This window comes from Asterias rubens, chromosome 7 (genome assembly GCF_902459465.1).
Source record: "Asterias rubens chromosome 7, eAstRub1.3, whole genome shotgun sequence".
In the NCBI taxonomy this organism is placed as follows: Eukaryota; Metazoa; Echinodermata; class Asteroidea; order Forcipulatida; family Asteriidae; genus Asterias; species Asterias rubens.
In genome coordinates this window covers 18,840,532-18,952,416 of record NC_047068.1, presented here as the reverse complement: position 1 = coordinate 18,952,416, position 111,885 = coordinate 18,840,532, and the positions used below count along the sequence as shown (strand labels likewise).

The window sequence follows — 111,885 nt, the reverse complement described above, 5'->3', positions numbered from 1 at the left end:
TTTGAGAAGCGAGAAAACAAATAATTTTCGTCTCAGTTTTAGCATGTAAAAATGTATTATGCTATGGTTATGGTATAATATCATAACTGGTTAATGGGATTTTACATGCGAAAATAATTTTCATCCTTTTGAGACGAAAATTATTTTGTGATTTGTTTTACTCATTTCTCAAAAACTACAGAACCTCAGTTAGTAATATTTGAAGGGAAGCTTTCCACTATCATTATCTTCAAACCCTGTAAGTTTAATGTAAATCTGTGGACATTTTGAAAAAGTACCCGAATCCTTTAAATGGGGTTTTTAAATTTGACTTTATTTCAAAACGGGCATCTAAATGACAGACAGTTTTGTCTCACTTTGATTTGCCAACCACTATCACCAGAGTCCTGCAGGGCCCAATTTCATAGAGCTGCTTATGCACAAAAAGTATACATGTATTGGCACAAATTAGTTCACCAAAAACAGGTTACAAGCCAAAATATACATTAACATGCGCCCTTCCATGGTAAAACAGCCCAGCTTGGAAATTGTGATAATTTCTGTGTAGTTTGAAGGCACATTTTTTCTATTTCAAAGTATCAAAGGCATACTAAGTATGGTTTTGAATATAACATGTCCTGTCTTAGCCTCTTTTATTCTTTGTCCCGTTTCTATGGCAAAACAGCCTTATCCCTGTACTTGGCATTTTGCGGGTTGGGCTGTTTTGCGCTTGAAGGGTCGCATATCATGTGTCTGGCTACCTGCCACTTTTTGCTTAGCAGAAAGTTATCAAGCAAAATATTCTACTTAAGCAACTCTGGTAAAGTTTTTTATTTTGTAAATCCTTATTGGATTTCAAGATGTTCTCGTTTTGTATTGAAATAGAATTATACTTTTGACAATTTCTTTTTGGTGGTTGTAAAGTTTCTGATACATATTTTATGCCAAATTTGAGAGAGAGTTAAATTTTGTATGAAAATTACAAGCTGTTAAATCTACAAATTTCATTGAAATCTTATCAGTACTATTTTCTATTGTAAACCGTGTAAAGTACAAGTGAAATTTGTTTTAAGTTAAAAGTGTGATCAATTTATGAAATAAAGAAGTGTTGCTTTGATTACACCCTAGAACCATTTGTAGATTCCTGTTCTTAGGCCGTGTCCGAAACGGCGACTTCGGCTACAGCTACGGCTAGACCGCGCGCGTCTGCCTATTCTTCAACACTGGTAGACGCGCTGATCTAGACGTAGCTGTAGCCGAAGTCGTCGTTTCGGACACGGCCTTATAAAGAGTTTTGATGTCTTAGTAACCTTTGAAAGCTGTTTTAATATGTTCAAATTTATTGTATGGCAAAACAACACACTCAGGAGGACAACTTGTTGTCGGTCACATGACCAGTTTTTCAATCTGATGTTAAAACAATTTGTAATATTAAATCAATCCAAAAAGTGTGCAACTATTATTGTAATGGATATTTCGACTGAAAGATTTTTAAAACTATTTGATTTATTTATGGTTTTGTTTTATTCACCCTCAAATTGTCCTGAAAATGCTGGGGGAAAACTACATTATTTGTCCATAATTTATAGGACAGTAACAACAAAATAATACCCAATTTGAATTTTAGTGTAAGCCTGCTATCACATTTATATGCTGAAAAATACATTTTTGTCTCTGCAAAGTGTTTCTTTTTACATTCCAAGAAACTTGACTTTCGACAACCAATGAAATTTCAAATACTGCATGAGTTTCAATTCTACAAAAACTAAATGGCATTCCACCGAGGTGTTCTTTTCTGGAATCAGAAAATAATGTTTCCATTCAGACGTTAAGGTACCATAATGACTTACACAAATTGCAAAATTTAATATAATATCAATATCGGTACTATCATTTTGTGAGAACAAATCTGCAGGCCCAGGTCGCGGTAGACTTGATTTCAAGTCTGAGATCGCGGTTCTTTATCAGCACCCCAGCTAATTACGGAGGTTAGTCCACAAGAGGGCGCTATTCGTGGCAATAATTATTGGCCAACGGGTAGACCAAAAGCCTGATTGGGCCTATAAAGCCGTATTCCACCCCTGCCCCTAAATTTGTGAGGCTCATTTGACTGTGAAATGGGGACACGGGCATAATTTATAAGCACAAAAACATACTAAGCACGGGAAAATCTTGCCTAGCAAAAAAAAAAAAAAGGTTACTAGCTAACATTCTATAAAGTTTACATTGTTGCGACGGGTGCCCAACTTCTTTTTTGCTTAGCAAAGAAATTTGTTCAGCAGTATTTTCTGCTTCACAGCTTTATGAAATTGGCCCAGTTGGGTGATATAAATTAACAACCCACTGCATGACCGTTGCCGTTCCCCGGTCTTTTTAACACGTGTTCTACTGCCGTTGGTAGCAGCTGTCAGCCGGGTGACCAGAATCATTACACTTTCCAATAATTGGCATGCTGTGAGATAATGACTTTAACTCCAAAATCTTCATAATCTTTTACTTGCTTAGTTTGGTTTTCGCAAAATGGGCTCAGCTGCCAAGTGCTCCTTTATAAATCAGTTAAGTTCTTGCCCTCTAATTAAATACACGTTTGACGGTCGTATACGCACATACAAAAGTATATTATTATTCATGATAGTCTCATTAATTTTTATGTGGAAAACTTAAAAACTGTTTTGAAGAAGACAAAAGTCCTGTTAAAAAAATCGCATTAGCAATGAAACAACCAACTCCCCATGTGGGTTTGAGGAAAATAATTTTGAATCGAAGTAAGTACAACAAGTAGATTGACACGGTATGGCGGTCGTGAGGAGGTACATCTAAAATCTAAGTTACCAATATTGGCCATGTGCTACAAAAATAATACACCATAGCATCTCTGAACGTAAATCAAAGATGCAGATTTACATACTAGGTATTATTTCTCTCAGTTAACCAAACGGTGGAGTATTGATGATTCCCGATTAAACTACTATATAATTATTTTGCTTGCGTATATTGAACTGTACTTAGGAAAAGACTTATATTGAAGCATTATAATCGACAAAAACACAAGTATAGGCCTATAGCCTATCATCAACATTTTTATTTTAAAGGAAACAGCAAAAGTTTAGAATTCACTTATAAAGTTAAGATTTCACAAAAAGCAAACCATCCCTAGTTCGTGAGTGAACCGGCCGCCCCTCATCACACTCAACCACGCCGTAAACGTAACAACTGCATTGCCCTCTTGCGAAACCCAGCATTTCTGACGTAGAAGATGACGACATTCCACCAGCTGCTTGAGAAGACGGCTATCAGTGCCAGGTCTGCTAACCAACGGGGAACGACGGTATTCTCCAACCCTTCATACATGAGTATGATCAAGAAGGGCAACCAGGCGACCACAAACCCAGCTGTCACGATGAAGAAAGTTTTAGCCGCTTTGGTATTTGATTTGATCGAAGGTCGGTTGGTGGAGCCCTTGTTGCTTCCCGTGTCTGAAGTCGAGAGTGATTCCAAGGTAACAATGACACACCCACCACCTGAGACTGTCATCCTTTCGGTATGCCTGCGAGCTATCCTACAGATAAGCGCATACAACACTGTGCTGACCAGAATCGGGAGAGCTATGCTGACCACGATCAGAATGACGCCCACAAGGTACGTACTGGAGCTTTTTGAGGATACCGCCCTGGTGAAGAAACACATGTGGAACTGACCATGGTATACTGTATCGCTTCCTGGTAGAAACGCCAACAAACACGTCAGTGAGAGGGCGATGGACCACGCTATGACTACGGCGAACACTGCTCTACGTGTGTTGACGATCTTAAAGTAGTGTAGTGGTCTTGAGATGGCTATGAAACGATCTACGTTGATGACCAAGATACAGGCAATCCCAGCACGTGGGAAGAAAACCCCTGCAAATGCGAAGATGGTACAGAAGGTCATACCATATGGCATGGTGCCTACTGCCACAGTGCCGATTACAGGCAAGACCACGAAGACTCCGAAGCAGAGATCGGCCACAGAGAGAGATGCCATCATGACCTTAGTGGACTGGTGTACGCTGTTAACGCCTCGAAGTACGACTAGACAGAAGATGTTGCCTGAGATAATACAGAACGCCATTAGACCAAAGAGAACGCACAGGAACACGTCCCATGATGTAACTGTGTTGGATTCCATATTGAAGTAAATGGTCGTTAACAAAGAGCCTCTCAATTCATCCAATTTCGATACTTCTTCAAAACTCCTTAAAGTTGTCAATGAGTTAGTTTGCAGGCGGCCATGAAACCACTTGGCCAATCAAGTAGTCGATATCCTTTCCAGGTATGCAAAATTTAAGATTGTATAACTCCAATCAACACTGTTCTCCGTAAAGGCCTTCTGTGTGGATCAGCGATTTCAAAATGACGGTGCCATTTCAACAATAAAAGTCTAGCAATTCCACACTAACTTACTCGATTTGCCCATCAAAAGGTTGTGTTGAGGTACATTATGCAAGGACATAAACTTCAAGAAAGTCTCAAGTGGTCACAATATGTAGTAGGCCTACGCGTTGTATTGACTTCATCAGTCCGTTTGTCACTAGTTTTACCGTGGGGTAAAAACTGCAAGGCCGCCAACTTAAAGCAGTCTCACACCACAAAAGCGCCCAGTACTTCGATGTCTTGACTTCATTAGTCCGTTTGTCAGATTAGTTTTCCCAATAACAAAACTTGTGATACCGTTTATTATCGTTCTACGAGTCACAAAATCAGCCATTCAATCAAAAATAAAGTGTCCTCCATAGATGAAACTGGACGGTCGCCACCTTTTCGCACGTCCAACCGTGAACTGTGTGTGAAATACAAATTAGCATTACGGAATGAGGGACTTGATTTCTAGCCGTGTGGCAGCAAAGTAAACAACTTAACGATCGTCGCTTAGATTTACAAGCATTATGTAAATTCCATTGTTTATACACTATGCTGATACCTCGGTGTTTTGTAACGTGAAACCAATGGGAGAGGTCATGAGAGCGATAACGAAACAGAAAGAAAGTGGTTAAAAGGGAATTGTTTTAGGCTAGTCTTTAATCTATAATATTTGCAAATGGCAAGGCATCTTAAGTTGGGTCTTTTGCTCGCCTGTCTGAAGTCCCCTGCAAAAACCATACGTTTTCAAAATTGTTGATGGAGCCCACTGTTGGAATCTTAGCCCGACGCCGTGATTTCGAAGAGTGCCACAGCTGTGAGTTTGCATTGATCAGCGTGTTGCCTCCAATTATTAGGCAGCCCGATGACGTCATTGTTTCGAAAATTACCACAAAGACGTGCGTCGCACTTGGAATAGAACAGTATTTGTTTTACCTGGGCCCAAATTTATAGAGCTGCTTACCACAAAAGCAGCTTAGCACAACAACATTATGCTTACCAGAATAATTATAAGGTTACTAGCCAAATTACCATGTTACCATGATTTGTGACTGGTATCCTAATCGTTTCTGCGGCAGAGATTTTATCAAGCAAGATTTTCTGAACTAACACGCAGCTCTATGAAATTGGGCTCCAAGTTTTGAGTTATCGTGTATAATATACACGATCAGACAGATTTGTTTTAAACATGTGGCCGGTGTCAGATGCAATTGTGTCCGCCATGCAAAACTGCATATGCAATCGTGTCCGGGGCTATGCAAAAACCGTCCGGTGGACATATGATTGTGCATGTACAGTATGTGCGCGCGTAAGCGAGCGTGTATGCACTGAACCTACGTATATGCAGCATGGATATTCACGGTATTTTATGATTGCAGCAAATACCCAACGGCCGAACATTTCCCATGTCATTCGTGACATGCACTTAGCTTGTAAAACAAAATGGCGAACGTTTTCCGTCGACCAAGGGCGTTTAATTTACTGCAAGGACGGTTTTGCACGGGGGCGGACACAACTGCATATGCAAATGTGTCCGGGCGGACACAATTGCATTATGCAGCAGCGTCCGGGCGAACACGATTGCATATGTAAAACCGTCCGGCGGACATTATTGCATATGCAATAATGTCCTCCGGTTAGTATTGCATAGAGGACATAAATAAATGCGACACCGGCAATAATTGCTTCCGTAGTTTTACCATATCAGCCCATCTTGCATAATGAGCCTAATTGTGTGGGAGGGGCTTTTCGGATTGCGACCTAAGTGTGTTTCGCAGCGCATCCTTTCTGTCCAATGGATACATTCATTTATCAGTTTTTCTCTTGTGATTTCTCTTCCACCATCCTAAGGAATATTTGGCTCATTGTTAATGATTGTCAACTTCGGTAATGAGCAGTGACATAACAACCGCTGCCTTGTCCATTAGCCCTTGTATGCTTTACAAATTAACGATGAGTTTCTTATGCCAAATTCTAAGAAGCGAAGATAAATGTAAAAATTAAATTTGCTTTTCTGAGTGAAGCGGTGAACATAGTCAGAAAATGTTTGATGTCTTGTATGTACATTTTTCCATGCGTTTATACTTATGACGTCACAATTGACTGCGCCATTTTGGTAACTAATGTACAAGGGCCAATTTCATAGCGCTGCTTAACGGTAAGCAAATTTTTTTGCTTACTGCAAATATGCTAATTACATTCACACTTGCGTACATACCCTAATATTGGGTGCCAAACGCCATAGTCTTGTACACAAGCTGACGCGCAATCGCGTCTGCGTCACGTAGCCATATTAGCCATGAACAAAACAGGGCGACCTTCCCTCATTTGGCCGACCAAAATGTTAGTGCGCACGCACAATGTGCAAATAACATACTTTATTGGAAGGGTATATTATTTCAGAACGCGCTTTAACGGTATGGAATGTTCGTGCTTACTCTAGTAAAAAAATTTGCGTAAGGTGCAAGATTCTTTCACAGGTTAGCAGGGCCCAATTTCACAGAGCTGCTAAGCACAAAAATTTGCCTAGCATGAAACTTGTGCCGTGATAAAAACAGGATTACTTTTTGCGCTAAGCAGCTCTATGAAATTGGACCCAGGACAATGAGGCGGCTATATTGCGCGTTCACCACGGATTTCGTTGTGACGTCACTTATTTTTGCGCAGTAAGCACCGGAAGGTTAACATGCCTTTTAGTTTGCTTAGCAGCGCTAATGTAATGGAAATCGCACAATACTAGCACAAATCGGCCGCTAAGCGGCGCTATGGTGTGTAAAGCGTGGCATGTACTTTCACGTGGAATAAAAACAAATTGCAATTTCAAGAATTTAGTTTATTTTGCTGGCCTATGGACCAATTTACATGTATTTTTGTCCAAGTTACTGTTATGGTTTCCTTTATTAAAAAACAAAAATGTTTGTATCATACTGTCAAGTCATGCATGTAATGTACCACTGTGCATGGTTTATCACCTCCATGATTTATCGTAAAAATAGCCAGTCCGTTCTGTTTTTATTTAGATGGAATGAAACACAATCTTACTTTAATAATATCCCTGTTTTATGATCCTGTTTCCTCCATAATTCGCCATATCGTATTAACTTATTAGTTCCGCTGCGCTGCTGTCAAGAGGTATGCGGTAGAGTACATGTACTCTACCGCATGCCTCTTGATTGTCTAAACGAAAGAGCAAACAAGGCAATTCCTCAATCAAAGAGAGACAAGACCTCACGTAGCTTTCTACTTTTAACTCTGGACCCGCTATCTAGTTAAAAGGATAATGAATAGACGTATATCATGATATCCGCTCATTAATTTGGTACCAATGACATGCTTACAGCGGCCCTTATGTATGGAAGGGAGATGAACACAGGGTGATACAAGGTCGAACTAATTTTCAAGATGCACTCATTTTTCAAAAGAGGGAGTCCTTTTATAAAAATAAAAAAAGGGATAACAGATTATAGGCTGTTATCTCAAGTAAAAAATGGTGTAAAATATAAATTTTAACATATGTTTTGCTTTGGGGGATAAAGAATATTAATTTTAGTTTTACCCGCACATCGGTGAATGGGTTATTTTTATTTGACGGATTGTTAAATTGCATGAATTTTCTCTTTTCACTCGCATGACGTCAGAGACAAAATTCTCACAATAACATAAATAATGACTAATAATTTGAGGATCTTGCAATTTCGCTCAAGTAAGAATAACGCGACACAATAATGTTGACCGCTTATTTGCCGAAAGTGACAAGAAAACCTCGAAAACAAAGCCGTTACCCATCCTCATTAAATATTTGTTTAAGCGAATCAATACTTCATCCAAAGATTTAATATAATACTGCGCTTTCAATTCATCTACTTCTAAACTGTTCTCACGGCAACAGCAAATGCATTTTCACACACGACAGAAAATGAGATTCAAATCATATTAAATGAATAAATCAATCACCCGGTTATATAACAACGGTTTTCCATTTGCCAATAATAATAACGATCTCCTGACCCTTCTAAGTTTGTAATTCCGCACTAAGTTGAAGCATTTTACGGTGTCCAAAGGTTCCATTATGAAAGAACCAAGTTCTTCGCTATACCCTATACAACTTTAAGTCTTCAAAAATGATAACAACTCCGAGTACTTACTTCAGTTCATACTGTTTGGTGTCTGTTGGGACGAGTCAATATGCTTGCTTGTAGATCGTCTGCAGGTTGTCAGAGTCTGAGTTTTCACAACACAGACTCTACCTCTTTTTATAAGCCGATACAAAGACCAAGTTACTGCCCATGCGCGCTACAAAATGAATAAGTTTTTGAGTGTTTTTTTACCAAGGTGCGTCACCGGTGGCAATTTATCATGTGATTACTCTTTTTTGACAGGAATCAGTAACAAGATGTAATTTTGTGGAAAAATCTAGAAGCTTCCGTGACGATGACCATAGTGCAGTTCAGAGAGAAATGGGTACGACTGCAGAGCTGGAAATGTTGGGTGAACAGAGGGTTTTGAAATAACCGTAAACATTTTGAACGAACTGAAAAAGGTTTGTAAAGAAAGTGATCTACTGCAGGAAGTGGTTAAAAGTAACATCGACCAACCACAAAACAAAAAGGAGATTGCAGTCACTACGATGTGAACAAGCGGAAACATCATGAAAAAAATGTTGGATTGATTGATCGATTAATCAAGTCATCAATCTATATAACTGTTACTTTCCAAATATTCATAGAAACTACGATGAGGTCAATTTTGCTCAAGACACTTGACTCTAGCCACGGAGAGGAGTATGGGTTTTGTTGATAATGAAATCCAATGATGCCGTTTGGCCTCTTTTCGGGAAAATACTCCCAATTATCAACCATTGCTATACAAAAATATTATTAAAAACACCCAATAAATATTTTAAGAGTCAGTCAGTTGTTTTTTAAATGAAATCAAATGTATTTGTCGACAACTTTTTTTTGATTTTGTTAATGCTTAAATTTTTCTTGAAAATTGTAAAAGTTAGGATTAGCTGTTAAAATATTTAGCCATGCCCATCCTAAATGAAAAACAGATAAATTATCCACATGATATTCTGTAAACGATTCAACTGGTTAGACTCTATTAAGGATGGGACTTTAAGTTGATCTTGAGCAATTTAAGGACAATTTCTCTTTGAGGACTAGTGTATCCGAAGTGCTCTCGGTCAATAACCTTAAGAGCGCAATGTACAGCCACCTTCAACAACCCTTCAACTGTTCGGCTTACCTGAGATGTTGGTTTACAATTTATTTATGACAGGCTCAATGCGTGCATGAGTTGCTCGATAATTAATGGCAGGGTTTAACTACATTGAGGGCGCACTACAGATGACATAACGGTACGTTAGGCAACAGGTTCAATACAAGGAGATTCCTAAGTGAGGGTTTAACTTTATTAAAACGCAATCATCTCAGAGCACAGTGATAAGCCACTTTGAACATCTCCTTAACGCTACGACCTTCAACACACTAGTTTACATAAGCTGTCCTTTTACAATTTATTTATGAGGCTCTCGGCGCATGCAAGATTTCCTCACTAAAGATGCTATGTCAGTTTTTTGGCCGATTTGACCCAACAATTTTGATTTAAAATTCAAAGTTACAAGCTTTCATTTGAGCCATTGTTCGGAAAAAATCTGCCAATTATTAGTCGCAGTGAAATAAAGTGCTCAAAATTAGTCCCGACAATATATCACGTGACCAATTCTTATGTGTTTTATAAGAAACGTTTTAAACTGTTGTCATGGTTCCTGACCATTAAAAGTAAAAGTTAAACTTTTTTCGTTAGAGCGGGTGATACTCTTTGAAATACCATTCACTAAAAAAAAATCTATTTTTAATGTTTGGGGCCAAAAATCTGACATATTATAGCATCTTTAACTTTTATATTGAGGGCGCTGTGCAGATGACATAACGGTGCATCAGATAACATCATTACAAAGAGGTTCTCTAATGTAATCAAGTCTATTTGGAACACGACACGGGATTTCAAGATGATTTATTTATAATCTTACAAAACAGTCTTGCACATTCATACACGAGTCTTACATATTCTAGTGATAATCTGAATTACTTCTTGAGAGCATAAACCTTAATTTTATCCTTGCAGGTGTGGCACAGAGGACCACACTCATCACATAGTACGAATAAAGTAAATTGAAAGTACTTGTGGCTAAACAACTCGAGTGCTACATACTCAATAAATATCATAGAGTCAGTCAGTTTCTGGAAATTAAATCGAATATTGTCGACCAACGATAACGATGCTTTGTTTATTTATGAGTGGTAGCTGTTGTTCTTTTCAGCCATGCCCATCAAAATGCAAAGCACTTGATTTTCGAGTAGACTGTCGAAACTCTATCTCGGGGAAAGGGCCAACGTTTGTGCAATATTTGTAGCACTATAGTGTACCCAAAATGTTTTAATTTTGAAAGCAAATTACCTCCTGGGTATAATTTCTAACCTTCAACAGTTTTATTTACATAAAATATGTTGTTCTTCCCCCTTTTATGAGGCCAAATGTGTGCAAGATTTTCTCAATAAGTACGGCAGGGTTGAACCTTATAAAGAGGGCGCTGTATGACATAACGATTAGATAACAGGTATATAATAGATGGGTTTCTTAAAGATGCTATGTCAGATTTTTGGCCGATTTGACCCAAAATTTTTGATTTAAAATTCAATAGGTATTTTGATCGGGGTCGAGAAAGTTACAAGCTTTCATTTGAGCCATTGCTCGAAAAAGTCCGGCAATTATTACCAGCAGTGAAATAAAGTGCTCAAAATTAGTTTTGTCGGGATCCCAACAATATATCACGTTTATAAGATACGTTTTAAATTTGTTTCATGGTTCCTGGCCATTAAAAGTAAAAGTTAAACTTGTTTTCGTTAGAGCGGGTGATACTCTTTGAAATACCATTCACTAAAAAAATAATTATTTTTTAATGTTTGGGGCCAAAAATCTGACATAGCATCTTTAATGTGTTTTGGGAACACTAAACGGAAATTCAATGTTTCATTTATAATCTTACAAAACAGTACGAGAACATAATGCACACAAAAGAATAATAACATTATTGCAAAATAAAACTCAAATTCCTAAATAAAAAATGGAACAAAAACAAATCTTGTTGTAAAAAGCATCGCAATGTTGAAAACCTTTTGAGCCATATAAGCGGGCTCTGGGAGCCAAGCAGTGATCATCCTATTTTAAAACAACAACATTTAGTTGGTATGACACTGCTCTAGAGTTGCAAAGGCATGGGTTCGAATCCCACCCGAGTAATTTGCCTGGATGTGATATATTTTTTCACAGAACTCGAAAAAGTACTGAGTGGCGGTATGAGTGTTGAAGCTACTTTAAACGATAAATAATTATGCATGTACCTGTCTTTAGCTTCTCTAGGGAGCCACTTTATTCTCCATGGCCCCGAGACTGGATCTATCTCACCAAAACGTTTTAGCCATTGCATTATTTGTTTTTGTGTTTACATATAAAAGAGGTCTCTACAAAGTAATCATGAAAACATGTACCCAGCCTGCAATATGTAAAACTTATCCAAACTATAAACGGAGTCTTGTTATATACAGCATTGTTGTAAAATCACAACCTGTGTAATTTTTTGCTGTGTGAAAAGAATCTCGCATCAAGGGGGTAAAACCAATTTCTGTGAGATCACGATACAAAGGACCACGCCCATTCCAAGACACAACGCCCATTCCAAGGGACCACGCCCATAAGTAAGTACAGGTAAACTAAACAAAATACTTGGCTAAACAACTCGTTCTATGCGTGACCACCACGCGCCAAGCCCTTCTTATACCTCTGTTGGTTTATAGCAGTGGTTCAAGATCAGTGACAACATTAATCAGTTAGCCTAATCATCAACAGCACGCCCTTGTATCCAATAATAAAGATAAACCTCAAAATTATCAACCACTGACTTGTTGTGTCCTTAAGCAAGGCATTTAACCATTGCTTCGTCCTTGCAGGACAAAATATTGAGCGCTTTGATACACCCCAGGGGGGTTGAGGTTGGAGTAGACGTGAACATCAATCCCAAAAACGTTCATTCCACTGTCAATAGACCTCACATATGTTTCCTTTATATTTTTAACAACACATTTCAGCCATTTAATATTTCAGTACAAAACATTACTTTTTGTTTAAAAGCTAAAACGTCGTCACAATTTACACCAAACTAAAATAATTTTAAATATTTTAAATACCGATTTTATACACTTCCGCCTCAACTTAATTTCTACAATTTGCATTCTTAAACTTACTTTAAAAAGGCTTAACTATCAAATATTATACTTGCGACCAACAGACATGTACTGTACGTTCAAGAATTAAATTTTGCGCGGAAATTTGGTGGATATTTTACTTATAAATATTTAGTTGTAAAAAATCGTTAATAATTTACATTGTGTGCAATTTTGACTGCTAATTTTCTTTTTTCATTAATTTGTTTTTGAGATATTGCCGAAAATCTGGAGCGGTGCAGGCAGAAATATCTTCATTTCGAATACACTATAATGAGCAGCGGAAGGACCTAGGATACTTGCTTCAGTTCGACCAACTCTGGGGTCATTTTAACACGTAATCCGGGTTACCCTGACCCAACAAATTGGTCATGAGTGCAATTGCCCGGAGTGTACGGCAATTTATTCACAAGAGCTTCTCACTTTATTTGCACATTTTCACTTGCCACACTCAATTATTAGCTATACTGGCTTACTTTCGACACTGTCAAAGCATTAACATAAAATGTATGATGCAGTACATATTGCTCCTAGACAACATTGTTCAGCACTTTCGTCTTTAGGCTGTTACTTTTGTCATTACAAATTACAAACTATTTAAATGTCCATCCTCACGGGGTGATATGAGTTTCGATCGGGAATGAATCTCTCTAACGAGATAGTATTGTTTTAGAGGTTAGACCATCATCATCAATATGAGTCCCTTTCGAGGTATTTCACCGGCATCAGGATGAGACCAAATAGACTTTTATCACATGTTTCCCGTTTCTAACAACAGTAACGAATGCTAACACTCATTGCGCAAACATGGCACCAGTTTAATATTTCGTCCAGCCTCAGTTTGGTTACAATGAGTCGGAGTAAAATCAAGATGGCCACACCATAGTTAATGTCTATTATAATGAGTCCCCTTCGAGGTAAATTTCACCAACTTCAGGAGAATGAGACCCAGACGATCATCACACGATTCCCCTTCGAGGTATATTTTACCAACATCAGGAGACCCCGAGGTCATCAATCATCAGAATGAGTCCCGTTCGAGAGATACTCCACAACATCCGGAGAATGAGACCCGGGGCAAATATGACAACTCAAGGTGTTTCTCTTGACGGTTGTTAACACCAAGAGGAGATGTAAAAGTTTAAGTAACAGGAAGGGGCCGCCCCCATGAAAAAATGTTTTCGGAATCGCCTCGAAAAACACCACTTTCTTCCCGTTGGCATTTCCTATTTCTATTGGTTAGAGTTTAGAGTTGTTTATATCTCATGGGAAGGCTGAGCCCGCAAGTCCAATGCTATCTCAAAAATTCACTATCATCATTATGATCATCGCAGCTGCTGATAGAGTATATACAGCAATAGGATGCGTTATGACACCATCTGATGACGTATCCATTGTGTCATTGAAGTAAAAACATCCTCCGGATGAAAGAGGGGTGACTTCAAAGCGCCGACTCTTACAGAAATGCGTCCCGTTCTTATAAAGCTCCCCGATTTCAGACCCCTTGAGAATAGCGCGTTTGCAGTTGTCGAAGATAAGATCGCAGAATTCCCGGCACACCATTAGTCTCTGCCGAACGTAGAACTCGTATTGTGTCGGAGCGCAGATGTAACAAATCAGATAGTTAATGTATTTCTGACAGGCTGGAGTTGAACCCTGCAGAGCTTTTACCTTACCGAAAGCAACTTCAATCTCGACCTGTCGGCAACAGCAGTTGTCCTGGTACCAAGTGCAATTCTTGAGATTCGGTTGGAATTCTGGTTTTCGATTATTAAAGAAAGTGCAGTAAGGTCGCTCAACGTAAGTGTCCAAAGCAGTCGTTACTGGAGTCTTCACAATGTCCTCCGAAGATACGAATATTGAGGGTGCTATAAGTAATACGATCAGCATAAACCACGTTAGATACGCCAGGTATTGCTGTAGCACAGATGGGTTTTTGAGATGAGCGGCGGCCATGTTTGATGATGATGATTTATCGTTTTGCTCACCAGTGAGTGATGCGGGAATACCGCTACTGCATCAATTACATTGTCATAATTTATGAGAGACGAACCATCTGCGTATTATACAGCGCTGCTTGGTGCAGTACAATAGCGATACATAGTGCGTGTGGACCAAATCAATTTACCACATAGGTCATCTGACGTGCACGCTATAGCAACCTTCGGTATGGCACATCTAATTTAACACATGGACTAGACTACGCTACATGCTTAATTAAATATCACATTATTCATTCCTAAGTTATAAGTAGCCTTTGTTCTCTTATAGATACCCGTTAAATTATTGTTCTGGAAATATAGCAGAATATTATGTTGATCACAAGGAAGGTATATTTCATCAATAAATTGGCAAAAAGGAATGACGGAGGAGATGGTTTGTAGGGGGAGGTATAGCCCTACTCTTCTCTATATCCATTGCCTTGAGCAATCTATTAAAGGTCAATGTTTGGTGCACATTGACGTTAACAACCCTGCTATACAGAATAAACTGTATTCACTGAAATACTTTTTGACTGGTTATTTGTATCCGAATACGTTATTAAAGAGGTTCGTTCATTTGTCTTAGATCAAAATAATAATAAAGTAATCTGTATAACCTAATGGCTGTTCATTTCGAGTAAGCTGCCGAGGGCCAGGGAGGGCGACTCCAAAGTGGATACCCAGATTTACCTACCGAGTCACATTGGTGCCCCGTCGTGATCGCTTCATTCATTCCATAAAGACAATGGGATTGATGTTGAATTATTGTGGTTTTTGTTATGCATCATCCTTAAAGATTCCTGAGTCAGAGTCAGAAAACGTTGGGAACAGTGGAAGAAAGTAGAAGAAATATTTATAGAAATAAAATAATTCAGCCGTCGATTTCACAAAACTCTTCCTAAGACTAATCTTAGGACTTAGGACGAGTCCCAACCTTGCACTGTAGCATGCAGACCTTAGGATTAATCCTAAGTTAGGAAGAGTAACTCGTCCTAACTCGAGTTCTAACTCTTTGTGAAATCGACGGCTGATCACTTGGGAGTAGAAGGTGCATGATGATGGGCAGATCCCGGCACTGCTTCCGCCCCATTAACACTTGCGATTCATTATTCGACGCCATAACTCGGATAAGAGACAGACAAACGTACGACTGTATCTCTCAAAGTCTTGTTGACATTTGTAGGACAAAGTGAAATTATCTAGAACGATTTGAGATCTCAACTTCAGCATTCAAAAATCAGTACGGGCAGTTTCTCACATCGTCACGCCTTTCGCTTCACAGTGTTAGGACGTCTAAATGTGGACCACTTCCTGCCCGGTATTCACGCCACTTTATTATGTCGCCTCTATGCATGGAAGAAAATACCAGTTTTGACTATCAAGTGAAATACGGCTTCTAATTCAATTTGAGATAACATGCCCTGAGGGCAGAAACCCTTTTTGTAGTTTGATTAGAGGCCTACTCGGTCGTCGGAAAGTGCTTTAAAAAAGGCAAAGTAACTATTGTTCCACCGACATCACTTCGAAGCAGTAAAATATTTCTCAAAATTGCATTACTATCGAAAGCTGATGTAAAGCTTCTAACCAAGAGGTTGAATTGCCATCAATGGGAGACTTTCTGGGACGATAGAGGGCAGCAGACTTACCGGGTAAATCCTTTGTTCTCAGAATTATGCGCATGTTCAGAACTACGTAGACAATGGAAATTTACCCGGTATGTCTGCTGCCGCCTAGCGTTGGAAAGTCTCCTATTGTAAGAGTGATTGTCAAACCATGGAGCAAGTTTATAGCTCCTGGATAAAACGTCCTTCCTTATAACTTGTCGAGCGGAACAGAATGATTGGTTTGAGCCGTGAACACATATTTTCATCGCAATGCCATTACTATACGCGTAAAACAGAACCGGGTGAGCAAAACAGAGATACTTCAACCTCACAAAAATGTATCTTCATTCGTTCAGTCTGGCAAGGAAAAAGTAGATGTAAAAATACAGAAGTAAGTAAATACAAGGAGCGGCAAGCTCACCCCTAAAAAAAAAAAAAAGGAAAATCATAAAAAAACAATTAAAAAAAAACAATACAAAAGCCATTACATCAAAAGCTCCACCTAATTGTGAAGGTCCACGAAATTACTGACAAAGAAAAATATCTTGCAGTACAAGGGCGATGTCTACCAGTGACCAAATAAAACAATGTACTCATATTATATTCATTGATTTGCTTTATTTGAAAGATACATTCCATTTTCTTAAATGAATGAACATACGAAAAATGGTTTGCAACTCTAAGCCTTTAAAAAAAAATAATAATAAAGGTTTGCCGAATAAAAAGCAAGTGTTTAGATCAAATTATTTTGGTTCAGATAATGTTCTAAAGATTGTGATAAACGGCGCCCTCTTAGGGCAGTTATGGCCCAAAACGATTTCCGATTGGTTCTTTTGGGAAACGCTTGGTTTTTCCAAGATCCTTTTTGGTCTTCTCCACTTTTCGACCAGTATTCTGCCCGGTTCTACTCACAAAGACAATATTTTTAAAGGCCGCTTTAAACTTTGAGTATTTTAGACAGAACTGGTTAAAAATACTTAGAGCAATGCAAACCAAAAACAGATGAATCATATTTGAAAGTAATACATTATATTTGTTAAGACTGTCAAATAATTACACAAATAGAACACTTTTGGTGACGACTGAGGGCAGCAGACCAGGTAACTGGTCATTATTCTGAGAACAATGAAGTACCTTCATTCATTCTAGCCCAAAATAATACAAACCAATGGAATATCTGTCGGATGTCACCTAATGACACACTAGATTTTAATTTACTTGTATTGGTCAAAAGTAAACAGTGTTATTAATAACTATGCTTCTTTGTTGCTTCCTTCGCTTTCCAAAAACCATGTTGTCTTCCCCAGTTTTGAACTATCTTATCCATTATGAGACTGATTCTTCATTTATAAAAATATAATTATTTTGACATCATTTATACATTTTTTTTTAGTATTGTTTATATTTACTTACAATCTAAATAATGTTAAATGGTGATTTTAAGTTGTCACCAGCAAAGGGAATTCTGTACAATAGAATCAAAGAAAATTTTCTTTTTTTGGGGGGGGGGGGGGCGGGGTGGCGTTACCGTGTCTTTATATTCGTGCGAATCCATTGACTATTCTTTCAAGTGTATATTTTCACAACAACCAGTTGACTTTTGCCAGCCAAACTGAAATTGATAACTTTTTAAAATATGATTATTAACCAGAGGTATCCTTAGTTAACTATTCTTCATTTCTTAGTTAGTGTTCTTCTAATTACATTGTATGAGACAGTATGGGGGTATGTCAGTATTGGATGGGGGAAGAAATTCTTTGTACAGCCGATGTTTCTAAAAATGTGTGTTTTCAAAACATAATTTTGTTATAATGGTTAGCAAGGCATGGTGACTGTACATGATCTAAGTGCAACTCTTCAAGTACTCAATTCATGCTAGTGTCTCTTCAAGTCTAATTTTATCTTGCTAGACTCTTTCTCTAGCAGTATTTATGTCCTTGACTGCAGGGGCATTGATGATGCCAGTTCTTTGTAGACTTTACCTCCAGCCTGACTTCCTTTGCCTTTGACATACTCTAGAGTTCGCACCTACAAAGCAAAGAAAAAAGGCAACATTATTTCAGATGTAGAAAAGCTAAACTTGATTCTTTACAATTTTCAATATCTAAGTAAAATAAAAGAAATACCTAAATCTAACTACTGATACTCAAGAGGATTCAATTCGATTTGTTCAAACAAAAAGTATGTGTATGAACCTCTGCAGGAGAATTGATTTTGACTATGAACAACAACTACAAGATATAAGAGTTAAATCACCCCTCTTTCAAACAAAATAAATACAAGTATTAAACAAAGCAATATTATGAAATTCATAATGATCAAGTCTTAGTTGAAAGAAATGTGCTGCTAGGCATTTGAATCACAACAAAACAAATATATACCAATATATATAAAAGTATACTAAAATAAAGGTAACACAAATACATTATTAAGAAGACTACATAAATAAACATAATGGTAGGCCTGGCTAAATAAAATGGGTCTTAACCCATGTGTGAGGGCACAAGTTCCCTAAAGCAGAAATGAAACAAAAATGCACAAAATAGTTTTAAAATGCCAATAGTACATATTTATAAGGACTATGAAGTAAAGATAAAAAAACAGCAGACATAGAGGGAGTGGAAAGATCGTTAGGAAAACACCTTTGTATGGAAACGACAAAAATGCACAAAATGGTTTCAAAGTGTCAAAGTATACATTATAAAATGACCATAGATGTGAAATAAAGATATAAGAATAGCACAAATACTAGAGGGAGTTGGTATATAGTAAAGAAAGCACCTTCCTTGTTTGGTAAGGACAAAAATGCACAAAATAGTTTCAAAATGTCAAAAGTATACATTTATAATGACCATAGATGTGAAATAAAGATATAGAAATAGCAGAAATACTAGAGGGAGTGTGAAGATTGTAAAGAAAGCACATTCATTTTTCATTAACAACAAAAACGCACAAACTTTAAAATAGCAAAAGTATACCATTATAACGACCTTATATATTAAATAAAGGTATAGAAATAGCAGAAATAGAGGGATATGGGAGATTGTAAATATGCACTTCAATTGTTTAGTTACAACAACAATGACAGAATATTTTGTAAAATGTAAAAAAGAAATAGAACAAATTTATAATGACTATGAAGTAAAGATATAGAAATATCAGACAAAGTGTGTGTGGGGAAATTGTACAAAAAGCACCTCCATTGTTTAATCACAACAAAAATGCATAAAATCGTTGTAAAATGTCAATAGAATACAATTTTAATGACCATAGATGTTGAATAAAGATAATGAAATTTCAGAGATAGAGGGAGTGTGAAGACTGTAAAGAAAGCACCTTCATTGTTCATTAAAAAAAATGCACAACACAGTTTTTAAATAGCAAAGGTATACCATTATAATGACCATAGATATTAAATAAAGATTAGAAGAAGCAGAAATATAGGGATATGGGAGAGTGTAAAGAAAACACTTCCATTGTTAAAACAACAGTTACAACAACAATGTAAAGAGGGATATGGGAGATAGAGGGATATGGGAAATTATAAGGAAAACACTTCCATTGTTAAAACAACAGTTACAACAACAATGTAAAGAGGGATATGGGAGATAGAGGGATATGGGAAATTATAAGGAAAACACTTCCATTGTTAAAACAACAGTTACAACAATGTAAAGAGGGATATGGGAGATAGAGGGATATGGGAAATTATAAGGAAAACACTTCCATTGTTAAAACAACAGTTACAACAATGTAAAGAGGGATATGGGAGATAGAGGGATATGGGAAATTATAAGGAAAACACTTCCATTGTTAAAACAACAGTTACAACAATGTAAAGAGGGATATGGGAGATAGAGGGATATGGGAAATTATAAGGAAAACACTTCCATTGTTAAAACAACAGTTACAACAATGTAAAGAGGGATATGAGAGATAGAGGGATATGGGAAATTATAAGGAAAACACTTCCATTGTTACAACAACAGATACAACAACAATGCAAAGAATAGTTGGAAAATGTCAATAGTACACATTTATAATGACTTTGCAGTAAAGATATCAAAATATCAGACAAAGAGTGTGTGGGAAAATTGAAGAAAGAAAGCACCACTCCATTGTTTAGTCACAACAAAAATGCACAAAACAGTTTCCAAATGGCAATAGTAATTTAAACAATCATATAGAAGTGGCAGACAGAAAAAGAGAGTGGGAAGATTGTAAAAAGAGCACATACATTGTTAAGTGAGAACAAAAAAGCATAAAACAGTCTTAAAATGTCAACACAAAAATACAAGTGCCAAGAACAGATATTTTGATATTGTGTTAATAAAGATGCAACAGTAATGGTACAATGTCAATACAGTTCATATATAAAATGTATGTCTGTTTAAATATATGAAAGTAACAAACACATAGGTATAGGGAGTGACAGAAGATAAATATAATCATTTCGATAGTATAGCATCAAAGTGCAAACAAGGAATGTGCATTTATAATGTGCCAAGTTTGCTAAAATATAGAAAGGAGTTGCAGATACAGGGAGTGGGGAACCAAGGAAAAAAAACTCATCTTTTGTTTAGCCTCAATGACACAATGCATAAATAGATTTAAATTGTCAACAATGTACATTTATAATGTGCCATGGCTGTTAAAATAAAGACAGAAGTTGCAGATACAGTAAATGGAGAAACAAAGAAAGAACTTGTCTTTTGTTTAGTGTCAATGACATAGCACAATTAGTTTTAAATTGTCAACAATGTTCATTTATAATGAGCCATGGCTGTTATAATAAAGACAGAAGTTGCAGGATACAAGGAGTGGAGAAACAAAGAAAAAGGCTCATATTTTGTTTAGTGTCAAAGAAAATGCACAAATAATTGTCATTAGTGTACATTTGTATAGACAAGTGGCGACAAAAAAAGAAAAAGGAGAGATAGTAGAGAAAGCCTACCATTTGTTTGGTGTCGGTGTGTCCATGTTTCTGGGCTAGATTCCAGAGGTTTAGTGCTAATGAGGAAATCTCAGCTTGAGATATATCTCCGTGGATCAAGATACGGTTGAAGAAGTCTAAAGCGAGTTGAGACTGCCTCTTCTGTCCAGCCTGAAGGGGACATAATCATTATAGATACGTTAATGATTAAGGGTATAGATTAGTTAAGAATCAAGTAGCAAACCACAAGAGAAGTTACATGGGTAAGGTTTTAAATAACTTTGAATTTAACAAAGAAATATAGACTAGAATGGGATTGTTGGCGGTCTCTCTATTACATAAAGAGACATTTTAAAGGACACAGATGCGAGGACGATCAGAGCATACTGTTTGAAACATTTTGTCAAACCACCAATTCGTCTCAGAACCACCACAACTTAAAAGAGATGTACGCACATGGTGTCTTACCTGGGTCCAATTTCATGGCTCTGCTAACCGTAAGCAAAGAATCAGCACTAATGGAAGCAGGGAATTCTGCCCTCACGTCAAGCATATTTTCCAGGTTAGCAGGGAATTTTTGCTTATGTCTGTGCTGACTCCATGTTAGTAGGCAGTCAGTGCTTACAAAGCCAGCAAAGAAATTCAGCACTTGCACAGTAAGTGGAGATTGGTGATCGTAAGTGCAGAGCTCGGCGGTAAGCAGAACCATGGAATTGGGTTCTGACTATACCCTAATGCCCCAAAACACACACAACTATAGTATGGTCTACATCCTTTATTACCTGTGACTGTCCCAGTGCTTTGCAGTGTTCTAGTATGGAGGTGATCAGAGTCCCACAAACAGTTGAAACTTCTGTCAGGAACTTCTTGTCACTGCCATAAAGAACATCATTTGAGTCAACTGCAGGGAGAAAGATAGCGAAATGGTTTGTGGTTTACTTTTATTTGAAATGTCATAGCAGCATACCACTGAATTGCAACATAATTTACAATTGATAATTTGGTATTTCAGCGCTTAAGAGCACCGGACACAAGCTCTGGTGTTTCTGATCATACAAATTTTATACAGACATTGGATGCATTTGAGTGCATAGTCGCAGAATATAATCACAAGATAAAATCGGGCTGGTACTTTAGATTGTTTTGAGAATCAGCATTATCATAACATCTTGGGGGAAAGGGAACCAGATCATGACAGCAGCATTATTTACCGTTCTTGATGTGATAGATAAACTGTTCCTGGCTACAAGCTGACAGCAAACATAGCACATTCAGGAACACTGTGGCTTTAGCATCCGTGTCTACATCCCAGACATAATCCTGTATAACATTCAGAAGACCTCGAACCAAATATAGCACTCCATAGTCTGGGTTATCCTGGAGAATAAAGTAAGAAATTGTTAACAAACTAAACACAGACAGGGGCTTAGTCATCATGATCATAGCAGGCCGGTTGCTGTACATGAAGTGGATAGCTCAGTTGGTAGAACGTTGGTGCGTTAATTCAAGGGCGTTGGTTCAAGTACCGCTCCAGTCAATGTTTCTTTGTTCACACGCAAATCATTATTTTCATTAACACTTTGGACTGTAAAAGGGGTACCACTGTTTCAGCCCTAGGAGTAGGTGGCAACGGCCTCTGGAAAAAAAAATTGTAGCCCACACCTTGAACTTTTTTTGTTTTGTTTAAGCTGCACTTACTGGTACAACGAGGAGGGTACACAGGAAGCTGTTGAGGTAACTCAAGATGAACGGCTCGGTGGATCTTGTCTTCTTATCAATCACCATAGACTTAGGAACATCTGGCATCAAGCTGATGGCACCCTTAAAGAAGGCATCGGCTGTAAGGGTTAGATGTAAAGGAACAGTAAGACTCTTTCCGGTAGACAAGATGGCTTTTAGCTCATCCAAACTCTTTGCATTATTTTGTTGTAACTTTTTGGGGGGAGATGGGAAAGATATTGAACCCAACAAGTAGACAAAAAATAGGTAATCAATGGATCAGAGCTAGGTTAATCATACCAGACCTGTATACCAATTTCTTGCTACGCTAAGTAAGGGCTGGGTTCAGCATACAAAGTCAGGCATACCTATTTGGGTGCTACCTTTGTGTAAAAGCTGTTTGCAAATCCATTGCTATATACCCAATCGGATGATGCATGTGCCTTTGGTATTGAGCTAGGTTCGACATACATATTACCCATTTGGGTACTGAATACCCATTTCAGTGTTACTTTAGTTGAGTCCTAGCTTAAGGTCATCTAACCAGGTAGGTACATTGAGGCAGCGAGTACACTTAAGTCCCATGTTATACCCATTATGGGCGCTTCCTTGGGTTTGATCACAGTTCAGCAATGCCGTCTGACCAGACATTGAAGTACGTGTAGGTACAATGATGCAGGGTACACCCAGCCCCGTATAGTTAGCCCTGTATATCCATTTGGGAGTTACCTTGGGTAAGTGCTAGGTTCAGCATGGCCACCTGACCAGAGAGTAGGTATAAGTTGAGCCGATGGAAGATATCTGCGATTGAAGGGATGGTGATGAAGCAATATGCAGCACATGCCTGCAAAACAACAATAAATCGGATTCAATCATCATTTAAAAATCCACATTGGCAGCTACTGCTATTGCTAAGGCTGGATGACGCCATAGCAACACCATTAGCAACAGTTGCATCCATAGCCACCAATTCTGATACATTCTACAGTTAAAGATTGAAAACACTAAGTGGTGGCTTCTGCTTATCAAAGACATGGGTCGTTTGATGGTTTACTGCAGAATTCTGAATTCACCTAACACATTACATATCTGAGGTCTGAACTAGGATCTTAATCAATTCAATTCAATTCAATTCAATTCAATTCATCTTTAATGGTCACACCATGGAGGAAAAAGACTCTGGTTTATGTTAAGATGTTTTGGATGGGATTTCGATTTTTTTAGTTTTACCTCTACTAGAGTTATAGACTGCAAGAGAACAGTATTCTCAGCACCCAGCAGATCAAATGTCAGCATGACTTTCTTCAAAAATGTAGAAAAAGTAAGCTAATTTGTTTTCAGCAGACAGATCAAACCATAAATTGAACTCAGATAAAAGTCTGACATTTCTCATCACTTTTGTTGAATTACACAAAGCAAATAACTTCAAAGCTTTCTTACCCTGACAAAGGCAGCAGTCTTCCTGGAGTGGTTCCCCTTCATGACGGTACGGGTCTCTGCAGCTAGCTGATTCACACACTGCACAACAATAAACAAACAGATCAAACACAGCCTGTTAGCAACACAGGACTCTGTGGATGCCTTGTTAAAAAATGTTGAGGTGTACGATTCTCATTTTTCATTATTAAACAAAAAAGAATTCAAAAATTTTCAAGTATTGTGTGTTAATGATAGTTGTATTTTTTATAAGAACTTTCTATTGCCATCTGGAAGCACATCATTATTAACGACATGCTAATGTACGTTTCAATTACAAGACACATTTAAATCACCATGTAAGGCCTTACACAGTGATGTGGCTAATCTGCAGCCAACCATGCCAGAAACACCAGGCTAAATCTATTTGCAACAGAACACACAAGACCAACAGCCTTAAGTTTCACAAGCAGGACAAAGCAGTTATTGATAAAGTGTCTTGCTCAAGGACACCAATACCAAGACCTGATGCACACTCTGGCCCTTTTCAAAACGATGGCTTTGGCTTTGGATTCGGCTCAGGTTAGCTTGGCCCTGCCAGTTGATTTGACAATTGGGCGTGCTTTGCGTATATGCGCTTAGGGCTTCAGACGAGAGAACTAAGCCTCAAGCCGAATCCAAAGCCAAAGCTGTGGTTTGGAAAAGGGCCTCTGCTGACAACTTCACAACTTTAGTCTTGTGCTAAAAATCACTCGGACATGGCAGTGAAATGCCAGAAATGCCTGATGCTTAAAAACAGTTTCCCGAAAAATGGTGTTGGTAAACTGATCTCACAAAAGAAATACAAAGAAAAAGCAATCTGAAATCCACATATAATGATGTTATTACAGAAAACAGAAACTTTCAGGAAATTCCCAAGGATGTTTGTTTTGTTAATAGGAAGTCTCAGTGGATAGATGAGGCAATACAAAAGGCACCCGACAAGCTCTTTAACATTCACTTCCAACATGAGTAGACAGATAAGATGCAGATTGCACACTTAACTCTGAGATTCAAACTCAATGCGAATCAGGATTGGGATCATAACATCACAAAAGACAGCTTTATTTTAAAGTTTTTAAATATTTCTTTGACAGGATGTATAACTGTCTGCTCCCTCTATACACATTCAACATTGTAGGCACCATCTACAGTCAATATTGAACCTTGTTTTGTTCTTTGTTCCCTATTCCCTTTTGTCTTCTAAGTCTTTACCTTGAGTGATCCACAAGGGACGTTTTCCATTGACTAAAAAAACCCAATAAGGTTGAGATGCAATTTAAGCCGGATGTGAGGAGTCTGACATTGTAACTGTTGTCTTTGTGCAAAAAATGAGGTCTAATAGCTCTGTAAAATGAAGCCGGAAAAGGAAGCTTTTAGTTTTAGAAAAGTGGTAAGGTCTCACGTTTGTTGAAAAGAGATTCGTCAAGGACTGGCAGTCCAATACAAAAGACATGTACATAAATACACTCATTCAATTAACTTAATATTCAAACCAATCTTAAATTAACAATGAGAATCAACTTCCAAAGCATGATAACATAACAGAGAAGATTGCTAGGAGTGGAGAAGTTATAAAAGTTACTTGCATTAATGCTGTTCAATCATTCAGAATGATGAACATGGAGACGTCAGCATCTTCAAGTCCGCCATCAGAGCAAGAAATGAACTCTGATTACACAGTTTTTTATATTTATATGATCATAGGCGGATTGGGACTAGTTGGTAATGCAGTTGTCTGCCTGGTTATGCTACGATATCGCAGTGTGTTCAACTCATGGACTAATAAACTAATCATCCATCAGTCAATTGTTGATTTTCTTGGGTCGTTTGTGTTTCTACTTCGCCAGCTAACGCTATCGCCAGAATACATGTTACCAGATAGCTTTCTAAGCTCACTGTACTGTAAACTATGGTGGACGGGATGGTTTCAGTATGGTATGTTCATCACATCAACATACAACCTAGTTGCTATATCATTGGAGAGGTATTTCGCAATGTGCCATTCTGTTAAACATCGTAACATGTTGACAAGCCGTCGACTTAAACCGATCTTGGTTGCTGTGTGGGTGTTTGGCTGGTTACCACCAAGCCATGCCTTATTCATAGCACACAGAATGACTGGTACTTGTATTGTCATCTGGCAGAGCTCTGCCATACAGGCTATTGTTGGTTCTTTAATCGTTCTGATGAGCTTCGTAATACCATTGGCGGCCATCATTCTCGCATATGCCAAAATAATCTTAGAGCTTTACAAACGTTCTAAGACTAGGGTTGGCGACACAAATCAAGATGCTCGTAACATGTTGTCTAAAGCCAATAAAAATGTAACTATAACTTTGCTTGTTGTGGCTGTTTCTTATGCCATTTGCTGGATACCTTCACAGATTGATTACATACTCTTCAATCTTGGATTGCGTCATGGGGTCTTCATTGGAGATGTTGGAAGAGGGATTCAGTTGTTGAATGTCTGCATCAATCCCTTCATCTACTGCTTCACCTATGAACGCTTTCAGAAACAACTCAAGAAAATGGTGTGTGGTGGATGTCAACACAACAGGATCAACCGTGTGGAAACCACTAGTGGATCAACAAGGCAGGCAGCAAATACACAACACACTGAACTAATATCAGTTATCAGTGCACCAAATAATCTTGCTAAACCTTAGTGAAAACTGTTTGCCATCTATCTACTGCTTTATCTACGACCAGTGGATCAACAAAGCTAACAACAACCACATAGCACACTGCACAAGTATCATACCAGAATAGTAGTGAACTCAATTATTCTGTCGAACCTTAGAATGCATCGTCAAACGTGTTAACATCACTAGTGGATCAACAAGGCAGGAAGCAGGTAACAAAACTCTGCACATGTATCAGTTAGTATTAGTGCACCCAATAATCCTGCTGAACATTATAATGCGATAATGGAAACTGTTTTGAATCAAGCTGTATATCTAATGCTTCACCTACGAGTAGTTTCAAAAACAACCCAAGACAAGGGGATGGAGTAGATTCAACTTTAACTATTTAACTTCATTTGAAATAATTTAAATGACAGATATCTCAACCTGCTCTCTGGGAATGTGGGCGCAGAGTTAACTACAAGAGAAACCTGTAGATGTTGCAAGACACTTGTGATGGTATTCATAATCTAACCGAACCAACCAAAATGTTCATCAACATACTTAAAACACACAGGATCAAGAAGTTCTGCAGTACCAATTATTGGCACACGGTACAGCATTAATGAATAGTAATTGTAAAAAAAAAATATGTTAAAGGAATATTACAGAATCAGTTTTTGGTAACAAAACAGTTGCCGGTAGTATAACCATTTTAAGTAATCCACCATATATACATAATGACAAACCTGTAGAAGTTTGAGTAAGATCTGGGTCACAAGAAAATAGTGAAAAACTGATTACACATTTGCATGACATCGATCCAAACAAAAAATTGAATGAACTCCAAACGGGAAAATAGTTTTCTTTATTTCTCATCAAATAAGACATTTCAGACTGAAATATTTCAATGTATGTTTTTTACTATCATCACCACTAGACCATGTAAGTTTTATGTAAATCTGTGATCTTCACAATTTTTTCTTACCAAATCTGTAACTAGGATTTGAAACTTTGCAAGGTGGAAATACGACATGGAAAGGTTTGTGGTAACATCATGTAATGACTATCTCTAAATGAGTTGCGGTGGTTCTGAAAACGTTGGTTTCAACTCGACGTTTCGATCAGTATGCTCTGATCACTGCATGCTGCCTCAACAGTACTAAAGCAGCATGCAGCATCGGAGTCCAGCTTTGTTACCACAAACAATTATGTAATTTTCCTTTAATACATGCACCAAGTATTACTGTCTAAGCACTGTATAATTACAGGTGTGATTTTCTCTTTGTCAAGTTTAGAACCTAATGGTCTAAGTTATTTTGATGAACTTTTAAACAAATAAGGATGTGTTTGTCAGCCGATTTTTGCAAATTTATAAACAATTGGATGTCCAAGTTGCAACCCAGTGTCCTCTCTTGACAGTGGTCTGCTGGCCTACATATGCCAGTTAAAACACTCAACGACCAGTCAAATTTCGCTCTAAGTGGTCTGGCTGACTGCTTTAGCGGAAAAATCTGACTGCTAGAAAACAATATCCCGCGGATACCCCTTAACCAGAGGGGTGTAATGGTGCTTTCAGTTTGGACATCCGGCTTATTCTGTCAATTGTTTAGGTAAACAACTTAGAATTTTCACCCTTTAGACAACAAATTTCAAGATAGTTAGTGTATCAATTGATGTGTGATATTGTTGTTAAGTGTTTCAATACTTCATTGTTTCAGAATTGCTGTTTCTGCCATTGATGTGGCTTAAGTATTACATGTAAGTATATCATACACTGCACTGTATGGATAAGTTAATTAGACAGGTTAGATACATGTGTATCTTAACGGCAATCTTGTAGTTAAAGTTGTTTTATGAGACTCTCAGCCAATGACAGCCTTTCTCGCATGCACAATTCATCAATGTAGACGGCCAATGCAAGGGGTCTGTTGTTCCACTTACCTGAACGAGTGTGACAAGAACGCTGTCAATGTTACTGAAGTTGGCTCGACACTCCACATAGAAACTCAGCTGCTGCTCAAAGTCACGTCCAAAGAAGATCTATCAAATTGCAAAATGTAATCATTATTTAACAAAAATAAATCCTACTTGCATTTATTATAGACTTTACTAGTAAGTTAACGTTAGGATCTTGCTGGTTTACAAAAGTGTAAGGTTCCAACCCAAGGACCAAGTAAAGAGACAAAGGAAAGAACAAAACATCCACAGGGATGTAAAAATTAGAACGTGTGCTTTGAAATAACTAACTGCTGGTGAGTGAATTATATGACTACTTATGTGTTGAACCTGTACAAAACTATAGTTTTATGTATAAATGGCCTTTGCACTCGTGCTTAAAGGCACTGGACACCTTTGGTAATTGTCAAAGACCAGTCTTCTCACTTGGTGTATCCCAACATATGCATAAAATAACAAATCTGTGAAAATTTGGACTCAGCTGGTCATCAAAGTTGCAAGAGAATAATGAAAGAAAAACATCCTTTATGCTTCCAGATGCATAATAAAAACTTCAGCTGAAGTATTTCATTACTAGAGTGAGAAATAACCTCTTTCTCAAAAACTACGTCACTTCAAAGGGAGCCGTTTCTCACAATGGTTTATACTACCAACAGCTCTCCATTACTCATCACCAAGTATGTTTTAATGTCGAAAGAAAAGAAGGGAAGATACCCTTAAAAAAAAAAAAAAAAAAAAAATGATTTGAAAGAATAAAAAAAAAAAATAGAAAAGTTTGAAAAGTTCTTTGAATTAAATAGATCAAAAGTTCCTATACCTTTCTGATGAATCCGGAGAGAAGTCTTCCGATGTCTCTGACATCATCTTCAAGAGATAGAGCACTGAAAGACAAGATGAGAAATTATCATCAAGGATCCAGTTCACAAAAGAGATACAGCCTTGTCTTGAAGGCTACAGAAGTGGCTCTGGCCTGGGGCCAATTTCATAGCGCTGCTAATACGCACATTCTTGTGCTTTCTATAGCAGAAACATCTCCTTAACCGTAAGCATTACAGGTTAAAGGTAGTGGACACTATTGTTAATTACTTTTCCACGAATTTTATTTCGAGACCTCAGAATTAGATTTAGAGGTCTCGAAATCAAGCATTTGAAAGCACACACCTTCGTGTGACAAGCGTGTTTTTTCTTTCATTATTATCTCGCAACTGCGACGACCAATTGAGCTCAAATTTTCACAGGTTTGTTATTTTATGCATATGTTGAGATACACCAAGTGAGAAGACTGGTCTTTGACAACTACCAATAGTGTCCAGTGTCTTTAACAAGAAAATTAGGTGGGTAGCTTGCACGCCCACCATGGGTTTGCGTCGATTGTTTTCATACAGTTAGCACCAGAAGGTTAGCATGCCTTTACGTATGATAACGGTTAGCAGCGCTATGAAATGGAAATCGTACAGCAAGCATTTAATCAACCAATAAGCAGCTCAATGAAATCTGGCCATGATTGATGAAAAGAGCTATTGGAAAACAAGTAAATCTTAAAACTGAATTTAACCTTAGAGCCCCTCTTTAAACTTCCCCACTGTAGGCTTCCAGGATATTGTACTTTTCCATTTAAAGCTTACTTGATGGAGTCATGCATCGTCTTACAGACAAACATGAGAGCGTTGATGATGACTGGATCATTGGTTGCTTCTTCTTGGTTACGACAGAATGCATCCATAATGTAACGACACAACTCAACTTTCACTACATCTCGCTGGAACATGTCTACCATCGGCATAAACTTATCCTGTCAAAAGGAAAATTCAAAATCTGTAACATGGGCTGGACTTTTACAAAGAGCTAAGATTGGCCCCTAAGATCAGATGTACAGTAGCTCTATGTGAAATCAAACCCAGGGCTAGATTTCACAAAAGAGCTACGTCTGACAGTAAGCACAAGTTTTGCTTACCAGTAAAACAGCTTTATAAAATTGGGCAATTACATTCCAAGGAAACTTTCAAAGCCTATTTTGAAGCAGAAAATGCAGTTTTAGTTTGCTACCCAAGACATATTAGGATTGATACAAAGTTCTTGTATAGTGCTTTTTCACACCCAAACGGCATCAAAAACTCTTGTAATTCCTATACTAAAGGCATGCAGAGCAATGTTTGAACTTATACGACCCATTTACACAGCACCTTGTCAGTGTGACCTGTAACAATAACAATAAGTGTAACACTGTGCGCGCATTACACAACACACAGGACCTACAGGGGGAAACAAATGTCTCGCTGAAGAACCCAAGTGTCCAGACCGGGACTCACACTCTGAAAATGTGTAAGAGTTTTACTGAGTGAAACTCATGAAGCATTTTATGATTTGCAAACGCCTTGTGCGAAGCTATGTTTTTGAGGGAACGTCAATCAAATAATGCCATTACTATTCCTTACCATGGAAAGCAAGATTGAGAAGTCCTTGATGTGTGACAGAACTTTGGACATCACAGATTGTAACTGGAAAAGAAATTAGAACAAAGCAGTCTATTAATAGAGCAAACTCGCTTGTTAATCTCGTCTCGCATAGGGCCCAATTTCCTAAAGCTGCTAAGCACAGAATACTGATTGACTACTTTCTTTGCTTAGCAAAAATTGAGTTGGGCATCAGTCCACAACAATGTAAACATAAATTTATTCTGGCTGGTAAACTGTTTCTGTTAAGTAATACTTTTCTATGCTAAGCAGGTTTTTGTGCTTACAGGCTTTATGAAATTGGACCCTGGTTCCTCCTACTTCAGCATTCAATCAGGCATAGAATTTCATCTTTGAAAGGGCAAGGCCATTTTCATTTTGCAAAAGGCACTTAAATTATAAAATCTTAAAGTTTACAGGAAACTTTTGAATAATAATTAAATAAAGAATAGCCTTCTTGAGACAAGCTGTTGAAGTTATTAGATGAAGGGAGAAAATTCTCTTTGGACTTACCTGAGGATAGAAGGATTCAAAAGCACGATCTGGATTCATGTGCTTGATGATGTCACCCAAGATTGTATTCACTTCTTTTTTCTAAATTTTACCAGGGGTGCAAGAACAATGAAACAGAGAGAATATGATGTATATTTTCCTGCAACTGCAATGTCAGAACTATATCCACAACTACATCTAAACAGTTATCAGCCAGGGTTATATTTCACAAACGAAAAATTGTATATCTCAGGATAAAATGGTAATTGTGTGATGTCAAGGTCACAATTTGCAAAGGAATATTAAAAAGGTTAATTCATTACATAGGACAAATCTTATGGGCCTTGAGAAATCAAGCCTACATATAGGTAACTTCAAATAAAAATGTGGACTTTGACCAGAAACTCAGTAGAACCAAGTTAACTCTTCAGGTGAATTTTTAAGGGTTTGTAAAGGTAAATGTTTGGGATGGATAGCATTTAAGAAAAGCAAATTAATTCAAAAATTGAAAGGATCAACTAAATCGACTTACACCGAAGTGTCTGCATGGATACTCAATCCAAACCTCAGCACAGCTGATATAATCCTGCACAGAAAATAAGACACACAACGTCAAATAACAATCCAAGTACAGTAACACCTGCTCTCTCCATCTTAACCCTCCTCCTGTCTGGCCATTCATTACTATACTGTGGTTTTGAATAAGGGAATCAAGGTGTGGTGAAGAGGTTTTCAACTAGCTGTTTAAACCCGCGCCGAGGCCTAGACCTGATAATTTTACTGAGACGAAGTCCAGGTAAATTATCAAGAACCAGGCCTCGGCGGGTTTAAACCACTAGTTGAAAACCAATTCAACACACTTTGATTCCCATTTATAAATACCTTTTCGGTAAAAAAACATCAATACTTTTTTGTCAAAAGGTAAAATAAATGCAAAAATTATAATTGTTCAATGATTTCTTTCAACACAACACCCCTCCAGCCATGAAATGGTAAGGCCCTCGGGTAAACAACTCCTCATAAGGAGATGCTGTGCGCGTCTCGTGTATTGTTGCACAACTGTTTCAGCCGTTGCTCTCGACCAATAGGAATGAAGAAACTGTCTTATAAGCACAGGTGCTCACGCGTCGCGCCCATGTTTCAACACTTTTTACTGGTGTTATATCATCCGTCCAAACAACCCCTCGTGATGCCCTCTCGACCAATCAGAATGGATAAACTGTCTTAGGTATTTATGAATGATGAATAAACTATGCAAGCCGGAAGTACGATATCATGTGGTGAATGCATCTAGACCGTGCACAGTCACTTCTTACTGTTTCTGACAATTCAATACCATCCACTGTGGTTATGAGTGATATGCCAGCCTGCAATATAATAAATCTACACAGTAGATAGTTCTGTTTGTTTACAGTTGTGTCCCCATACCCTAATTTGCAAATACTTGGTATGCGCATGTTAGCCGGGACATCCTGGTCTAGTAAGTGACAAACTTGGTTAGTCACAATCTCATTTCCTACTCTACCACTGGTATTACTCTACCTCTGGCGTGCGTAGTTTCATGATTGCCTTCCAGACTTCATTCAGAACAGAAAGTCGTTGTTGTTGGGGTGGATCTGCCATCGCTAGGTTAGTACCGAGTGACCGATAAAGGTGATGCTGCAAGCACAAAAAAATAAATAATCAAGTTATAAATTTAATATTAAGCACATCCAGATTGTGCTCACATTTCTGAATGAAAAGACTTTGGCTATGATGTCGCCACAAAAAGTAGCTGAGCATTACAAAATTATGCTAACCAGAGTAAGGTTACCAGTGAAAGTAACATGTCACATGTGCAAATTATGACTGATGTCCTGCTCCTTTTCTGCAGGGCAGACAATTGTTAATCAATATTCTTTACTTGGAAATTTTGCACTGGCCTTAATGTCTTAAGACTTGTTAAGGATCCTCGAACAGCCTGTCCACAAACAGTATTTTGATTTGGTTCGATAAATTGCACCATCAAGCTAGCTGATTCAAATATTCGAACCTCTAACTTAAAGGATCTGAGTACTTTTTCAAAAAGTCCATAGATTTACATTAAACTTACAGGGTTTGAAAATAATGATAGTGGAAAGCTTCCCTTCAAATATTACTTACTGAGGTGCTGTAGTTTTTGAGAAATGAGTAAAACAGGGTTCATGAAAATCGTTTGTAAATGCTTAAAATAATTTTCGTCTCATGAGACGAAAATTATTTTCATTACAATGTTATACTCATTTCCCAAAAACTACAGCACCTCAGCACGTAATATTTTCAGGGAAGCTTTCTACTATCATTACCTTCAAACTGTGTTAGTTTAGTGTAAATCTGTGGACATTGTTTTTTTTGTCCTACAAAAAGTACATACACCCTTTAACCAATGAAACCCATCAGTAATATTAAACCACTGTTAACTGGTCAAGACCTTGTCTCTTTAACCCTTGACCTTTAACCTTTCAAACTGACCTTAGGGAATCCAGCCTCCTCACATTCCTTGATTATGTCAGTGAAGCCCAAGGCTCTACTCGCGATGAACTCAGGTTTGAAAGCTGACATGATGGAATTTAGCAATAGGGCACTGTTACAGAAAAAAAAAGAGAACAAAATAAGGATTTAAAACTTTGCTTGGTTGAAAATCATTCCAAGGCTAAGATGTTTTATTACACCATCTAATAATCTCGCTGAGGAGTAGATTTGGTCTGGAAAAGAATTTTTGGTGTAACAAATACTCCTGAAAATGATCAGAGAATAATATTTATCAAACATAAAGTTATGTAACCAGTTCTTTTCAGAACCACCACAACTTGTTATTAATATAACATGGAGTTACCACCAGTGAAAATATTTGTTTTCAAATTCTTCAATGACTTTCTTAAGGTTACTCACTTGTTACATTGCTTCTTGCACTTCCCAAGTATCTCAGTCAAGATATCCTACAAGAAATGAATAAAACAATCCGAGCATTAATACTTATTTGTGTTTTGTTACCCTACAAAAAGCCAGAATCCTTGATGGTCAACAGCAGTGGGATACAGTCTTTTAACAACACACACAGATCCATGAACTGTCATCCATTATTTGTAATGTATTCTACTGCAGAGGCAATTTAAGACTGGACAGCCCGGTTCAATATGGATTATTGTTGGATCCTTCACAACAGCAATTTCAAAATAATCATTCCCTGCCTATTTTGTGTCCAGCAGGCAAGGTTGGTGTCTGCAAGGAGTCGTCCATGTTTTTGAAATTTGTTTTTACCTTTTCAGTATGTAGATGGGGCGATAAGTTTCCACATATTGTTTTGTGTCAACTGATGGATTGCAATAGGCGTCATCGGCCGCCATATTTAATGAATTGTGCACGCGTGAAGAGCTACCATTGGCTGAGAGTCATGCGCAGCATGTACACACGTGCACTTTTCCATTGTTTTAAATCAAAAACGGCGGACCAATCTATTGTGAGCAAATTTTAAGACAGGGATCTACATGTATGTGCGACTTTCGTAACAAATTGAATGCATTTTGTTTGTCAATGTCGCAGACTTGGCTTTGTCGTTTCCAGGTTTCACTTCATGATTATTTCTACGACAATACTCTCATATATATAACCAAAGTCTGTTTCACACATTTGTTTACTAAATAAATTTATTTAAATACAGTAGGCATCTGTATGTGCTTATTCTACACTACAATTGTAAATCAACAACTCAAGTGTCACTACTTATCAACAAAGAAGCAAAAAGATCATTAGCCAACAGCTGCTCTTTGTGCATAACTCAAGAACTACCAACAATGTATTTTAATAGTGGAGACTAATAATCTTTAAGGTGGTACCTCTGTAGCATGATGAGCTATACACTGGAGGATCCAATCTAAGGCTGGTGAGTACAGAGACAGGTAACTAGACATCTCCAAACGTTGAATTGCTAGAATGTTCTGAACACTGTCACTCTGAAGCTGCAGGATAAAAAATATAACAAATGCACAACACTGACAACACTGATCAAACATCCGCACTTTCCCTTCTAAAAGACAAGTGCAAAAATGTGGTAAATGTACAATGGCCTCACATTTCGACCCTAGCAGAGTTTTTCTCAAAGACCTTCCTCTGAGAATGTAAGGATATTGCCACTTTTTGCTATTTCTTGTTTTTCAAAAATAATACATACCCTGCTTTTTTTGTTGAAAAAAAATAATACTATAGTATATTAACATGATCTTCTTTCACTGACTCCAAGTTTTGATCCATTTTTAGTTCTAGTTTTGCTTACAGCTTAGCTGCTAGTTGATAATTTCAACTGGTGACAACAGTGTTATTTAGGGCACCAATTTAGTCCAATGTGCATCGCTTACCATGGGAAGAAAAACAAATTGCACAATCCTTTTTTATAACTGTGCAAGACTTGATGGTTCTTATAAATATACATACCTGGGAGTAGGAGGACAGGAAGTCATAAAAGTTATTGATCAAGTGTGTGCGAACATTAGGAGCAACTGCCACACCCACCTACATGGTAGACAGTAAAAAAGATAGTCATTTATGATCATGATGTGAGAACAAGTCACTACTTATCTCATAAAATTGCAAGAAAATAATTTAAAATAGTTGAATCAATAATCAAATAGTTTTGAAAATATTTGCACCAATATTCAATTTGCAAGAAAACGGACATACATTGCCATATGCAAAACAAAATAGTCTTGAATGTTCACATCAACAATCAATATGCAAGAAAATAGCTTTGAAAATATTTGCACCAATATTCAATATGCTAGAAATAGTCTTGAATTCATCAATAATCAATATGCAAGAAAATTGTATTAAATGGTCTATCAATATGCAATATGCAAGAAAATAGTTTGGAATGGTTACATCAAAAAATAAAAAAAATGCAAGAAAATAGTATGGACTGGTTTCACTCAATAATCAATATGCAAGAAAATTGACTTTTGGTTGCATCGATATGTAAAACACAAACAGTTTCAAATGGTTGCATCAATGGTCAATGTGCAAGAAAATAGACATACAGTGCAGTATGCAAAACAAAAATAGTCTTGAATGTTCACATCAATAAATCAATAGTCAAGAAATTAGTTTATAATAGATTAGTCAATACTCAATATGCGAGAAAATGGTATTGAATGGTGTATCAATATTCAATATGGAAGAATTTTTTTAAATGGTATATCAATAACCAGTATAAGAGAAAATAGTTTTGATTGGTTGCATCAATAATCAATATACAAATAGTTTTGAAGGGTTGCATCAATCAATTTGCAAGAAAACAGACATACATTGCAATATGCAAAACAAAGAGTCTTGAATGTTCACATCAATAATCAATAGGCAAGATAATTGTATTGAAGGTTGCTTCGAAAACAAAAAATAAATGCAAGAAAATAGCATTGGATGGTTGGATCAATATTTATGCAAGACAATTGCTTTTGTCTGAAATAGTTTCACTCAGTAATCAATATGCAAGAAAATATACTTAAATGGATGCATCAATATGCAAAACAAAACAAGTTTTGAATGGTTACATCAACAATCAATATGCAAGAAAATGGTATTGAATAGTTGCATCAATAATCAATATGCAAGAAAATAGTATTGTTGAATATTTGCATCAATAATCAGTATGCAATAAAATAGTATTGAATGTTTGCATGTATAATCAAGATGCAAAAAATAAGTATTGAATGGTTGCATCAAAAGTAAACATGCAAGAATTAATTAATAGTCAGGACTGTTTTAATCAATGCAAGAATAAGTCATGAATGAAGTTGATATACCAAATATATATTATGTCATCAAAATGCAAGAATGTCATAATAAATCATGAATTTTTTCATCATAATGCAAAAGAAAAAGTCAAGAATTGTGTCATCAATATGCAAAAGAAATATTAATGAATTGTCTCATTAACATGCACAAGAAATAGTCCAGCATTATCTCATCAATATGCACACAAAAAGGTCAAGAATTATCTCTTCAATATGCAAAAGAAAACCAATCAAGAATTGTCTCATCATTATGCACAAGAAATAGTCAAGAATTATCTGATCAATATGCATCAGAAATATTCAAGAATTATCTCATCAATATGCACAAAAAATGGTAAGGAACTGTTCCATCAATATGCAAAAGAAATAGAAAAGAATTGCCTCGTCAATATGCACAAGAAATAGACAATAATCAAAAGAAATAGTCAAGAATTATCTCATCAATATGCACAAAAAATAGTCAAGAATGGTCTCATCAATATGCACAAGAAATAGTCAAGACTTATCTTACCAATTTGTTATATGTAATGGATAGATTTAAACCCTGTAAAGTAACAGAATTATCTTTTCACAAACACATTCATTCACACAAACACATTCATTCACACAAAAAGAGTATTCTTTGTCATTCGGAGCTTGACATGGGGCATGGTGGTAACCCCCCCCCCCCACATTTTCTAAATTGTGTGCAAGGAATTTCAGGAATTCTTTGGAGGTTATTAGGGGTGTACTTCAGTACAAGAGGACAATAATGTGCACAAGTATGGGAGGGGAGCTGGCATCGTATGCTTTTATTAACCACAGGTAGATTACAGTTATTGATAAATAATTGTAACTTACACGACATAGGTAAGCTCTAGCGTAGATAGCGACCAATGGATCTCCAATTCCTCTCATTTGGCTTGTGAGTCTCAGTAAGGCCTGCTCATACTCACTGTCAAGAAACACACAGGGAATGTGTTATCAATCAATATACACAGAAGGTCCAACTTATTCATCATAAGATGAAAACAATGATGATATCATTTTGATGAAGTGTATTTGGTGTGCATTTTTGCAAGACAAGTAGGTCCCTTAAGGCCCTGTTCATCAGGGCCCATTTTTATAGAGCTGCTTTAAAAGCAGAAAATATTGCTTAACACATTTCTGCTATTAAGCATATGCAGGATACCAGCCTTAAATTACTTGGTAGTTTGGATCGAACCTTATTCTGGTATTTAGCACAATTTAGTTGTGCTTAGCTGCTGTTTGTGCTCAACTCCTTGGGGGGTATTCAGCACCAGCAAACAAATAGACATACACATGCTGCTTGCTATTCACGTTCACAGTCTTAACTCTCACTAGAAGCAAGTTAAATGTCTTGCTAAGAAACATAAGTGTCAGGACCAGAGTTTGAACCCAATATCCGATACTCAAATGACTCATCCACCAGAGCTGGAGTTTGATGTGCTGGACTGCCCGATAACTACACATCAAAATGATTCCAGATTCCAGAAGTCACCAAGGCAATAATCATTACAAATCCACAAACAATTGAAAGAAAAAGGAACTAACGAATAAACTTTAAAACGCAGAATCCAGGCTGAATTTCTATTGTTTTTAAAGTAAACACAAAAGTAACCTGAACACATACCCAGTTGTTAAGAAGCTGTAGCAACTCATAATGGCAGCCTCTACGTAACTGAAGAAGTATGTCAAGGAATCAACAAGCTACACATTATCAATCTGCCTCTCTGTTTCCCACTCCCTCATTGGCTGTTCACAAAAACAATGGACAATCTGTGGCCATATTTTCATCTATTTGATCCTGAGAGTAAAAATGACTCCTAAACTTCGACTACCTTTATAAAATTCATAATATTATTTTATGATAGCCCTATGTCAGCTGGATTATCAAATTGGAAAAGTACAAATGTAACCAGGACTCAAAACTTTTTCCTCGTAGAAGTGCCACTTAGCAGAGGATAATTGCTGTGCCACTTCAAGAACAAAATTCAAGGCCTACGAAATAGTTGAAGACCTAGAGCAGTGAAAAGCCTATAAAAATAAAACAATGCACTCATGCACACACCAGTTTAAAAACAAAATTCTAACAGCACCTTGCTGGACTTTGGGAAAGTTTCAGTCCAGTGCAAGACCTGCAAGGTTTATTGAGCAAAACCATTTGTTGTTATGATTCCAAGCTCAAGGTCGAATGACATGTAAACGACCCTCGGGGAACATCCGCATTTCAAAAGTGTTGGGTTTTATATAGGCATTGTCAAAGGATACAGTCTTGGAATGAGCTCCCTGATAGAGGCAATCTTGAAGAACCAATTACGACAAGTCTCTTTAGCAGAGTCTGGTACTTGATGAGGAGCAAAGTTCTCTGGAAGCATCTGAGGAGTGGAACTCCCTGATGGGATGTAGGTTGACTTACGCCGGATGCGATCATACACAAGCTTACCTGGAATAAAACAATTAGCATCTTATGAGACTAGCAAATTTCATTTTTTCCCCACCTAATCAACAATAAAAATCACACACTTGGTCCCAATTTCTTGGCTCTGCTTACTGTAAAGCAAGGAATTGGCGCTTGCGGAAGCAGGGAATACTATGCTAACACCAAGCGTACTTCACGGTTAGCAGGGAATTTTGGCTTGTGCCTGTGCGTACTCCTTGTTACTAGGCAATCAACGCTTACACAGCTAGCGCAGAAATTTGGCGCTTGCACATAAGTGGAGAATAGTGACCGTAAGCACAGAATACGGCAGTGAGCAGAGCCATGAAATTGGGCCTTAGTCACTTGGTGTTTACAACTAAAATGCAAGTAGCAACAATCATTGGAGCAACCTATACGGTATACCCAATGACCTGCTGATTCCCAGGGTCAAGCAAAATCATGCCTCAGCCTGCTGCATGATCCTACAAAATAGAGGCAGATTCCTGGCAGAGTGCCAATGCTGGCACCTGCCTAACTGATTGATTGATTGCTTGAATCATTGCCTGGAGTTCCAACTTACCGAAGGTGTCAAGTATGTCAGTGATCAGGACGTACTTGCTGGGGTAGAATTGAATTACTGATGTGTCTGCAAGTAACTTGGAACACTGGTTGACAAAAGAAAACATAAAATTCATGCAACATTTCACAAAATATCTGCAAAGTAAAAGGAATGTTAAGGTAAAAAAAAAAAAAAAAAAGCACACTTGTGGTTAACCAAATTTTCTCAAACTGTTTTCCAAGTAAAAGGAATGTTGAGAAAAAAAAATACAAGTGGCAAAACAAAATCAAGAGTTTTAACAATATAAATATGCATTAAGATAAACAGAAGGCAAACCACATCTGTGACTGCTGTAAAGTCATCCGATTAAATTAGTCTCTGTCACTATCATGTTGATTAATCTGATTTAGTTAATCATATTACATACCTGTATGGCAATCTTGAGTGCTTTCACTTTCTGATCCTGATCCCACGATGCAATCAAAGCTTGATTCAACTCATTAATTCGATTAACGTAGTCCTGTTGGCTCAAGTTCAGCATCTCTTTCACAGAGCCCTGTCCACAAAGAAAGAAAACTCTATCAAGTACTGTATTAAAGTGCTAAAGATAATCTAAGAAATTATAACTTTTCCTCCGACTATTTGAAACAGTTTCCAGCAAGTTTCCGATACTCCTGGTTATCAAACACTTGGTAATTCTTAACACCTGAATCAAAAGTTTTGCTTTATTGTAAGTTTGTTTTATACCTCTTCAAAATCATCAAGTTGCTCTAGTCTGTTCTTCACTTTGTCTGTGACTGTGCTCTGGGCTGCTGGCTGAGACTTGACGGTAACTGCATAATAAGACATTACTAATAGATGAGAAATAGTTTGACTGAGGCTGTCAAGTGTACTGTCAATCTTTTTTTTTGTGTATTAACAAATTATTGAAAACAAGTTCAAGTGTTTAACAAATTGCAGAAATAAAATGTTTTCAAAAACAACACTGAATCAAAAATGATATAGATAGCATTTAAAAAGTTTGTCAACGACATTAACACTCACCTTTTTCTCTTCCTCCTGCAGAAAGAAAGCTCTGTAGAAACAAAAATATAACCAAATTTGCTGGGTTTATTCATGGAATGGTTGACACACAATCTAGGGATGTGCCACAAAATGCAGACCATCACGCACTGTACATAACGTTTGATCCCTTGGCAAAGTATTGTTTCAAAATTTCAGGCTTTTAGTCTTTGTTTACCTGGACTCTCCACACAAAATACCCACTCTGCAAAATTGTATGCCTATACAAATCCAGGTGAGCCTTTTTCCACACTCCTGTTCTCTTTTAAGGACTGTTTAATTTCTTCTTACCGTAGTGATGGAAAGTTTCTCTGAGGTGGTGTACTTGCTTAGAATGGTGGCTTTCTTGCTGGACCAAGGCTCAAATGAATCATCAAGTTTATGCTGCGCTAATGCTCCTCCTGCGTCAGTCTGTGAATAAATTAACAAAATATAGTTCATTAAGGTTGCAGTAGGTTTGGAATATTGTTTGCTTCGCTTGGATGACCAGATGGTAGGGCTAAAAGATGGGGTTTAAGTTCTGGCCAGGACACTTGTATCCTTAAGCAAGAAACTTAACCATTATTGCTGCATCTTTCGGATGGGACGTAAAGCCGTAGGTCCATTGTGTTGTGTACGAAAAAAAACACAATGCACTTATCGTAAAAAGAAGGGGTTCATCCCAGTGTTCCTGGTCTGATCGGCAGTATGTTGCGCCACAGCACCTTATAAACCATTATATGGTGCTATGTATACCAAAAAAGGAATAGGTCTCATACTTCGACGAATAGCTCCATTAGCGTGCAGGAAAAAATACTGAGTGCTTTGAGACACCCATCATAGAAACTTCGTTATTTATTATCAAAATTACCTAATAAATAAGTTTTCCTCAGGGGACTTTCTCTGTCATGCTCTTACCGTGTCTGGACTTGGTGATGCCCCAAGAGATAATGGATCAACAACCTTGACTGCAGCAGCAGCAGCAAACTGAGAGAGTGGATCCAGTCCCTCCATGGTGGTGGCTAGAGGGTCTAGGGCAGGCGAAGGCTTGGGAGACTGTTTCTTAGCATTAGTGCTACCTCTTCCAATCTTCTTCACCTGAGAGATCTGGGAGTTGAAACAAAGGGGAAATTTGGTTTTCTTATCCCTCTGCTGTCTGATTGTTAAAAAACATGCAAGTACAGTTTTGAGTAAAATAGTTTTAAATAACCATTATGACTGAGTGGCACATCTTTGATTGCCATTTATGAATACCCTTCTGTTAAAAACACACAAAACCTGATTGCTTTGATTTGAGCTCAATCGGTCATTGAAGTTGCGAGATAATAATGAAAGAAAAATAACCCTTGTCACACGAAGTTGTGTGCGTTTAGATGGTTGATTTCAAGACCTCAAGTTCTAAACTTGAGGTCTCAAAATCAAATTCGTGGAAAATTACTTTTTTCTCGAAAACTATAGCACTTCAGAGGGAGCCGTTTCTCACAATGTTTTATACCATCAACCTCTCCCCATTACTCGTCACCAAGAAAGGTTTTATGCCAATAATTATTTTGAGTAATTACCAATAGTGTCCACTGCCTTTAAAGCATAAACCAAATCATACAATAATTATATCCATTTCATACATTTTGCAATAAACTGAATGTAATTAATTAGTTTATTTTAGTACTTTAATAAATAACAATGAATTCCTTTACCGTGACAGGTTTTAATGGATGGTCCAAGGTTGGTTCAGATTGAAGTGCGCAAGCTTTCCGCTCCCCATTGTAGTTTCTGGGACGGGAGTACCTACAAAGTCAAACATAATTGTGGGGCAATGTTTAGTGTAAACAGTTATCTGTAAAATGTGTTTAGAAATTTAAGATATTTTGCAGAAAGATAGGAAAAGTTTCCGTATGGCGCCACCACTTTTTCATTCGAAATGAAATAATATAGTATCTAATTTACCTAAATGAGATATCCCTTTTTGTAAAAATTAGTAAAAAAGTGGTGGCGCCATACGGAAAGTTATCCGAAAGATATTTTGCAGATACAGCCAATTATTTTGCTGCTGTCAGCTATCTCTCTCAAATGACACAACTTACAGGTCAGGATTTCCTGGCTAGTACGACCATGGTACGACCGATAATGACAAATTTTGTAGAAAAAAGGAGTACAGTTACTGGGTCTAACCTAATGCCAATCACCACAATTCCCCTGAAAGTTAAACGAGAATTCAAGTGAATTTAAAACACTAGTTAGTAGAATAGGATAAATGTCACGGGAAACATCGTCCAAACGGAACTGCCACCCCACTTTTTCATTCGATGCCATTAAATTCAAATGAAATTTACTTTAAAAATAAATGAAACAGACTATTCCTCTTAATAAAATCAGTCCAAAAAAGTGTTAGCAAGATACGGAAAGTTTTCCATAACCTCCTGCATGTTCTGTCAAACTTAAAAACAAGACACAGTAGAGACAACAGTGACAGCTCCCCCCCCCCCCCCCCCCCCCCCCCCCACACCACCACCACCAATTCTTCCTGCCTGCTCAGCTCAGCCAGCCCAACCCATTCACCCAACCTTTGTTTTACGTTTTACATGTGATTATCGAAGAAAAATCTGTATTTTGGGGTGATACTAATGAAAGCACGTTACACAAAATTCAACCCTTATCATAAATGCAGCTAGCTATTGCAGAACTGTTAAAAAATCAGAGAAAATCCGGAGAACTTTACCACTCGTAAGTCGCCATTGCTATCGATAGAGCGCCCTCTTTTGATAAGATCACGCCTCTCCTCTCAAGCATAGACTAGCAACAGTCGTCTAGTTCATTCCTACTTGGATCCACTTTTAGGCTTTATCCATCGATCATGGCTTTACCCCATTCAATATGATTCTAAATCTGCCCACTAGCCTCCCAAATCCTGTTTTGCCAGCCCCATATCTCCCAACTACATATTATTTTTAATAAAACTATTACGCAATCGTGCTAAATATTGTAAATAATACCCAAATAATCTCTCACACATTTTAACCGATTCCGTAGTGTAGTGGTTATCACGTCTGCCTAACACGCAGAAGGTCCCCGGTTCGAGCCCGGGCGGAATCAAGTGAAGATTCTACTTTTACTGAAAAACACATTGTCTGTTTTTTAAAGTTTATTTTTATAGTTTGGGGCGATTCCGTATTCTCTACGGTTTTTTTCTTCTTCTGGAATTGAAATAACTGAAAACCCAAATTCAGATGTAGTGATAGCTCTCCAAGATTATCATTTCTGACTAAAAAATTAAAAAAGTCGTTTGGAAATCGCTATTATATAATGACTGATGTTGGAGACCTTTGATCTAAAAATTATCTGATTCACTAGGCATTACTTCTTTGCATTTCAAAATTTATAAAATTGATTTCGGGACTCGTAGTGGTTGGCTCTTCGAAATTTTTGTCTTTAAATAAGGGTGCAACAATCGTTGCAAAGGCAACAGTCAGTGCTCTGCCATAATAACGTCAATCACGATTAAAAAAAAAAAATGAAAAACAAATAAAAGTATTTTCATTTTTGCCTTTGTAAATCAATCAGAGTGACAGTGAAAGTCATACATCATTAGGTCCTACACAAGAAATTACGCCACGCCTATTATATTGAGGCACCTTGAACAGTGTTTGGTTGACTCAAAGGATCCGAAAGCCACACATACTTTCGACTGGGGATATCTTGAGCCTATTGTTAACCGCCTATGTAGTCATCCTGTTACGTTGTCTCTATTGTGTGCATGCATTCAAGCCGATAAAACTCATTGTTAAAAGCAAAGGGCGCCTGTTGTTGCTTGAATAAAGAATGGACCATTTTTACAATCTGTGTCATCGCGGAAGAGTGTTTGCAAGGCTATACGTCCACATGTATAAATTTGATGTTGGAATTTTACTGTCACTTTGGTTCGGCTTGAGGCTGCATTTGGTGATTTAACTCATAAGGTGCTCAGCTGTTATCTAACTTCTTGACTTGCTGGACGCAGCTTTAAATCAACCACTGCACTCATTAATTTCGAAAGTTTCCCACCCGCCTGCCCGTTTGGGAAACTGTGTCAGCCACTCCCACGGTGTAGGAGGGCTCCCCGTAGGCTTACAGTCTCCAGGTAGGCTAGGAGCAACCAGTGCACCAGTGATAACTTTCATCATAGAGAAACATCGAAAGATTTGCAATTTCATAAACCTTGAGGAGAGCAACATGGAAAAGTGTACTTGGATTTATATTATAGTGGTTTTGGGTGCGTTACTCATACCAAAAGTGGATGCCGGTAAGTAAGGCCATTGCTTGGGCATTAAGTGTGAAAAATAATAATGATTTAATATAATTGCAAGAAGACCGACCGCCACTGTTTTTTACTCATTTTGACAAAACGTACAAATTGTCCGTGTCTTGCCACCACATTTTCATTCGTTAATGCCTGTCTATTTTACTCAAATTAGATAATTATAACAAATAAAATAAAAACACGTTTTGTTTTGTTTTTAAATAACTTATCAAAAAACAATGGAAACTTGAGTGGGACAGCGCATAATTAAGATACGGAAATCTTTGGGGTAAAAACCTACAATAATTCCTAATTCTAAAGTGATACATATTAATAATAATATATGAACTAAATGTATTTGTGGCCACGAAAATATATTGAAAAGGTGACGGATTCAGCAACTTTGTTTACAGAAAGTGTCCTCTTGGTTTCCCTCTTCTATCAAAAATTCGTTGTTAAATTGTTGAACCAAGCTATTAAAATAGCATTAAAAAGTAAGTCTATACATTAATGCAAAAACAACTTTGAAGTGGCACAACGATCCCTTTGAATGCTTTTATGGAAGAATGGGTATCTATAAATGTTATGGCCCATGACTGATGGGGCTGCCCCATAGAGCTGTATAGCTCTATGGGCTGCCCTTTTTCGTGCCTTCAAGTTTTTGTTCAATACAATCATTCTACCTCCATGATACAAGAAAGTATGTGTCTGTGGAGTTTTAAAAGTTCTGAGTGGTCCTTTTATTTGCAGTATTTCCGCATCATCATAATAATCACCTGACGACGTGAACGCAGAACAAACAGCTTGAACTCGGGGAAAATGTTTCAAAATAAGCGTAAAACAACCGTGGCCACATTGCCGTCTATAGTAATAATAAAATTATGCATGCATCCACAATGAGCATGGATTCATCCACCAGAGAGAATAATGACCCGTGGTCATGGCAACGAGTGAATTTTTGTATGACCATTTCGGTGATTGCTATTGTCTAAAAGGACAAGCCAATCGGCGAATTGAACATTATTCCTCTTTATAACGTCTTTATGACCGCAGTAACAAACAAAACCTCTTACAGACAGTTTAAATTTGGGGCTTCAACCTCTACAAACGTAACGTAGGCCTATAGACTCGACTCGCTCGAATGATGTGGAGAAATAGAATATTCGTCAAAATGATCATCCCTGAACTTAAATAGGCCCCCTTCACAACAAATAATGATAAACACGTTTGAATCTGAACTATGCAGCAAATAATTATAAACACGTTTGACAGAAGTATTTGAGCAAGTAAAAGTACACCTGTTGTGTGTCAACAATGTTTCGAGGCAGTCAACCGGATCATATTCTGGCAAGGCCAACGTCTGTGTAAATACAGACATACCTGAACGAGTTGTTATGTTTACTTACAGATATAGATGCCCATGTTTACAAAGTAAACAAAATAATGTATAACTAAGTTACTTGAGTTTTCCATTTTACGACCAGAAAATAGTTAACTCATCCCAGCAACAATGAGTCAGTTACATCTGCATAATTAATTTAATTTTGGTCCATCAATCATTGTAATTAATCACTATCAGTCACCCCCTTGCACAAAATAAGTTTGATACATGTATAAAAAAATGCATAATTTGTCTTGAACATTGAGGGCGTTAAGTTCAATTGGAGCGGCTGGCTGTCTGAGCTGCATGTGTGGCCATAGTGAAGATGCCGCGGCAATCACAATAAAATTTTAGAGGATTTTTAGCTGTTGAATTCACAGCAGCCCTATCATAGGTGTTTTTTTGACAATTATTGGTCGGGACCACTTTGGTGAAAAATTAACAGTTATGAGACCTATTCTAGCGTGACCATTGAGGGAGCAGCTTTCCCACGCTACATACCATGCAATGCATGCTAGCTAGGTCCACACTTTTAGTATGCTATATTGTTGTATCCTATATTTTTAGACGGGAACAAAATAATATTCATGATTCCACCATAGCCATGAGTTTTATGACCTAATAATAACGACTCAACTAATTTAACTGCAAAACATAATGACTACCCTGGCTCCTGGTCCTTGGACTGAAATTTGCTCCCCAATTAATTTGGACGTCATGTACAGGTACTCTATAGTCAGTTTATTATCTCTTGCTAGACAATAATCTCATATTTTGACAATAATAGTTATGATTTTTGAGCCACATAGCTCACTATTAAAAATGGCTCCCTCACACAAAAATAGCTCCGCAGCTAACCTAATGCAACTATAAAGTTCCACCTGTCACCACATTTATTTCCCCCAAAGTTAATGTGGAAATTATTTCACAAAATAAAAGTTTATCCCAAAATTCTCCTCATAAAATGTTAGTTCTTCAAAAGCTTCCAGCTCTAAGATTTTACTCATAAATATTCACGTACCTTCACAACTTCCAAAAATTCTTTCCGATATTTGCAGAAATTCTGAGTCACCTGCAGCGACGTCTGCCTACTAAGTGTTCTCTGAAATCTGTCACTTTTGCATAAAGTGCCTTCCCAAAATAAAAGCAATTGCGCATATTAATTAGACCACGCCCCTAAATCCAGGCACTTACAGAAAAAGTATCAAACTGAAAGTCAAACGTAGCTCTCAATACATTATTCTATAATACCTGAGCTTCAAAGAAAAGTAATTGGCTAAAAATAATTTAATGACGCCTACTTTTATTAACTTAAGATAAAAAATGTATACACAAAGTGTTGACGTAAACCAAGCTTTTGAAACAAATGTGACGTAACCTCATTAATATTCACAACCGTTTTCAAGCAGACGACAATTCGTTCGAGCAGACGACAGTTCTAATTTTTTTTAATACTTATAATTTCCCAGCAAGAAAATTGTTTTAAAAACAAAAAAGCTTGTAAAAAATAAAGTAATGAAACTTTACACCGAAAAAGATTTATGTTGTTCAGTGTTTTTGTGGTCCAAAAGCTGGATTATAATTTACAAACATTCGACCAATCAGTTTTTGGCAGACGCCATCTTGGATTTTTGACAGCAAAAACACACAATTATAAAAACACACGTGACTTACAATACATCGATAACAACGTGACAATATCTGTGTCGGGGAGGCTGGAAAATGGTTAATTTTCGCACTTAATTATTTGGGAATCTACTGTGAAATGTTTCCACCCTAGGCAGTATTGTTAAGGTAAGATTGACGGACAAACAACACAAAATGCCAACGTTTTTAGGGGGCATTTTCGTTGCACACTCCGTGGGTAGCATGCAGTTCCAACTTGCAGTTGCCAGTTGCAGGGGATGAGAGAGTGTAGGAATAGTGATCGTGTGGTGAACATGGTGAAGTAGACCCAGTATTGCCAGTAACTGGTGGGGCGCTGTACTGCTTTTTTCGAAATTTTGACATTGTAGTCATAGTTCTAGGAGTACATTATTATAGTAGCGTTCAATTGGCAGCGGCGTAACTAGACATTTTCATTTGGTGGGGCAAGTGGGGGCAAAGATTAAATTTGGGGGGGCCAAAGAAGTGCAAGATTATTATTTATGTTAACTGATATTATATAACACCCAAGCAGATCCTTGCCATTTGATTGGAGGATTGTCCGTCACGTGATAGCAAATAAAAGTACCATTGCACGCTGAGTCACTCACCGTGCTTTTTCGTTCCATCCGAAAAGTACCATTGCACGCTGGCAGCGTGCAATGGTACTTTTCGGATGGAACGAAAAAGCTGAGTAAAAACATCACTGCGTGCGCGTGTCTTTGGTAACGCAGCAGGTGTTACTGCAAGAAGGCATAGTAAAATTACTAGCATTCGGCTTCTACAGTTGAAATTAATTGTTTTGAAAGTTGTATCTTTCAATCAAAATGACAAAGATCTACTTGGATGTTATATAAAACAAATAATGAATGTTTTTCATTCGTGTAATGGTGCGAATATGTTCATTCGTTGAAAGCTGGAATATTCCATTCAACTCGGCTCCGCCTCGTTGAATAGAACATTCCATCTTTCAACTCATGAACATATTTGCACCATTGCACTCATAAACATTCATTATGTGTATACTATACTTACTATAGTTGTAAGTTGATACACACCAATGCAGTGCTAAAACAGTCTACGTAGTCAGCAGGTAACAAAATATTGCAAAAACAACAAAATCTTAGAGAACTTGTCATTTTGTATAAGATAAAACTTTTTGACTGTATAAAACTTAAAAGTATTAAATTACCTACTGTGATCACCAAGTACCAATTTAGAGTTGTACGCGGCATTCTCAAATAGGCTATATGGGTGTGTAAATACCCAAAACATAATAATATTAGGCCAAGTAAAAATAGAAAAATAGAAATGTTTACCGTCCCCGCCCGCTTCCTTTTTACAGGACACCTCCTTTTTTTTCTTAATTTTTTTTTATGCACATTGTTTTTGTTTTTAACATGTTTCTTTTTGTTACTCGGCCTTTTTATAACAAGTGTAAGCCATCAAAAAAAAAAAAATAATAAAAATATAGGATTGAAATTGTGGGTACAGATATTTAAACTAGGCCTACCTCTCAATTGCACGGCTTGCTTCAGAGTAGAAGAAATGGTCTAAGCAACCTTTTTCGCTGGCCATTTTGCTGTAGTAAATTTCTCTGTAGTGCATCTGACCATGGAGGTAGAAATTTCTACCTCCATGATCTGACTAAGTTGTGTTAATGGAGCGTTCAGACCACCACGTATTTAACAGAACTTTGTCACATCCGGCACTCTCTGTAACCACAAAACCACGACAAACATTTACCGCCAATACGATCGCACGCGCGATCATGTTATAGTCAGCATACTGATATGAATAAAAGGTTTCCTTTTTACGGCAGCATTTTATGCAGCCTTAAACGATTTATATATTAGGCCTATAAGAATACTTTTATCTGATTTCATATGGGGGGCAAGAGTGGGGGCAAGGGTTCTGAGCGGGGGGGGGGGGGGGGGGCGCCGGCCCCCTGCCCCCCCCCCCCCTCTGGTTACGCCACTGTCAATTGGTAAATTTCATGATCGATGAATGACGCAGATAATAAAAAACTTCAGCGGGGCAAAAAATAGGAATATGTGCCAAAATTATGAGAATAATCAGCGGTAAGAATCTGCTCTCCCCAGTTTATTAAGGATTGTTACTTTTTCTGTCCTTGGAATTTGGTGGTGGGAATTATTGTTTCCTCGTGGTTTTGTCATTATATTATGGTTATTATGACCAAAACAAACCTAAATTTTGTATTGGGCCGAATGGTAATTTTTTGTTTGTATTATTTTCTTCTCACTTATAAAGACTGTTCAGATAGTCCATGTAGGAATGGAGCAACCTGTATGGATGCCTACTTGGCACCAGGCTACATCTGCCTCTGCCAACCAACCTTCAGTGGGACAAACTGTTCTGAAGACTCAAGTAAGTTTTAAGCATAGAGCTCTCATTGTACATTGACTAGAGGTTACTGCTTATACACATACAGGCCTGATACTTCACAGAGGCAACAAAGGCGATTGCCTCGATCCTCCATGGTCATTGCCTTGGTGCCCTTGAAATGCTCCAGTAGAACTTAGGGTGCCGTTTACTAAGGGGAAAATGCCTTGGTGCCCTTGCACTTTCAAAAATACAGGCCTGCACGCACATATGTTTTTGGTGTCACTGTCATGACAAGGGAATATTTTATTTAAGAAGAGAACTAGTTGAAAGCAAGACATTTTGATTTAGGCATACGCGCCTAGAGCACAAATTGTAATACAGGTCATTGCCATAATGATACATCTTATTTGGAGTTCAGATTCAATGGTGTGTTCCCTTACTGTGCTGGGGTTTTCTAATGCAGAATATTTGTTCTTTTTCTGATCTTATTCAAATTGGACTGTCAGACAAAGCAGAAGTTTTATTTTTGGGGGTTTGGGTGATTGGGATGTTAAGAATCTTGCAATAGGAGACTTTCTGGGACGAAAGGTGGCAGCAGACTTACCGGGTAAAGCCATTGTTTTCAGAATTGTGCGCATGTTCAGAACTACGTAAACAATGGAAATTTACCCAGTAAATCTGCTGCCACCTAGCGTTGGAACGTCTCCCATTAACAACAATACATTTATCCGACAACCTTGTTCTTTGCCCATTGCCCACAGATCGCATTTGTCAGTTCAGCTTCTACAACACATCTGGCGTCATCTCATCCCCAAACTATCCTGACACCCATGATGTATTTGAAGACTGTCTCTACCTCATCAGAGTCCCTAGTGCTGTTAACATCACCATCACGATCACATCATTAGATACAGAGATGAACAAGGATGTCCTTGGGATCGGACAAGAGGGCGGTGGATTGGTACAAGAGGAATTTAGTGGACAGCTCATTGAGCCAATCAGCTTTACCTACCAAACGAATCAAGCGTGGCTTACTTGGTACTCTGATTTCAACATTATCCGGCAAGGATGGAGTGTAACGTATGAAACTGGTAGGTGTTTTTATGAAAATGGGGTAAAAAAACAGGTTACCAGCGATCTGTTTTGAAGGTTCAGAGCCCTGCCTCAGGGTTATTTACTTGTACATTGAGCAAGGATCCTTTCTGACTCAAACAAAACATATCGCCATAATATGGTAACGTAAACTGTTGGACTGTTTATGTTAGTATGCTTGATTCAATTTAAAGCGTTGCTTACTAGTGCACAGTCCAACTTTGATGGGTGAGTTAGTTAGGGAGAATGGGCAGAATAAGAAAACAACTGGATGGTCAACCAATTTTTCATGCCACAATATGATTTTCCTATGGTTCTTATTTGATTATTTGGAAAAATAAATTAATTTTGTTTTCTTCCAAATTTCTTTCAACAAGCAACCTGCGTATGTTTCTTCAAATTTATGATTCTGTTGCAGTGAACAAAATGGTTTATGTTTTGTTGTTCATTGTGATAGTGGTTATCAAAAATGTGCCTGTGTGGTCTATACACCACACAGAGTTGTTGCAGGCTTTTCTAAAAATAAACTGTCGGTCTGCTGTAGGCCAGTCTAGAAAAAAATCATAGCTCATAACATATCATTTGACGTGAACTGGTTGGCATAACATACTATTTTTTTCTTTGATTATGTAGATGGTCTAGAGTGTTTGTGGCCTACCAATCCCTGTGAGCCTGGGTACGAATGCATTGAAGGAGTTGCCAACTACACATGCCAAGGTAATAACATGAATATACATCACGCCTGTGAATGCCATGATGAGTCAGATAAAAGTTCGACAGATAAGATCTGCAAATACCACAAGTCAGATCTGCAAATACTACAAGTCAGATCAGTGAATACCACAGGTCAAAACTGTGATTTCAAAGTGTCGACCCTATCTAGGAGATCCTTTGTCAAAGCTGCAGAGAAAGATCAAAGCATTACCACTTCTTTTGCAAAATCTTTTTAAATGTATCTTTATTTTTCTATTTTGTACAGAAATTGTTGGACCTTGTTCAAGCCTTCCATGTAAGAATGGTGCGACATGCAGAAATGAAATAAACTCTTATCAGTGTGACTGTTTGGCTGGTTGGACAGGTGTCAATTGTGAAACAGGTGATTCTATCTTCCTTTCTAGTGCAGCCTTCATGATTGCAGATAGTCGCACTGCCAGACACATCAAGCAACCTCTTCTCTTTGCGATGTGTTTAGTGGGGTCTTTTACGTGCATTGATAGTTTTATGATAACCCACAGGACCTACAGTATGTCCCATCTGATGGACAAAGCAATGGTAAAGTGTCTTGCTTAAGGACAATGGTAAAGTGTCTTGCTTAAGGACACAAGTGTCATGACCGGGACTCGAACCCACACTCTGCTGAACAGATACAGCAAAGCTTGAGTTCGGTGCTTTTAACCGTTTGGCCACGACACTTCTTGGTGTAGCATTGTTAGATTCAGGGGGAAAAGCAATTGGGTTAGGGAGGGTACTCTAATGTACATGTACCTTTCCAACAAGGTTGCACATTTTTAGTAAGGAATAGGTTTACATTGATGCCATGTGAAAATTCTCTTGATTATGTGTATTTTAAGTAGCTAATACTAAACATTTTTACCAGTTTGATGCTCTGTCTGTCATCAGAAGACTCAAACAGGTTTTTGATGACACCATGTGAACTTTTGCTTTTGAATTCAATGGTTGTTCAAAGAACCCATATTTCAAACGGCTTGTTCTGTTTGTATTGAGAATTCTGACGAGTGACAAAGGAACTGTCTGAAATGTTGAGTATTGATTGTCAAAACTCAAAAGAGAATATTCACATGGAACAGAGCACAGTGACACCTGTTTCACACCTTTGTAATTGTATTTGCACAGATATTCTAGAGTGTGCAAGTGATCCATACCCTGACTCCCTGATGAAACATTTACTAGTAGATTGTGACAAAGGCAATTTGTTGTAATGTTGAGTACCTGTTGTCAAAAATTAAAAGAGAATATTCATGTGGAGTAGAGCACAGTGTCACCTGTTTTACGGCTTCTTTTATACTTTTATTTGTACAGATATTTTAGAGTGTGCAAGTGACCCATGCCTGAATGGAGGATCATGCTTTGATGGGACAGACGCCTTCGCTTGTATTTGCATTCAAGGATTCACAGGAAAACGCTGTGAAATAGGTAAACAAACAGCAAAAAATTGAACTTATTTTTATGAATTAAATAATAGACACCAAAAAAATGAGTATATACAATTTTGTTTTCATCCTTACACCAATGTGTATTAAGCACTGTATACTCGGTACTTTCCAGAGTTCTGTGAAAAAATAGGCTTATGACTCGGGTAGGATTCAAACCCAATGCATTGCTACAGCAGATGTCTTACAATTAGACCACCGAGCTAGTCTTACCATTAGACCACCGAGCTAGTCTTACCAACCAGACCACTGAGCTTGCCTGGTGGCTAGAGGCAGTTGGCATCCTGTGTATTAGCATCGGTTTATCCCAACCCAACGATTAATAGAAGTTAGATTTGCATTGGGGATAAAGACATTTTGTTTTCACAGATCCGGGGAAAGTATGGAGTGCGTATCGGTGTAAGGGTAAAATCAAATTATATATTCTTTTTCCTCGATGCAAAACTATTAAAGAATCAAGATCCCAACTCTAACGCACCAAAATGAGGCTTTTTACTTTTTTTTAATAGATATTGGAGTGTGCATCAGCGACCCATGTAAGAATGGAGCAACATGTAACAACTTAGGTGACTCCTTCACATGTGACTGTACATCGGGCTGGATGGGTCCAGTATGTGATCAAGGTAGGCAGGACTTAAACAGTTAAAAAGTCACTTGTAATAATATAAATACAGCCTATTGATTATTTGTTTGGCAAGGATGAGAACACCATATTGAGTTCTGATGTTTCTGATCAGCAGAGTGTGGGTTTGAGTCTCGGTCGTAGTACCTGTGTCCTTAAGCAAGACACTTAACCATTATTGATGCTTCCTTATGATGGGACATACAGCCGTTTTGTCTTGTGTGTTGTGCAATGCACGTAAAAGGACCCAGTACAGTTGTCTTAAAGCATGTAAAGAGAAGAGGTTTGCCGCGGTATTCCTGGTTTGTTTGGCTGCATATTGCACCACAGCACATTACATGGTGCTTTGTAAAGGAATAGGTTTCATACTTTAAAACATTATATTAATTTTGGATACTGGATGCTTCGATACTTCACTAGGGATGTGATAAAACGCTAAAAGAACCAGCCGTCGATTTGACCAAACTCTTCTTAACTTAGGATTATAATCATAGGACTTAGGAGGAGTTCTGTTCCGTATTCGAAGACATTAGGACGCATTGAACCCATCCTAAGTTAGGACGGGTTACTAGTCCTAACTCGAGATAGGATTAATCCTAGCGTTCCGTGAAATCGGCTGCTGTATTATTATTGTTTGTTGTTATTTTTCAGATGTACTTGAATGTTCCAGTAATCCTTGTCTGAATGGAGGTCTCTGCTTTGAAGGACCTGATTCATACTTCTGTCGCTGTTCGGGAGGTTTCCAGGGTGATCAATGTGAAAATGGTGAGTTCTATTTGTATGTCGTGGCATTTCTTGTGCACTGTACTATGTTTTAGATGTTAATGAAAATACTAATAATAATAATTAAAAAAGAGAAGTTTATAAAGCGCAAAAATAATAGCAGAAAGAATCCGCCTCAAGGCGCTGGAAAAGAAGAACAATAAAAGTCTGGTAAGGAATCTAGATAAAAAGCAAAAAGTAAAACAAAAAAACAGTTTAATGCAAAGAGATTGACAAAAAGTTAAAAACAGAGTTGCCGTGTGTTTAATTTCTTATAATAATAATCAAAATAATAATAATTTGGGGGGCTAGTCATCCTTACTCGCAGCTAAGAGCTGAATTGCGAAGGACGTGGCTACAACGTGTTCGAGAAGCAGGCATGCAAGGGCGCCTTTGGCTGCCAGCCACATCAACCCATTATGACCACGGAGCACAGCCAAGATCGAAAGTGTTTGATTTTTCCCGAGGGAGGAAAACCGGATGTTCTGGAAAACCCTCGTGGCACAGCAGGGAACCAACGCACAACTCAACTCACATATGGCCCTGTCCGGGAATCGAACCGGGGTCACCTTGGTGAGAGGCGAGTGCTTTAGGCACACGCCAACCATGCCACCCATAAGCCAATTTAATTTCTTGGTCATGGCACTTGTGCTTCTTAGAAGCATTTAATCATAATTGGTTCGTACTTTAGATGAGACATAAAGCCGTAGGTCCTTTGTGTTGTGTAATGATTATAAAGATCCAGCAGCCAATTTCACAAAACATTAAAATTAATCCTAACTCGAGTTAGGACGAGTCACCCGTCCTAATCACCCGTCCTAACTTAGGATGGGTTCAATGAGTCCTACTAATTTGGATACGGAATTGAACCCGTTCTAAGTCAAAATATTAATCCTAAGTGAGGAAAAGTTTGGCCTATTGTTCAAAGAAGGGTTTGGCCCGATGTGTCTGTCATGGTTGGCATTAGACTGCATCACAAGGCTTGTAAAACTTGTACAATGTGCTCTCGTCTATTCTATTCAAGGTTTTTTGTTTCCACAATAGCATTGTAATATAGGCAATAATATAATGTTCCAAATTTTAAAGTTAAGCCAATTATTTTTAGGTGACCCAGTCTCTGCAAATCAAGATGTTGCTGTAGTTAGCAAAACTGTTGTACCAGCTCTATGGAGTGGCCCCATTTTATAAAAAAAATATTGTGCAAGTGATACTCAACATTTTCACCTTTCTATTTGTACACAGATGCCAGTCCATGCGGAAGTAATCCATGTATGAATGGAGCACTGTGTACAAACCTGGACTCGTCGTCGTACATTTGTGAATGTTCCATTGAATGGACTGGGGTCAACTGTGAGATAGGTAATCAACAATTGCCCCTTGTCATTGTTCACTGAAGTTACTCTGATGTATTTCGTTCAACATGTTTAAAGGTTTTGATACCTGTTGTATATCAAGTTTTTGGCCATGACATGAATCTTTACTGCGAACGGAGATTTATGTAGTATTATTTACCAGTGAAAAATCACTGTGCAATATTTTCAGGAGAGTCGCATTAATACATTGTATGCTAAAATAACTTTCAAAATTAATTTACTCCTTTCTCAAAAACAGCACCTTTTAAAGTGATATTTTAAGGGAAGCTTTCTATCATCATTATGTTTATCTGTGTAAGTTTAATGTAAATGTGTGGAGGTTTGTGTTTTGTTTGTACCCAAACTCTTTTCTTGTTTTTGTTATCTACAGTTGTAGACGCTTGTATCAACACACCATGTCTTAATGGAGGTAGCTGCACTAATCAGTTCACTCATTTCAACTGTACATGTCCTACAGGCTGGAGTGGCTTACAGTGTGAAACAGGTATGTATGTGTACTACTACGCACTTACTGAATCAACCAATGAGTCATTTAATGTCTCATTTGGATTCTGCGGAATTTTTTTTTTTGAGACATCAAGGCCTAATTTCAATTTCAAAGACAATAAGGGAGTTTGAAACAATGCTAATAATTTGTCTACAAACATTTGTTACAGAATCCATCGAGTGTGTTAGTCAACCTTGCTCGAATGGAGGAACATGCTATGAAGGCATCAATGCGTTTAAATGTGTCTGTCTTCCAGGCTATACAGGACTTATATGTGAAAGTGGTAAGTTATTGGTTGAATAGATGTGTACTCGCCATGCTACGGATACATTGGTACATTACCCATTGTAATCAAATGCATCTGTCTGCCAGGCTACCTAGGTTTTAACATTGCCAGAAGTTGATAACATATTTGCAGTGTCTCGTGGCTGAGCAGTCAAGCTTGTCTATCTCAAATTCTGGTGTTTCTGATCTTGACAATTGTGGTCTTAGACAAGTCTAACCATTATTGCTGCGTCTGCGAGTCCCGATCTTGACAATTGTGGTCTTAGACAAGTCTAACCATTATTGCTGCGTCTTTCAGATGAGACGTTAGGCTGTATGTAGTGTGTGTTGTGTAATGCACATAAAATAAGCCAGTACCCTTATTGTTAACAGAAAGGGTTTCCCTGGTTTTTGTGGCATGGTAGGCTGCATTAAGCTTGCACCACAGCACATAGTAAACCATTAAACATACATACATATAATATGTTTGCCTGAAATGCTTCAGTTTTAAGAAATGAATAATAACAATATTATGATCTTGTGAATCCAAAGTTTGAGAACGGTGATCACAACATATGTTTTTCACTATTTTGTCTTGTGACTCTGATGACTGATTGAGCTTAACATTTCACATGTTAATTATTTCATGTGCATGTTGGTCTTATAAACAGATAAAAGGCCGATACAATTTTAAATGTTTTCTGCATGCTTTAAGAAGGGTAAAATTCCATTGATGTTCTTATAAATGTTTTTGTATATGTTTATATTTTACAGACACTGCAGAATGCATGAGCAGTCCATGTCTGAATAATGGAACATGTATTGAAGGAGTTAACAGCTACCTCTGCCAGTGCTCTTCATTCTTCACTGGTACTCACTGTCAGATAGGTAAGGTTAGGTGACCTTCATGTCAGAGTTCAATAGGTCACTAGAATATTAAAAAACTTCAAAAAGAAAATACTATTGTACGCATCCCTGACAGCACATATATTTGTGCAACAAGGAAATTTTTCCTATCTGGCAACTTTGATGACCAGTTGAGTCAAAATTTTCACAGATTTGTTATTTTATGCATACATGTATGTTGGGATACACTATGTGAGAATGCTGGTCTTTGACAATTACCAAACATATGCCCGAAGTCACCTTTGAATTTTCCCTTAAAACCCAGAATTGAAACAAAAAAAGAAATTAAAACCTGAAAACATTTTGAGTTAGCTCCTTTATTTTGTGTACAAAGTTGCTAAAATTTGTACGATGCAATTTCCACAAATATAAATATCCTCAACCTGTGCCATACACCCTTTTGACTTGGCTCATAGAGCTGCTTAAGCGCTGAAAATTGCTTAATGATTTTCTGCTAAGCAGAAAGGACCAGGATACCAGACACAGATATATAGTACATGTCAAATGGCATTTTGGCTGGTAACCTTATTCTGGTTAACATAGTTTTATTGTGCTTAGCTAGTTTTTGTGCCTAAGCAGCTCTAAGAAATCAAACTCTACGACCATGGACCATGGAGGATAGATTGAGCTTGTGACATCAACTACAAGACATGTATTAAATAAAACTAAAGCAATTCTACAAGTAGATGATGTTTGTTATTGTTTATAGATGTGGATGAATGCCTGAGTAATCCCTGTATGAATGGAGCAACATGTACTGACACTATGGCTGGGTATGAGTGTAGATGCTCAATTCAATACACAGGTCTGCGCTGTGAGAAAGGTAAGCAAATATTCATCTCAAACTTGCTTTTAGGGACTTTTCGTTTTCGACGACGGATGGTTCTGCGACGGGTAAGATGACATTTGGCGTCATCTGCGCATGCGTCGGCTTTGAGGACGGTCGTCCCTCAATTTCTACGACAGTACTTTGGATGAATCTTCGTTGTGCTGAAAACGACAACGTTTAGCTGAACAACCGTCGCAGAACCATCCGTCGTCGAAAACGAAAAGTCCCTATTATATTTGGTGAAGAAAACCTTAAGGTAGGGCCATAGATTGGTAAATTCTCTACAAACTTTTACTTGGTGAGAAGCACTGCAGCTCTTGATGTATAGACTATTGAAAGAATGGATTCTCTTTGAAGTAATTTGGTTTGGATAATTTTTCATCATCAAATCTGTTAAACAATTGATGCGTGAATCATTTTTTAGAACCGAGAAGCCTTCCGAATTCCGAAAATCTACTCCGCGGTAGTAGAATACAAAGCAAGATAAGTTCTTAAGAGAACATTATCTATCCAGCAAGTAGACACACACATTGTGTTAACGCAAACCAAGTATATATTGATACCTCACCATGCAATTAATAGTTGATTTTTTATACTGAGTTATCATAAATCTGAATGGTTTTGATGCAGAGATTGATCCATGTGAGAGTTTTCCATGTTGGAACGGAGCCACCTGTAATAACTTCATAACCAACTATACATGTGACTGTCTCCCTGGATACAATGGATCCAATTGTGAAATAGGTAAGCAGAAAATATTACAACCCTTGTAAGGATTTCTCTTGATTGGATTATTTTTGTCCATACATCGCCTTCTGACTTCAGAATTTCTGGAAAGATTGGAAGTGTCTTTCAAGGTTTTGACATTGAGTGCTGTAAGTTTTCTACACAGTACTGTCAAGGCACTTGTGCCCTTGAGAAAGATGCTTTACAGGGGTATAAATTGGTACCTGCGAGGGTAGAGGTAGATATTGTGTTAGAAAAACCTTTGGAGTGCCACGGCAGCTTAAGCCAGTATACTTCGGGGAGCTGAGAAAGATTAAAATAGTTTTATTTGCCCAAAAGGCAGGGCACTAATGTAAAGTGCATTGATATGGTTGTTGTTAAATGTGCTATTTATAAGAACTAGAAACCATTCGTTAAGAGCAATTTAAAGTCACTGGACACATTGGTAATTGCTCAAAATAATTGTAGAGCATAAACACTTACTTGGTAACGAGCAATGGAGAGCTGTTGATCATATACAACATTGTGAGAAAGAGCTCCCTCTGAAGTAACATAATTTTTGAGAAAGAAGTAATTTCTCACTAAAAAATTAATGGACTGAAGCCTTTTATTATGAACCTGAAAGCAAACAAATATGTGTGCAACGAGGGTGTTTTTTCTTTCATTATTCTCTTGCAACTTCTATGACCAATTGAGTCAAAATTTTCACAGGTCTGTAATATTTCATGCATATGTTGGGATACACCAAGTGAAAATACTGGTCTTTGACAGTTACCAAAAGTGTCCAGTGCCTTTAAGGCATGGACAAATACAATACTTCACTTATGAGTTTAGTTTAATAAGGTTTTTGAATTGCTTCTTCTTTGTAGATATTGATGAATGCGCAAGCAGTCCATGTTTGAATGATGCAACATGTGTTAATGCCCAGAATGGTTATGTGTGCCAGTGTCCTGATCTAGTCATTGGTATACACTGTGAGACAGGTAAGATTGGTTTGAAGAAAACAAATTGAAAAAGTTGTGCTCTGTCAAAATCAACTTTCATCATTCATTCATTCATTCAGTCGATGCGGAGCATCGGATGATGGCCCTCCAAACACGTTGGTCCTCCATTGCTGTACGCCATCAACCTCTCCCCATTACTCATCACCAAGAAAGGTTTTATGCCAATAATTATTTTTAGTAATTACCAATAGTGTCCACTGCCTTTAAATGATTTTGATACTATTGAAAACAAATCAACCTTGCAAATTTAGAATCAGCCAATGGAGTTTCAGGTTACTTCAAGTTTCTTTTTGTGATTTTGTTCTATTACATTCTTCCTAGTGGTGAATATTTGTGATAGTAGTCCGTGCCTAAATGGAGCCACTTGCTATAAACCTACAACCAGCGGAGAATATACATGCAGTTGTGCACCAGGATGGACTGGAGAATTTTGTGAAACTGGTAAGTTGCTTTAAGCGATCTTTTCCTTCTACCATCTACAGTGGTTTCATGTTGTCAGGGTGTGCCATAAACTTATTTCAGTCAGTAGCCCATGGGACCAGTTATTCTAGCATTTTGTTTTAAGTGGATTTAATTTTGTCAGGAACTGCCTTTCACTTTTCAGTTACGAGGCACCAGCACCAGGGTCCATTTTAAAAAAGCTCTTGGACGGAAAATACTGCTCAGCAATTTTATCTGCTAAGCAAATATTCAGTGGGGCACCAGTCACAACATTGTAATTTCAGTTGGTAACCTATTTTTGTTAAGTAATACTTTTATGTGCTTAGCAAATTGTTATGCTTACAGGCTTTATGAACTTATTTTGAGCCCAGTTGAGCTTGTCATCGCAGTTATCCATCAGCTTTTTGTGTAGTCCATATTTCATATCGTAAAGAGATGCTTTTCAAAACTGAACTAGCCATCAGACAGAATAATTGGAGAGAACTTTGACTGGTCCTCAGTTGTTTTGAACTGGTCTTTGGCCAGCGAAACCCCTGTTTAGGAAGAATGCTGTTTTGGCAAGCTTTCCTGGTACTGTTGAATGAAAGGTAGGTTGTAGAAGATAAATCCGTACTGGACTGTTTTGGACAGACCTTTATTTTTTTATTACTGAGCTGTAATGGAGACACTCTATGTCCACCTCTTGTTGTTTAGTTGTATGTATTTGTAGTTGTATTAAGGTAGATATGAGTTGAAGAGAATGTATGTATTTGTAGTTGTATGTATTTGTAGTTGTATGTATTTGTAGTTGTATGTATTTGTAGTTGTATGTATTTGTACTTGTATGTATTTGTAGTTGTATGTATTTGTAGTTGTATGTATTTGTAGTTGTATGTATTTGTAGTTGTATGTATTTGTAGTTGTATTAAGGTAGATATGAGTTGAAGAGAATGTATGTATATTTTGCAATCACTCTTAAGAATAACGGCAATAAAAACTAATGGTTTGATAGTATGAAGCATTTTGGGAAACATCTCACTTAAAAGAAGTGTGGTAATGGTAAAAAACACAATTTGTTATGCTACTATATTTGAATCTTAGAAGCATTCTCAGATTGTGTATTCCTATAGGGATTATTCTTCCAGCATGGACATAATATAAATGTACGTTTTACATAATATAAATGTCCATTTTATTATTATTATTAGTTTTATTATGGACATATTCACTCCGGATTTTTTAAGAATCTCAAAAACGCAACTACCTTTTAAGATTAAATTTTAAATTGTTAGTTTTATTGTTTATATCTACAATCGAAAGGTTCCCAACACCGAAGGTATACTTTGCCTTTAAGTCAGTTTTACAACTTCAGAGGACAGTTTTTACAAACAAACTTCCACTGCTGTTACTAATAATTTTTGTTTTACTCTGTGAACCTTTTTGCCCCTTTAGATATTGATGAGTGTGTGAGTGCTCCATGTGTGAATGGAGGTTCATGTATCAACTATTCAAACCAGTATGAATGTCTTTGTCCTATCGGGTTCACTGGACTCAACTGTGAAACGAGTAAGTTATCATCAACTATCAAACCTCTACAGCTTTCCCTTGACTTCTGATTGTATAAATGTTGTTTTTGAGGCGTCCTTTTAACTTTCTACGATGTATCATAGTTGCAATTCAGTTTTTATTCTGTGATGACTATTGTGAATAAACCTTTTATTTATCTATCTGTCTATCTATCTTGGTTTCATGGATGTTACATTTGGATCGAGGATAAAGAATATTCATTTTGGTTTTACCCAAATACAATGATGTGAAATAGCAATGTATACTCAGTACTTTCTCGAGTTCTGTGAAAAAAAAAAACTTTGGAAAGTACCGAGTATACAGTGTACATCAGTGTGTATATACGAGTAAAGCCAAAATGAATATCTTGGTTTCATTGTCAGAAAAATATTAATAGTAATGAAATTCCATTTTGCTTGCAGTCATGGACCCATGTCAGTTCACTCCATGTGATAATAATGGCACCTGTATCAACCAGCTGACATCCTATACCTGCCAGTGTGTACGAGGATGGCAAGGAGTCAACTGCACCCAAGGTACAATTAAGCAGTCAAGGAACCAATACCTGAATCAAAATAGTGTATTGAGGGTTTTCTAGTCTCATGCTCTGCAGGTTTTTTTGAGAGTATACTCCCATGGCTGTAAACGGGGTGTGTCATGGCCGAGGGAGTTAAAGACACTAGACACAATTGGTAATTGTCAAAGACCAGTCTTCTCACTTTGTGTATATCAATATATGCATAAAATAACAAACCTGTTAAAATTTGAGCTCAATCGGTCGTCAAAGTTAAGAGATAATAATGAAAGAAAAACACCCTTGTCACACGAAATTGTGTGCTTTCAGATGCTCGATTTTGAGACCTCAAAATGTAATTCTGAGGTCTCAAAATCAAATTCGTAAAAAATTACTTCTTTCTCTCATTACTACTTCAGAGGGAGCCGTTTCTCACAATGTTTTATACTATCAACCTCTCCCCATTACTCGTTAGCAAGTAAGGTTTTATGCCAATCATTATTTTGAGTAATTACCAATAGTGTCCACTACCTTTAAGAGCATCAAAGTCAAGTTCTGGTAGTTTTAGTCATCGGAGTGTGGTTTCAAATCCAGTCATGACACTTGTGGCCTTGAGCAAGATGCTTTACTATATTTGCTTCTCTTCACCCAGGGGTATAAATGGGTTCCTGGGAGGATAGAGGTTGGTATGGTGAATGAAAAAGGCAATTGAGCACCACGGCAGCCCGGGTCTGTATACTCCCCAGGGAGCTGTGGAAGATTACAGGAATACTACTGGCCTTATGACCAGGGCACTATGTAAAATGCTTTGATATGTTAGGGTAAACTGTGCTTTATACAAACAACTTATAAATGTTGTTTGAGAAGCAACATTTTTTAAATGCTCAAGTAACCCCTTCAAAGTCACAAGGCAAGGAAAAGGAATTAATTTTTGATTTGTGTTGAACAGGGTTTTGTCAGAATTTAATGAAACAGAATAATATTTGTTTGAGATTGATGAGTGTTTTTCTCCTCTTCAATAGCGGTGAATCCATGTAACAATGACCCTTGTCTAAATGGAGCAGTCTGCAATAATCGTATTGAGTTCTTCACTTGTGATTGTATGCCTGGATGGATTGGAAGCGTATGCGATATAGGTAGGTACATCTGGGTTGAGTAGGGGTTCTTATGGGTTGAGTTGGGTTTAGGTATGGGTACATCTGGGCTGCTCATGGGTTGAGGGTGGGTACTTCTGGGCTGATTTGGATTAAAGGTCGGATAATTGTGTGTACTGAGTTGGTTGAAACTTATTTCTATGTTGTATTTAAATGAGGGTTTGTTACAACCGTGCTCGGGTTATTTTAAGTTGGTACATTTGGGCTATAAGAGCTTTATCAGTTGAATATTGGGGAACATGGATTCGGATGTGCCGCTCCATGGCAACATTGAATCAATGTAAAACATACTGTGTTGTACTTGTAGTTCCTTTTAAAAGAGTTTTTTTTTACAATCATAACTCCTTGTATTTAAATCAACCCACTTTCTAAGACCCCCATATATTTTTCTTTTGTACTAGATGTGGATGAATGTGCAAGTACTATATGTATGAATGGAGGTCTGTGTAGAGATGAAGTGAGTGGTTATACCTGCGAGTGTGATCCAGGGTTTAATGGAACCAACTGCCAAACAGGTAACACTCTACCTCCTCCTGCTCTATTTTTTTCTATTCTTCTTACTTATAAGAATTATGATTCCTTGGTTGTGAATATCTTTTATGTAAAACCAAGGAATCGTAATTCCAATGTAAGCCACGCCCATTTCACAAAGACTGGTGCCAGCAATAAAATAAGCCATTTGCCTGTAAGATTTTAATATTGTCTGGTACAATGACGTGTTTAATTCAAGATACCACTTAAATTTGAATTTCTCAGACAATCGAGACAGTTGCTATATCACATGATTAGGGGCAAACTTTTGCGTAGTTATGTAAGAGACGGTGAACACCATACACAATTCTGAATGGATGTGTATGGTCACAACGCTATTAGGATTTGCTCATCTGGTGGTTGCTATGTAAAAGCTTGCCCCGAACCAGATAGCGACTGTCTCTATAGTCTGAGGAAAATTCAAATGTGGCAGTACATTGTGACTAGCAAGTCATTGTACCAGACATTATTCAAATCTAACTCTTAAATGGCTTATTCCTGGTAAACTCCATTATCAACCTGCCACATCATGGCAAACATCTATAAATTGCAGATAAATGTAACTCATTTATTTCCCCTTGATTTTCATTCTAGAGATCAAGCCGTGCACCAGTGACCCCTGTCAGAACGGAGCATCCTGTGTGAACCAGCTAGATTCCTACACATGTCAATGCCTAGAAGGATGGATGGGTACCAACTGTGAGACCCGTGAGTATCACAACCTCTATTCTAATATCAAAGATTTTATCCAAATTAATGAGGCATAATAAAGACTAATGTGTATACTGATTACAATAAAGTTAACAGTCAAAGAATGGGATTTTCAAATGAACAGAGAAAGGTTGACTAGAGCGGGATTTGAGCCAACCTCTGGACTAAAGTTCCGGTGCTCTACCAGCTGAGCTATATAGCCCAAGTTGAAGAATGTGTTTCAAATACAGATATAAATGTGCAACCCAAGGCTTGTCTAGATTTTTAAAAGTAGCTTCCGATAAAGCTACTTTTAACAATACTTTTGACTCTGTCCCTAACCCAAGCAGCATTAAATCGGGCCACTTTCTTTTTACTGTGTATTGGATTGATACTATTTAAATTTTATAATAAGTTTCACATTTAAATTTCATTGTACCTGCTACAACACACATCTGACCTTAAAGGGTGAAAGCCATTTATCATCACCGGTGAGTATCATGCATTTCTGCACTGGCTGCATGACTGGTAGACCGATCTTGAGCTGCCACTTCTGCCTCCTCCACAAACCACCCAGTGCCCATTTCATAACTCTCATAAGTTTCCGCATTTGTCAAATCTCATCTTGCAGTAACTGATTGTTTGATTACTCCCTGTAGTTGTTGATCTGTGTGCATCTAATCCATGCCAGAACAATGCAACCTGTACCAATCAAGTCAACTACTACACCTGTGACTGCACTGTTGGGTGGGATGGACCAATCTGTGACGTTGGTAAGTAAAGCAAGTCTATCCTGCCATGTCTAGACAGGGTCCAATTTCATGAAGCCTGTAAGCACAAAAAGTTACAACAAAAACATACATGTACAACTACCATTGCAGCAGCCGGTTACTCAATCATTTCTTGCTTAGCTAAGAAAGTTGCTAATTTGCTGCTTAACAGCTTTACAAAATAATTTGACCCTGTTCAGGGGCCAACTTTATAGAGCTGCTTAAGCACAAATAGTAGATAAGCATAACGAAAGTACTACCATCCTAAGGTTTCCAGCCAAACTATCAAGTCACAAGTACAATTTGTGACTGGTATCCTGCTCATCTCTGCTTAGCAGAAAATTGCTAAGCAATATTCTCAGCTTAAGCAGCTCTATGTATGTCACATCCCACGGCAGAACACACTGCAATCAAGCTCAACCTTCCCGTTTTGTTTCTGTGATCTCTGTGATTTCAACTGATAACTTGTTTTTGATTTTGACAGTTATTGATCCCTGCGCATCAAACCCATGTCTGAATGGTGGATCCTGCAATTCTTTCCCTACACATTTCACTTGTAGCTGCCTGCCAGGGATAACCGGGGAGCTCTGTCAAGTTGGTAAGAGAGAAACAACTTACCCCATTCACACTAGACTAATATTCAAGTTAAATTCCCATGCACATTTCACTTGTAGTTGCCTGCCAGGGATAACTGGGGAGTGCTGTCAAGTTGGTAAGAGAGAAACATCTAACCCATTCACACTAGACTAATATCCAAGTTAAATTCCCATGAAAATGTCACATTTTAGCTGCCTACCAGGGATAACTGGGGAGCTCTGTCAACTTGGTAAGAGAGAAACATCTAACCCCATTCACACTAGACAAGTCCATGTTCAATTCTCATGAATGTTTGGTTGACGTTTTCACACATGAAGTGCTTACCCCGACAAACACCTGGGAAATAGTAATTTCCTGGGAAATAGCTACCCTTGCTTGTGAGTAGGGTAAACAAATATAGCCCTGGGGTCAACATACTCAGTATTAATTTTTTTTTCTCTATGAATATTGCCCAAGAAACTGCATAATGTTCGACTTGAATATCACGCAGGCATGATTACTCTTCCCTCGTTTAATCTGATTTCTGACCTTTAATTTGACCTTTTAGGAAAATGGAAAATTTGTAAAATCTTCTGGTCTTACAGCTCTTTCTTGCTGTTTTCTAAATTTCTTAATTGTCTTTTAAAAGTTGAATTGATCTCTGTTTTTGTTTTCTTCCTAATAGTCTCAGATCCATGCGATTCTTTGCCTTGTTTGAATGGAGCTACATGTTCCAGTACACAGACATCATACCAGTGTGTATGCGCACCAGGCTGGTCTGGAGTCCAGTGTGGTTTGGGTATGTTATATATTTGTTTTTACATTTGTTGCTTTTATGCATTTGAAGATTGATCCATACTTTATGCTAACGCAATATAGAAGCAATGAGGTTTGTCTTAGTTCATCCTAAAGTGATTTATAATTACCCAGTCAGTTTCACTTGGGGTTTATTACTTGATATTTAATGAAAAAGTCTTTCTTCCTTTAGTAAGGTGATCCTCCTACAATGGCACCTCTGAGGTTATATCTGTCTGTCTGTCCGTCAGGGCTGACAATAAAGACATTGTGGGGTGATTTTTAGGTAGGAACTGTAGCTGTTGGGTGTTTTGACATTGTGGGGGTGGACCCCACAATTTTTTCAACAGGAAAGATTAAAGAAAAGGGATCATAAACGGCACCTGGGAAAGCCAACAACGTCGCTCTACTAAACATGTCCGTCTGCAAACTCCCTCAGATATAAACGATATAAACACCAACCTGGCATCAGCCAATCTCTCTCATACAAACATTGGTTTAACGCCTATGAGTATGAGGTGTACAAATCAAGAAATTTTGATTCAGTAAATACTTGTGTAGATGACAGCACTTATTCTAGTCGTTATGAAATCAGCGGTTAGCTTGGTAGGATTCAAACCCGCAATCTTGTGATTGCAAGTCCTACAGTCTAATCACTGAACCACGTAAACTGGACATGATAACTTGCTGATGTATCAAAAGAAGCATTCTTGAATCTTGAATCTTGAATTATGATCCTTTCCTGTAGAGGGTGGGTTGCAAAATATATCTGTGCTCTGTGCTTATGCTGTCAAGATTGTGCTTATAAGATGTTGTTATTGTCAATTTGTCCTGAGAGAGATCGTAAACGCCATCCCTCTTATAGCTGGCAGTGCTTTTCTCTGGGACCCTTGCAAACTTGTTGCAGTGACTGCAGCCTCTGTATCGTACATTCTCACGCTGTATCCATCATATTGATATTTCTTTTGTTCTGTAAGATATCCATTATATCGATTTTGTTGTTGTTCTGTTAGATACATGTAGCCATCATGTCCATATTTATTTTTTTGTTTTAGATATCGATGAGTGTGCTACTCTGCCATGTCTTAACAATGGAACATGTACTGACATGCTGAATGGATACCAGTGTGCATGTGATGCTGGCTGGAGTGGTGCATACTGCCAAATACGTAAGTTTAACACAACATAACAGTTACAATTTTTAAGGCACTGTTCTATCAAGATCATAGCACACTTGAAAGCAATTAACCTAGAGTGTAGATGAAGTAACAGATTCCCTATTGACAGTAGGGAGATTGTTCCAAATCATTGGCCCAGCTACACTGAAAGCTTTTTGACCTAGAACTTTGTTTGCTCGGGGGAACATTCAAGCGAGTGTGGATATAGCGCTGCTTAGCGGCTATTTTTCTGCTTGATGTACGATTTCCATTTCATGAGCACACATAAAGGTATGCTAACATTCTGGTGCTTACTGTACATGTATATGAATGACGCCACAATGTTAATCCACAGTGAATGCGCAAGATGGCATTATGCTTATGCTTAAGCAGTTTTTTCTGCTACAGTTAGCACAAAATTTTCTTACTGTTAGTAAGCAGCACTATGGAATTGGACTCTTCTCCAGAATGGCAGATGTCGTTGGTTGGAATTCCACTTGAGAAATACCTGTGCTTTTTTCACAGAACTCTGTGAAAGCACCTATTCTTGTTGAACACATATTGGTGTATGACTAAAAATACTTAATATTCTTAATTCCTGATGCAATTTAACGTTTCATTGATCTCATGCATGCTAGGTTGGTGAACATTTTTTACTAACTCTTTGTAATATATATATTTTTTTCCCCATATAGCTTTGGACCAGTGTGCGTCCTCACCGTGTCTGAATGGTGGATTATGTAATAACTTCAGGACTTCTTACAGCTGTAGTTGCACACAGGGATACACTGATACCAACTGCCAAACAGGTACAATTGAAAATACAGTTTCTTTAATCCATGAATTTTGGGGGGGATAAAACGTTATATCTTTTTGCATAATCGCAGTACTTCAAAGTGAGAAATTTTCCAAAATGCATTATACTAGCTGCTGTACTTCATACTATGCAGTTTAAAAAAAAATTACTTTTCAGAGTCATTACCAAAAAAGACCGCTTAAATGGTTTAAAGATGATTGTTCTGGTAATAAACCTGAGGGATCCTGAAAATCTGTACTAAACCTATGTTTGTAATAATGACTTGATTATATTTTTCTTAAAAGCTTTGGATGCATGTAGCCCTGCAGATCCATGCATGAATGGAGCAACATGTGTGAATCGATTCACCTTCTATATTTGTCAATGTGCTGAAGGCTGGACAGGTGAAAGCTGTGATATCGGTAGGTACCATTATATCTAAATAATAAGTTATCTATTAAAGGTATGGTACTGTGTAGCAGTCTGTGGTACCAGTGCCAGCTGTACAAACAAAAGAAACCCATGCACCCAATGCATGAAGGTACAATACTTGAACATTTCATCCATGTATCTTTGTCTTGTTGCTTGTAGTTGCTGATGAGTGCAATCCTAACCCCTGTGCTAATGATGCTACATGTACCATCTCAACCTCTGGTTCCTTCATCTGCGACTGCCAAGATGGATGGATGGGAGATACATGTGATATAGGTATGATAAACTTACATCCTTCCTTTTCATTAATAATTCACATTCTCTACTAATACAAAGATTGTAAATTATGATCCATAAATTTGAGTTGAGTTTGCCTCCGTCTCTCTTGAGAGACAATGGCAATTGCGGCGTCATTGGCCATTGTAAAATGCGCTTGTATAAGAACAAGTTATTATCATTCCCCTAATCTGATCTGGATGAAAACCTGATGTGCTGTTTGAGAAGGATCACACTTTTGATACCTTTTTCATCCTTCCTCTTTTCCAGCTGTTGATCAATGCGTATCATCTCTGTGCTTGAACGGAGCAACGTGTGTGAATCTACGCACGAGTTATGAATGTTTATGTGTACCAGATTGGACCGGGGCGCGATGTGAAACAGGTGAGTTGTAAAAATAGTTGTGTCTAAAAAAAATAGCACTTATTCAAAGCATTGTACCTCACTTAAAATACCCTGGATGTACACAGAAAATGTGTATACGACAAGAAAAAATAATGTTTTTTGCACAAAGTGTTTTCTTGTTAAGGCCACTGTCTGACTAGGCAATTTTTACAGCCAACAACAGTTTTTGGCAATCTCCAAAAAAAGAATCCACTTAAATTTGAGTGTTCTCATATTTTTCTTGAAGAGGTTGGTATGAAGAAAAGCTATTTTTAGCTAGGAACAAATTCTAGCTGGAAGAGAGTTATGTTGCAAATTTTCTTAACATTTTCAGAGTGAATTCCAAAGTTTATTTTCTGTCGCGTTTTGAATGTGGATTTACGAACATACCATATAAACTGTTTTATTACTTTACCATACTGCTATAAACTTATAAAAAAATCATTACGCCCCATCATCCATTCTGTACCTCTGCAAATGCAGTAGTCTTTCCTTTGCAGTCGTTCAAATCTTGTGGGTCGTTAAAAAGTGTTTTTTTAATATCTCAGAAAGTGCAATCCTTTTTGGACGGAAACGTATTTTAAAGATGTTTAGTGCTGAATTACACTACTTGATTAAACATTAGTGAAAATAGTGTAACAATATTGTTTTAATACTGTTGTAGTATAGCGCTGGCTATGGGGTGGGTCCTAAGTCTCGGCTGAATAAAGGTGCAGAGGACGTCATATAAATGTTAACAGCTGACTCAAGACTGCCTCGTGGCTGGCCCGCTCGCACAGTCCAGCCACTGACACGCTTGGGTGACTTTATTATTTGTCAACAATCCTTAATACGTAATGTTGACAGCATGTTTACTACATCACTACACTGTTTAAATTTTTTAGAAAATTTCATTCAGATTGATCAGGGGCCATGCTGTTTATCTATTCATATTAAACACATGAATTGAGATAAATGTATGCAAGAATCTTACTACATGTATCTTCATTCCAGAGTTGAATGCGTGTGAGCCAAACCCATGTCTAAATGATGCCAACTGCACAAACTTCCATTCTTCTTATACTTGTGACTGTACTCCTGGTTGGACTGGAAAAGATTGTAACTTGGGTAAGTCAATCTAGGCTGTATCAAAAACATGATTGAATATTATGTGGGATTTGAGGTATTGCATGGTGAGGTATCAATATATACTTGGTTTTGGGTAACACCTTGTGTGTATCTACTTGCCATGTAGTTTTTGTTCTTTTGAGAACTTGTTTTTCTTTATATTCTACTACCACGGAGTAGATTTTCTGAATTCAGGAGAAAATAGACTGGGACTACTACGTGCATCACAACATCACACAGGACCCCTACAGCTTTGCATCCCATCGGAAGGACAAAGCAATAATGATTAAGTGTCTTGCTTAAATACATTAGTGTCAAGAACAGGACTTGAACCCACACTCTACTGATCTTAAACACCAGAGCTTGCGTCCAGTGCACCAATGGAATCAATTGAAATGGGATAACACTAGACAAAACATTGAACAATAAACCAGATGAATCGTTTCAGATGCTAGCTTTCTAGGAGCGATCAGTACGTTGTCTGCCCGAGAGATTTGCAATAAACCGATCCATAAGGTTCAGCCCGCGACGTACGTGTGAGCAAGAGCACATGAGCCTCTCCAATGCCTTTCTGCACAACTCCGCCGCGTGCGCCAAGCATACAAGCCTGCATACATGTCAGACTTTATAGTGTCAGACCTTTGGTTGTGCAATGGGTTGTGATTGGTCAATATGCAATGGGGTGGAGCTTAATGGAGCGGTCTATAATTGCTGTACCACACAGAGCACCCAATCCTACATGTTGAATTAGAAATCATAGTTCACATTTCTACAGCTCCCCTCCAGTATCATTTAAGTGTATTTATTTCCTCCTGGCTCAACTGTATTATTTGGAACAAGTATATATTATTGCCTGTTTTACAGCGTTACTGTGGAAACAATAAAACCTTAAGCCTTACATTTGCAATAGCTCATTGATTGGTTGTCTTTGTATTTTTCCCCAGCGGTTGACCTGTGTGTCCCATCGCCATGCCAACATAACACCCCATGCTTCAATGTACAGACAGATTATTTCTGTCTTTGTGATGACATCTGGACCGGCAAGAATTGTGAAACTGGTAAGATACCTCCTTCCTCGTTAATGCTGAGAAGTATCTCTAATAAAAATATTAATTCCATTTTTTATTCTGATCAATATGCCTGCTGCTTTTTGCCAGACAAATTCCCTGTTGGTCTACCTGCCATTATTTTGCATGACGATTGACCAGCCACTTCACCTGCCAATACTCACTATAATACATGTACTATGGTTTTTGTCTTACAGCATTAGATACATGTGTAAGCTCTCCATGTCTGAATGATGCTACCTGTCAGAGTGTAGGAGGAGTGTATAACTGCCTGTGTGCATCTGGGTGGACTGGTACTCACTGTGAAACAGGTACTTGTTTTGGCTTCTTTAATAGACCTATTACTTGCATTAGGGATAAAAGAATAGTGCTTTGGTTTCACCCAACAGCAAGGTGTGATGATACTGCACTGTATAGTCAGTGCTTTCCCTAATCCTGTGGAAATAAAACCAGGAGCATAAGCCTTTTTGAGGTATGGTGGACGTGATAGGAGTGTACTGTTTGGTTTGAGTGTATACACACAAATTTACCCCTAACTTATAGTTCTGTAGCATTGTGTCCGCCATATCTCAAAAAGGCTTATTCTACTAGAGTGGGGTTCATTGCTTTGTTTACAATTATTTAGGATTGATTTGCTTTGTTTATTTTCACAATTTTGTTGTTTATTCTTTAGAAGGATTTCATGATCATGCCTCTTTTTGGAATAGAGCTATATAAGCATTGTTTATAATATTTATTACAAAACCAACGACCCCCATATTATAGAGCAATCGATGTCTTCCCCCTGGCCATCAAGCTTGCTTGTGTGTTTGTTTAAATGATCTTTCCATCAACTGGAACTTGGCAAACTCCCACAAGGGGGTTACAAACCTCAAGCTGGCAACAGCCAATGTTTATTCTATTCACTGTGAAATCAGCAGTAAGCTTGAGAGATTCAAACCCACAAACTTGTAGTTGTAAGTCCTGTAGTCTATCCACTGGACCTAGGCCTGTGGACGAGGCCAGTTCAAATCCAGTATTGTAGCAAGTTCGTTCTTTGGGTTTTGTTTCTTCATGAACATGTATTTGTTGTTATTTGACAGCTGTGACTGCGTGTGGATCCAACCCATGTCAGAATGGAGCTACATGTAATGATTACGGGACGTATTTTGAGTGTGAATGTATACCTGGATGGAAAGGAGCTCTGTGCCAATCAGGTAAATACATTATCTAGTAATTCAGTTGGAAATTTGCCTCAGGGATAAAGAATGTTAACAATCTTGGTTTTACCCATGTACACCGATGTCTGTTTGCACTGTATACTCGGTGCTTTCGCAAGCTCTGTGAAAACAAAATCACAGGCATTTTACTCGGGTAGGATTGGAACCCACGACCTTTGCAATTCCAGAGCAGTGTCTGACCAACTAGACCAATGAGATTTGGAGACCGCCAAAAAAGGGCTAATGTACATGTATATAGCTCAGTTGGTAGGGTGCTGGCACGTTAATCTCAAGGTTATTGGTTCAAATCCTGCTCTAGTGAATTTGTTTAACCCCAAATCATTTAAAGTACACGTAGTCAGTTTCCCTTGTGGTTAATCTAGTATTGTGACAATTATTGAACTGATTTACATATTTGATTTACATATTCATGACTTGATTAGCATCTTGATTTAATATTGATTACTGTGATCAGATGCGAATTATTTTTATATTAACTAAATATTGATTTACTTGATAAACTTTTTTATTAGATAATGTCTATGTGACTCATTTTTATAGCAAATAGGTTGGGCAGTACAAGGCCCACTTGTGGTAAGACCTAAGTAGGGCACCATGCTAAAGCAATTGTAACAACCACTTCTGTAACCCTCACATTTACTCCGGGGTGAAGAGAAGCAATACACACACACTCACTTGTGTCTCACTCAAGAAAAAATGTCATTACTGGGATGAAAACCCACATCCTAGATGACAGAGCATCCATTTAAAAAAAAATGTGCTGATGAGATATTTGCCCAACCCACAAGGCTGGGTGGCCAGTTGAAGGTGCGGGCTACACTTAACTATTGACCCATATCAACTGCCACTAGGGGCACGTTACCAACTTCTCCTGGGGCTGAAACAGGGTTTACCCCTTCACAGTCCGTAAGGATGTAGGCAAGGGTATCATCCACTAGGAGCCTGGATGGTAGAGCAGTAAGCACTAATGTACCGTCCCCACTATGGTTAAGTGCCTTGCTGAAGAACACAAGTGTCATGACTACACTTTGCTGCTGACAACACCAGAGCTTGGGTCCGGTGTACTAGACTGCTAACCACGACATGCCACATATTAGCGAGGCTTAGCTGCACTTTACGCGAGCAAATATGTGAACGTGAACGTCAACAAGTTAAGTTGTTTCTGCAGTGGGTGGCATCGCCACTTCGGGCTTATTTCATGCTCACAAATGACGTCTGTGCACACAATTTTCTCACGTTCATGCGGAACGTACAGCTAAACCTCCCTACTGATGAAGCTTCTCTCTTGCTACGAGCATTATATGATTATATAATTGATTCATGTTATTCATTCTCTAGCTGAAGCACCATGCTTAAGTGCCCCTTGCTACAATGGAGCAGATTGTATCAGTATTGGCAATGACTTCATTTGTATATGTCCACCAGGCTTTCGTGGTTCAACATGTGCCATCGGTAAGTAGTCTTCATTCCTCTAAAAAAAAATATTCAATCCTCAATCCTTGATCTTTCTCACAACTGCCACACGCCTATGAAAACAATTTCCTGCACTAGTAAAATCGTCTGTTTCTTTAACCCAATTTAACAAAAAACTAAAGACACATCTTTTCAATCAAGTATTTGAGTAAATGGTTTGATTTGTTACCCTTCTATGTTTTCTTAGTTATTGCATTTGTGTGGTATTTCTCTACCACATGTTCTAGATTTCTGTTTAGCTTAGGCTTAGATGAGTTTTTATGAAGGCCCTACCACGCTATATCAAGAATAAATTATTATTATTATTATTATTATTATTATTATTATTATTATCCTGAAGCATTCCATTTCATTCCATTCCATTTCAGTCCAAACTTTCTTTCCATTTGTGATGATTCGTTCATTTTAATATCTTGCGTTCATCAGATGAATGAATAATATTAATAATAATCCCAAAGAATTCCTTTGTCAAATGCCTCATCCACTCTTAATGATTGATTTTATTATTTTAATATCTCTTGTTCATCAGATGCTGATGAATGTGTGAGTTCCCCATGCCAGAACAACGGCACCTGCATAGATGGTCGTAACAGCTTCACCTGTGGCTGTCAGTCTCGTTGGATCGGTTCTCGATGCGAGATTGAACGAGATGCGTGTAGTGACAATCCCTGCCGCAATAACGCAGAGTGCATCAATATGTATACTTTCTATATCTGCCAATGTGCTGCTGGATTCTATGGCAGTGTGTGTGAATATGGTGAGTCTTATTTTAGTAGGGATTTCAAGGAATACAACAAATTTAAAGGGTGTTATGGCCGAGTGGTTAAGACCATCAAACTCATAGTCACCATAGTGTGGGTTCAGTTCCCGGTTGTGATACTTGTGTCCTTGAGCAAGATACATGTACTTTACTATAATTGCTTCTCTTCACCCAGGGGTATAAACGTGTAGGCCTACCTGTGCGGACAGAGATGGTTCTTGTAATTGATTTAGCTGACATATTTGCCAGCACCGGCTCTATACTCCCCTGGGAGCTAGTTTAAGGAATGAAATTCATGACCCATTGACCAGGGGTAATAATGTCAGAAGGGCTTTGATATGCCCTTCGGGCTGTGAAAGACCGCCATAAAAAAATAGATTATTATTATATTCAAAAATAATGTTAGAAAATTTCACTTTGCACAGATGTGAATGAGTGTTCCAGTGGCCCCTGTCAGAATGGAGGTTTATGTATCGATAATGCCAATGCTTTCACTTGTTCCTGCAATGCACCATGGACTGGACCAACATGTGAATCTGGTAAGTAAACATAGCAAGGCTGGAACAAAATGTTTATGAGGGATTTTCGCTTACCGCCGAATTCTGTGTTACGATCACCATTTTCTGCTTGCAGGCAGAGTGCCGATTGTCTGCACCAGCTGTAGGCAGAACCATGAAATTGGGCCCATGTCTTGTCATCCCTGTTTTTATGCAGTAGCCCATGTAGCAATCTTTCATGCTTTAAAAAAAATTGCATTTGAAGATTATTCTTAATCTTTGAAATTTTACTACCCATCATGCCCATGAAAATGTATCCTTAATCATGCAAAATTGACCTTTCTTGGAAACAATTCTTAGAACTGTAAACACAATTCACACAATGGTATTTTACAATTTAAAAAAATGTAATAATTTGAAGAAAGAGAAAAAAGTTGTAAATGTTCTTCCACCCTGTTTTTATTTCCTCAATTCTGTTATGTAGACAGCAGTCATTATAATGCTATGTGAAACTCGTGTATAAAAAGTCACATCCCCTCAAGGTGATTTTCTCCTGCCTCTTCCCAAGGTGTATCATAAACTTGTGTGTTATCCCTGGCTGTATGGCAGTTACAAGTTCTTCTTCTTCTGACTGCCATCCCCAGACAAATATGTTGACACCATAGGGAGACTGTCAACATAAAGGCTAGATAGCTCAGTTGGACGAGCGCATCTAGGCAGGTTAATCCGGAGGTTGCTGGTTCAAATTTCCCTCTAGTAAAATTGTCTTTGTTCAACCCAAATGTTATTAATATTTACATTCAGTTTCCCTTGCGGTGTACTACTAAAAAACATTAGTTTGATTCAAGGGTTACATATAATTCCAGCTTCATATCTTTTTCCTTGTGATCCTGCAGCGCTGGATCCATGTGACAGCATCCCATGTAGTAATGGAGCTTCATGTACCAGTAACGTCATCACCTTCAGCTGTACATGTTTGCCTGGATGGAGAGGAGCGCTGTGTGATGAAAGTAAGATACTCACAGTGGTAGACTAAAGGGGAGGTTTGGTGGGCTCAATCCACCCTCAGGGCTTGCCAATGTGTGTACAATTGTTTGTTGGGCAATCTCGGTGGTCTAGTTGGTATGACACTGCTCTAGAATTGCAAAGTTCGTGGGTTGGAATCCAAACCGAGTAATATGCCTGTGATTTTTTTCACAGAAATTGGGAAAGTACTGAGTATACAGTGCTAACACACATCGTTGTATATGGGTAAAACCAAAATGAATATTCTTTTATTAAATTTGTTTATTCATCTACCAAAAAACTTGTTCAAGCTCGTTTGACTGACATTCTCACAGAACTTTCAATGTGTTGTTTTTTTCAGTCTTGCAACTATTCTAATGAGACATTTATTCTAAGTACAATATGTCAATGAAAACATTATGGTAAAGCTCAATTCAACAACTTCAGAGTTTGGCCACAAAACTCAGAGGCAAATTCATCATTACATTACTTGGGTCATCAAACTTATTGATTGAGCAGTTAATCTGCCTGGGGAAGTCAGCAGCTCTACTGGTCTGTGCATGATAAAAGTTAGTCCACTGTTTGAAAAAGGAATTATGTCAAGTGAAAAGGTTTTCTAGGGTCTTCAATGGAGCTTTCCCGTTATGAGAGATGGGGAAAGTAATACCAATAGGATGCCTTGAAGTGATATTGAAATATTCCCCCAAACTGCTGTTCTGTTTTAGTTTAGCAGGTTTTGTTAACTGTCTAAAATATTTTGATTTACAGATATAAATGAGTGTGAGAGCTCACCCTGTATTAACGGTGGCCAGTGCCTTGATGTGGTGAATGGATTCCAGTGTCAATGTACATCAGCATGGAGTGGAAAATACTGCCATCTTGGTATGTACCAATTAATACTTCTAGGCGCAGCACCTTGTAAACCATTACATGGTGCTATGTTAAGGGAGTAGGTCTCATAAACCAAACGTAGTCCCACATACCTTGCAGGTAAAATACTGAATGTTAAAGTGCCTTGAGCGTCACTGAGTGATGGATATGAGCCCTCTTATAAGAAGCCATTATTTTTATTGTTTCTTTGTATGATCTTGTTCATTTGAACAGAGGGAAGTTGTATCCGAGAAATGACGATCCGACAAAATGAAACCATCATCATCATCCAAACGCCAAACTTCCCTGCCAACTACGAGGATAATCAGTTCTGTCGTTGGACAATCTCTGGCCCCGATGGCACTTTCCTTCTCGTTGAAACCACCGAGTTCTTGACGGAGTTGAACTATGACTGGATGCGATTTGGAACAGGATTAGACTCGACGTCTGTGGAATCCCTGCTGCTGGAACTGTCTGGGAGTCAAGTTCCGATTATTTTCAAGACTGAAGGATCTCAGATGTGGATGACGTTTAGCTCAGATCATGATAAGACAGAAACTGGGATATCGCTGACGATCCAAATGGAGACTGACAGAGATGGTAAGTTTTATACTAGTGTTACGGTTGATTCTTGAATATCACAGACACTTTTAGTGTAACAATGATCATCATCTGTTGCCGCCTCATTCTTATCCCAGGTATAATATTCTTCCTACTTAAGTCTGATATCCGATAATTTTTGCCCTTGAAAAAAAAAGGGAAAAGTGTGTTTAAGCAGCCTACAGAAAAGTCTTTAAAAGCCTACACCATGTGCACATGTAGGTCATGATAACAAATTTCCTACTTTTTACCAAGGACCAAATATCATGCCTGTCACCCTCACATTGTACTTGGGCGCATTCCTGGGATCGTATTTGCATCTCTCATCTGCACAAAAGAACTGCTGCCAAGCTAGCATTCCTTTTGCTGTATTTACGGTTAAAAGTATTCATGAAATAGAAACTGTGCTAAGTGCTGATTCCTAAGCACAAAATGTCTGCTTAGTGTCCCCAATATTTGCTCCATAGTGCAGCCCTGTATGCTTCGTTTTTGAAAGGGCAAGACCACCAAGGCATTTTCTCCTGGATGAAGGGCACCCTATAATTGTAATTTTCTATCTGAGCATTTCAAGGGCACTAAGGCAATGACCAGGGGGTATGGAGGCAATCGACTTTGTTGCCTTTGTGATGTGTCAAGTCTGATAGTGTCTGCTTTTCAAATTTGAATTTTTAGTTGTTTAAGTAATGTACTTTTGTTTGTTTTGACAGCAACCGATGAATGTTCCAGTAACCCATGTCTCAATGGTGGCAGGTGTCTGAATGGGGTTGGCAAGTTTGAATGTTACTGTCTCTCAGGCTTCACTGGTGACGTCTGTCAAACGGAAAGTGGTAGGTTTTCAGATTCTTTGTTTGCATTATCAAATTTAAATAATATGTAAAAACAGTGGAAGAGAAATACAAAGCACAATTATATAGACATTTAAACCTGAGTTATCACTCTTTTATTGTCATTCATAACTATATTTCCATAAAAAGTTGTCAACAGATCTGACAGTTTAACCCCAGCTGGCTTTGACTCTGCTTTGAATTTCTAAAACTAAAATATTTTGTTTCCCTGATCAGATCCTAACATGTGTTACAGCAACCCATGTCCTTCAGAGGCTGAGTGTGTGAGTGAGAATAAAGCAATCCGTTGTATCTGCCCGGATGGATTCAGGCATCCTTCATGTTCAACATCAGGTGAGTCATAAAGACATGGACAGATAGGTAGAGAGACAGACTGACAAACAGACAGTAAGACAAAGATATTTAGTAGAGCGATATTGGTAATCATGCTTTCTCAGTTGTCGCTCCCATGGTATGGACTGATCTTCCATCAAAAATGAATCCTTTAAGTTATTGTTTAAAACTCATTTGTTTCGTTTTTATTATGTTAGTCGTTGTTTACTTTAAGTTTTTACTCTTCTGTTCAACTTTTTAACATCAACTTCTATTGTCACTTTGTACAGTGTGCTGAGATAATTGTACAAAGTGGTGCACTTTAAACAATAAATGATTATATTAGACTAGATTAGATAGTGTAGGTTTCGCCAGGTGTTGTGAATGATTCATTTTTTTAAACATTTCCTGTTAAAAAACATTATGTGGTGCACCCTCACAATGTCTAATCACCCACATGCACATGTACCTGTTCCTACCTAAACATCACCTCACAGTGCCTAATCTGAAAGCACATTCTGTATCAGAAGTTTGTCTGTTGGCAATCCTAGTACATCTAGGGCCCAAATTTTATAGAGCTAGCTAAGCAGAAAAGTTTGTTTAGCAACTGTTTGTAAGCAGAAGGTACATGTAAGGAGAAAACCATGCCAAGCTGTGCTTAGCTACGTTTTCATGCTTAATCAGCTGTTTAAAACCAGGCAGTGGAGTGGTAGTTCTATTGCACAGATTGCTATTTGGAATGGTCACTAGTGTCAGTTCAATACCCAAGGTTTCTATACACAATTTATTTGAACAAACATGGTTTCAATCAAAGCAGGACCCAATTCAAGGCACTTTTTACCACACAAATCTGTGCTTACCACGCCTTGTTAAGTGTGTAGTTCTATGAGGATTAAGCACAGAATTCCACGGTGTGCAGCTTCATAAAATTGTCTCATAGACCACTCACATGTATTAGCATACATGTACATGTCGTTCTTAAGATACTTTATTAGAAATGAGAAGTCTCCCAAATTCCCCAAAATCTACCCCGCAGTAGTAGAGAAGCCTCGCAAGTTCTAAAAATATCCTAATATGTTCTCAGCAAGTAGATATACAGAGTTACCGCTAAACAAAAATGCATTGAAACCTCACCTTGCAATGCCTTAAATCCCATATGCTTTCTTACTGTGTATGATTTCAGAGGTTGGTCTGTGTGACAGTGCACCCTGTAAGAATGCTGGGCTATGTACAGAGTCAGCCATTGGAGACAGCTTTACATGTGACTGTGCAGACGGATGGGAAGGACCATTGTGTCAACTTGGTAAGTACATTCTCTCATTTCTAAAAAATGCATTCTGAAGATGGATAAGATGCTGTTGCTGTCGAGTCCAAGATCTAAAGAGTCGTGTTTGAAATGCAGCTAGGGCTATGGTTGGATTAACACATCACCGTGCATTTAAATATAGTATGTCTTGCATTGAAATACTAAACAACTTATTTAAGCTTGCTTTCAAAATTGTTTTCCCCTCGACAGTTTTTAACCCTCCATTTGTTTCTTGTTTGCTTACAGATATAGATGAATGTAAGAGTAACCCATGTATAAACTCAGGGTTATGTATTGATGAAGTCAATGGATTCAGTTGTGCTTGTTCACCATACTGGACTGGGCTCACTTGCAACACACGTAAGTCAAAAGAAATGTTTCTTCCAATCATGTTTTGGATGGTGTTTCTTATAAATTGCTTTATTCTTACATAGGTGCAAAACCACACACTCATTTGGAAATTGAATACATGGTGTCACAGCAACCCCTATATTGGTCTCAGATTACTTCATTTTGTTCCATAATTAAAGTTTGTAAAATTAAATTTTGGGGTAAACAAAGAAGCAGTAACTGTTGAGCGTGATCTGCGACCTCAAGGTTTACGTGCCAGTGGCTCTACCAGCTGTACTCTCTAAAGCCCTATGTTGGCGGTTGCCTATTTTGTCAAAATCTTTGGTTAGAGGTGCCAGTCAGAAGCCCTACAATTGTTATCTGACGTGTAGCCACGTTTACGATACGACAAGGGAAGCGGCAGCAAGGGGATCACCTTAAGGGGATGCAACTTTTTATTTCAGTTAACAAATAATCTTAAATAGTTTGGGTTTAAACAATTCATTATTAAAAAGTAGCATCCCTTTAAGGTGATCCTCTGGCTGCCGCTTCCCAGGCTTCACGGCAGCAAATGGTTATCTGGCTTCTGACTGGCACCCTCGAACAGAGATATTGACAAAATAGGGAGACCACCAACATAGAGCTGGATAGCTCAGTTGGTAGAGCGCAACCAGGTTAATCCAGAGGTTGTTGGTTTGAGCTCGCTCTAGTAAATTTGTCTTTGTTCATACCCAAATTTTTTCAAATGTACCCAGTCAGTTTCCCTTGTGGTTTTTTACATGATATCAAACATGAGAAATAAGAATTAGCTGTTGCAAACAACTTACCAACCAAATGGACCGAGAGTATAAACGCAAAAAAATAGTTAATGGCCTGACGTTTCGGCTAAATGACAACACAACAAACATGAACAGGTAACTAAGTGAAACAAGATATCAAACATGTCAAATAAGTTTGTTTGAAATGATTGGTATAATTTTGTCTTGTAGCTGTGAGTGATCAGCGATGTCTAGATAACCCATGCAGGAATGGAGCAACGTGTGTACCCAGAGGGGACATCGTTGACTGTGTTTGTTTGCCTGGTTATAGAGGAGATCTGTGTAGCATCGGTAAGTCACATAACTTTTAGGGATTTTATTTGGCTAAAGCCCCGGTTCATACTTTCTGCGAATGTGAATGCCATACGAATGTTGACGTCACAAATTCGCAACGAATAATTCGCAGCAGTTGAGTTGTGCTCAACTCTCCTGCGAACATCGCAGCGGAAAACAGAGTTGTGACGTCAAAATCACATTAAATTTGAATTGCATTCGCAGGAAGTATGAACCGGGCTTTAGGCTGTGGCTGCTGGTTGCCATAGCCTTTTTGAGATATGGCGGACACAATTCTATGACACTCATAGGTTTGGGTAAATTTGCCTAGATAAATCAATCGGTGTACTTATATAGTGTCTGACCCGTGTGCTTTAGAATGTTACACCTAGGAGGGTAAAGAGTGGGGGGGGGGGTGACAGAGGAATGATCAAGACCCTCTCACTGTTTTGGAAATCTTGTTTATCTATAACATGTGTTTTTGTTAATCATTGCTTTTAGATCAATGAATGTGAGAGTACTCTAGTGTAAGTGGAGGAGATTGTATTAATGGTATCAATGAATACATCTGCCAGTGTCGGTTTGTGTAGTCTTGTTAATTAATTACATGGTTTTTGTTAACCATTGCTTTTAGATATCAATGAATGTGAGAGTACTCCATGTATGAATGGCGGAGATTGCATCAATGGTATCAATGAATACATCTGCCAGTGTCAGTTTGGTGCACTCCAAGGAACCAACTGCCAAATATGTAAGTATGAATCTGCTTTGGGTGTGACACAGTGTGAGAACCAAGTATACCCTTGACATTTAATAATAATGATAATAACAAGTTTTTTATATAAGGGCTTCTCAAAGCGCTTCCGACAGTATTACCCCTGGTCACTGGGCCTTAAAGGCAGTGGACACTATTGGTAATTACTCAAAATAATTATTAGCGTAAAACCATTCTTGGTGACGAGTAATAGGGAGAGGTTGATGGTATAAGACATTGTGAGAAACAGCTCCCTCTGAAGTGCCATAGTTTTCGAGAAAGAAGTAATTTTCCACGAGTTTGATTTCGAGACCTCATGTTTAGAACTTGAGGTCTCAAAATCAACTATCTAAACGCACACAACTTCGTGTGACAAGGGTATTTTTTCTTTCATTATCATCTCAAATTTTCACAGGTTTGTTATTTTATGCATTTGTTGAGATACACCAACTGTGAAGGCTAGTCTTTGACAATTACCAATAGTGTCCACTGCCTTTAAGCCATCTCACCTCCCTGGTGAGTATACAGCCTGTGCGACAATTATGTGCGCTACTCAGCTAAACAAATCACACAAACCATCTCTGCCCTCACATCAGGTACCCATTTACCCCTGGGTGGAGAGAAGCAATTATAGTTGAGTGTCTTGCTCATGGACACAAGTGTCACAACCGGGATTCGTACCCACACTCTCCTGAAGAGAAGCACCAAAGCTTGAGTTTGGTGCTCTTATCCACTCGGCCACGACACCCTAAAATTTCACATTATTACATGTAAAATTTCATAATATAGTTGTAAGGTACACACATTACAATATTTCAGAAATTATACACATTATATTAATTTGATACAAGGTTGTACCGAAATGTCATATTAATGATACATCCTTTCAGTATGTAGGGCAAGAAACAAGCTCAATGCTTCAGCAGGAAGGAATCTCTTTCTTTTTGTGTGTGAAAAATTCAAGCTACAAATTCATTTAAGTTTTTAATAAACTAACTGACTCTAAACCAAAATGACAAAGTAAAACTGACCAATGAGTTCGAGTAACTGGACTCAGAGTGCCGCCTTGTGCCAGAAACTTCTCAAATTCTTTCAAATTTTGAGAATTTATCCCTATCGCTTATTTGATCAGTATCGACACAATCTTTGATCCATGTTCTTTCTTTTCAATCCATATTTGTTGTACATGTAGCTGCATGTGATACATCACCTTGCCAGAACGGAGGTATTTGTGAAGAACTGAGTGTTTTCCTTGTTAGTTGTAGCTGCCCAGTTGGATTTGTTGGCCAGTATTGTGAAGTTGGTAAGTTCAGATACACATCTATCAATTTAACCTGCACAATAATTTGCAGTGTCAAAGACTTAAAGATACTTTATCTGAAAACATGTTCCGCTGATATTTATTGAATTTCTGTGATATTTAAAAAAATTATAACATGATTAGTGTAGTTTCTTGCCCGATGTACCAGTTACTCTTTTTGTATAACATGGTGTCATGGTCTATTGACTCCTTGCACGCACGTCACACGCGGCGACTGTGCCACACTCACCGCTTTGGTGGTCAATAGGTTTACGTGTAATCGTCACGTCGCCTAAATGCGCACTTCACTGATTACTGCATAGTGACTAACCACCGAAGTGGCGCATCCAAGATTATTCTGATGATGACGTCAGGTCAATAGGTTTACGTGTAATCGCCGCGTCGCCTAAAATGCGCACTTCACTGATTAACGCACAGTGACATTAACCACCGAAATGGCGCATCAAAGATTATTTTGATGATGACGTCAGGTGAATTGGGTCAATATGTGATGTCAACTACACAGCTTAAGCAGTTGTCTATTGAAAACCACAGGATTTCTTGCTCTGTTGAGTTCTCCTGGAGTACCACACAATACTACTAAATGGCTGGGCCATTTGGTCCCTTCTAATTAGCTTTTTCCTCTTTTGTCAATTGTCTTTTTCTGTTAATTTTTTTTAATGTCACAATCAGAACTAGCAATAATTTTCACCTTTTTCTATCATCTGATTATCTTTTTAGCGACATCCAAGTCATGTGATGCAAGCATGTGTAATAACCATGGTGTTTGCGTCATGACAGAACAGCAAGTCATTCTCTGCAGCTGCAATAAAGGTTACCTCGGCGACTTCTGTGAAAATGGTAAGACATACTGGACTTAATAATAACATGTGGGTCATTCAATGTGGAACCCATAGTGTGACATGGTTGTCACAACTTCAAGTTTATAAGTTGAGAGAAAATATCAGGGGCCAAATTGGCCCTGGACACTGCTAAGGTTAACTAGCCTCTCTTTTTGTATAAATGTTCATACTAAGTGCCTTGAGTACCTTGTTGGTAGATACATGCGCTATATAAGACTTCAATATCATTATTATTGTTATTATTAACATCTTGCTGTACCTTTTTAATTCAACTCATTTCAATTCAATTCACAAAACTTGATTTATCCTACACAGATAAGGCAATTACAAGAATGGGCAGCTCCACAATCAAATTAAAATAAAACAGTTTTAAAAATACCAACTAGGGCAATACCACAATAACAAAAAGTATACAAAATTGCAATTATATATTTTTACATATAAAACACCATGATCAAAATTATGTGCATGAATGAATGTCTCTTGAAAACTACAGGATTTGGTGCTCTGTGCATGAATGAAAGAATTAAAGTAATAGTCTTATCTGTATTATACATGTATTCTTCAACGTTTTTGTTTGTCTTGTTTCTATGTGATGTTTTTCTGTCCATCAAGCCTTGGCTTCTAGATGATGACTCCATACTTAATTATGTTCTTTGCCTTGTAAACAGAGCTTTGGTTATTGCTTACTTCTTTCAAAATTATTGTTTTGGGTGTACTGTTTGAACTTTACTGTTTTTGTACTGTTTTCATGAAGTATGGAAATAAGTGTGAGTTTGAGTTGCAATATTCACCATTTCCTTTTTGTGAATCTGTCTTGTTGTATCCCTACAGTGATTGATCCTTGTGAAGGAAACCAATGTCAGAATGGAGGGACATGTCAAGAAGACTCATTGATGAGCTATAGCTGTGACTGCCCTGATGGCTACGAAGGCCAGTTCTGCCATTTAGGTAACATCTTATGATACCCTTGCCTACATCCTTACAGGTTGTGAGGGGGTAAACTCTGTATAGCCCCGGGTCTAGGTTGCAAAGTGCCCCTTGTGGCAGTTGATTTTGGTCGATAGCCAAAATCAGTTTAGTGTAGCCCTCGCCTTGAAGTGGCCAGACAGCCTTCTGAGTTTGGCAATCCCCACCTAAAAGCAAATAAATAAATAAAAATCTTACAAACTTTAAAACTGAAATGGCTTCTGATATTGACTAACTAGGAGACTGCCAACATATGACTGGATAGCTACATTGGTACAGCGCCCGCCACATTAGTCTGATAGGTTGTTGGTTCAAATCCTGCTCTAGACAATTTGTATTTGTTCAAACCCCTAATCAAATTTTACAACTGCAAGAATCTCAGATTGTAGGAGACTAAAGGACCATCCTACAGAAAAAAGGGTTTTACTGTTTCAGAAAGTAAGATGTTCCAAAAGGCTCTTACATTTAGGAAGACAATTTCTTTTATAACGGAAGTTTATCCGACAAGAAAAATATGAAAGGCAAGTTCACATGAAAGAAGTATTGCAAGATGGTTTTCCTATGGAACCGAAGCTGTTGTAAGTGGCAACTTATTATTCTCTTTGGGAACATCATTAGGCAGTGTCTAGATTAGTGGATGCCGCTATTGCTAAGGGTGTTGTTAAGGACAGACTTTGCTTCAATATATAATGATATGACAATCCGGCCATAGCCAAAGTCACAGACGCCATAACTGAGAAACAAAAAGAGCTCATAAAAAGTGTGTGTCTTCAATTTGTGGATTCACTTTTTTTCTTTTCGTAATTTGTTGTTCTTCTTTTTTGTACAGAAATTGATGAGTGTGTGTCCAATCCCTGCATTAATGGAGGCATATGTAAAGATCTCTTCAACTCAGTCTCCTGTACGTGCCCTGATGGCTACATTGGAGATCTCTGCAATACAAGTAAGTATCATTCAATCCATTGTCATGACATCCGATCTCAGCATCATTGAGTTTGTGCGTACCTTTATGACTGCAGGTGTAACCGGGAAAAATGGTCCACTTCAAAAACTGTTGGGTTACTGGCTTGAACAAATGAGAAAAAACAAAGATCGGGTAGGGAAAAGATGCGAGAAAATGAATTATCTTGAATATATATACAATGAGTTTTCTACCTCTGCCACACAAGTTATAAACTTAATGCCTGTATTTTGTAATATTGTTTTACCTTGCATAAAAGGGGCTTTGTGCAGCAATGTTGTCTCAGGCCATTGGGTTTGTGTGGTTGTGTCCTTGAGCAAGACGCCACTATAATTGCTTCTCTTCTCCAAGGGGTATAAATGGAGCATATAGAAGTGAATTACACATATCAAGTTTGGAAACTACGACAGAATGGATTATCTTCTCAGTTACATTTTGTGTTAAATATGTCCTATGATATGAATGTAAAATGTCGTATAACGTGCAATACTAGAAATATGCAAACTAAGTTTCATGGAAGAGTCGAATATCACACCAAGAATACGAGTCGAGCTTTGGTAGCAGCAGTAACTTCGGAGTCATCAATATTTATTTGGGGAATAGATACTTTTTAGAGAGTTGTTGCCATGAACCGAGTATCAAAAATTCTGTTTTATTGGCCCAATGACCAGGGCACTAATAAATGTCAAGTGCGTTGATGAGGTTATTGTAAAATGCGCAATATAAGAACTAGTTATTAGTATTATTTGTGAATCCGGAACATTTATTACAAGATGCAATTTTTGTGGACACACACTGCTTCTGACAACACCAGAGCTTGGGTCTGTTGACCTAGACCGCTCCATCACAACACGTCAATGATGTCCCAATGATAACTTGCTGATTATCGGATTCAACAGACTAAATCTTATTCTCATTGTAATTTTTCAGAGCTGGTATTCCCCGACACTGCACCTCAAATCGGTGTACTTGAAACAGAGTGGATTATCATCATAGTCTTACTGGCTGTCTTCACTCTCTTACTGCTGGCTCTACTCTTACTCTGCTGCTGCTGGAAACGGAAAGATGAGTCAAAGGACTAGGAGGAAGTCTAAGCAACTCAGCTTGGTTGAGGTAACGAGTTGAAATTGATCATTTGCACCAACGTCAAACACGGCTACTTTCAGTTTACTGTCTGCCAATCTAGAAATCAATGTCAAACACGGGTACTTTCGGTTTACAGTCTGGCAATTTAGAAATCAAAGTCAAACACGGGTACTTTCGGTTTACAGTCTGGCAATCTAGAAATCAACGGCAAACACGGGTACTTTCGGTTTACAGTCTGGCAATTTAGAAATCAACGTCAAACACGGGTACTTTCGGTTGATGTGGTGATGCAGGCCTGATGCTTCATTCTTGAAAAGGGCAAGGGATCAATGTAGTGTAAAGGAAACCTCTTTGGAATGTTAAATGGGCACCAAGGCTATGAGCAAGGGGAGGCCTTACTGCTTCTGCCTCCATGAAGCATCAGGCCTGATCATGACTCCATACATATCAGATATGATATTATCTATGCAATTTGTAGAAATATATACTTGTCCAATGTGATCTGTATGGGCTTTGGCTATAGGCATTGCAACATAAGGTATTGGGATAGTGTCAGCAGGGGATAGTTAAAACAGTCAGAGATGTGATAGAGAATGTAACATTTTACAGGTTTACAAACTCTATTAAAACACAAATAGAAATCTAGAAGTTTGGTCACCACTATGGAGGTGTTTCTTTTTCTCTTATGATAGCAACTTCATCATCTTCTAAAATAATCTATAATGGTGAAGAAAAATAAATGAAAGATCCTCGGCTTTATTTCATCAAGCTGTTAAGCAGAAATTCCTGCTCAGCAAAAAACGGGTTAGGCGCTAGTTGCAACAATGTAAACTTGATGGAATTCTGGATCGTAACGGTTTCTGTTAAGCAGTATTTTTCCATAAAGTTACAATGCTGAAACTGGTTTCCACTCAAAAGAAATTTGCAATATTTTTTCTATGCTTACAGGCTTTATGAAATGGGACCTTGATTGTGTGTGGATAACAGACTTTAGCAGACTTAGCTTAAATTGTCAAAGTGTCACTCAGTCCGAAGCTCTGCAGGAAATTAAGAAACCTTTTTAAATATTTTGTAACAAAACTTTTATAAGTTGTCTGATGTTAGCTATATGAAATAGTTTTTTTCTTGATGTAAATAACAGATATATTTTTTATAATCGTTGATCAAATTGTGTACTACAGTAGCAGGCTCCAAATAGCATTAGTTTATACTTTTGTTGGGCTGGTATATGTAGATATTTAGTGTTTTAAGTAAATTATTAGAAGTATTATTTGTAAATGTCTTTTGCTATAATTATATCAATAGTTTTATAAAAGTATTTGTTTTTGATATTTTGTTTTTATTATGAAGTTGCATATATTTAATAGAATACTATTTAGTACGGTAGTGATGTGTTTTAAATGTAGTGGTTGCAAACAATAAGGAGAATTAAATGACTCAAGTTTTACTCAACTCAAGTTTTACATTCATCCTTATCTGAAATTCCTTATAGATGTTGAAAATAAACTCATTCACGGATGCGGTAAAAACGAACCTCTCTCTAGCTTATTGTTGGATGCATTGTTATAAATAGTATGATAGTTAAAGGGAAGGTGTACTTTGATAATCGCTCTGAAATTAGTAGCATTTGGTTAGAAATCTACAGCAGCGTTTGATAGTATACAGCATTTTGAGAAACATTTCACTTCTAAGTACTTTGGTTATGTAAAAGATAACAGGTCTTATGACCCAAAATCTGAATCTGAGAACACTTGTTAGATTGTGTGTTCCTAATAGGAATTACTCTCCTGCATGCACATGTTCACTCCTGATTTTTGGCGATATCTCAAAAGTGCAACCACCTTTTGAAAATGAAATGTTCAGATATTTCTTTTTGTTTGTACATCTTAGTTTGTCTACATGAAGGATTAAAACAACTGACTGGTTCCAAAAACCAGAGGTATACTTTGCTTTTAACAAGCAACGTTTCATTCCAGAGGGAAGTTAGAAAGATTTAGATAAAGTAGTTTTAATCTATTCACCAAAATAAACGATAATTTGAAAGTGAAGTTGCCCCTGCAAGCAGACAAAATCAGTCTCGTTACCTCAAGGAGTAAAGCTTGAAAGTCAATTGTGCCATGTCTGCATAATTATTTGTTGCACATGCAGAATCTTCTCTGCGTAGAATTGGGCCCAAAACTCTATTAGGATTTCAAATGTATATAGTTTACCTAAATAAGACTTGAAATGGGAAAAACTCAGTGCACAAATAATCGCAAACTTTGAGCAAATAATTTTGTGCCCTAGGCTAGTGTATGAACCCCAACCCTACCCCCCAACCCTACCCCACCCTAACCCCATCTCTAAACTTACCCTAACAACCCCAACCCTATCAGCACTGTAGCTCCACACCCCAGCCCTATCCTCGGCTCCAAACCTCTTAACTCGACCTCTACCCTTACCCAACAAATCGTTCTTTTTCAAGCTGAAACTTTGCAAGAAAGACTTCTTTGAGATTTCCAATACATTTTAAAAATAAAATTAAAAATAGTGTGTACATTTAATTTACTTAAAGGTAATCAGAAATTGAAATTTACGCAGAATAAAATAAAACTGATACTCTTAAAACTTGTTTTTCAATAAAGATTGTTTATGTAAAATTATACACTAACAACATGTTTCTGGCGCCGTAATATAGAAAATTCTTCTGTTATATTATAGAGAGATATAGGAATATATCTTTAATTTAAAGATATCCTTAAAGGCAGTGGACACTATTGGTAATTACTCAAAATAGTCTTTAGCATACTACATGTATAAAATGTTGTGAGAAACGGCTCCCTCTGAAGTGAAGTAGTTTTCGAGAAAGAATTAATTTGATTTCGAGACCTCAGAATTAGATTTTGAGGTCCTGAAATCAAGAATCTGAAAGCACACAACTTGTGCAACAAGGGTGTTTTTTCATAATTTTTATCTTGCAACTTCAATGACCGATTGAGTTCAAATTTTCATATATATATTTTTTTATGCATTATGTTGAGATACACCAAGTGAGAAGACTGGTCTTTGACAACAGTGTCCAGTGTCTTTAAGAGTGAAAAAAACCCAATCATCCTGTACATTATTAGACAAGAGTTGACAAATCTTTACTTTGGGCTCAGTAACAAAAGAATGTGCACATTTATACCTACAATGCATATGTCATTCACGCAGGCACCCTCATGTAGAGGTCAAAAGATGGTAGTCAAGAGCAGGCCTGGAATTATACTAAGGCCATGGCTGCTATTGCCCCTGGCCTTAGTGCCCCTTCAGAAGTTTGCCATAGACTTTAAGATTTTCCAATTGTGCCCTTGTGCCTATCGTGCTCATTTGCCTTTTGCAAAATCAAAATGGCCTTCCCCTTTCAAAGATGAAATTCCAGACCTGCAAAATTTGGTGTCAGGAAGCCGTCAATGCATACGGTCTAATAGAATATTTTGGAGGAACCAAGGTTCCCATTGACAACGCATTTATGTGTGAAGGAAATAAAATAACGCACATTTTGAGATCAAAGTTTTCAAATCAGCATGAGACTTAACCGTTAGTATTTGTTCTACACCTTTGAAAGTTTTAGAACAATTCCTGTTTCAGTGTCAAAGTGCCTTATTTTAGTGTGTTACTATTAATAGTATTACTTGCAACCATTGTATGTCACCCAATTCCAAACATTTTCATACTTTTATCAAGTAGATAAAACTGCTTTCAAATATTACATAATGTAGACCTCAAAGGTAAGTATTTCTCAACCATGTGTTGTCGTATAAAGCCCAGTTCATACTTCCTGCGAAGCAAATTTTGACATCACATGGCTGTTTTCGCAGCGAATGTTTCACAGGAGTTGAACACAGTTCAATTTTTGCTAATTTTTTGTTTCGAATTTGTGATGTTAAAGTTCATATCGCATTCACGTGAAATAAGAATGCTTAAGACATCAGTCTTGTATCATGCCTGTTGTTTCAATTGTGTTCACTAATATTTCTGAGAAATTCCTCATTTTGCTGTGGAGTGCATCATGTCAACTGTTTTTTAGAACTTGCGGCACAGCCAACCAAACAGATGCACCAATCAAGTTTTTCCTTGCAAGGGCGCAACCGGGCTTAGTGGAGCGTTCTCGCCGGGGTCAACCAGCAACGGCAGCGGGCTGGTCGAGGGATAATCACTGCGGCTCCACCCACGGACAACAAGAAGAAGATCATCTTGTACACTTCAAGCTGGTGGAGGTCCACCATGATGCATCAATCCTCACTCGACGGAGCTAATCCAAGGTAATATTCCTACCAATCAAAAGTTCTTAAATGCAAAGGCTTGGGCCTCGGCTATCCGACTGCGACTGCAATGAAAACACATATATTGAATAGTTATGTTTTGTTTCAGTGTCGGGGGGGCTGAGCGATGGTGTTCTTGATGTGCATCTTATCAATTTAACTATTATTCTATTAATTTTTCAGCCAATGTTTTGCTGAAACAGTTAAAACTATTCAAAGATGTTTTGAATTAGAAATGTACGAACACTTATATAAACATAAAATGCAATTACACTGGTAGGTCATGGCCATACCAAATCAAAGATAATAGCACCAAGACAGGACACTCGGCTTTTAGAAGAAGAAAAAACCCTTGGTATTACCTGTTACATCTACTAGCAGGTCTGGATCCATCTGAAGTAGAGATACTGCGTATACTGAGTGCAGTACTTGGTCTTGGGGGCGCTTCTAGTGGTAGAGTCTCCATGGTTGAACGCATGCTCTCAAATCTGTCAACCAAACAAACAATTATGATGACGGTTACAAGAAAAGTTTCCTGATTACAACTCTGATCATGGTATTGGTCTGATCAATACAAAAGGTGGAGATGTGGCGGAAAGTAAAATCCATTGTACACAAAAATATGAGAAAGCTTAAGAGGCAAAATAAGCAATGTGTCTCTACAACATCTTAAGATCTATCTGATATTCGACAAAATAATGTGCAGTTCTTATTTAGGGCTTACAACTAGATCACATAGATCAGTTTCCCAAGCACTCAGTATTATTAAGACAGGTCTGCAGAGGTACTTGTAAATGTGCAGTTTTGAAAGTTTAGATCCATTTATATGGCACCTTGTGTTTACATGTGGCGCAATCTGCAGCCGTCAATGCCAGAAACAGCGGGGCAAACCCCCTTCTTTTTACAATAAGTGTACTAGGATCTTTTTAAGGAATTACACGACACGCAGAACAATCTGCTTTCAACCCTCTCGAAGGATGAAGCGATTGTGGTAAAGGGTCTTGTTCAAGGATAGAAGTACCATATTAAAACCAGGGCTTGAGTTTGGTGCATAAGCCTCCCTGGTCCTGCTTTAAGGTATAAACCTGTACCATGATGCGGCCATCTTGATTTTCCCGCATTCAAATCAATGTAACCAAACCGAGGCTGCAAGGAGAAATAGTCTGGTTCTTCTTTGTGCACTGAACATTAGCATCCTTTACTGTTACTGGATACAGGGAACATGACCGAGATTGTGGCAGCATGACTAAAGTCCCTTACCTTGCCTGAAGACTTGACTCAAATGATAACAAATCTTGCTCCACACTCTTCAGCTGATTCTCAACTTGTCTTGCACTCACAGCTGATACCAAAGAAAAAATCCATTAATTAAAAACACATTCATCCAGTTTGAAAAACTACATTTCTAAGAGGCTAAGCTGTAGGTCCTGTGTACTTCTAGAAATGGTGGTACATATATAAAAGTTTTCTTCACTTTTAATGCCAAGCTTTTTCCGAAATAGTGTGGGGCGTTACAAATTGAAAATTAGCTTGTTCCAAACATGGAAAAGACTTAGATTTAGCATGCCATTGTGAACTGTGTCATCATGATCACATGAGCAAAGAAGGCCTGTGGCTGTACATGGAATTATGACATCTTGGGTCGATTTCACAAAGAGTTAGGACTAGTTCTAACTTAGGACTAGTCCTAGGAGATATACAAATTGCATGGATAGTCCTAAGTTAGGACGAGTAACTGGTCCTAACTCGAGATAAGACTAGTCCTAACTCTTTGTGAAATCCACCCCTGACCTATAAACTGCACCATTGCGCATTCTCCATAGATATGATACAGAGGGAATGGGCGCATGTCAAGTAATTGTTTGAGAGTTCATAATTCCATGAACAGCCACAGGCTTTCTTTGATCAAGACACAATCCCTTTAATTTTGAAACAGCTTGAATGTTTCAATCTTATATAAATGTAGTTGTATAAATAAAATAAACCTGTGAAAATTTCATTTCAAAAGGTTGCATTTTTGAAATATTGCAAATAATCCTAAGCGAATGTGTGTATGCAGAAAAAATAATCCCAAAAAAGGAACACACAAGCTGACAAACATCACAGTAACCTTCTCAGATTGAAATTTTGGGGCATAAAAACTTATTTCCGTTTATGCAACCACATTACTTTAAAGCCATTGGACCCTTTTGGTAAACAGTATTGTCCAAGGCCCACACTTTGTGTATCACAACTTCTATATCAAATAACAAACCTGTGAAAATTTAGGCTCAATCGGTCATCGGAGAAAACCCACCCTTGTATCCGCGCGTTTCGCCGTGTCATGACATGTGTTTAAAATAAATCCGTCATTCTCGCTATCGAGAATTTGATATTGTTTTACTGTTTTCTCAAAAAGTGAAGCATTTCATGGAATAATATTTCAAGAGAAGTCTTTCACCACTACCTTCTGTAAACCCTGTAAGTTATTTGTAAATCTGTGAACTTTTATTTTTTTTCTGTACCGAAAGGGTCCAATGGCTTTAAAGAGAAATGTTTCTCAACACACTTTATACTATCGAAAGCTGCTGTAGGAGTGCGTTTTGGCGACCCCAATCAGAAACATTGGTCATCGGTTGAGCGTTTTTCGCTTGTTTGGTTGGGCGCGGTGACGATGCTGTTCAGACCAACCAGTAATCGACTTGTCGAGTTTGTTGGGGTCGCCAAAATGCCCTTCAGGCTTCAAACTAAATGTTTTTATTGGCATTAATTTTAGGAGTGACATTACTCAACGTCATTGATACCTTCCCTTTAAAACTAACCTGAAGCAGCGGACATTGGTCTCATAATAGGAACTGTCTTGGATGATGTTTTCTTGACGTGAGCTCCATCAAGAATGTCGAGATGAGGAATATGTTCCTGTAAGTCATGATGATAACTGCAGCCAAGCCAAAGATAAAAGGAAACCAAAATAACTTTGAATTATAGTCTTGGACTTGTGGAACAAAAACCTAGACTGATAAAAACTGACCAGCAGGGGATTCACTGCATGTAGTAAACGCCGTACCTAGAGTTTCTATAAATAAGATATTGAAAAGAGATTGGCTTAGACTTTGGTTTGACTCTTACACCATTGTGTGACACTCGTGCTATTTGGACCCTTCAGGAAAATATATTCCTCAAGGATATGTAATTGGGATTCGAACCCACACCCCTACAGTCTGAAGCACTAGACCACCGAGTGTGTCGGTGACAGGAGGCCAGTTTGAATCCTGTAGAAGAAGTAGAAGTGGGTACTGAAAAGAATTCTATAGATGTAATACTTGCATTGAAATACAAATCTTACATAAAAAATGCACTTTGAAGTAAATAACAAACTAAATTGAAAAGAAAACTCATATTGAATCCACAACGATAAAATATCATCATGTTACCTTGGTTTTTCTCCATCCTCCATGCAGAATGGATTCCCAGACATATACAACTCTGATAGACTGGTGCACTTTGCTAACGAAAGCTGATGGATTGAAACACACAGAGAGAAAATGGTTACACATCTATGCTTGTCCAAAACTTTGAGCGCTTGCATGGTGCTTGAAGGATGCTTTGGTACAAGTGTGCAAAAATGCAGGTATTTTGACGTGAATCATGTTTTTACACAAATATCCTAAACTACAAGATCAAAGAAGAATGAGAGGGGACCAGGGGTCGATTTCACAAAGAGTTAGGACTCGTCCTAAATTAGGACTATGAGATGTTAAAAACATATGGCTGATCCTAAAGTTAGGACCAGTATTTCGTCCACCTCAGTTCGTCTATGACTTGAAACCTCTTTTGAAGGTTACCATACTAATGCGGGTGCGTAGAGTGGATAGGCCACAAGCCTTATTAAAATGTGTAGGAGGCTGTCACACTTTAACCAATTCCAGGGGTTATGAGCGAGCAAGGCATGCTTTGGAAAAGTTTAGCGGCGAAATCGATCATCCCTGGGATCAAGGTGGGAATACAACTTAATAATTTAATTTTATACAATTATTTTATTGGATAAATGTGCAGTGGTGTAAACTTTCCATATCTGTGTTTTGATTGGTCCGAGGTGATGTTTGGCAGCTGCACTTTTCTGCATATAATGTTGTTTATTTGCATACATGTACATAGGATTTGACAGTGAATCTCCATGTAAAATGAATGCAAGGTCAAACATGCATTTAGAAGGAGATTGACCTAAGCTCAAGGCAGGTTTTCTGGCATAATTCATGAACCTTAAGTTGAAGTGTGACGTCGGATATTCAAGCTAGAGACAACTAGTGTATTTTCGTATTTTAAAAATTGTTATATAAGTCTGCAAACACGAGGTAATGATCTTCATGCTAGCAGGACAAAATACAGAATTAAATTGAATTGAACTGAATTGAACTTACCACTGATGACCATCTGTGTATTCTATTCTCACTAGCATTGAGAACCTCTAAAGCTGGAAATAACTCTGGTATCACGTTGACTTCAATCAGCTGATTAGAAGAGATGTCAAGATTCTGTAACGATCTGAAAGGGTAAAGACATTGATGATTAAAGTGAACTTGAAGAGACAAAAATCTGTACCTAACTAGGCAGTCAGGTTGGCCAAGTGGTTTCTGTCCCTGCCTTTCACCTCTGAGGACCTCGATTCGAGCTCGGACCAGAGCATTGCATGTGGATTGTTTTTTTTATTCCCTAACTGACTGCATTGGTTTTCCTTATAGGAGTTTTCCTCCCACGTCTAAAACTAAAATGTCTTCATTGCCGTCTTAACAAAAAGTCGGTGTGATGTTTCCAATAGGATGCGTTGCCGAGTATAATTCAGATTTGGTTCCGAACCCTAACATTGGGAACTCAGGTTGGCTTCGTCATTTCTTCCCTGCTTTTTTCCTCTGTGGACCCTGGTTTGTATCTTGGACCAAAGCCTTGCATGCGGATTGGTTTCTTTTCAGTCCCTACCTGACTACATTGGTTTTTATTTGATGTTTTCCTACCATTGACATTTCCACCTCATCTTCTCTACACAGGTTTCTTCAAGTCTACTGGTCCCAGTACCAGAAAGATATAATAATAAAAAGAACAACCTCCCGCCCTCCCCTGACGTACCTTAATCTTCCAAGTGCCTTCAGACAATTAGTCGTCAGTACATTATGTGACAAGTGAAGAATCTAAAGTGGAAAAACAGTACAAAATGTAAGTGTCAATCAATAAAGGCAGTGGACACAGAATTACTCAAAATAATTATTAGCATAAAACCTTACTTGGTAAAGAGTAACAGAGAGCTGTTGATAGTATAAAACATTGTGAGAAACAGCTCCCTCTGAAGTAACATAGCTGCGAGAAGAAGTAATTTTCAACAAATTTGATTTTGAGACCTCAGAATTAGATTTTGAGGTCTCAAAATCAACCATCTAAAAGCACACAACTTTGTGTGACAAGGGTGTTTTTTCATTATTATCTCGAAACTTTGACGACCAATGGAGCTCAAATTTTCACAGGTTTGTAATTTTATGCATATGTTGAGATACACCAAGCAAGACTGGTCTTTGACAATTACCAATAGTGTCCAGTGTCTTTAAACATGTTAAGATACACACCATTATTTATGTCATGTTCACTGTATTCAACAACAATAAGCAATAGTTATATCCATTATACAAAGAGAGAGTCAGACTATCCTGCTCTTCAAACTTTGATTTATGTACATACTAATTTGGTCAAACTTATTTGTATTTTTCAAGGAGCTTCGCCCACAAAATCGTTCAGTATAATTTGAACAGTAATTTAAATCATAACAAGTACTTTTAAAAGAAACTAAAATATTAAGTTTGTCTGCAAAGAGCAAGCACATATTTACCGTGATATGAGGGAGACCTTTTAAACCTGTGACATCAGACAGTCTGTTGTAGGAGAAGTTGACCTCATTAAGCTGTGAATTAAGAAGGAAAGTTAGAAATGCATCAAAGATAGATTGTCATCATCTTTTGCCGTAGCTTACAGACGCCTCCCACAGGTCCCAATTTTATGAAGCTGTTAAGCAGAATATACTGCTTGGGAAACCAGTTGCAACAATATGTAAACTTTGTGGAATTTTGGCTGGTGACCAGTTTCTGCTAAGCAAGACTTTTCTGTGCTTAGCACATTTTTTGTGCTTACAGGCTTTATGAAATTGAGTACAAGGCCCAATTTCATAGAGCTACTTAAGCAGACAATATTGCTTAAGAACTTTCTGCTTAGCAGAAATGAGCAGGATACAAGTAACAAATTGTACATGTAACATAGCAGTTTGGCTGGTAATCCTATTCTGGTAAGCATAATTTTGTTGTGCTTAGCTACTTTTTATGCTTAAGCAGCTCAATGAAATGGGGCCCTGATCACCACTTGAGACCAAACAACAGAGCTGTGCATGAATGCTCAGTCAAAGGTGTCATCCTTTGACACCAGTGAGGGCAACAACATATGCAAGGGATTTGCTATTACTTGGACAAATAAGAATGTATACATTGTAGCTTATACATGTATAACAGTATATTTATTGGGGTACATTTTTGGAGGTTTAAAAATAATTGCTTTTTATACTATACCAACCTTTTTACATCTGCTTAGCTCACCTACAGATTTCAGATCATTATGCGTTGCGTGTAACTCCTCCAATGTTGATAAACAGTTTAAACCCTTGAAACCAGAGATGAAACGAAGTTAATTGGATTAATGTAGCCACAATATTATTCTGGTGAAACAAATGGTAATAAAACTGTTGTAGATACATATGTATTTGTAAAAGCTGAAATCGCAAAGTGATCCATCATTGTGACCAGGTAACAGCAACAGCAACAGCAAGAGCAGCAACATAATCAGCAGCAACAGCAGCAGCAGCAACAGCAACGACAGCAGCAGCAGCAACATACGCAGCAGCATTTTAGTCCAACTTACAGTGAGGTTATCAATCCTATTGCTGCTGATATCCAGAAATGTAAGCTGAGAGCAAGATGCGATTTCTCTAGATTCCAACTTCCTCAGATGATTACTGTCCAATCTTAATACCTTCAACTTCTTCAGACAAGATAAACATCGTCCTGTAGGAACAATATATCAAAACAGTCACACAGTTGCAGGCAAAAACGTCACTGACATGATTTTTATCTTAAAAGGTTTGCTGTAAGTCTTCTGTAGTTTAAACAGGTCAGTTTTTTTCACCTCACAGGTACCAAAGCCATAAATGTTAAGCCTAAGTTTCCCACCAAATACTGCTTGACAAATTTTTGTTGCTCAGCAAAAACTTTGAGGGGCACCAGTCACAACAATGTAAACTTAATGTGATTTTGGCTTGTAATCTGTTTTAGTAAAGCAATGTGTTTGTGCTTAAAAGGCTTTCAGTGCAGGCTTTATCAAATTGGCCCCCAGTCTTAGTATTGGTAACTACAATGATTGTATAACAGAAGTGCCCTTTGAACGTTGTAAATGACCTTATATTGCCTCTTAAAGATGAAACTCAGACCTCCATTTTTTAGAAATATTTACCTATTTTGCATCCTCTGTTTTGAAGGGATGGTTTGTGAGATGATGATCATGTGCATCTAATAGAAAATACAGAAACTAGTGATGTTTTGAGAGCTTTTTCTATTTTGATCACTTACCTAAGTTGTTTATTCTGTTGTGTTGAAGTTGCAGTGTGTGCAGTTCAACTAAGCTGTAATAATAAATAATAACAGTATTTATTTAGCGCCAAATTACTAAGCAACACAAGGCACTTCGAGAAAGAAAGACAAAAGTAATGGGGACAACCAGCTACAAGTTTGTTTGTTGAGATGGTCTTCCCATTAAGGAAATCAATAACAGCTTATCTCTCTCATACAAACAATGGTTTAATATCTCTGATTATGAATGGCACCAGTCAAGAAATTGTGATTCATTAACTAGACGACAATACTTTTATTCCAGTCATTGTGAAACTGGCAGTTAGCTAGGGGATTCGAACCCACAACCTTAAATTGCAAGTCCTGCCATCTAACCACAAGACCAAGGTGACCATGATTGGTGTTCAGGTGAGTCTTTAAACCTTTTTGGGATGTAACAGTAAAAAAAGATAAATTTTAAAATATAAATCAATTTCAGGGTTGTTAGTTCTATAAGGAATTTTGTTCATTTAAAAAGTGTGCCGTGCAAAAGCATTATATCTCGGTGCATCGTTGTTTTGTGTACATCCAGGGCTACTTTAAGCGAGATACAACTTGACAATTTCAAAATGTCTTAAAGACGTACTTCTCTAAGTTAATGACTTCTGTTATTTGGTTTCCGTACAGTTTCAACTCCCGTAAACCCTGTGGGAAGAAGAAAACAAATCACAACAATAAATTCTTTATTCTACTTCCAATAGTGGGCAATACAACAAAAGAAACAAAAACTTCCAGGTACATGACAGGCGTATGAGACTTGGCTGTACACAAATCATGGTTTGTGTTAATTTACGTCAACAAACTAATGTATAGCAAAGCTTGATTTTGAAAGACCTACAAGTCTTTAGATTGTCTGTCCATAGTACAGTCTTAATTCTAGTTCATCTTACCTTATTTTGATGGAGATTCTTAACCTGTTTGATGCTATTACACGACAAATCCAGCAAACGAAGGTTGGTAAACTGCAGTACAAAACAAATTTAGTAACTTTACAAAGTGTACATTGAATTCAATGAGGGACCATGACATCACTTCGCACCACTAATGCGATACTTTTAGGGTGCTAGGGGGCAGCAAATTTACCATTATTTAAAAAAAATGTGCACATGCTCAAAATTGAATTAATAATGGATTACCTGGCATGTCTGCTACATGTACAACCTATCGACTCAAAGTTGACAATTCATAATTTTGTTTTAAAGGAAATAAATACTTAAGATTATTTCCGAGTGGAAAATCTTTCATTTGTACACAACATCAGGCCTGATATTTGCATACAGGCCATGCCCTCTTTTGCCCTGCACCCAATTTTATGAAGCTGTTTAACAGAAAATTCTTCTGAAAAAAAAATGTTTTTGCTAAGCAAAATAAATGAGTCACAACAATGTAAGCTTTAAAATGTAAATTTTCCTGGAAACCTGTTTCTGTTTAGCAATACTTTGAATGAGTTTACCTTTTCTAAATTTGGTACTGTGCCGACATTTGATGCGTGTAAATTCACTTCATAGACATCCTCAAAACTGCCCTCTTGACTCAACTTTAGCTGCCAAAATAAAACATTGAATAAGAATTTGAGTCCAAAGTTAAATTTGTACGTAGTAACAACATCTTTGTTGAGCCACAATCTAAAGCAATACTCCATTAAAACCAACTCTGCCATGCCACAACTGCAAAACACACAGGGGTGAGAGTCATTGCTGATAAATAATAGTCCAAAACTAAACTAGTATCAAGTTTTTCAGAAGAATGTTGAAATGATGACATTTCAACCTTTTGTTAACCCCTGGTCTGGAGTTATAAATCCTAAGGAGTTTCTGGGAAAAGAAGAGTTCTTGGAAGAGAAATCAATAAGAAGAGTATGTATGGCTTCTTTGTATCTGAAGAAAGTAACATCTTAACATCTTTACACCAGGCAGATTACAATTAGGGGCTAACAGGGCATGGACTTTAACATGAACGATGGCCACAGAGGCAATGGCCTCCATTGCCCTGATCTTGGCCTTGGTGCCCCTTCAAAAACTTTCCATAGACTCTCAGGAATTATTATGAAAGTACCTTTTGCAAAATAAGAAAGGCCTTGCCTTCTCCAAAATTAAATTCCAGGTCTGGTCTGAAAGCAGACAGAAGTCTCACATTTCTCAAATACAGTAAATTAACTAAAAGTCTGAGTTGTACATACAATATCTTGTGGCGACAGTTGAGAATTTGAGCTTGGCCTTGCAGATGAATCTTCTTGTGAAGGGACGTCGGTAAATCTCACATCTTGACCACTGTCTTCAAGCTCCTTATCCTCTCCATTTAACCTCCTGCCATTAAAATGAAGAAGAAACATGGCCACTATTATTAAATCATTTTGTCGTAACAGTAAACTACGTAGTTTCAAACATGAGAGTGTTGTATCAATGAAGTAGATTAATCTGCAAGTGTCTTTTCATCCAACTATAAAGTGATGTGATTTGTATACTATTTTAACCAACCTTTATTATCAAAACAGCTGAAGTAGACTTCACATCTGTCGGTGACTGTAGTCTGTTGTGTCACCATTTTCTTTTGAATTTTTTTCATAGGCCTACCTATCCTTAAAAACAAATGTTGAAATGGTTTAAATTTTAGGTTGACATCCCCTGCCTGACACTTGCCCCATAAAACTAAGTCCAGGTCTATAAAGTAAGGCGCTACTGTGTAACTGCATAGAGTAAGGACAGTATGGTAACTGTAACCTTCGATTTTATTATTAATATTTTTAGGCTAAATTAAACTATCTATGAGTATATGACTGCATGATATTGATAACGATATTGATCAATATTTGAATCAATATGCTATCAATTATGGATGACTGCACGGCAAGTCAGTACCTTCGATGATTCACCACATTGCTGCCGCTACTCCCACCACGACGTCCGGCCACCTTGGTCAGCGATGGGGAGTTGGTGATCTGTTGCCGCCGTGACGGAGCGCTGTTTCTCGGCCGGCCTTCACCCGACGCGGAGCCTGAACTCGGGCTCGCGGCCGGTGACAATTTACCATGCCGAGATCTAGAGGCTTGGTGTGTCTTAGAAGAAGTAGACTTCACTCTGCTATTTGTTGATAGTTTCTCAGCTTGCAAAGTCGTCATTCTAAAGTATCTCGCGGTAGAAAATCTACAAATTACCATTCAATTCATTAACAATTTGCCGTTGTTAACAAACAATCGTGGATGCAGCCATCTTTTTTCACCATTCGCTTGAGGGCGCTAAATTTAAGACAACAGAGGCCGGTCTTTTCGAAACCATGGCTCCTAGCTCCTTGAGGCTCCGCTCTCTCTCGATCGTTATGAAGCCCCCGCGGGATGGGGAGCGTTTACGCAAAGCATGTGCAACTGTCAAATCAACACTTGGTATTTTATTGAATATTCAGAAGCTAGTATGGCGTGCAAAATAAAATAATAATAATATCATTAAATTATTAGAATAAAAATGTATTTACATTTTGGTCCTAAGTCCGGGGGGGGGGGGCACTGACATCAAATGGGTGGGGGCGTCCCCCCTAGTTACGCCACTGCAGAGTTGCAACGTTTGTCAACCCAGGTTGGAAAACTATAATAAATCAAAAACAGAGCGCTTCTATACAAATTGTGTTGTTTTTTGTTGAATACAAAACAACTATAGTATGGGAGGTGTTTTATTTCATTGAAAGTTTTAAATCGTGAATTAATTGGTTGGAACATCTGAGAGTCCCACCATCCATGTTATTCAAGGCACTGAGTTTGTTTATCAACAATAGAAAGTTCAACACCATTGTGTAATTTTTGTCTGGGAAGTTACGTAACTGTGAAGTTCATCTGTTTTCGAAATTTCCTGTTAAAAATCATAAGTTTCACTCAAGGGGTTCTTTCATTCATCTTGAGAACCGCTGTGGCAGGAGATTCTATCCCGAAGATGTTTTCTTCGGTGGTAGCATAATTGCCATCCTCATTCCCACCCCCCCCCCCCCCCCCCCCCCTAACTGATTTTCTTCAGAAGGAATCTTTTTTTTTAAAGTCGATTTAGAAACACTACGACAGTGGATCCGGATGTTTATGTGTAGGAAAAAAGAGCGGACTCTAGGCGATAAGCGCAGAATTCGGCGATAAGCAGAGCTTCGAAGTTGTACCCTGTGGTCTGGAACGAATTTGGTACACAGAACGTGTAGGGGATCCCCGGGGCCGGGAGCATGGACACCGGTTATCGCTTGCGGCGCCTTCTTCCGCCGCCGCTGAAAAAATAAAACGCTGGAGGTTCCGTCGCCGGGATTCAAGTCATCATCATTTTGGAGGACTCAATCGTCATAATTCCGGAACTCAAATGAAACTAAGTATATGTTATAAACGTTAATAATCACTTATACGGTATATGTTTGCATGGTGTTGTAGATAGGAATGTCGATGATTGTCAGTGAAGACAATCGGTTGCAATTCGTCGGGTTTCAATTTTTATCGAGCCTATTGACAGTTGTTAATGTTATAGGCATGCTCTGCGCGGTGTGTAGGGCCTTCTTTAACTTTGGAGGTTTCTGTCTCTATGGGCATGGTATTTCATAGGGACCCCAATTGAAATAATAATAAGCCTTATTTTGGCTTTATGAGGGTATCCCTAGAAATGTTTGTGGCGTATTGAATATCGGTGGTATTAATCTGTGTCAAGCCACTGTCCATGGTACGTGCGCATAAAGGTGTTTGCATACTGTGGGTGTCCTTTTTAAACGTTATTAATGTTCACTTATACGGTAAATGTTACCATGTGTTGTAAATAGGGATGTCGATGATTGTTGGTGAAGACAATCGGTTTCAATTTGTTTAGTAGCCTGTTAATATTTTTAATGATTAAAAGGTTTGTATAGGCATGCGCTGCGCGGTGTGTAGGGCCTTCTGTAACTCTCATGGAGGTTTACTGCCTCCGTCCATGGGCATGGTATTCTGCCTGCATGGTATTGGCTTTATGGGTTAACCTTGGTTATGTTTGTGCCGTATTGGTATCATGATCTAATTAAATTCATCTTATTTCTTTTCATTTTCTCCTGTTGAAGTTGCGTATGTATTTTTGACATGTTTTTATCTGAATAAATTCAAATCAAAATAAATCAAATCAGTGTTGTTCTGGGCAGGCAGGGTGCTCTCGATATTGTAAGAGTTTTTTGAATTGTAATCAGTGGATAATGAATTTTGTTTACCACAATGTATTAATGCAAACAGGTACCTGTAGGTCTACATGTGTTATGTATATGTAATATAAATCAAAGTTGCTGATATTGATTTATACCTGTTCATGTTTGTTGTGTTGTCATTAAGCCTTCAAGAACGACTCTGCTAAGGTCGAAACGTCAGGCCATTAACTATTTTTTGCAATTGTTATAAGAGTAATGGTTTACGTTGACATTTTGAATATCTGTGTAAAATCGGTGTCAAATCACTGTCCATGGTATGCTCGCAGCAAAACGTAGTTTGTGTTCATAATGAGCTGTAGGTGTCCTGTTTCTAATACCTTAATATTCACATCTACGATATACATGTTTACCATTTATTATAAGCGTAAAACAGTTTACATCACCATATGAATATTGGTGGTAGTAATCTGTGTCAAACCACTGTCTATGGTACGCGCGCACCAAATCGTATTTTGCATACATAATGAGCTGTGGGTGTCCTTTTTAAACGTTAATAATCACTTATACGGTATATGTTTGCATGGTGTTGTAGATAGGGATGTCGATGATTATCAGTGAAGACAATCGGTTCCAATTCGTCGGTTTCAATTTGTATTGTATTTCCATTTGCCTGTTGACATTTATAATGATCAATAGTAATTGTATCTAGGCATGCTCTGCGTGGTACTTTTAGGGAGCATTAAGGTATTTCCATGGAGGTTTCTACTTCCATGGGCATAGTATTTCATAAGGACCCTAATGGAACTAAGCCTTAGGTATTGGCTTTAGGTTTCATTGGATATGTTGGTGTTGGTGATGACAATCGGTTCCAATTCGTTGGTTTCCATTTGTATCGAGCCTGTTAATATTTTTAATGATTAATATTAATTTTATATGCATGCTGTGCGCGCGGTGCGTATTTTATACTTTCAAGGACCATGTATGTTAGGTATTTCCATGGAGGTTTCTACCTCCATGGGCATGGTATTTCATAAGGACCCCAATGAAACTAAGACTTAGATATTGGCTTTAGGTTTCCTTGGATATGTTAGTACCATATTTTTATCATGTTTAATCATGTTTAATTTTTATCTAATATAAGTTATCTTATTTCTTCCGTCTTTTCTCCTGTTGAAGTTGTGTATGTATTTTTGACATGTTTTTATCTGAATAAATTCAAATCCAATCAAACCAAATCAATGTTGTTCTGGGCAGTGTGCCCTCGAGTGTCAGAGTTTTTGTAGAACTATAATTGGTTTTAAATGAATTCGTTCTACCACGGGCGTTATTGCAAATAATATTGTTGTAGGTCTACATGAACTTGGACCAATCAGGTCTACCTTAGTTGATAACCATTTGTCAACAATTAGGCCCCTCGATGAACTGGAGCGCTGTACTGCGCTAAGCAAATCGATCGGTTCTAGTTAGGTAGGCCTAAAATATCTCTAATACTATTACCTATTTTATCTTAAATTGTAATGTTAACAAACGTTTATTCCCAAAAGAGGTTGCCATGATCCGAAGTTCCCTCGTCTTCCCTGGTTACTAACCATTTTCTTTCTTTTGTCAATCAGGACGAGGCCCTTCGATGTATGGAGCGCTCTACGCGGCTATGCGAATCGATCGGTTTTATTTAGTTAGGCCTAAAATATCTCTTATACTATTACCTATTTTATCTTAAGTTGTAATGTAACAAACATTTATTCCCAAAACAGGTTGCCATGATCCAGCCAGACGAGGCCCTTCGATGTATAGAGTGCTCTACGCGACTAAGCACACCGATCAGTGAGTTAGGTGGCCATTAAATATCTCTTATACTGTTACTATTTTATCTTATTTTAATGTTAATCAACTTTTATTCCCAAAACAGGTTGCCATGATCCAGAACGAGGCCCTTCGATGTATAGAGCGCTCTACACGCAGAGCACACCGATGGTGAGTTAAGTGGCCATTAAAAATATCTTATACTATTACCTATATTTTTATATGTATGGGTTGCAGGTTGCAAAGATCCAATGTTCCCTTGTCTTCCCTTGTTAGTAACTGATTTCTTTAAGAAGTCCACTCGATCCACTATTAAGAGAACCTACTCTGCGGTAGTAGGCACCCTACCTAACAAATCCCTTTGATAGCAATGGAATAAAAGCTAACTCTGAGGCAGTGAGTTAAAAACTTTATTCCTAAACGGGTTGCTATGATCCAAAACTCCCTTGTCTTCCCTTGTTACTAACCGATTTCTTTGAGAAGTCCACTCGATCCACTAAGAGAACCTACTCTGCGGTAGTAGGTAGACTGGCACTCTACCTAACAAAACCCTATAATAGCAAGGGCTTGAGAATACGGGAATATAATAAAGGAATTAAAACTCACTCCGAGGCAGTGAAATTAGAAGCGAGAAGTCCACTCGATCCACTAAGAGAACCTACTCTGCGGTAGTAGGCACTCTACCTAACAAAACCGTGTGATAGCAATGGAATAAAAACTCACTCCGAGGCAGTGAAGTTTATAGCGAGAAGTCCACTCGATCCACTAAGAGAACCTACTCTGCGGTAGTAGGTAGACTGGCACTCTACCAAACAAAACCCTATAATAGCAAGGGCTTGAGAATACGGGAATATAATAAAGGAACGAGAACTCACTCCGAGGCAGTGAAATAAGAAGCGAGAAGTCCACTCGATCCACTAAGAGAACCTACTCTGCGGTAGTAGGCACTCTACCTAACAAAACCGTGTGATAGCAAAGGAATAAAAACTCACTCCGAGGCAGTGAAGTTTATAGCGAGAAGTCCACTCGATCCACTAAGAGAACCTACTCTGCGGTAGTAGGTAGACTGGCACTCTACCAAACAAAACCCTGTAATAGCAAGGGCTTGAGAATACGGGAATATAATAAAGGAACGAGAACTCACTCCGAGGCAGTGAAATTAGAAGCGAGAAGTCCACTCGATCCACTAAGAGAACCTACTCTGCGGTAGTAGGCACTCTACCTAACAAAACCCTGTGATGGCAAAGGAATAAAAACTCACTCCGAGGCAGTGAAGTTTATAGCGAGAAGTCCACTCGATCCACTAAGAGAACCTACTCTGCGGTAGTAGGTAGACTGGCACTCTACCAAACAAAACCCTATAATAGCAAGGGCTTGAGAATACGGGAATATAATAAAGGAACGAGAACTCACTCCGAGGCAGTGAAATAAGAAGCGAGAAGTCCACTCGATCCACTAAGAGAACCTACTCTGCGGTAGTAGGCACTCTACCTAACAAAACCGTGTGATAGCAAAGGAATAAAAACTCACTCCGAGGAAGTGAAGTTTATAGCGAGAAGTCCACTCGATCCACTAAGAGAACCTACTCTGCGGTAGTAGGTAGACTGGCACTCTACCAAACAAAACCCTGTAATAGCAAGGGCTTGAGAATACGGGAATATAATAAAGGAACGAGAACTCACTCCGAGGCAGTGAAATTAGAAGCGAGAAGTCCACTCGATCCACTAAGAGAACCTACTCTGCGGTAGTAGGCACTCTACCTAACAAAGCCCTGTGATGGCAAAGGAATAAAAACTCACTCCGAGGCAGTGAAGTTTATAGCGAGAAGTCCACTCGATCCACTAAGAGAACCTACTCTGCGGTAGTAGGTAGACTGGCACTCTACCAAACAAAACCCTATAATAGCAAGGGCTTGAGAATACGGGAATATAATAAAGGAACGAGAACTCACTCCGAGGCAGTGAAATAAGAAGCGAGAAGTCCACTCGATCCACTAAGAGAACCTACTCTGCGGTAGTAGGCACTCTACCTAACAAAACCGTGTGATAGCAAAGGAATAAAAACTCACTCCGAGGCAGTGAAGTTTATAGCGAGAAGTCCACTCGATCCACTAAGAGAACCTACTCTGCGGTAGTAGGTAGACTGGCACTCTACCAAACAAAACCCTGTAATAGCAAGGGCTTGAGAATACGGGAATATAATAAAGGAACGAGAACTAACTCCGAGGCAGTGAAATTAGAAGCGAGAAGTCCACTCGATCCACTAAGAGAACCTACTCTGCGGTAGTAGGCACTCTACCTAACAAAACCCTGTGATGGCAAAGGAATAAAAACTCACTCCGAGGCAGTGAAGTTTATAGCGAGAAGTCCACTCGATCCACTAAGAGAACCTACTCTGCGGTAGTAGGTAGACTGGCACTCTACCAAACAAAACCCTATAATAGCAAGGGCTTGAGAATACGGGAACATAATAAAGGAACGAGAACTCACTCCGAGGCAGTGAAATAAGAAGCGAGAAGTCCACTCGATCCACTAAGAGAACCTACTCTGCGGTAGTAGGCACTCTACCTAACAAAACCGTGTGATAGCAATGGAATAAAAACTCACTCCGAGGCAGTGAAGTTTATAGCGAGAAGTCCACTCGATCCACTAAGAGAACCTACTCTGCGGTAGTAGGTAGACTGGCACTCTACCAAACAAAACCCTATAATAGCAACGGCTTGAGAATACGGGAATATAATAAAGGAACGAGAACTCACTCCGAGGCAGTGAAATAAGAAGCGAGAAGTCCACTCGATCCACTAAGAGAACCTACTCTGCGTAGAAGGCACTCTACCTAACAAAACCGTGTGATAGCAAAGGAATAAAAACTTACTCCGAGGCAGTGATGTTTATAGCGAGAAGTCCACTCCATCCACTAAGAGAACCTACT

General features: G+C 38.0%; 5 protein-coding genes and 1 non-coding gene across 7 annotated transcripts; 2 read left to right on the top strand and 4 right to left on the bottom strand.

The window, feature by feature from the left end:
- Positions 1-2,237: 2,237 nt before the first annotated feature.
- Positions 2,238-5,594, bottom strand: LOC117292720 (rhodopsin, GQ-coupled-like). Its single transcript, XM_033774866.1, has one exon. The coding sequence runs from the start codon at positions 4,144-4,146 to the stop codon at positions 3,169-3,171; it is 978 nt and encodes a 325-aa protein (XP_033630757.1). The 5' UTR covers positions 4,147-5,594; the 3' UTR covers positions 2,238-3,168.
- A 6,892-nt stretch (positions 5,595-12,486) lies between these two features.
- On the bottom strand, positions 12,487-14,661 carry LOC117292991. Its single transcript, XM_033775186.1, has one exon. The coding sequence runs from the start codon at positions 14,615-14,617 to the stop codon at positions 13,961-13,963; it is 657 nt and encodes a 218-aa protein (XP_033631077.1). The 5' UTR covers positions 14,618-14,661; the 3' UTR covers positions 12,487-13,960.
- A 2,197-nt stretch (positions 14,662-16,858) lies between these two features.
- On the bottom strand, positions 16,859-44,458 carry LOC117292523 (VPS35 endosomal protein sorting factor-like). Its single transcript, XM_033774598.1, has 29 exons — positions 44,431-44,458; positions 43,409-43,499; positions 42,630-42,818; positions 42,024-42,143; positions 41,715-41,745; positions 41,418-41,503; positions 41,098-41,226; positions 40,692-40,776; positions 39,961-40,135; positions 39,323-39,370; positions 38,530-38,623; positions 36,335-36,412; positions 35,740-35,862; positions 34,796-34,842; positions 34,376-34,487; positions 33,428-33,544; positions 32,418-32,471; positions 31,907-31,987; positions 31,376-31,438; positions 30,566-30,732; positions 29,758-29,821; positions 28,926-29,024; positions 24,340-24,417; positions 23,629-23,743; positions 22,879-23,018; positions 22,392-22,557; positions 21,963-22,081; positions 21,202-21,351; positions 16,859-18,275 (listed from the first exon to the last, which is right to left on the bottom strand). The coding sequence occupies exons 1-29, from the start codon at positions 44,445-44,447 to the stop codon at positions 18,177-18,179; spliced, it is 2,937 nt and encodes a 978-aa protein (XP_033630489.1). The 5' UTR covers positions 44,448-44,458; the 3' UTR covers positions 16,859-18,176.
- A 273-nt stretch (positions 44,459-44,731) lies between these two features.
- On the top strand, positions 44,732-44,804 carry Trnav-aac. The gene has a single exon. It is a non-coding gene; the product is annotated as a tRNA-Val (tRNA).
- A 761-nt stretch (positions 44,805-45,565) lies between these two features.
- On the top strand, positions 45,566-92,713 carry LOC117292324 (neurogenic locus notch homolog protein 1-like). 2 transcript variants are annotated; one of them, XM_033774346.1, is made up of 50 exons: positions 45,566-45,990; positions 51,284-51,400; positions 52,120-52,449; positions 53,084-53,167; positions 53,430-53,546; positions 54,491-54,604; positions 55,131-55,244; positions 55,895-56,008; positions 57,248-57,364; positions 57,749-57,862; positions 58,035-58,148; positions 58,904-59,017; positions 59,745-59,858; positions 60,495-60,608; positions 61,460-61,573; positions 61,916-62,035; positions 63,467-63,580; positions 64,003-64,116; positions 65,117-65,230; positions 65,650-65,763; positions 66,374-66,487; positions 67,129-67,242; positions 67,724-67,837; positions 68,501-68,614; positions 69,666-69,779; positions 70,463-70,576; positions 70,869-70,985; positions 71,155-71,271; positions 71,542-71,655; positions 72,649-72,762; positions 73,707-73,820; positions 74,027-74,140; positions 74,912-75,025; positions 76,388-76,501; positions 77,052-77,279; positions 77,708-77,821; positions 78,676-78,789; positions 79,553-79,666; positions 79,889-80,254; positions 80,962-81,081; positions 81,316-81,432; positions 82,595-82,714; positions 82,964-83,077; positions 84,037-84,156; positions 84,773-84,889; positions 86,085-86,195; positions 86,934-87,053; positions 87,890-88,006; positions 88,854-88,967; positions 89,916-92,713. In XM_033774346.1, the coding sequence occupies exons 1-50, from the start codon at positions 45,921-45,923 to the stop codon at positions 90,065-90,067; spliced, it is 6,297 nt and encodes a 2,098-aa protein (XP_033630237.1). In that variant the 5' UTR covers positions 45,566-45,920; the 3' UTR covers positions 90,068-92,713. The 2 variants fall into 2 exon arrangements, with proteins under 2 accessions (XP_033630237.1, XP_033630238.1); XM_033774347.1 differs by lacking the exon at positions 45,566-45,990 and adding an exon at positions 49,066-49,162.
- A 376-nt stretch (positions 92,714-93,089) lies between these two features.
- On the bottom strand, positions 93,090-105,145 carry LOC117292858 (protein phosphatase 1 regulatory subunit 7-like). The gene is made up of 16 exons (XM_033775028.1): positions 104,886-105,145; positions 104,207-104,333; positions 103,481-103,570; positions 102,918-102,989; positions 102,614-102,672; positions 101,989-102,041; positions 101,285-101,427; positions 100,940-101,026; positions 100,209-100,280; positions 99,458-99,519; positions 98,755-98,878; positions 97,768-97,850; positions 97,156-97,271; positions 95,615-95,696; positions 94,717-94,842; positions 93,090-94,419 (listed from the first exon to the last, which is right to left on the bottom strand). The coding sequence occupies exons 1-16, from the start codon at positions 105,143-105,145 to the stop codon at positions 94,371-94,373; spliced, it is 1,605 nt and encodes a 534-aa protein (XP_033630919.1). The 3' UTR covers positions 93,090-94,370.
- Positions 105,146-111,885: the final 6,740 nt, after the last annotated feature.

Excerpts from the sequence above, each read along its gene's own strand:
- LOC117292720 (XM_033774866.1), bottom strand. The coding sequence starts at position 4,146 with ATGGAATCCAACACAGTTACATCATGGGACGTGTTCCTGTGCGTTCTC.
- LOC117292991 (XM_033775186.1), bottom strand. The coding sequence starts at position 14,617 with ATGGCCGCCGCTCATCTCAAAAACCCATCTGTGCTACAGCAATACCTG.
- LOC117292523 (XM_033774598.1), bottom strand. Across the intron at positions 40,777-41,097 it reads CACTCAAGATTGCCATACAG|TGTTCCAAGTTACTTGCAGA; the intron begins GTATGTAATATG and ends TTTGTCAACCAG. Across the intron at positions 29,822-30,565 it reads ACGATGCATGACTCCATCAA|TGCTCTATCTCTTGAAGATG; the intron begins GTAAGCTTTAAA and ends CTTGTCTTTCAG.
- LOC117292324 (XM_033774346.1), top strand. The coding sequence starts at position 45,921 with ATGGAAAAGTGTACTTGGATTTATATTATAGTGGTTTTGGGTGCGTTA. Across the intron at positions 59,018-59,744 it reads TGGTACTCACTGTCAGATAG|ATGTGGATGAATGCCTGAGT; the intron begins GTAAGGTTAGGT and ends TATTGTTTATAG. Across the intron at positions 73,821-74,026 it reads CGGCAAGAATTGTGAAACTG|CATTAGATACATGTGTAAGC; the intron begins GTAAGATACCTC and ends TTTGTCTTACAG.
- LOC117292858 (XM_033775028.1), bottom strand. The coding sequence starts at position 105,145 with ATGACGACTTTGCAAGCTGAGAAACTATCAACAAATAGCAGAGTGAAG. Across the intron at positions 103,571-104,206 it reads AACTGTCGCCACAAGATATT|CTAAAGTTGAGTCAAGAGGG; the intron begins GTATGTACAACT and ends TTATTTTGGCAG. Across the intron at positions 97,272-97,767 it reads GAGGATGGAGAAAAACCAAG|TTATCATCATGACTTACAGG; the intron begins GTAACATGATGA and ends GCTTGGCTGCAG.